The following is a 144,179-nucleotide window of genomic DNA, read 5'->3' as shown; positions in this document are numbered from 1 at the left end:
CCTTCTGCCTACATTTCCCAGAATTGCCCAGATCTCCCAGGCCTGCCTGTCTTCCTGCATTATTGGACAAACAGTGTTTTATTCATCAACCAATAAGAGAAACATATACAGAAGGGCAGCTCCCCCTTATCTCCTCTCTTCTGTCTAAATAAAAAGAAAGATTCTTTTACTTTAACATTGTAAGATTATATATAAAATGAGTTATCAAGTAAGAACTATTTAGTCCATTCAAATTTGGCAACATTTATAGAAAATATTATATCCTCTATCCTATCTGTATGAGTCTAAAGTCTTATATGTAACCTAACTTTTATCATAACATATAAAAATATAACCATAACTGTCTTCAACTACATCAAAGACTGCAGAAGGTTAATATATTAAGTCTAGAATGGAAAGAGATCTCTTGCTGCCCAGACAGTCATTCATTGTTACCTATGTGACACTGGAGCATTCATCTTTAGTCCACAGGCCACAATGTGTCTTGCAGACCTCACAGTGAAGCAGGAAATTTTAAACTGTCTGCCTATATTGGCAGTTTGTCACTCATTTTTCTCTGTGTCCTGCAGAACGTCTGGCAGACTCTTCCATGGAGCAGGAACCCTACAGAACTGTCATTTGCAAGTTTAGTAGTCACTTTCCTGTGGGTCCTGTATGTACAGTTATACAGCATACAAGCAAAAAGTCCAAGCTAGAGCAGTTTCTTGCCCAAATGGCGTGTCTAACCATATTGAGAGTAAACTCCATGTTGAGTTTCTTTGATGCCCAGCACCCTCTCTGAAGTAATTTGTGTTTCCAGGACCAGTTGTGTCTCACGGTGATGAAAAACTTAATAAACCATTTTAAATACCATATATAGAAGGTCTTTGAAAGGTTTGAAGAATATCTATCCATTTGAAATATATCTCTGCATAGCTAGAAAATCTAACTAACTATATGTTTTGACTGTTATGGTGACTATACTCTGTATTTAATTACACATTACATTTTTAAATGAGCTGTATAAACATAATACCTAAGTAAGAGTAGAAATATACCTTTATCAAATGACCTTAAATTTGCATTAATAAATCCAAATACATACCAATACATAGTATTCATTTCTATATCATATTTCTGTTTATTCCTTTAAAAAAGAGGTTGAGTGTGATCATTAACCATTTATAACCAACCTCATTTAAATGAAAATATGTATTTATAAACAATATTTGGTAATTTGGGTATCATTCACTCCAAACTGCTTCTTGTTCTTTGGGGGGGGGGGGTGCTGTCAATGCCACAGGGATCCTGAGAAAACCCAGAAACCTGGCCAAATCCTGGCTATAGTCGTGTGCAAGTCTGCATTGTCTCAGCTCATTTGGATGTTGGATCACCTGGGACATTGCTTCAGGGGCTCTTGTTTGTTCACATCATATTACTCTGGAAGGAACTCACAGCTTTTCATTTTCTGTGGAAACAAAAATAGAATCTCTTCCAAAGCAACATATCCTTAAACTTAAATTTATATTCACTGCATAAATATATTTGTCCTGTCTTACCCTTGGGTTCTGGTGAAGTGGGATTATCAATTGCCTATGTCTTTGTGAGCTTAGTTAACTTCCTTGGGTTGGAGTTTTCCTTCCAGAACTTTCTGTAGGGCAGGATTTGAGGATACATAATGTGAAAATCTGGCTTTTTCATTAAATATGTTGTTTTCTCCGTCTATAGTGATTGAGAGTTTTGCTGGGTACAGGTAACCTGGGCTGGCATCCGTGGACTCTTAGTACATGTAGAACATCTACCTAGGACCTTCTGGCCTTGAGATTCTCCATAGAGAAGTAATTTTGATAGGTCTGCCTTTATATGTTACCTGGCCTTCTTCCTTCGCTGCTCTTAATACTCTTTCTTTATTCTGTATGCTAGGTGTTTTGATTATTATGTGTCGAGGGGTCTGTTTTCTTTGGTCCAGTCTATTTGGGGTTCGGTATGCTTCCTGTACTTTCATGGGCATGTCCTTCTTCAGACTGGGAAACTTTTCCTCAATGATTTTGTTGAATATATTTTCTACTCCTTTGAGCTGGGCTTCCTCACTTTCCTCTATGCCTATTATTATTAGGTTTGGCCTTTTCACGGTGCCCCACATTTCCTGGATGTTTTGTGTTAAGGATTTGTTGGATTAACGATTTTCTTTGGTTGATGAACCTATTTCCTCTATGGAAGGTTCTCTCTTCCATCTCTTGTATTCTGTTGGCTATGCTTGTGTCTGTACTTCCTGATCATTTTCCCAGTCTTTCTGTTTACAGCATTCCTTCAGTATGTGTTTTCTTTCTTGTCTCTATTTCAGTTTTCAAGTCTTGAACCATTTCCTTTTTTGTTTTTGTTGATAATTTTTAAGTCGTTCTCTTCTGCTTCATCTGCTTTGGGGTGTTCAGTTCTAATTGGTGTAGAGTCCCTAGATTCTGGTGGTGTTATGCTTGTCTTTCTATTGTTAGGTGTTTTCTTGTATTGCCGTCTTCCCATTGCTTCTTCCAGTAGGTGTAGGTGGGGTCTCTCTCTTCTCTCTCTCTCTCTCTCTCTCTCTCTCTCTCTCTCTCTCTCTCTCTGTGGTATTACCCAGGGGGGCTTAGTTGGGTCAGAGGTTCTATGTCTGTAGCTCTGGGTGATCCAAGCTCTCTAGGAGGTCTCTCCTCAGGCAGGGGCCCGACGATGGGGGTCAAAGATACCAAGGGCTGGGACTCAGGATGTCCCATGGGAAGATAGGTGCATCTAGCCTGGGCCTGGCACTCTTCACCTGAGGCCTCTTTAGCAGAGGCCTAGCGATGGGGGTCAAGGATCCAGCCCACAGGGGCTCAGGATGGCCCAAGGGCATAGGCGGATATTTGTGAGTCCTGGAACTCCAGTAGAGTGCCAGTGGTGAGGGTCAGACACCAGGCAGGTGGGGAATCCAGGTGGTCCTGCGTAGAAAGGCAGGTCATATGTGCTCAGAATGGCTCCAGGAAGTTCTCTGAAGTTGGCAGGATGGTTGGCTCCACCCTCTGTCCCAGTGCTCAACCAGAGTGGTGGGAGAGTGGGCAGGGTAGGGCACAGGGTAGGTAGGGGAGGGCAGGCTCTTGGTGGGTGTGGGAGGATGTGTATCAGAGAACCAGGAGGCCTCTCCATGGAGCTAGGACACAGGGGCAGGGAGATCAGGGGCCAATCCAAGGAGTTCCCAGGGAAGGTTTTGTGGTGGGGGGTTGATATCCCACCCAAATTGATCCCAGACTCACCTCCAGCAGAAGCCCGGCGATGAGGGTCAAAGATGATGGGGGTCAAAGACTAGGCTGATTGTAGAGAGCTGTGAAGTGCTGCACCTTAAAGATGAGGCTGGTTTCTGCCCTCCACCTTCCCGATGGTGAGTGCTCTCTGTATTAAACAATTCCATATTTGGCTAAAAGCTGAGAATCTGGCTTGCTTCTGTGTATGTGGACCTGTCTGTTTTTGTTTTTCAACCCATGGCATTCTGGGGTTGACTGCCCAAGGGCTTTTAAGCTGTGGGCTGGGCTGCCCCCGGGTCAGAAGATTATACAAGTTTCCTGAATAAACTGCTTAAAGAAGAGTCAGGGGTTGCATTTTCTTTGCTGGTCAAAGTAGATGCGACAGCTGATATTCAGGATATTTCAGCACTGGTAGGCAGATCTAGCTGGGGCCTGGCAGTCTCCAGCTGAGGCCTCTTTAGCAGAGGGCTGGCAATGGGGGGTCAAGGATCTAGCCTGCAGGGACTCAGAGTGGCCCTGCAGGGATGGGTGGATCCCTGGGAGGGCCCAGAACTCCAGCAAAGGACCTACAGGCAGTGGGGGTCAATCCTGGTATCCTATTCACAGCCACAGAAAACAATGCAAAGGTTGGTACCTTACCGGAAGGCTTTGTAACTCTGTACTAGAAAAACAGATAAATGATATAAGCAGAATTTAAAGGGCCATTCTAGTAGCACCATGGAAGACAGTGCATGCAGTATATGAGTGCAGTGCATGCAGGCAGTAGAAGCTTCAGAGGGGAACAGTATTAGCACATAGACTACCTAAAAGCCACTACTGTGATGATATTTTGGCAAAGAATTTTGGCTGCCCTTTGCCTAAAAACTTAATTAAGGGTAAATGAAAAATTAATGAGCTAGTTTCTCAGTCAGAGGACATTTCAAGACATCATCATCATCATCATACTACGTGAGACGTTATTAGTAACATCACTCGTGAAAGGGTCTACAAAACAAAAGCAAGTAGAACAGAAAAAGTTCAGTATGTTTAGAAAGACAAAGATCACCAGGAAGCTTAGCTTTGCAGGCAAGACATGTGTTAAAAGGAAGGATGTAATATTTAGGGAGATTAGCATTGTTAAGGAGCATTGTTAAGTGGTAGGGTGGGGGAGTGGACAGGATCCCTGCCAATCTCACACCTAAATTCTGCTACAAGTCACAAGATCACACAGTAATTATAGAGCCCTCTATACCATGATAACTATACCAAGAATTAAGGATTCTCCTGATGGATGAAACCAGTACAAAGTTGTACCTGGTGTTATAATCTCATGAATGAATTGTTATGTTATGTCAACCAGGAAGTATAGAAAATTCCATGGCTGTGAGGACTACAAGAGACCTTGATTCCCCCAATAAAGATAATTACTTTATTATTGGGTAGCAGTGGTGGTGACACAGCCCTTTAATCCTAACACTCAGGAGGTGGAGGCAGGCAGAACTCAGAGTGAGTTTCAAGACAGCCAGGGCTGTTACACAAAGAAACCCTGTCTCCAAAAATCAAGGTAAACAAACAAATGAAATTACTTTAAAGGTATTGGATTGTATCGTGCAGGGCATGATGGCAGACACCTTTAATTAAAGGAGCAGAGCAAGGCAAGTGGATCTCTGTGAGTTCCAAGCCAATGAGGGCTGCAAAGTGATGCCACCTTCTTCCAAAAGAAAGAAAATTCTCTGAATTGGTTGGTTGTCCCTGACCATGGGCTAATATAAATAGCCTACATCTCTTTTTGAAGAAGAATTGTTTGAGCTGGGTGTTAGCTTAAAACGCTATTAGCAATAAATGGATGGAAGAATTTACTCTGGCTTCTGATTTTAGCGGCTCACTCTAGGTTCAGCTGGCTCTGTTGCTATAAAGTAGTTGGGATGTAAAGCATGATGAGAGTAGAATGTGACACTAAAGGTTGCTTACTTCATGCAAGGCAGGAAGTAGAAAATAGATGAAAGTTTTGGGGGAAGCTATCCCCCCCCCAAAGGCCCCTGTACTTGCAATGACTTACTACAAGTAGAGTCTAGTCCATTTAGCTATGAATTTGTAAATAGATTCATCTATTGAGGAGATTAGCAACCCAGTAGCATCAACAGTCAGGTTCTGATTGGGTTAAACGCATTTCCAACTTGTACCAAGTTTACCAGGCTGTGACCCTTTTATTATTTGAGGCTGATTTGTGGTGCTAAAAAGGCTTTGCCATCAAAGACCATTTCTAAATGAACATTATTAGCACCAGTACTACTTTCTTCAGTGTTTCCTATTCTCCTGGCCTCCTCAACCCTATTTCAGAAGCTGAGCGTCCTTCCATTTTGCAGTCTCTTGGTACACACAGTTCCATGTTCACATCTCCAGCTCACTTCTCACTCTGTACTTCACTCTCACCTACCTCCGCTTCCCTCTTCTGGCTGTTTCCCCAACTCTGCCTTCACGTGTGGGGTTGAAATCCACAAAAGCCAGTTCAAACATCAATGGGACAGTAGTACCACCATCTGCCCTCATCTCCAGTCTTCAGAAGGTGCTTCAGTATGGGGGAGGTGGAGATGAGCATCAGTGATATATGCTCATTCCTGAGGATGTGCTTGAGTTTCCACACTTCCCATAGCACATCTCTGGAGAATGGGTCCACTGCACCATCAACAATCTTTGGGTGCCCCCTTGTGTGCATTTTCAGAATTACAAGTTGATGGCTGACGAAAACATTTGATTCATTCTACTTACAGACTCTCATCTCTTGCCTGAGCAGACAAGCTCTCTTTCTGACTTCCCAGGTAAGACTGGCCAGAGGAACATTATTAGCATCTGAAGCGAAATAAGCTAGAAAATGGCAATTATTAAATAATGATGATTCAGCAGTCATTTCTTTAAAATATTTCTTGTACTGCCTATTTCCCAACCCTGACTTTGCTTGACATGTGGAACAGAATGACCTGGAGACATAACTGGAACAATGGTTGTTACGCTTAACGATCTACTGAACGCTACACAGGCTTCTTTAAAATCTGGATTGCCTGCCTGTCCCAAATGGACTTGGGACCCAGGCCTTAGTTCACTAGTGACATCTCCTTTCCTCCCTTATTGGTATTAGAGTGCCCAGTCCAAAAAGATTTCCACGATGCACAACCAAGGAAAATCTGTATTTTCTGTGAAATTTACAGGGTGCAGCATACAGAGGGAGATTTGGGACCTAGAAAGGATGAGCTTTTGTGTGTGGAAAAGGATGTCACGTAAAGATTCTTGTAAGTATACTAATCATAGAGTGGACAGAAACTTTTGACTAGGACCTGAAAGAATAAGGCAGACTACAGTGTAATGCTGTAGACAACTTTATTTCAGTTTCAGTGTCCTTTATATATGAACGTAACAAAGAAAGCAATGATCTTTGAGTTCAGAAAAACATGTAAATAAACACCAGTAAGCAGAGCAGCTCTTTCCCCAGAACTTCCTCAGGGCAGACCAATTTAAACACAATTGTCTGGCACATACTATCGATTATATCTGGGAAAGCAGCACAGCAACACAAAGGGCCCTATCCAGATTCAGGGTATACTGAACAGATTAGGTTCTATAGCTCTGATCTGACATCCAACAAGACTCAACATGTCTCCTGAGTTGAGTGCAAATGTTTGTCCCAGGAGCCACAAAATCACATCCAAGGGCAATCCAGGGAACAAAATGCACCTGAGGTGAAAGGCCCTCTGCCTTTTTCTCTCTCTCACCAGTTCCCCAAGGCATTGTTCACCATGGGTCCTTTCTTTGGCTGTGTTCTAACAAGGGACGCTGTATAGTATGTAGTCTCACACTCATTGACAATTGCTCTTCTCTGGGGGTTGATTCTGTAGGCCCTGCAATTTCTAGAATCTAAAGATTGGAACACAATGACTTAGCCCTTTTGTGCTTTTAGCTTTTCTTAAATACTTCATATGCCTAAGGAACAAGGATTTTTATGATTTAGTAAAATGTTTATAGTTCCTACTAAGTGTGTCAGATTTCTAGTTAAGAGTCTGTGTCTTAAGTGACATTTCTTTTAAAATTAATTCATTAAAATTATGTCAAGTTCTAGGCGAGCACAAAGCTCTTTACAGAACAATACAATGTGTACACTGAAACATTCTCAGAAGACATCCCTGTGTTTAAGTGACTACACAGCGTATTTGGGGTTTGGCCAAGGTGGCCAATTTACAGGCAAGGATGGTGAACAACTGGTATGATCCTGTGATTTTATTTGTTTTGTTGTTGCTGTTTTATTTTTTAGTTTATGTTTACTTTTCATTTATGTTTTGTTTGTCTTTCGAGACAGGGTTTCTCTGTGTAGTCTTGGCTGTCCCAGAACTCTTCCATGTAGACCAACCTGGCCTGGAACTCACAAAGATCTACCTGGCCTCTGCCTCTGCAGTGCTGGGATTAAAGGTGCCCCAACATCGGTGGTGGCACATGCCTGTACTGTTTCTTGATGCCCACTTTACATTCCTTCCATAACGGATGGAACCCAGGCTACCACACTCTCCTCTCCACTCTGACAGGCTGTACTCTCTCAAGCCATGAACCAAAATAAATTTTCTTCCATTGAGTAGTTTCATCAGGAATCCTGTCATGGCAATGAGAAAAGCAATCCACAGTATTCTCTCTTCATTTGTTAGGAGGCATCAGAGTTACCAAGCAAGATAAACACAAAAACAATAACAAACAGACAAACAAAAGGACCCTCAACAACCACTCTGTCCTTTGATATGAGAACACAACAATTTATTCAAGATACTAATTATCTCTAGGAAAAAAACATTCAGCCATGACAGGCAAGGTGATTCTTTTCTTTTTTTTCTTTTCCAAGAGCATGGAGGGGTGCATGGTAGTGGGGGATAGAGGACAGAACAGGAGGGAATTTTAATGGTGCTTTACAGACTTTGGAAAATGCTGAAAGAGGACCCTGTCTGTCTGTCTGTCTGTCTGTCTGTCTGTCTGTCTGTCTGACACAGACAATAACTGCTGCACAAGCCAGAATTCAAAATCTCCATGAGCTACAAAATGTTTGAAAAGGGAAAAGCAACAAAGAAAAAAGGAGATCCTTAGATGTGACAACGTGCTCCCTGATCTATTTCGTAAGACACACACAGCAAAAACTCAAGTCCCGTGATGTTGAGTGTGATCAGAGGGTTGAACCTTGCCACGTACTCTTCAGGCAGCATCCTGGATGTGCTTTGAATGGTATGTGATTACTTCAGACTCAAGGAAAAGTTCCTGTAAAGGCTGCTATAACACTACACTACTTTCAAGACTGAATTTGGTCACAGACTTTAGCCACTCTTCACAATGTTTTAGGAGTTAGAAACAATGTTAGGTAACAACAGCATTACACTTGGGACAACCCTTCACCATGAACATGATGCAACAGCCCTGTAACAGCGGGGCAAATGATGGGGTCCAAATGCTGGCTGGTCCAAATGTTTAGAAACAGCCATTGAACTGTTTTGGGGGCATAGACTTCAGGGGTATGGGCTGCATTGTCCAGCTTTGTCCCCTTGTGGCTACCACTGAATTCCTGTCCATGCTTACAGGCAAGGCCAGGGAAGCAAATGGTCTTTGGGTTTCTTTTTATGTAGATTTTACCTTTTTGTACTTCTCTCAGCATTTGACTCCAAAAATGACAATTTCATTTTTTGGCTTAGCACTGTGGAACTTGTCAAATGGAAGCCATGTCCTTACAATTGCCTGACTTTAAAAGCTGGTTTTCTGTAGAAAGATAAACAGAATTCTAGTTTGGGAATAAAGATGGCAACAGCTAAAGCAGGCTCAGAGAGAGTTGCTGTGATCCAACTGACTTTTAAGAATCCACAGAACTCTAGCTTTCTTTACTAAAAGTTTTGGTGCCAGAGCCCAAACACACCACTCAACTCAGTAAAACACAACAGTTGGATTTTGCAGGCTCCACAAATAACATGAAGGCCAATTCATGTTTCTGGTCCCAACAGTTCTCTGTTGTATAGGAAGTACCTCACCTTTCTAGCTGGTAGATTTCCGGCTCCATATTTGGATACTTTCCTCTAAGCAACACTTTCCTAAGCTGCAGTCTGGACCCTGTGTACTCCCACATACAGCCCTACTGACTTGGCCCTGTCCCCTTTTGGTTTGTTTTCCACCACTAACTGTAAAAAAAAAAAATCTCTGTCAAGGTCAAGTATCAAGTTATGGCAAGAGGCAAATAAAAGTCACCCAGATTCCTAGATGACAACCTTTACTATGCACACAGCACCTTCTTCAGTCTTTAAAAATTGTAGAAATGTTTCATTCTTTTCATCTGAATCATTGTCCTAATCTTCTGTGACAAAAACTGCAAAGTGGGTAGAAATGATTAATGACATCCTAACTGCGACATACTTCATCTTTAAGATTGAAAGTCTCCTTTGATACTCATTTATTTTCATCAGTAGACTGAGTGACACTGAGGCCTTTGGGCCATTTTTTTGCAAAACTCACCAACCATGGCTCATGAAAAACAAAAACAAAAACAAAAGCAAAAACGTGCCCATGTATAGCCTCACTGTTGGTCAGAGTAGCTTCTTCACTGTGTTCTCATGACTGCTGAAGTATGAAGTAAATGTTCATTAAACACTTCAGCATTCTGCTTGGTATCAAACCAATAGGCTCTTCCCCACCAGCTGCCAAAATAATCACCTTGTCCTCTCCTAGGATGCTTCCAATTCCAGTTTTCTTACCTGTCTTTCATGGAGATGTAGAGAAAGGAATAACTAGACACCTCAGATTCTGTCACTGTCACAAAGAAGGGAAGCGTAAGATAAGGGTAAATAGTACCAATCTCTCAAGGAAGTAAAATTAACTTTTGAAGAACTGGAGACACAAAGGCAAGAAAATGAAAGTAAAAGTAGACAAAACAAAAACAAACACATCCCTGTAAAGCTCAATAATGACATTGCTCCCTCCCAGAGGTAAAGACCACCTAGCAAAAACCCAGTATCAGACATGAGAAGCCTCTTTAGTGTTGTTGACAATAGTTGTCCACGAGACTCCCAAAACACACAGCCTGTTGCTGTTGCCCTTGGTTACTGCCAGAGGCAGAAGCTAAGGTCCCTATTGCTGAAGGCACCATGCACTTCAGACACAAGACATAGAGAATCCTGAGTTAGACGTGACCTAAATGCCAGAAGGTGCCATGAAATGTTCCAAAAGGAGGTAACCAAAAGCCCTACAAAACTATGATGCCTACAAACCACATCAATGACTACCATGGTGTCATACGTATACAGTACTGACACAGATACTCTGATATGGGACATATAGAAGGCTCTCTACTTTCACTTAGCATCCACTGAACAAAAGTGTAATTAATTATGCCTGACCCTAGAAACCTACCAAGTACCCATGGGACTAGAGGATATTTTAGAACACCTACAAGCACCACTTTATTAAATTAGCATAGTCTCTTAACTATACTGTTAATATTGGATACATCTATAAAACAACTCTGACACCCAAGGCTCAGGCAGTTTCCAAAAAATGGGGCAGAAAGATGTAAAACCAGAGGATCAGAGAGATTTCTGTGAGACTGTCTCCAAGTAATGTTTAAGCTCTCTCTAACATAGTTGCCTAACATGAGCTGAAAACAACACAGACATGATAAAGGGGATGGGACCAAGACCACAGGCCTTAACCAACTGCACAAAAAACAAAACAAACAAAAAAACAAAAACTGTAGGAAACTAAGTAGTGCTCAATGTGAGAGAAAGTCTCCCCCAGGGAAGAACACACCAACTAGTCATCCAGTACCAAATGATCATCCCTGAAAACATACATACACGTAAAATTATACAGACAGAATGGGTTGTAATTAGTAATACATATGTAAGTACATATATGCATGTAACAAAAGAGATCATATATTTAAGGGAGTAAGGAGTGGTATACAGGAGAATTTAAGGGAAAAGGGAGAATAATGCAATTATACTATAATCTCAAAAACATCAGAGGAAATATGAAAAAATTCTAGCTATAAAAATAAGTCTCTAAATAGTTAGGCAACATGTTTTATTACTATGCAGTCTTACATTTTAATTTCCTGGAGAACAATTTTATTTTACAATGTGAAACCATAATAGTCACCTGTTTATTAGAAATAAAATCCACACACACTTTTGCTTTGTTTTGTTTTGTTTTCTGCAAAATGTCCTGTGAAAGACTTAAAAGAACAATACGTGCGGAAATTACTTTCAAATGGAATGATAATGGTGTACTTCAAAAGGAGGTCAGGCAGTGGATCAGTATTTATCCCTAGTATACAAATGGATTTTGGGAACCCATTCCACATAGAGGGATACTCCGTCACCCTAGACACATGGGGGAGGGCCTGGGTCCTGCTGCAAACGAAGGACCTGCTGCAAATTGAACATCCCTAATGGAAGGCCTTGCCTTCCCTGGGAGCAGAAGTGATTGGGATGGGTGTTGGGAGGGGATCAGGGAAGGGGGGAAGGAAGAGGGAACTGGGATTGACATGTAAAACAAGCTTGTTTCAAATGTGAATGAAAGGGGGAAAAAAGGAAAACACACACACACACACACACACACACACACACACACGCAAACTGTAAAGGTCAATAATGCAAACCAAAAATAAGTACAAAGGCTTTGTATACCATGTTATCAGCGAGGTGGTGAAAAATTCAGTCCTTAGTGTGAGTTATGCCTTTCCTAGGCTCTCCTGTATCCTGCCTACTTATCCACACCAATTAACTCTTCCTGTCCTATTATTTCCCTTTTCTCTTCATACCACTTGTGTTCTATTGCCACTCCTTTAAATTTTCCCCATTCCTGACCTAAGTAAGGTCTCTTTCGAGTTTCCTCACTTCACAGGAACTCCCGTTTAAATGCAAAAATCTAAAGATTCAATGCTAAGACCCACATATGAGACAAATGGTGCAGCATTTGTCTTTCTGGGTCTGTGTCATGTCAATAATTACTGTTTGGGTAGGTACGCTGGCACATTCCTTTAATCCCAGTACTTGGGTGTTGGAGGCCAGCCTGGTGTACATAGTAAATTCCAAGCCATCCAAGGCTGCATACTGTTTCAGAGTAACATAAAACAAACAAACAAAAAGAGCATTACAAGAACATGTTTACCAAATGACTCACCAATTAGCTCTCATCTAATTTCAAGTACCACCTCTAAGTTCATAGGATTATCAATATTTTCACCTGTGTAAACATGTGAGAAATTGTTAGTCCCCTGGGATACTGGGACTGTGAGTTGGATGAGTAGATAAGAAGGCACTTTTTGCCAAGCCTAATGACCTGGATTTGATCCCTGGGGCCCTTGTATTTTGCTCTTAGAATATGTCCTCTGACATCTGCACATATGCTCTGATTGACGCACACACACAAAAATACATTTTTCAAAACAGGATGAATTCCCCTCCCCCAATAACAGTCTATTCACTGTTTGGTGTCAGATACAAAAAACATTTATTGACAGGGAAGTAGTCTCATTTTATTTATGTATGTCAGTGTCAAGTTCCCGTTACAATGTCACTTCTCTTAAGCATATTGTGGAATTTCGTAATGTGTACAAAGAAAATATTCAACTGGCCATTCCAATTAAATGACTCACTTCCTTTAAGACTTCGTACCTTTTATAAAGCTTTGGCTGGAGCAAGTTTCCTAGCTTCCCTAATCATTAAAAAATAAATAAAAAAAAAGTAAGACCATATGGTTACAGTAAATAACACTAAGTACAATTTATTTTTATGTAAGTTTATAACTTTTACCAAACTAGTGTCACCTATCAAAAGTTGGTACTAAAAGTTGTACTAAAAATAAAACAATACAGTATATCTCTAGACTGTTAGAAACACAAAGTTTATAAAGTATTAAGTTTATTTGAATTCTTATAGTTAAAATTTTCATTAAACATATACCTTGTTATATGGCTTCAGGAGAAAGGGAAACTCAAGATTAAAAGATTCTTAAACATAAAGAATAGATTGTTTCAGAAAAGAACACTGAATAGCAACTAAAAATCTGCAGGGGATGCACTCAGTTGCTCTTAACTTTAGTTTGCAACATCTTAATGCCCTTGTACTGAAGGAATTATGTACTTAGTACTGAACTTAAATCTAGCATCTTTCAGAGGATGCCAAGCACCAGTTACTTGGGGTTCTAATCCTATGAATGTAATTTTTGAATATAATTATCAGTGGCACAAAAAAAAAAAAAAAAAAAAAAAAAAAAGAAAGAAAGAAAAAAAAAAAAAGAGGTTAAACCTGGCAGCAGAATTAGAAGGGAATGCCATAAGAGACAAAGGTGCTATTATCAAGTCAGAAATTATTTTTCTTCAAGTATCTCACAATGTATCAGATACACACAATAGTTCATTGAGGAAACAAAATAAATGTCATTTTTTCCCCAAAATTCCTAAGATTCAAAACCAATAAGCGGCATAACTGTTTAAAATGTTAACTCTCAAATAAAAAGTAAGAAAACCAACTAACACATATGGTATCTTTTCAAAAACAAGTGTACTATGAAAATACACACACACACACACAGACACACACACACACAGGCAAAGGCTGGCTGAATTTGCTGCTAGCTCTCTGTTGTCATAGGATTTAGTTTATAAATGATATCACAACAACATCTGAGTTTTTATTTTCATTCAAGTCAGGATTCAGAGGAAAATAAAGACCTGGGCCTATATCTTCATCCCATAAAAATTTATCAAAATATTTTATCTTTATAAACACCTTAACTTCTGCTTTTCAAGTATCAAAGTCAGAGATAATAACATTACTTCTAGTAAGGTCCTTAGTTTTCTTCTAGTTATCCACATTAATTTTAGCTTTTCTGAATACCAATTATACAAATAACCCTATATATCTCAGCATTTTTAAGTTACTACAAATTGAATCATTGCTATTACAGATTTGTTGTTGGCAGGAACAGGCAGATCACTTAATATTTAAATTGAATTTCAATGCCAGTTTGCAAAATGCTCTATAAGCCACAATTCACTTTTATAGGTCAGCAAAGTTTAATCTACTTCAGTTCTTATTTATGGAATAAAACTGCAAGACAAACTACAAAGTATTAAAAATCAAGAAAAAGCAAAACTTTTCATTAAGGTTGTCTAAAATTCTGCTATATAGGCAATGTCAAAATGACCACTAAGCAAAAATGAAAACTAAGCCCAAATCAAGTCACCCTCCTAAAAAATCAGTGGTGGTAGACACTCAAATAGAAGTTGCATTGTCAAAAATCTGAAAAGATTAAGACAAAGAAATATTTTCCATAGCTGGTATTCAGACATGTCAGAAGAATCTCTCGTTTATGCTGGCAATATCTCAATGTGTAGTTTGTATCAAAGTTACTTTCCATGTTAACAACACTAAGATTTTTCCTAGAAAATATATCAAGATGAGTAAAGTTTGGTAGTAAGGCTTCTCAGACAAAAAATTCAGCATAGAATCAAGGATTATATTGTTAAAGGAGATTTGTTTCTCTCACTTAGTAAATAAAGTTTGCAGGACATAGGAAACCCTACCAAATAAAATGTAAAGTCAAATAGAAACAATATTGTATTTATACTCACTTAACAAATTCACAATATTGGGTGTGAGCAAGGATGAATGATTTTAAAATAAATTTCCTGTTTCAAACTCAACACCTGTACAGATTAGGATATATTCTTAGGGCAGGTCAACTTCTTTATGATGTCTCATTGTATGCTGATTCTTTTCCTAGGGTCTCCGGAATCCTTTCTTGCAGTGCTCATAACAGTGAGGATAGTCTTTGGTATGAATGGAGATAACGTGTCGCTTGAAGCCTGAGGCATCTGTAGTGCTATATTCACAGTACTCACACTGATACATTTTCCTGCCACTGTGTGTCTTCATATGATTTTGAAGCTCACACTGTTGTCGAAATCCCCTTTTACATCTCTTACACTTGAATGGGACACTCATTGTGTGAACTGAGAGAATATGGCGACTGAGCACAAATGGATCTGGACTCTTAAAGTCACAGCGTCTACACTTTTATGGGTTTTTACTTTTATGGGTAGCTGCATGTTTCTTGAGTTCTGAAGGCCTATGGAACCCTTTGATGCACATCTCACACTTATGAGGATAGTCCTTTGTGTGAACTGAAATTATGTGTCGCTTCAAATCACTTGAGTTTGAACTCTTATGGCTACAGTGCAAACACTGGTGTGTTTTGCTTTCTTGGTGGGTAAGAGCATGTTGCTGTGCCTCTTTAGTGTCTGAGAAAGTCAGCACACAGATGTCACATTTCAATGGTATCTCCTTACTATGCTTAGTTTTTACATGTGTTTTCAAGTTAGAGGAGTCTGCAGACTTGTACTCGCAATACTGGCATTCATAGGGCTTCTCTCCAGTGTGAACGCGTATGTGCTTTTTGAGCTCTGATGGGTGACGGAAACCCTTACCACACTCTACACAAATGTGAGGAAACTTCTTGCTGTGGACTGCCAAAAGGTGGCGATTCAATAACGCTTGTTCATCTGTTTCATAGTCACAGAACTTACACTTGTATGTTTTGCTGGCTTCTTTCTCTCCATGAGTTGTTTTGTGAATACGTAAAGCCCCAGCATGGGAGAAATGGTTCCCACACTCATCACACTCTGTGTCCTTTCCAGCCTTACTGGTCATCTTGTGCCTCTTCAGGTGATCATGTAAACTTATCCTCTTGTTGGTACTGTAATCACAGTCAGTGCAGTGGTATTTTTTTATTGGCCAAGTGTTCAGGATGGTTTTTCAAGTGTCTTTTCAAGAAACTTTTAGACTTAAATTTCTTTCCACAAAACACGCAAGGATAGACTGTTAAAGGTTGTCCATCAGGACCAACAATTATTGCTAAAAAAGACAAAGAGACAAACGCAAATAGTGAAGCTTTATTTTATTTTTCATTTCTTCATTAAGTCTAAAGTAGGTTCCTAGCTTTGGGAGCTCATTCCCCAATGGAGAGATACTTTCTCAGCCTAGATACACAGGGGAGGGCCTATGCCCTGCCCTAAATGATGTGACAAGCTTTGATGATACCCCATGGGAAGCCTCACTCTCCCTGGGGAGGGGATAGGGTGTGGGATGGGGACATTAGTTGGGGCCATGAGAGGATGGGAAAAAGAGGAAACTGGTATTAATAAGTAAAAATTTATAAAAACATAAAATTAAAGTATGTTCTTGTATTTTATCAGTTTTTAACTTGTCACTGCTTTTCAATATTCATATTGCAATCGCAAGAAAGAACTGGATCCACTATGACTAGATTAACTCCATTCCTTCCAATTTTTTTAAATAAAAATGAAGCCTTATCAACTTACAGACCCAAAGGAAATAATTTGTAAGTAAAGTTAAACATTTAATTAACTTTATTACAATCCAAACTTTCAATAATCTATGACATTCTTCAACAACATCTACAAAAATTTAATGTAGAAAGCTGTACTGTCCCTATAAACAACCAAGGAATGAATATATGCTGCTAACATATATTCCCTGGTTTCTCTAAGGGATGTCTGTTTAAATGCTCTGGTGGTAGCAAATGCCTGTAGCTCATGTATTGAGTGGCAGAAGGATGAAAATTCTTTGCCAGGCTGAGCTGCAAATGAAGAATTTGTCCTCAAACAAAACACAGAAATAAATGCACAAAGAAAAGTGTTACTGTTTAATCTTCACATTGAGTAAACTAACACTGGAATTAGATGGTACATGCCAATAATTATGGACAGGTTGAGGAAGCTGGATTGTCACTAGTTTGAGGTCAGTCTTGGTTAACGTGTGAGACCCACCAAAAAAGAGTAACACATTTTATGGATTTCTATTCTGTTAAAACAAAACAATCAGAGAGTTAAGTTCCTTTTTCTTAATTTCTCTTTTACAGCCTGTTTTATAACCTCACTAATCAATTCACGACTATCAATTGAGATGGAAAAATTAATAAGTAAAAGATATAAAGTAGGGCTTAAGGCAAGAAGAGAACACTAGAGAGAACAAGAATTTCTACAAGTAGATAACTTCATCACTACAGAGGACAGAGCCCACATGCTGTTCTCAGGATATAAAGAAGAAACCCAGAGCCCAACACCAGCATCCTCCCTAGCTCATTATCTTGAGAACAAGGTCACTGAGCCTGTCCACATTATAAAGAAATAGGTTTGAAGAGAAAACTGACTGTAGAGAAATGTCCTGAGACCTACAAGACTTACCTCAACTAACAATCTGAGCATCAGTGGAAAGGCTACCATAAATGCCCTTCCCTGATAATGAGATTGATGACTAACTTATCCACCACCATAGAGGCCTCATCTAGTAGCTGATGGACACAGAAGCAGACACCCACAGCTAAACACTGAGCTGAATTGGAATCCAGATGCAGAGAGGGAGGACAAGACCAGGCTACAGAAACCCACAGAGACAGCTGACCTGAACAAGGGGGGGAGTCAATGGGCCCCCAGACTGATAGCTGGGAAACCAGCATTGGACTAACTCAGACCCCCTAAACGTGGGTCTCAGAAGGACCTCTGACAGTGGAACCAGGATGTATTATTCCTGGTGCACCAAAGGACTTTGGGAGAACATTCCCCATGGAGGGATACTCCCTTAACCTAGACTCGGGGGGGGGAGGGGTTTAGTCCCTACTCCAAATGACTTGACAGATTTAGATGACCCCTTGTGGAAGGCATCACCCTACATTTGGAGTAGGGGGATGGGAGGGGAGGGTGGTTGGGAGGCATGGGAGGGTGGGAGAGAGGGAGAGAGGACGAAAGGAAGAAAGTGAGGGAGAGAGAGGGAACTGGGATCGATGTGTAAAATAAGAAAAATAAATTAAAAAAAAGTTTGTACTCTATTGAATGTCTGTAACCTTGGAAACCTTTTGAACTGAGGCTAGTGGTCTCAAGCCTCCCTTTCCATTTTCCCTTTTAAAAATGCTTCGCATTTGTGAGCATGCATGCACCTTACTCTTCCTATAGAGTGAGGGAGGTCCCAGCCTGTCTGGTTCTTGGCAATAAAAACCGTTTGCTTTTGCAATCAGGAGTCACTTCCTTGGAGGATGGCAAAACCCATTAGGCACAACAAACTCTGTTAATGGTATATAATTGTAAGTTATTTGTCTCAGAGTTTCTTTTACTGCAGTGAACTCCATGACAAAAAAAGCACTTGGATAGGGAAGGGATTATTTGGCTTACACTTTCATGTCATTGTTCATCACTGATGGAAGTAAAGACGGGAACGGAAACAGGGTGAGAACCTGATGTCAGGAACTATTGCAGAGGCCATGGGGGAGTGCTGCCTAATGGCTTGGTCCCTGTGTCTTCCTCAGCCTGCCTTCCCACAGAACAAAGGAACACCAGCCCAGGGGTGGCTCTGCCATGGAAGAGACCTTGCCTGTAATCCCTCAGACTGTCATTCCAGCCCTGTCCTGTCCCAGGGAATTACTTCCTGGGATCCAGCCACAGGTCTTCTGCAATGTCCTGGAAAGAGGAGAGGAAAGTGACTCTGGCATGTGTGCTAAGTGTCCTTCTCCAGCATCAGGAGCTTTGAGCACTCAGGCAGCTCCATTCAGGAGCAAGGTATCCAGAGGAGCTCCACCTCAGCTAGCATGTTGTCTGCTGGGCAGCAGTGGGCACACAACCAGTCCATGATCATGAGCCTCCCCTGGGGTTCCTGCCAGCAGCTGAGAGTGACAGGGCCACAGTCTGCATACCACTCCACAGTGCTCTATACTGATTCCTCATACCCTGCGGGTGGGAGGCACACAGCCTGTGTTCCAGCATGTAGATCCCCCCTTCCACCCTAGCAAACAGCCCCAAGTCCTCAGTGTGACTCCCTGTCAGGGACAGACCTCTTACCAGACAGCTTGATCCTGTACTCCTTTCAAATCAGTCTATTACAGAAGTAAGGCTTGATGGCAGAGACAAAGGTCATCCTGAGAGGTACTACTTTGCTGGGCACACTTCCCCCCACCTGTCAGAGCAGGGCAGAAAGCAGAGGACATTGTTGTGTAGCACACCCTGCACAGAGGATCCTCCTAGCTGGGATGTAAAGCTGCCCCAGCAGGACAAGAGCCCTAACAGTACCATGCCCACTGCCCGGGCCACATCCCGGCTGATGACCTGCAAGTTCAACAAGGAGGCCCTGCGGGTCTTCATCTTGCTCCCAGAGGAAGCCTGAGATCTTGGGGTGGTTCACCATCTGCCTTTGGTCGAGGAGTCCTAAACACTGGGAAATGGTGAGCAGAACCTATCCAGGCACAAGAGCCTCTCCTCTGGCCCAGGGAAGCCACAGGTGCTACTCATGGCCCCCTCTTTCTGGAGAGGGTTTTCTGTCCTTTTATGGGGCAAACATGACCCAGTGAGGAAGGACAGGGGAAAGTGCTTTGGTGACATAGACATAGGTCACAGGCATTTACTTGAGTATTCACCCCTGAGCAGAAGGCAGAGGACCCTTGCCCAGCCAGCAGAATTAAAACCCAAAAGGAAAGTGAACTGGCTTCATTGGAGGACAACAGGAATTGGTTTCAGTCAAACTTCAGAATGGACCTAAGTCACAGAGCGTGAGAATCCACAGTGAGCCTACCCTGCACTGCCTGACTTGACATGGTCTCTGCCATGGTGAAAATGGTGGCCCATAGTAAACTCAAACTGAGTGAGGTTCATAATTGGAAGACAATGACCCATATCCCTACACTAAGGTGATACCAATAAGTATTATCTTTCTTTTTCTTTTTAGCTCACACTCCCTGGACATGGATGGTTTCTCAGGGAATCAGTAAAAGTGCTAAAGCTCTCAAAGACATCATTCACAACACAATCACACAAACACACACTCTCACACACACAATCACACGCACACACACACACACACACTCACACACTCACTCACACACACAGAGTGAGACACAAACACAGTCTCCATGCAAAGATTCACAATCTTTACAGACACACACACAAACTCAAGTACTGTCGTACAGAAAATTAGAAGAGAGCACACAGTGACTAACACACCCTCCCAAATAGCTAAATAAGTATTATAGCTATAAACATTTTCATATACAGAGAGAGGAATGTCTCTCTCTCTCTCTCTCTCTCTCTCTCTCTGTGTGTGTGTGTGTGTGTGTGTGTGTGTGTCTCCCTCTCTCTGAAGCCAAGGCCAGGGAATTGTGCAAAGACCTTCACCATTTGGACTAGTTACTGCCCCTATTCCTATGGCAACATGGACCCTCTTTACTGCTTTTCAGGGAGAGTCTCCAGTGTCCCCCCTCATAGACAGTCACCCTGGTAAGGATACTGCTGTGTCCCAGAAGCCAGGGATGCCTTGGATGACAACCAGACTGTGTTTTCAGGTGGGATCTGAGCCTCTCAGCCACATCCCTCCTAGGAGCTCATAGGTCCTGCTAGCTTGATCATTGATAGAGCACATGAGGTGCTGCAGCAGCTGCAACTCCTCCAATGCAGAGTGCAGCTTCCCTAAGCCCCTTGCAGGCTCTGCCCACGGGTTTTCTGGACTTCCTGTCTAATCTTAACCTCTTCTTGTGGCAGCTTGTCCTGCTCTTATGTCACCACCTCCGGAACTTCCTGAAAATCCAACATCAGCAGCCAGGCGTTTTCCCCAGGGACCCTTCATCTTGTCTCCCTGTCTCCACGGGGAGCAGAGCTGTCTCCTCACCAAGGACCCCAAGGCTGTAGCAGCTCCCACTCCTGCCCTTGGAGGAAAGGCCCAATCTACACAGCCAGGTCAGAGGAGGTCTGCTCTGCTATCCACTAACTGCCCTCTCCCACCTGGTCTTGGGGCTCCCTTGGTGTGAGAAAGTTACCGACAGGCACAATCCTCTCTACTACCCAGGGGTTGATCTCTGCTCTAGGAGTGTTTTGCAAGGGGCTCAGGCTTTTTCAAAGTGTGGTCTTTTCTAGATGTACATCTGCCCGGGTCTGAACCGTGAGCATGCCAGCTGGGTTTGGGACCGTGTGTGTGTGTGTGTGTGTGTGTGTGTGTGTGTGTGTGTGTGTGTGTGTTACAGATTCCAGGGCACTAGTAGCCCACAACTCTAGCTCCTACCACTCATCAATCTGTGACAGGCACACAGGACCCTCTGCTATCACTCATTCCTGACACAGTCACCTAGGATCCTCATATATCACCTGGGCTGTCCACCTTTGGCATGCAGCCTTCCTGGACTCTCTTGGTGGGAACCCTGCTGGGAATGGCCAGACTGGACTATGAAGACTCCTCAGCAGAGCCTGTTCCAGGTGATCTTGCTGACAAACTCCCTGTGGTGCTTAGCATAAAACTGTTTTGTTTTTCCTGCTGTGTCCTTACATGCATGCAGCTTTCTAACAGTCCTTTTAAATAAACACACCTGTCCATTGGCCATCTCATCCTCTGGAGGTACTGATTTTTCCTGGGAGGTCTTTTCTACAGACATTAGTGTGTGGTCATTTTGGATTAGATCTACCACATATGGGAGTTAAGAGAGATTGGGAAAAGCAGAAGGAGGCCAGTAACAGGACATACAGCAATGGTGGATGTGTTGCTGGTCTGGTTTTTATGGGAACTGGAGGTAAAGTTCTTTAAGTGGTCTTTTTAAAATATGTGATTTGAGGTCTAGTGTCCATGAGTTGGTTTGTGGGAGTAGTGTGTATGTGTGTGTGTGTGTGTGTGTATGTGTGTGTGTGTGTGTTATTGTGGAAGAGAGAGAGAGGAGGAGAGAGGGAGAGAGAGATCATTTATGTGTGATTTGTCAGTTTCTCTGTGTGTTTGTGCATGTGTATATATTTACTTGTTTCTGAATGTTACTTGTTTCTGAATGATTGTATATAATGTTGGACATACCATGTTCCTATTCTCTGGGCCCTTTGTGTGTGTTTGTGTGTGTGTGTGTGTGTGTGTGTGTGTGTGTGTGTAAGGCAGAGAGAGAGAGAGAGATAATGTGCCGCAGACCTTTCAGTGGGCGATGGGTCTCCGGGGAGACCAAGACTCCGATGAACAGGTCAGGAGTGGCTTCGGCTTGACAGACAGACACAAACACACTGGAGGAGGTTTGCAACTGCTGCCATTTTTATTTCAGAGCATCAGGTTTTTATGCAGAAAGTTCAAGGAACAGATCTTTGGCCACAGTTTAAAACTTACAGACATACTATAGAAATGTCAGCAATTATTTTGGAGCATGAGATCGTAAATACATCTCATGTTTATTTTGGCCTGCTTGTGGTCAGCTTACCAGGGATTTGATTTACTGAGTTTAGAGAATAATCATTGTCTCTGGTCAGTAAACTTTTAACAGCATTGATAAGAACTCTTGTGCTGTTTTATTGATTTAGGGGCCCTAAAATCTTAGTAGTAAATCCCCACAACAGCTTTGCTTCAGGCGGGCTAATTAAGCAGGGTCATCTTCTGGGCAAATTCCTATAGCTTTAGGTATGTTAATTTATTAGGCCTTGGGCTGACACCTGAAGTCTCCACTGGCACCCTGGGATTTGTAGCTGAGGGCTTGTCTGTATCTCTTTCTGTCCCTGTAACTATATCTAAGTGTTTCCTGGGCTTCTCTGAATTAACAGTGGAGCTATAGGCCAAAGCACCCATGATCAAAAGAGTTAAAATTATCATAGCACAACAATCACCTAGCACCTGTTCCAGACTGTCAGTCGGGCAATCACCTGCAGGGTCCTGAACCACTTTTCCCCCAGGAGACATAACCACTTGTGGTGAGAACCTCTGGACAGGTAGCCATTGAGATTTCTCTCAGCCATTGCTACACTGTCTCCACTGGGGCTGATGTGGCAATAATGTATGGGTGATTAGTCAATTTATCTGTGTGTTTGTGCATGTCTATATTTACTTGTTCTGAATGGTTGTAAATAATGTTTGTATCCCATGTTTATATTCCCTGGGCCGTGTGTGTGTGTGTGTGTGTGTGTGTGTGTGTGTGTGTGTGTGTGTGTGTGTTTTATGGGCAGAAGGGCTGTGCTGACCCGTGAGTAAGTACTTAGGAGTTGTGTGAGGGATGAAATCATTAGTGCTGATCTCTTGCTAACTGTCTCTATTCAGAACTTTAAATGTGTTTCCCCACTGAAAGTGCTAATGGCCTTGGAATTTATCTAGGGTTCTTGAGGCAGAAGTCAAGGGATGAGTAGAGGAGCCTAAAGCCCTAGATCCAGAAGCTGTCCCACATACATGTCATGTAAAATTCAGGTGTGAAAAGACCCATGGAACCCAAGAGCCCCCAGGAACCTCTCTGTCCCTTCCACTGCTCTACCCTGGTGGGAGAAGACAGGTCACCCAGGCAAGCATCTAAGTGTGGACAGCATATGAACCCAGGCCTAAGGGGATGCTACCTTCTGGAAGTGTGGCCATGGGGTGGATTTCCCAATTTCTGTTCCTAGATACACTTGGGAATGGTCATACTTTTTCCCATGGTCAGCATTCCCCAAGACACCCTATAAATGAGAAAGAGGACAAGAGTGCTGGAGATGCTTCTGTTCCAGAGTGATAATCGATTGGTCTCTTATTATCTCTCGTGGCTGTCAGGTTTGCACTCAAGGTCCTTGAAAACCTTCTTTCTGCATCAGAAATGAGGAGTTGCTGGCTTACCTGTGACCTGGGTGACGGCTTTGGCCAATCAGAGACCTTCAGGTTGAGGTCTTTTAGCATGTTTGCCCATGCTGAGGTATGGGTAGCTATGGCATCCCACAAGGATATTGTCAGATTTCAGGGGTTTTGACACTGGCAAACCCCATCTTGATATCTTTGCCTCTGGGTCAAATGCCCTGTAGAAATGGCCCCTTTCCAATCCTGGAAACCAGAAAGAGGACTGTGCTGGGTACTATAGAACACGGAGGACCGGAAGCTCCCCAGAGGCCTCACCTCTGAGACATGTCAGTCGGTGACTCCACTCAGTCAGCAGTGGGATGGTAGCAGACCTTTTTCTTATTCAGGTGAACAAATCTGGGGTTTCAGTCAGCATAGAGCAGGATGCCAGATCCCTGAGGCCATGCAGGGGGTGGGAGAGCCTACCCCAAGGAACCATGGATGAGCCTGATCACACAGGGTCCTTCCAGTGAGCTAATCTTGTCTTGTGGATGAGGTAAAGGCTTTTCCCCCTTGCATGACTACATCCTACACTGTAAGAACCCTGCCTTTGGAAGCTACAGGAAAGCATCTGGTACCTATCAGGGGGGACCCACAAGATGGGAGACCAGACAGCAAGGCCCCTAGAAACACTTTGAATTCTGCTTCAGAGGCCTGGCACACCCATCAATTCCTCCTGACACAGCTAAAATATCCCCTCCAAAATGCATGGATGAGCATCCCGGGCATCCATACCATGCAAGACTCTGAGGGGCAACTCAGTTCCAGAGCATAGCCAAACTAACTCCATTGCCTGATGGCATTAGGTTTCCACTGAGAGCTTTGGTGTGCGGGATGCCAGCCAGGCAGCCCTTCATTCCCATGCAATGGGAAGAGTTTTCTACTTTGTCTCTCCCAGACAGCAGCAGCTTCAGTGTCAGCACAGGACCTCCCAAGTCTCCATCCCCAGCCATGCACATGCAGGGGATCCCTGACTCCCTGTGGCAGGCGAGGGGAAGGTGTTCTTTGCCCTGATTTGAAGGAAACATGAATACTTGTGTTCTTCAGGGATTCTGTGCCAAGTACTTACAGCAGAACATTGATCAGTGATGTTCCAAGACCCAGTGGGTAAGGTCATCCTTGCCCTGGAACCGTGGAATGACTTTCTCCCCCATTGCCATGGTCACACAGAGTCAACAACAGACAAAAGCTATTTGTACCCTTTATTGGGTTCCCAGGAGAGAAGAAGTGTCAATCATCACTTGGTAACCAGGTTTTACCTCCTACTTGTCCGGCATGGCCTCAGCCACCCCCAGAGCAGGGGCCTGCTCAATTTTGCATCTTGCCTGAATGAGTCTCTAAATGTGGTGGAGAAGATATTTGTCATTGGTTAGTAATGGCATCATAGAGGATCACAGGGAGACTACAGTTATTATTCTTCTACAGAATCTGTATGAGGCTGAAGAGAATTGTGTACACAAGATAATCCTTTGCTTTCACAGTCCTAACTGTACACTTGACCATAGGGTCTTGAGTAGAAGGAGTACCTCCTGGAGTTGGGGGCTGGGATATAGTAATGGGAGTGGGAAGGGAGTTTAGGGGGTAGATGTGTAGGATCCAGAAGAGATGGGATAAGAGTGTCAGGCAATGCCACCACATGTGGGCCTCAGAGCCAGAGCTATCTGCAGATCTCCCTGTTGTGATATATTGTAACTCTGAATCTTTTGATTTGAGGGACAATTACCCTTCTTGTAGCCTTAAGCCCCATCAGTAAAAGAACTGATTAATTTTGTATCCTTAAAGTCTGGGGCTTGTATAGACAATGCCTTCATAACTTCCTCACCATCATGAAGGCGATGCCCCTTCTCTTCCGGTGCCTGTTTTAGGAACTGGGAACATAGGTGTCGTCCCCTTGAATGAGAGGCAGGCCTAGAAGTTTCTGCAGCTGTACAGTGGAAAAGGCTTTTGCAGGAAACTTCCTGACTAGTCTGGTGTGTATCCTTGTGTAACTGGTACCTCTGGCAGAGCTGGTTGGCTTGCCACAGTTGCTGAGCATTGCAACAGTGTCAACACTACAGGAGGGAGAGGGTCCCATGGTGTTCTGACTGACATGGAGAGGTGTGGAGCTGGCAGCTTTGAGCTGGTAGGTGCATCTGGACCAAAATTTCTTCCTCTGAGGGAGCTAACAGTGAGTTCTTGCTTGGTGTCCAGGCTTAAGCTTCTTTGCAGCCCATGTGTTCAGAAGTTGGGAAGTTTCTGTTACCTGATAGGGAAGCCACCCCAGAGGATTGAAGCCAAGAAACCCTGTGAGTCAGTAAGTGGGATGTGGTCTGAGTCGTCATGTGGTCCCATACAGATCCCTCTGACTGTTCATCCAGTAAATCTCGAGTTCTTTCAGATGTTAGGCAGCTAACATCAACACAAGGCCAATCAGTTTCACAGAGTCTTTACTTTGGAGGACTTCATCTTTATTCCATGGTCAGCAGTGAGTCCTCTTTGAAAGATGTGAAGCGTAGTTTGTAGTACATTGTGGGTCTCACATTGCAACAGTGCAGACCCCTTGATGAGATGAGTCCCTGTCCAGGAGCTGAGGTGGCTACGAGTGTCTAGCCCTGTGTGCTGCATAGGGTGGGATGGTGAGGGCCCTCCCTCAAGCAGAGACCCTCCCTGGATCAGTGTCTGCCTGGCCAGCCTTACCTCAAACATAAAGTATATCCTCAGGCTTTGCCACTGCCTCTGACAGGGAAAGTAACAGGTAAAATGACATCAAGGGAAACCCATCAGAACCTGTGGTCAAAGGGCTAGGCACCACTCCAGCATCTGGTACTTTCTTTCATTCACCATTCATTATGAAGTTGTACATTCCCACTCTAAATTCCTTGTCTGCCTATTGTTCTGGAGACTACTCTACCTTTTCTTGAAGACCAGTGCCCCCTGATTTCCCCATAAATGCTTCAGATATAATGTGCATAGAGTGATCACACCCAGGCCAGCTTTGCCTGCCTCGCTTTTGGGTTCTTACCTGATGAGGATGTCCATCCCAGTCTCGTTTGTTTTTCTCAGAGTCGGCAGTCCTGGGTTGTTGTGAGCCTGCAGCCTAGTTTTGATCCAGGCTATGAGTTCTTGTCCTGTGCTTCTGCAGATGAGGCAAAAGCACCCGGGGACATCTCACTCAGCAAAGAGCAGTGGACTTTGGGACACCACAGAATACTGCCGGGACCGCAAAGCCTGCACACTCTCCTCTCTCTCGTAATATTGGTGATTCTCTTGGTGTTTTTCCTGACATTTCGTCGGTCACCCATGGGACAGATAGGATCATTCCTGGAAATAAGAGCTTCCAGTTGATAATTACTAGCAGCCTCTGGGTACTTATTTAGGACTAAAGCATTGCAGGACCTCGTAGACAGAAAGCTCAGTTTATGGTGGTGGCTGCAGGCTGGTTCAGGTTACCCCATCTCATGGCACAGCAGCAGTTGCTGACTTCTCTCTTGGCAGACATTGGAAGGAACAATTTGTGATGCTACTATTCTATGCTCAGATAGCCTGCTTAGGTCAGCAAGGGTCTGAGGGCCATTAAGTCCTTTCTGCCTGAGCAAAGATCTCCCCACAATGGTCATTCTTTCGTCATCCTTAAAAGAACCCTTGCTCACCCTACAATAATGATTCATGTTCTCTCAATTCTAAGAGCAAGTCTGATCTTCACAGAAATTTTAGCTCTTTTCCTGTAGGCATTGGCATAAATCATATCCATAGAAATCTTCAGGCATAGCTGCCCTGGGTGTAGGTGCAGAGCAAGGAAATACAAGTGTATTCATGAAGAGTGGGTTGAGATGTAGGGTTTAAAGCTTTCCAGTGTAGGGTTTAAAGAGTGAAGAAAGAAGAAAAAGGAGAAGGAAGGGAAATGAAGTCTGGCCTCCTGGTCCTTGCCAGATGGATGCCTAGCCTTGTGAACAGCTTTAAACTATACTCTTATGGCAACAAGTGTTCATGGGCACAGCAGCGTACCAGGTAAGGAGTTCTCCCTACAAGTAGGCTGTGCCAAATTACCCAGAGTATGTGTCACAGAAAGAAAAAATAAGACATACACAAAGCATACACAAAGAAGAAGTCAATCCCTGCAAAGTGATGCACACCTCTAATCACTGCACTCAGGAGGCAGAGGCAGAGCAGAGGCAGAGGCAGAGGCAGAGGCAGAGGCAGATAGAGCCCTGTGAGTCTGAGGCCAGCCTGGTTTATATGATAAGTTTAAGCACCACCAGACCTACATAATAGAGAGACCCTGTCAATAAGCAGATACACATGACTAAAGAAAGGAAGGAAGCAAGGAATGGAGGGGGAAGAAAAGAAGGCAGTCAGGTAGGCTACAAGACAAATAAGGGATCACTCTGCAGAATGCACCAATTCACACAGACTATTTATTGGATGACAGTGTGTGTGGGAGCACACAGATCTCATAAAGTAGAGTGAAGATCAAAACTCTACTGGTGAGTCCTTGGTGTATAAGAGTGGGTTGTTTTGAGTATAGCTCTGGGTGTTCTGTGATGAGCACTTGGTACTCATGATCAATATATCATTCTTGTTCTTAATAATTGGACCTCACACTTAACATGAGTGAATAGTGCTACAAGTATAAAGACCAGAGTCATTTAGAGATAATTCTAAAAGTATTCAGACAAGTGACATGGCCTTCACTCATGGCCGATGACTTCCTCATGTCCTCAAACCGTAGGGTCAGAGATAGACCTCTGGACCTATGAGATGGTTGAGAAGGTAAAGGTGTTAAGAAGGGCAACCTGACAACCTGGATCTCATAGTGGAAGGAGAGACCTGGCTGCTGAAAGTTGTCTTCTAACTCTGTATTTGCAATGGCACTTCTGCACATGACAATAAACCACACACACACCACTTACAGAAAGTAGAAAGAAAGGAAAGGAAAACGAGAAGAAAAGAAAGCACAGCTTTGACTGAGTTCTAGAAAACTACCCCACCAAGGTGAAACCAAGGGCTAGGAACCATCAATAATCGTCCATTCCTTCTGCAAACCCACTCAATGAAAAGTGGAAGAGACAGAGGCTTGCCGTCATCATTCTGCAATGGAGCACAAGGTCCCAGGTGACTGAGAACCCCTGGTGCCATGTTGTGCCGTGGTAGCAGTCACAGTAGTCCAAATCCCAGTGTCATAGGGAACTAACTACTGCTCTTCTCTGGGTACCCGTCCACTTCTTGTCAGTGTCCATACCAGCCAGCATCATCAGCTCCATTCCACTCGCATGGCAGACACGATTCTGCTGTCCCTGGCTTCATCCTGCTTTCCAGCTAGCTAGAGAGGAGCAAGGGTCTTACCAGGAGTGTAGAGTGACATTCCCCCCACACCGCACCACACCCTCCCGCACCTGTAGCAATGACCACACCCAAAGGGGCGTGGTCACAGATGATGAAGTTGAGGTTAATTTTGAGGTCCTGACCCCAGGGTTCTCTCTTGGTTTCAGTGGGGTCAAGGAGAGCAGCCTGGGTGTGAATCCTTAGAAGCTGCGGGCCACCGGTTTCTCATGTAAGGGACTTCTCCTGGAATAAAATTAATCTGCATTTAACCTCATCCCACGTATCTCAAACTGTGCATCCATATATGGTGTCCGAAGTGTGATTTTCACAGAGCCAGCAAGACATCTGCGCCTAAACCCCTCCCTCTCCCTCTGCCCCTCTGCTAGTCCCTTCAATTAGATGCCCTTGAGCACTTGAGTGCTAGCTCCTGCCCCTCTCTTCCCCTTGCTAGCACATACTGGCTTCCTCCTCAACCACAGACCTGACTCCTGAAGTTAGTCCGCCATTGCCCACATGCTTCCCCAGCTGACCGGTTTTTCAGCTCCTGGGAGCAGGTTCCCAATGGTAACTGCTCACTGCCTGCCCCCACGGCCACCCCTCTGCTGGCTACATTCTCCTGCAGTGTGGTCAGAGCTGATAACTTTGAGCAACTCAGAGAACTGGGGATTGGAAGGGGGGTGAGGGCCTGGCTGCCTGCATGCCCCCTGCTACACTGCCAAACTATAGGGACTCCCTGGAGTCTCTGGGATTCTCTATGGATTCTCTGTGATTCACGTGAGCCTGGCCTTTTCCTTTTCCGGAAAAAAAATCACTTGATATGAATTACCAGAAAGTTTTGCTTAGAATTCACAGAATCTATCAAGTTAGAAACAAACTGGTTGCACCACATCTTGTGGCCACACTGTGTATGGCAGGAAACCTTCGCCACCTGCCGGCCAACCGTAGTTACTGCAAGTTGAGACCGAAAGGCAAAAAAAGAGCATCATGGTTAAGAATAACAGGTTTCTACTGAAAGCAACCTCCTGCACTCTTTGTATTTTAAGCTAATAAATATACCTATCCCTAATAATGGTGATTAATTTCATAATCCACATAATATCTTTAAAGAAATGGTTTGAGAAGAGAGCAAAGAATAAGGAATGTGTACAAACCATACAGATTTTACCGGCAACTAATGAGAACTTGGAATAAAAGTATTCAGAATATTGAAAATGGCAATGGAGTTAAACTAGATAAACATAAACTAATAGACAAAATTTGTTTAGAATCTGCCACTTCAACAACCAAAACAGAAAGAGACAAGGGAACATAACATTAGAATACTAGCGGAAACAACTCGTTCCGTGTCTCATGACTCCACAAGCAAAATACAAAGACTGGAACATCAGATTGAAAAACTAACCACAGGACTTGTTCCATGTCTGAGCATAATGACAAGCTAGCAGATAGAACATTGTTTCTGCAAGGCAGTTTACATGCCCTGAGATAATATCTAAGGATGAGAATGATAAATGCTTAGAATCACATATAAAGGATAAATGCTTAGAATCACATATAAAGCAAGAGAACAAGAACCTGACTGATTCAATGAAATCTTTAGAAAAGTATATGATCCAGGAAGTTGAAATGCTCAGAGAAACAAAGGTGAATAGATTGAAGGCCCTAGAACCTTCGATCTGATACACCAGAAGAAGAGTTACAGGTAACAGGGCACAAAGAGATTTAAAATTACCAACATCTGTCAGAGTCCTCGAAGACATAACTAGGGTCATTTTGTCATCTCCTATGGCTGTCCGTGTAGCTGGTACTGAAAAACCAGCCAGGAAAAAAACACTCAAAATGCTTTGTTGCATGCAAGTGGGAACCAATATGTATGAAAGATTAGAAGAGATAAAGGAAGCAGTAATCTCCTTGGGCATGCACTAACCATATGTGAGGCAATTAGTAGAGTCATGGGCAGAGGTAATAGGGTGACCCCCTAAGGACTGGGATCAACTAATATCAGCTTTCTTTGAAAATTCATCTCAAGTTAAATGCAGGGCTTCATGGAGGGAAGAAGTAAAAGCTCTTGAACTTCAGGGCTTAAAGAAAGGTTTATAATGCTCCCCAAGATAAAAATCTTGGTGAGGGACTTTATGCTGACCCAGAAAGTGAAACTGCCTATGATGAACACATCTTGTCTCTGTGCAGTACGTCAGCTATGAATGTTTGGGATAAGGTTCATGAACCAGTGGAGAGAAGAGAACCCTTTACCATGGTGATGCAGGATCCCAGAGGATGCTTTAACATATTTCTATAAAGATTATCCAGAGCAGTACAATTAGAGGTAGGAGACCCAGAAGCTAGGTGAATACTCATAGAATCCTTAGCTTATGGGAATGCAAATCCACAATACAATGCTTTGGCCATTAAAGATCTGATCAGCACCATTAGATGAATGGGTCCTGCACACAGCCAACATTGAGTTTCACGACCATGACACTGACACTTGGGTAGGAGAAACGATATCCAAAGATTTGGAAAGACATCAAAATAACAGGTGTTTTAATTGTGGTAGACTAGGATATCTAAGAAGAAATTGTAGGCAAAGCATTTCTAGAAATAACACTCCTTATAGGAATGAATCAAACAGAAGGCCGAGGTTCTGTAGAATTTGTGGCAATGGCCAACAGTGGACCAATGAATGTAGATCGACCAGGGACAAGCAAGGACCCCCTTACAATCAGGAAACTCCTTGGGTGGGGGCTCTCGATGGTCCCCATGTCAAAAGTAGCTCCGTCATTCCCCGTCACTATAGAGGACAATCCTCTCCAGGAAGATTAGAAAGTCCATTGTCTATTGAAAAAAATCATGCTGCTATAGATGGTAGATTAGGTTACATATGGAGGGTGAATCAAACAAATAAACAAACAAACAAAAAAACAAGAAAAAAGTACATTTTGGCAAACTAGTATAAGTAATCAATGACCCAAATTAAGAGAACAAATAAATAAGATTATGCCAATGGGCTTGGTAGACACAGAGATAGATGTAACCATTATAACTCAAAAATCTTGGCCTCCAAGATGGCCCCTGCAGGAGGCAAATGTTCACTTCTTAGGGGTTGGAACCAAGTCTCAGGTAAAGTGAAGCATTAGATGGGTTCAATGTATAGGACCAGAAGGACAGAGAGGAAGGCTGGGCCATATGTGTAGCAATAAATTGAAGGGGTTATGATCTATTACATCAGTGGAATACCCACATTAACATCTTACAGTGTTCGATATGAACCATAAACAAACCCATGGGTCTAGAAAAATATGATAAAGTACTGTACAAGACAGGCACCAAATATCCAGGCTGTGCAAAAACAGAATACAAGTGCCAAACTAACAGAGGAACCAAAAGCCCTACCCTTAAAATGGCTAACAGATGAACCTCTCTGGGTGGGGCAATGGCCTTTGAGCTCTGAGAAGTTAGAGCCTTTAGAAAACCTGGTTTAGGAACAGCTAAATGCTGGACATATCAAGGAATCTACCAGCCCTTGGAACTCTCCTGTATTTGTTATCAAAAAGATATCTGGAAAGTGGAGAATGCTTCCAGACCTGAGAGCCATCAATAAAGTAATTCAGCCAATTGGCTCTCTACAGCCTAGAATGCCTTTACCTTCTCAGATACCCAAAGAATGGTCTATTATAGTTATTGATTTAAAAGGTTGCTTCTTTACTATATCTTTACAAGAAAAACAGGAAAAATTTGCCTTCACAGTACCAACTTACAACAGTTCTCAGCTGGTCAAGAGATATCAGTGGAAGGTTTTGCCCAGGGGAATGTTACCTAGGTCCACACTGGGCCAATAGTTTGTGCAAAATCCTTTGGAAATAATTTGTAAACAGTTTCCACAATTCCTAGTTTACCATTATATGGATGGCATATTGTTACTGATTCTGAAGTAGAAATGTAAAAAACAAAACAAACAAACAAACAAAAAACAATAATGTTTGAGGAAGTAAAGAAGTTTTACCTGTCTGGGGATGACAAATTGCCCCCCCCCAAAAAAAAGGTAAAAGGAGTGTTTTGATCTTGTCTTTCAGGGGATGCAGAAAAAAAACCCATCTCCAAAAAAGCACAAAGACACAGAGCATGTATATGCCTAAAAAGGAGAGGGTAGCTATCCAGAAAGAACCATCAAACAAAGGAGAATCTAATGCTGTGTTAAAATACTTATACTACACTCATATCCTCTTACCTCCTAGCACAGTCGTAGTCCCTATATACATAAAAATCATATCTGGCTTTGGAGTTGAACTTGACCCTCCTTCTCCAAGTTCAAACATGTTGATTAAATAAAATTCAAAGTTTCTGTCTCATATCAAAAGCCATTCGTGTAAGACAAAAGGAAACAAAATCTAGGACTCTAATATCTGTAAAATCCCAATTTTTCTTCATTCTTAATCCATCCTTACTGTTACTTTCCCTGAATGTTCACCTATTGAAGTTAAGCTTTCTGTGCTGATATTAATGTTTAAGTCCTCCACAGCAAACAAAAACGTTCCTAACAGCAATCTTTGAAGTCTCCCGAAGGAAGATGGGGCCCATTTCATCTATTCCACTTGATTCCACTTGATGCCTCTGAACTAACAAACATCACCCTAAAACCAGGTTGGGAGTATAAAGCTGGAGACATCTCCAGACTAGCTGGCTGAAAGGGTGCACCTTCTTGTTACACTGTGGCCAGAGCTTCAGATGAGAACTTCAGTCAAGCATCTCCTGCCAAGCAGAGACTGGCTACAAATGTTACAGCAGGTCCTCTCCAGACTTTTGTTGCCTTAGGGGATAATATACACCTGCATAGGGTTGGGTTTTAGTTCTTTAGGACAGGGTATGGAAGGTGATGCTCAGACTCGGGTATCTCTTTTAGGTAAGTTTTGGGTATGGATGGGAAAGGTATGGTTAGGATGGGATACTGACAGATTTACATATTTTCTAGTGAACTAAGTTTAGCAACTGTTAGCTATAGATAATTTGAATTGCTAGATCCTTGATAACCTAAGTTGTTAGATTCTTGTATTTGGACTGTTCGGGTCCTCTTTCTGCTTATGATGTTTTGCACAGAAATATAAAACTGTCTGGATGTAAGTACATATTTTGAATGTTGATACAACTTAGGATATTTTATCATATTGCACTTTACGGTTCTACCTTTAGTCAAGACATTTCAGGTATATGTCTGTTAGTGAGAAATGTATATATGTATATTGTTACATTTCTGAAGTCTTTGTCCTTTGGGTCATTTTCCTGTCTTCTAATGATTTTGATGATCTCTCCTGGATGCCTCACCAACCTTGGGGAGTGAGTGGGGAACGGGATGAGGGGCAGTTGGAGGGTGGTCATAGAAGGGAGAGGGTACTGGGATTGATATGAAAAACAATAAAAAATAATTTTGAAAAAGAAAAAGCATGATTTTTATGAAATGAAAAGCATGGAAGTTTCTATGGAAATGTGTTGTTTGCTAATGGAGGCTTCTCTGATTGTTGCTCCCAGTGCTAATGAATGGCTAAAACATAATCAAAAACAGCCCTAACACTGTCAGTTTAGCCAGAGGACAGTATACAATGCTCCAGAGGAGCTTATGATCTTCCTGACTTTGGTTTGGACAAGGATTACAATACTGAGTATGGATTCTGTGCTTGGGATCAAGTCTAATACAACCAGCATTGTTGGTTACCCCAACAACTGTAGTGTCAGTCTCTTCAGAAAAATTTTTATCATTGTAAATACCTAATGTAATTGGGTGATTTGGTGTAATTCCCTCAAGAACTGACACCTTGGACTATATTCTCTAAATCTCTAAATCAAGCTTTTGTTTCCAAACTCCCTCAGGTCTCTTATTGCCTTCCCTTCAAGAGTGAAAGCAGTAGATAGACACTGGATGAACAGGAATCCAGTCTTGTTTTGGAAAATGCCACCAAGCAGTATTTTTACTGCGGTGGGGAACATTTGCCATCTGTACTATTTTCTCTACAGATTGTTGTTTTCACTTTAATAACTGTCAATGAAATCAAATACTGGCATCACAGTATCAAATAGTAATTTTTCACTGACCAGTCCTCCTTGATATCTTAGTCCTTCCATCTTTTCCAGTGCTAGCAGGAGGACTACACTTAATTATGGATTTAGACAACATCAGCACTTTCAACAGTCCTGCTGCCAGTTGGAAATGGTAATTTGTCAACACTTATTTTGATATTTTAGACACGTAGAATAATAGCCTTAGTTTACCCTGGCTTGCAAGTTGTGGCTCCCAGAAAAGGAAATAAAACAACTCAAAACCCACACACGCAAAAGCTGGGTGGAACAGAAACTATACTCCTAGCCTTTACTGAGAATTTAATACCTATGCATAGGAGGCTTCATGGAGATACACCCATTGTATTTTGCAAAAACCATAGTTATTCCTGCACCTCCTATATTATTTAGCTGTTTGAAGACTTCATGAAATAACATTAAAAGATTTCTGGCTCTAATACATCCCTTGCAATTCCTTATCAACATAATGTAGATTGACATAATTGCTCTTCAATAACCTCAGTAATGTCTTGTCTGTTATTATGTTGTATTATGTGCTTGGCAACTCAGTGAGAACTAGTAAATTGCTTGACATCCACACCCAAACAAAATGTTGCAATGCACTTAAATTTGTGAAGGTTTTATGGCAGGTTCTCGAGACCCCATACAGACAAAGACTGGACTCTGATGCAATGACAAATATTTCTTCATTTATTCAAGCAGCGAGGCTTGGATCTCACTCCATTGGAAGGAAATGAGATTCACACCGGCAAATCAGGGAAGCTTTTAAAGAAATAGATCATAAGCATCAAGGCCACAAATTGCAAAGTTTCCATAGTTACTCAAGGTCCTTACAAATTACAAAGTAAAGCATTAACTATATATTTTAGCAAGATACATTTGAGCAAGATAGGGGTCCAGAGGGCATGAGTTTGCCAATTATCCCCTGAGCTAGGGGGGTGTTTACAGCCACCAGGGACTTTTACAACTGGGAATTGGTGCTTATCTCCTTTCTTCTATTCTAAAGAATGTTGACACAGATGGTGATGGGCTAACTCTCCTTTACTCCCAATTAAAAAAAAAATATATTAATTTTAACTTTTAGTCTCTCAAAGATATATTTAACTCTTTGCTGCAAAAGCCCTGTTAAGACCTCTAAGATTCCAAAGCACAGCATTATTTTTTGAACCCCTACTGCCTATAATAAAAGACACAGAGCATAACTTTAGCATTGTGGTGCTCCTTGACGCCATTAGTTATAATAATTACTGTTTTGTAAAAGGTTTTCATAGTAGTTTTCTCCTCCCAAGTCCCTGATCGTATGAACCTCCCTACTCCCCGGTTTCATATGCTCTCTGTCTCTCCCTGTCCCAGATTTGTCATCATACATAACAACAAAACCAAAACAAACCGAGAAACCCAACGAAACAAAATCAGCAAAAACAACAACAAAATGCACAAGAGCCCAAGTCTGCCTGAGATGGTGGTTGATATTCCATTGACACAACATTGGGGAAAACTGATTTTGCCTTCCCAGCATTTATCCATTACAAATAGCTTTTTAGTTAGTAGTGGATCATGTGTCCACTTCCCCTTCTCACTACTGGAATTTTGATCATTTGTGTGGCTGTCACCATGGTCTTTGTGTGTGGTAAAAAGGTCTGAGCTCACTGCCAGGTTTAAAACCAATCAAACCTCTGTGCTGCACATCCCTGAGCTCCAAAACCCACCAGTCCCTACCCTGGAAATGTCCATGTCCAAGATAGCCTATAAAAGGCTTTCTTCCTACTCAGGTCTCTCCTGATTCCCTCCCAAAGAGAGGCAGCCACCTTCTGTCCCTTTCCCAATAAAGCTCTGGTGAGATTGTTGTGCACTGCAAGCTTATTGTATTCCCTGGCTTCTGATGCCAGGTTACCTTCCCTTCGGAGCGGGAACACGTGCAGAGGGCAAACCTTCACCTTAGAGCTGTAAGTGAAAACCTCAGAATTGGCACAACACACCCACAGTCATGTTCTCATCACACAGGACAATTATTTTCCCTAGAGGGACAGAGGGCAGGAAACAAGATACAAAGACAGGAGATGGAGGAGGAGGGAGAAGGGTAAGGGAACAAGGGAGAGGTGAAGGGGATATTTCTCCTGAGGGAGAGGTGAAGGGGATATTTCTCCTGAGGGGAACAAAAGACTGCCTCTGGATATAGAGGAGACATAGGTAAACATATGGTGGCTTATAATGATAAAATGAGGAACCCATATTAGGATGATTACCTGGGATGTTAATTAGGGCATCCAAATGTGACTTTCTGATGGCTGGTCTTCAATAAACTGCTAGCTGGACCTTGGTGGTCAGCCTCAGGAGGAAGAAGTGGACTAAGAAGGAACTGGACTGTTATGCCCAGTTCGTGGGACCTCAAAACAACCACCGTCCAAGACGAGACTACTGAATGCAAAAATAAAGGTTTCCTTAACTCCCAAGCTGCAGCAAGGATTCTACATGATCCAGAACTAGCTGAATAGTCTTACTGCTAAGGGGTGAGGCACTTAAAGGAAAAGCCCACAACACTGGAAGTCTCAAGATTACAAAGCTTCTGTGGTTACTAGGATAAAACCCTAAGTGTATGTTTGAGCAGAATACAATTGAGCAGGATATTGTCAGCATACAAATTTGTGAATTACCTCCTGGTCCAGGGATTTTTACAAGTGTGAGGTGATGTAGCTATCTCTTCTTGTTTAGGACAGAGAAATGTTGACACAGCTGGGGTGTGTTAGCTGGTCTTAGTCTTCCTGTCACATACCAGTCCTTTGTTTAGCCTTGTCTGTCTGGCTGCTTTTGGGAGCTGAGAGGAGCTTGAAAGTTTTCTTTTTCCTACATGGGCTTTGAAGTCTGTTTTTCTTATTTCATAGACCTTGGTTGCTAACTCTATGAATGCAAGCTAAGGTTTTCAGCAAGGCAGAGGGAGTGGGAAAGATGAGTGTAATCTACCAGACCCATGTTTGCCATGCTTGAGCTGGTTAGAGCTTCTTTTCAGTTTATGACTGAGTCCTGTGCGCTGGATAAGTGGCTGCTGTTCCCTCTGGCTGCATCCAGTTAATATTGGAGCATTTCTGTGAGGGGACCCAAGGTAGCTGAGATGTAGGACACTGGAGGGGAGTCTGTGTCAGTCGAAGCCCAGGTTCTCTGTGAGGCTGCATCAGGATGTAGATTCCCTGGAAACAGCTGGGGCGGATACAGCCCACACTTGTTGAGGTCATCTTTTACAACTGTGGATGTTCTGATCCGAGAACATGGATGACTGCCATGCTGTGTCTAAGTACAGCTGTCTACTCCATTGACGGGGTGCTTCAGTTCATCCAGAAACCTTGTCCCACACTGAACCTTCCCTTACACTACTGACAGACATACTGTCCCAGGAGCACAGCCAGGATGGGTTATTCCTGTGCCACAGGCCATTGGTGCCAAGTGATAAAGTTCTGTCCTACCCCCTTCGTCTCAAGCCTCCCCTCCTAAGGCTACTCATGGAGGAAAGTTCCTCACATGGCCACCCCCATAAGCATTGGGGCTGGTGAAACAAACTCAGGAAGATGAAACAGGAAGATTGCTGTAAATATGAGACTAGCCTGGGCTACACAGTGAGTCCTTGTTTCAGAGTAGACAGACAGACAGACAGGCAGACAGATTCAAGGAAAGAGAGACAGGGGAGAGTGAGATCAGAGATAGGAAGGTAGAAAAAAGATCCATGGATGGATAAAACAGAGATTATAGAAAGATCATAGGTAGGCCTCTCCAGTGTAAAGCTTTCTTTCAATCTATGTGTATATTGAGAGTTTTATCTCATGCTAAAGAGAAGGCTTCAGTGAGCACTCTAAGCTCTGACTTCTGAGAAGTAGAGTCTGGTGGTAGAGTGCCAGATTGTTCAAACTGGTGAGGGCAGACTCAGACTCATAGCCTGCATGCCAGGAGCCAGCACTGTTGAGAGATGATCTTCCAGCTACAAGCCTTGCAGAGACAGAGGAAACAGCAAGTAGTGGATTTCAGTAGGTAAAGGTTTCAAGTGACTCCAGGCAGGAATGGATGAGCATACTGGCCTTGGCAAGGGGTGTGGCAGGGTAACATGGAGGGCGGGAAAGAAAAGAGATGTGGGGGTTGTCTACTAAGATGGTGTTCAAAAGGTGAAGCTCAGCAGGATCCCGAGTGGCTGGACTCTTTTGTACTAGGAGATCCTCAGCCATTGTGGTGAGAAGACAGTTCAGGCTATGGCATCCCACAATGCCATTGTCAGATTTCAAGGGTATTGACAGTGGCAAACCCCATCTTGACATCTTTCACTCAGGGTTAGATACTCTGTAGGAAGGAGTGGCTCCTTCCTATCCAGGAAGACAGAAAGGACTGTGTGAAGTACTAGAGAACACAGGAGGACCTGAAGCTTCCCAGAGGCCTGCCTTTGGGTTCCCTCATGAGCCCCTCCCTCCTTCTCTTAAGCACCAGGACCTAAGAAATGTTTTTTGTTTTGTTTTGTTTTGTTTTGTTTTATTCCTCATCTTAACCTTGTCCTCTGTTCTTCCAATATCTTTCCAGGTGGAAATGGAACCAGAGAGTTCCAGACAACCTGGACTGCGATTAAACAACCAGCAACCCCAGGACTTGGCAGCACTTAGCTTTGTCAGTCCCCCAGGGATGGTCAGGGCCCTGGACCCAGGTCAGCAGGAATGCCTCATGATAACGCAAAGTCCTTATGCCCTGACTGCCAAGCGCAACTCCTCACTGTTTAAATAAGTAAAGGTGCATTATGCTCCCTGCTCCTGTCACCTGGCACAATGCACTCAGGCAGTCCTCTGGTCAGCCCAGGGTTCCATGAGTACCAGTCTGCACACAGGTGGGGCAATCCCTTTAAAAGAAAGACCTCTGCCCACTTAAGCTCTCTTTCTAGCTCCTGTCCCTCTGCTCTCTTCTCTTTCTGCTTTTCCAGCTCTCTTCCTGCTCTCTCTTCTCACTGTTCCCCTGGGGCAGACAGGGCGTTTCCTATCTCCTTCTTATCTTCTGTCCTCTCTCTATCTCTGTATCTCTTTGCCTCTTTTCTCTCTCCTTCCCCCTCCCTCCAGTTTCTAATAAAACTTCACGTCTCACTTAATCTCTGTGTGCCTGGCACTTTTGTCCCCTGACTCAGTCACCCTCACCCATCATGGAATCTGCCATGGTCCCCATGCAGTGTCTCATCCTAACAGATCTACATGTTGTAAGACTGTCTCCTTCCAGCCCCAAGGCATAAGCAATTTGTCTCAACCTCCACCACATTCTGTACTTCCAACAGGTGCAGGAAAGTATCTTCTCCAGGTGCCACTTCAACTTGCCTCCTTGTCTGGGGGCATAGCAATACTAACTCTGTTGCATCATGGCATTAGGTTTCCACTGAGAGCTTTGGTGTGTGGGATGCCAGCCAGGCAGCCCTTCAGTGTCACAATTGGGGACCTCCCAAATCTCCATCCCTAGCCATGAACAGGCTTGCCATCCCTGGCACACACCTAGCTGCACTTTAGGATCCAGTTAGTGTCAACTACTGGATCTTTCCTGTGCCTCTCAAGAGTTTGGTTTCCCCATTGAGCCCTTAAGCTGCCTTACTTTGTCAGGATCCATCCTGTCTTTCTCCTCTGTCAGAAAAGGAGAGTAGTAGCAACTTAATTTCTCCCTGTGTTGCCAGCATAAACTTCCTGCGCACGTGTGCCTCATTGCTGATAACCCCTTTACCTTCAGATAGCCAGCTCGATGTTGTCCAAGAAACGCAGAGTGTCTGGACCGGACACGGAGGTGGATTCTTACTCGTCTCCTACACCCCCTGGGTCAACCAAAGTGAGTATCTGACTTTACAGGCTTTCAGGATGGAAACAATAGGTGGAGGGTGGTAAAGTACCTCATATTTTTTTCACATGGCCAGCCCCCATTACCCTTATCTCTCCTGGAACTCCGTGTTGATTTTTAGGGAACGTCAGAAGACAAGGACATGGACATCGATGAAAGCCTCTACTCTCGTCAGCTGTGAGTAGTATCCTAGGGCAGGAGATGCAGAGTGGAAGGAGACAGGGTGGGTCAGGCCCTAACGTGGAGTTCTTTGCCGACAGGTATGTACTAGGTCATGAGGCAATGAAGCACCTCCAGAATTCCAGTGTACTGATATCAGGCCTGCGAGGTCTGGGTGTGGAAATTGCCAAGAATATCATCCTTGGTGGGGTCAAGGCTGTCACTCTCCATGACCAGGGCACTGCCCAGTGGGCTGATCTTTCTTCCCAGGTATCTCGTTTTGGCTTCTCCTTGCCTAGGTCCCAGCTTGTGCACTGCCTGTGTTTTCAGCACTGTCATCCTCCATCCTTTCTGTAGTTCTACCTGCGTGAGGAAGATATTGGCAAAAACCGAGCTGAGATATCCCAAGCTCGCCTTGCGGAACTCAACAGTTACGTGCCTGTGCATACCTACACTGGAGCCCTAGTCGAGGACTTCCTGAGTGGTTTTCAGGTATCCCCAATCTTCCTGCCTTTTTCTTTCAGCTTTGTTGTCATTTGGGCGGCCTCGGTGTGTCAGACTTTGTGCTGGGAAACTAGGAGGTGAAGGCAGTAGTTAGAGCTCCCCAGAGGGGCAGATTCGCTTGTACAAGGGCTCTGAAACAAAGCACCTGCACGTGTAATTCTCAAGCCTTGCACAAGCAGGTGTAATGAGAGGAAACTCAGGCTGACTGGGTTGTCAACTGTCGCTGTGTATACCCTGGCTGTAGGTAAATTAACTTAGCCAGCTCAGACCTCGTACGTGCAGCACTACTATTATATTTGTTGTGTTTGGGAGTGTGTTTTTTAAAGCTTTTCTCTGTCCCTTGAGTGTGTCACCCTTGAGACTTGTGTGTTCACATGGAGAAGGCTGAGCCCGACAAGCGTGGGTGTTGTTTTCTTCCCCCTTCTCCTTCAACCTTGTCAGCTTTTATGTTTCATTCTCTCCCTCCACCCCAAGCCTGAGCCTGTTGGTCTTTACAGGTGGTGGTTCTTACCAATACTGCTTTAGAATATCAGCTGCAGGTGGGTGAGTTCTGTCATAGCCGTGGAATCAAGCTGGTGGTGGCAGACACTCGGGGCCTAGTTGGGTGAGTTCTTGCCTCTTCCTTGTCTGACTTCCACTGGATGTGGGCGGGCGGGGTGTCTTCCCAAGCCTTCAGGTCCTCCTCCACCAAACACATCTGCATTAAGCTTTTGCTTTGTTTTGCTTTGCTTTGCTTTTCCTGTGCGGTATGAGCATCATCTGATCTGCTCCAGTACCTTGAGAGCTGGAAGGCCCTGTGCTTAGTCCAAAGCTCCTCTCCTGTTGCCTCCCTCCCTAGACAACTGTTCTGTGATTTTGGAGAGGAAATGATTCTCACTGATTCAAATGGGGAACAGCCACTCAGTGCCATGGTTTCCATGATCACCAAGGTAAAAGGACGCCAGCCCCATAGGTTCTAATGCGGAACTGGGTGGTAATTGTCCTTTCTTTTCTCTGCTTTTCCTATTTTCTGCATGCCTTCCGTTTTCTCTCCCCTCTCCTCCCTTTCTTTCTTTTCTTGACGTTTCCTTTTCCTGTCCCTCTCATTTCATCATTCTTTCCGCACCCCAGCCCCTCCCACCCAGCCCTCCCCCCTTCAACCCCCCACCCCCACCCCCTCCTGACTGTTGAACTAGGGGCCTGTCACTAAAACAGTTGAGTAGCCTGCCACCCAGGTAATACTGTTAGCCACTAGTTGACCTTACTTGCTGTCAGCATGCCCTAGCCTGCAAATCCTGCTTGCTGTTTGCTTTGTTTTTGTTGTTTTGTTTGTGTTTTTGTTTGAGACATTCTCAGTAATGTAGCTGAGGCTAGCCTTGACTAGAGGGTGACCTTGCTGCCTTTGCGTCCTTAGAGTTGTGACTAGGAGCATGCTGCTTAACTCTTACTTTTCTTTCCGAATCAGGAGAGTCCGGGGGTCGTCACCTGCTTGGAGGAATCCCATCACGGATTTGAGAGTGGTGACTTTGTCTGTTTCACAGAAGTTCAGGGCATGAGTGAACTCAATGGCATCGGTCCCATAGAGATCAAAGTTCTGGGTATGGCAAGCCCAGGGAAGGAGGTTGAGAAGTGGTAGTACAGAACAAAGGGAAAAGTGGCTCTCTGTGATATGGGCTGTCTCCGAAGCCAGGAGATCCACTGTAGAGCTTGCCAGGTACACTGGGCTTATCTCAGACTCAGCATTGACTTACCTCTGCCTGCCCCCAGAGTGCTGCGATTGAAGCCATGTGCCACCTGGTGAAACACTGCCTTTAACTTGTGCCACCCCGCCACAGCCCTCCCCCATTGTTGCACTGCTGTTTGTCAGACAGCCCAATCATTCTTGGGTTTACTCCCTTTTGATTTTCTGGGATGTAGCTTAGGCAAATCCTTCCTAGTACATAAGGCCGGTAAACTAGGTTCTGATACACTAGGGCCTGGAAGGATGGCTCAGTTGTCAAAGAGTGCTTGTTCTATACTCCTCATGACAGGATTTGGATTTAGACACAGCCTTGTAAAATGCTGTTTCATGGTAGGACACGGCAGTACCTATGGTACTGTAGGGAAACCCTAGCACCGGGGAGGTGGGAGGGGCAGATGATCCTGATGGGGTCACCTCAGCCATCCTACCTGCTTCTCTGAGAAAGTAACTGGAGGTCATAAGGTGGTGATGGAGTTGAGGAGAATCACCTACAGTTCTTTAAAACGGCTAGGGTATGCAGTTGGCCAATAGAGTGGATCCCCACAAAGGCGTGAAACTAACACAGCTCCTGTGAAGATAATGTCCCTTAAATTAAGAAAAGTAGGAGAGGCCTGTGACCTCAAATTGTGTCTATGTGTGACTTTCTGTGTCTATGTCTCTGTGTGTCTCTCTGGGGCTGTGTGGTTGTGTATGTGGTGTCTCTGGTATGTGTTTGTATACGTGTGTCAGTGTGCGTGTGCTTACCTATGTGTGTGTGTGTGTGTGGTGTCGAAGTGTGTGTTTCTGTCTGTAAGCTACGGTAGTGTGTATGTGTGTGACTTTCGATGTCTATGTCTCTGTGTGTGTCTGTCTGGGGCTGTGTGGTTGTGTCTGTGTGGTGTGTGTCTGTATATGTGTGTCAGTGTATGTTTGTGTGCTTACCTATTTCTGTGTGTGTGTGTTGGGATGCCTTGGTACAGACACATGGAGCATCCATTGTAGTTTATGTATCTAAACCAGAATCCTGTCTTCTGGGAAAGCAGGGAGCACTTGGAATCATTGAGTCAAATTGTTGGTCAGAAGGGGAATACTGTTCCCTCCCATGTTTTTTTCCCCCTCTGTGTTGCAACAGAAGCAAGATGTGTCAGCACCCAGAGTCTGAGGCCAGAGAAGTGAGATTGAGATCACTCTGCTTGCTTTGGGGAGCTGCCTTTGAACTCTGAATCCTCCTGAGTTGACTTCTGGCATTCTGGGATGAGAGTTGTATACTCCAATGCCTTTGGTGGGCGTGGTTTTTGCTTGGCTTCGTTGTTGCCCTGGTTTTCCCCCCAACCTTCCCTGTCCCTCCCCCACTCCTCTGAGTAAAGCTTGCTGTATAAAACATACAACTAAGGTGTTAGGCCTGTAGTGTCAGGTTTTTGTGCTTTGGTTTAGTTGGTGCATTGATCTTTGGAGAGTGGCTGAGGCACTGCATGGGCTGGCAGTCTTCTCCATCTTTTTCATCTTTCAGGTCCCTGCACCTTTAGCATCTGTGACACATCTGGTTTCTCTGACTACATCCACGGAGGCATTGTCAGTCAAGTGAAAGTATCTCAGAAGATCAGCTTTGTGAGTAGTGGGGAAGGGTTGTGGGTAGATGAACTCATGTTTTGGGGATTCCTAGGTGGTTCACATCTGGACTTGATGATCCATTTTCCACAGAAACCACTACTCGCCTCCTTGACAGAACCAGATTTTGTGGTAGCAGATTTTGCTAAGTGTCGTCACCCTGCTCAGCTGCACATTGGTTTCCAGGCCCTGCATCATTTCTCTACTGAACATGGCAGGCTTCCTCGGCCCCATAATGAGGTAAATGTGTAGAAAGCCAGCCAGACACCGTGGCGTGTAGTGCCTAGTCTCCCTGCAGTAGGGTATGATAGATACTCTCTTGGTTCCTTGTATCCAACCAGGAGGATGCAGCAGAAATGGTGACCTTAGCACAAGCTGTGAACACTCGAGCATCGCCAACAGTTCAGCAGGATTGCTTGGACATAGACCTCATGCGGAAGCTGGCACATGTGGCTGCTGGGGATCTGGCACCCGTGAATGCCTTCATTGGTGGTTTGGCTGCCCTGGAGGTCATGAAGGTCAGCAGGAGTGGGAAGGTGCTGTGCCTTGCTGAAACCATCTCTGCCCCTTAGTTGCAGTGGCTGCTGACAAGGCTCTTTTCCCAGGCTTGTTCTGGGAAGTTCATGCCCGTTAAGCAGTGGCTGTACTTTGATGCCCTTGAATGTCTCCCTGAGCACAAAGTGGCTTTCATGGAAGATAAGTGCCTGCCGGTAGGTCAGTGGGAACAGTGGGACTTTGGGAACGTCTTGAGGGGAGCCTCTGTCTAACCTGCCTTTGTTCTCGTAAATCTAGCGCCAGAACCGTTATGATGGGCAAGTGGCTGTATTTGGATCTGACTTCCAAGAGAAGCTTGGCAAGCAGAAGTACTTCCTGGTGATTGACACTAATGGATTCTCTCTCCCTCTCTCTGTTTCTGTCTCTCTTACTGTTGTTCCCTCTCTGACACTCCTCAAACCCCCCCCCCGTCTTTCTCCCTATCCCCACGCACTCTCTCCCCTCTCTCTCCCACATCCTTTTGAGGAGGGAGGGGGTCTTTTGGTTTTGGTATCCTGGTCACATCACCATGTTGAGGATATGCCTGTGCATCTCTGTTTTTCCTTTGTTTCCTCCTCCCTCAGTCACCCATAGGATTTTCCAGCCCTGTGACTTTGTGGTGTTACGTGGTGTTACGTGTGCTTTCACATGGGCACTCACTGTTACTGATTAGACTGTGTGCCTACTTCCAGGTAGGTGCGGGTGCCATCGGCTGTGAGCTGCTCAAGAACTTTGCCATGATTGGCCTTGGCTGTGGGGAAGATGGAGAAATCACAGTTACAGACATGGACACCATTGATAAATCAAATCTGAACCGACAGTTTCTCTTCCGACCCTGGGATGTCACAGTGAGTACCATGGGGTGGCTTTCTCTTGCTTTGGTACTAACCTAATGACCTTCATGTTTCAGCTTTCTGTGTCCTACATTCGTTCCTACATTTCAGTCATTCAGGTGTGAGATCAGTAGACGTTATTACCTGTCACATTGTTTCATTGGCCTGGTTTTCCCTCTTAACAATCTCAAGATTGATGCCTGTTTATTTCAGATGTGACCTTGGGAGATGGGGTAATACAAGCATACCTGGGAATTGTCTAAAGGTCGGTGTTCCCTTGACTCGCTGCTCATAATGCGCTTCTCCCTAGCTTCATTTTACACTGTGCATTCTAGACCCTGGATTTAGAAAACAGAAGGTAACAAAAGAAATGTTCCTGGCCCCATGTAATGGGTGTAGTGCAGCAACAAGAGAAATGTTCCTGTCCTTCTCTAATACGGTACAAGGGAGCAGTTTCCTGAAGCCTCTTGATGTCCTCTTCCTGTAACACGTGTACCGACTCTGCAAACCCAGTAATATCTTAAATGATCTTAGATACTATTTGTCTTTCCTTACCCAGATTGCTCCATCAGTGGAAAGGAGAAATTTCTTCCATACTTGTGGGATGCCTTTCCTAGTTCTGTGAAGGAATTTTCCAGAGATGATTGGGTTGTGATGACATACATACGTATGTAAATGATAAGGTCAGACAGGGCAGGCTTTGTGGCACTTGCCTCTAGGTAGACTTCCATCATGGGGAGACCGATACCTCTGAGGTTATGACCAGCCTGGACCACAGGACAAACACAGTAAGCAAAAGCTAGCCTGGCATGGCACAGGTACCGAATGTACAGCAAAATAGAACTTAAAAAATAATAACCTCAGGAGATGAATAATGTTCTGTGTTTGTAGATCCCCTTCATAGTCTTTAAAGTAATAGAAAACGGATTTAGGACTTTAGGAATGCCATGGACATAAAACTACATCTGTTGTCAGGTAGTATGTACACGAATTTTACAAATACACAGATTTGTAAAAATCTGATGTGGTGTGACTCCTCAGGGAAATTGTGTGTTAGAAACATTATTCATGATAAATGCTTCCTGTTTATCTTGACATCCTGTGCTAAATGGACTCATGCTTTAAATAGTCTGCTTGAAGTTCTAACATGGTGCCCAAAGCTCGTCGTTTGAAGAATGTTCTTAGCACATGTTTGACTACTGTTGTAGTGAGTGAGTACATGGATGGGGACTATGGTTAATATTAGAATGTCAAATGTGTAAGAGAAGTAACAATTGGGAATGTCAGAGGGGGCTGGTTTTCAGGGCTTATGAAGACTTCCCCCCCCAGGGGAAATTGGCATTCCAGGAATGAAAGGGGTATGTGGACGAACACGTAACCACGCAAAAAAGTAGTGGAAGCCTGAAAGAGGTATGAATGGGGCTGTGTGATGTTAAAGAATAGAGAGTCCAGGCAGATGAGGTCACAATCGGTTTATACCGTAAATGAAGTGGGACCAGAGGAGGATTTTGAGCAGTGGTATGTGACTCAGACTTTCAAAGAACCTTCTTGTCTGTGGTTTTAGTTAGGTTATTCTGGATGTAGTTAACTGAAAAACCAGTAGGTGTTAGGCCATTCTGACCCCTTGTTTCTTCTTTCAGTTTTTCTTTCTACTCACCTTTAGAATTTGAATGTGCTTACACACTAAAATGTAAACACCCCCAGCAACATACCCACGTACACACACACACACTCACTCACTCACTCACTCATTTATGATCTAAGAAAATACCAACTTCAGGAGACTCAAAATAGCCTGTATCCAAATTTCTTTTATAATTCTTAAAGCACAAGAAAACAGAGACTCACTCCTGTGGATAATAGGAATACTTAGTGCTGTCATAAAAGAGCATTCTTTGGTCCCTAACCTCCTTTACAGTATCCCCCCTCCCCCCACAGGTGGTATTTACATAATTGGAGCCTGCTTCTCATTGAGCCTTGTTTTGCTCTTCATGAGATAGATGTCTCCCCCAGATCTCTCGATGGAGTTGTTGTGTGTCAGTGCACGGGAAACAGCTGTGTTCTCCATATTTCTACACAGAAATTAAAATCTGAGACTGCTGCTGCTGCGGTGCGTAACATAAATCCACACATCAGGGTGTTGAGCCACCAGAATCGAGTGGGCCCAGAGACAGAACACATCTACGATGATGACTTCTTCCAGAACCTGGATGGTGTGGCCAATGCTCTGGACAATTTGGATGCTCGTAAGTATGGAGTCAAGTGAAGACAAGAGGTAGGGGTGTGTATGTGTGTGTGTGTGTGTGTGTGTCTCTGTGTGAGTGAGCACACATGTGCTTGTGTGTTTTATGATGTTCTTGTGTTCCTGTGTTTACTCTAACATTCCTGCTGCTCACCTGCCAATCCCCCCCCCATCCGTCTCCCTGAAGGTTTATACATGGACTGCCGTTGTGTGTACTACCATAAGCCTCTGCTGGAGTCAGGCACAGTGGGCACCAAGGGCAACGTGCAGGTGGTTGTTCCCTTCTTGACAGAATCCTACAGCTCTAGCCAGTACCCACCTGAGAAATCCATCCCCATCTGCACACTGAAGAACTTCCCCAATGCCATTGAGCACACCCTGCAGGTGATCAACCTTGGGAGGAATGGGAGGCAGAAGGGTTGGTTAGTCAACAGGTCACCAAGCCTCTGCCCTTCCCAGCCTCCAAATTCCCGTTTGCTCTGTGCTGTGTGCTGTGTGCTGTGTGCTGTGTGCTGTGTGCTGTGTGCTGTGTGCTGTGTGCTGTGTGCTGTGTGCTGTGTGCTGTGTCCAGAACATGTGCCTTGACTATACCAACACCCAGAGTACCTACCAGCGACTCCTTTCTTCTGAAAAGAACTTCACATTCGCTCACATCTTGAGTGTGCTGTCAGAGTGTCTGAGATCTTACGAATGTCCACCCTGTTGTAACTAGCAGACATGGTTCTTTTGAGGTCCTTGTTCACTTCTGGTAACAACACTCACAAGATTGCACAAGTTAAAACCAGCAAAACCCCAGCACAAAGTAGGGGAAGCCCTCACACAGCCCGCACCACCACCAAACGCACCCCCCAGTCAAGATAGGATACCTGCTCATAAAGGGAAAATGTGTTGTCTAGACTTGAATGTTATGGTGTATACCCACCACATTCTAGGGAAGGTCTCTGTGCCTAGGAGGAGATGGCTGAATGGACATGCTGTTTTTCTTGGATACTTTTGGTATTTCTTGTCTTGCTAATGGGCTTTGCTTCTTCCTCTCTTTGTTATGACTTCACATTTATTGTGCTTTCTTGAGAGAGGGGTGGGGAGTAGAGGGACAGGAGAGAGAGAGAGAGAGAGAGAGAACATGAGTTAAGTGGGTAGGGAGTTCAGGAGTTTCTGGGAGGTGTTGGCACAGGACAAAAATATTGAGTGAAAAGGATACAATTGAAGAGCCTTGAGCTTTTTTTATTTTAGAAGGCGTTAAGAGAGCATCATTAAACCTGTGTCTGAACAGTGAGAATGATCTATGTAAACAGTGCTTGCAAAAAAGAAAAAAAGAAGAAGCAGCTAATATCGTCTACTGATTTCATTTTCACCTGTAATAATGAGTGCATTTTTGGCTTGAGTAAATCCTACTCAGATATGTTAAGCAGCTAGCTGGTTTGTCAGTGTGGCTTCTGCCTGTACAATCAAGTATATAATTTCTGATGTCCTTGGATGGAAAGTTGACCCAAAGCCTAGTCCTGCTTCTGTTCTTTCAATTCAAGGAGAAACCTGTTTTGATTTCTCTTGGCTCATAGGTTTGTAGTGTAGTCTATTAAGGACTTGCTAAGGAGTTGGAGATCAGGAGGAAATCCATTGTGGAGAGCTTCAACCGTATTGCGGTGCCGTATTCTTTGCTACAGGTTATGGAATTGTTCTCCGAGTCTGCACAGCAGGCAGAGAGGCACAAAAGGTTTCAGAATGTGTTCGGTGCATTTTTTAGGAGGACTCTCTGTTCTGTAGATAAGATTCCTCGTGTGAAAAAAAAATGTGCATTGAAGTAGTGCATAGTAGTGAAGTAATATCTACCAGAGATTTTGTAAAGCATTTAGTTCTGGATATGGTTTTGTCATATACATCGCAGGACTTTAGCACTGGGTCTGCAGTTGGCACTGTCCTCAGTAATGCGGTAGGTGTATGCTCATCCACTTTGATGAGTGCAGCTACTACAGTTACATGCGAGGCTGTAAACTGAGATGGGTACAGGGGTGTTTATTCCTTTGCTGTGGGTCATAAGACTAGGTAGGTAGTATGTGTGACAGTTAGAATTCAGAACCTGAATGCACTAGTTAGAATTCAGAACCTGAATGTACTCTCCACCCAGAGCAAGCTCTACTATCTGGTAGCCTCACTGGATATGTACAGAACCTTTGTTGACTGGCATTTGTTTACTCTTGTCTGTAGTGGGCTCGGGATGAGTTTGACGGGCTCTTCAAGAAGTCAGCACAAAGCGTTAACCAGTACCTCACGTAAGTAACAGACACTGCCTTGCCAGCCAAGTAAGGCATCCTGCCTTGTGTCCCTCAGGCAAGTGGATGAGCTGTTTGATGAGTTAATGGTTGCTGTGGGAGGTGGTCAGGGCTGACTTTTCCATGGAGAAAGGAGGCTTGTCCAGAAACCTTATTTCCAGGCCTCTGAAATAATCCAGCTCTATGTGTTGGACAGAGATCCCAAGTTCATGGAGCGCACACTGCAGCTGTCTGGCACCCAGACTTTGGAAGTACTGGCGGCTGTACAGCGTACCCTAGTCTTGCAGAGGCCAAACACTTGGGCTGACTGTGTGACTTGGGCCTACCGGCACTGGCACACCCAGTATTCTGACAACATCCAGCAGTTGCTGCACAACTTCCCTCCAGACCAGGTATCACAGATGTGATGGGTCCATTTGGCCAAAGGGGCTTCCTGGAAATTGGATGGTTACTGACCCGTGGAGAGCTGCTTGCAAGCGTCCTACAAGTACTTTATGCGCACCCATTTGTGTTTCCCTTCTTGCCGTCCCACAAGGAAGGGGCTTAGGTTCCTTTCTGCCTGCACTTGTTGTGGGCTGAGGCAGGTCAGATTGCTCAGGATGGTTGTGGTGACAAGTGAGACATTTATGGTTAAGCATACAGCAAGCTGTGGGTTCAAGTCCAGGAGCCTTTGATAGTGGGTCTTGTTGGGTGTAATGCCTTGATACGCCATATCGGTGAAATCAGTGCAATAATGGCGAGTGGTAGTTTAAGAAGAATTAATGTGCACAAATTCATATTGCATGAGTTTAGTACCTCATATAAATCAGTAAGTTTAACTCGCTCTGTGTGTGTGTGTGTGTGTGTGTGTGTGTGTCACTCAAAGGGTGGTGAGCATATGCTTCTCGGCCCAAGGATTGCTGGAGAGTTCCTTCTCTCCCAGCCCTGTCCTTAACTTTGCATTCTCTTAGCTGACAAGCTCTGGTGCACTCTTCTGGTCGGGGCCAAAGCACTGCCCACACCCACTCACCTTTGACACAAACAATGTAAGTTTCCTTGGGGTCTCCTAGGTGGGTGCCTGGGGAGTGGGTCTCTACCCTCCCCAGTAAGGTTGCTGAGCTCGCTTTTCTTTGCCATGCGTTTCCTTCAGCCCCTGCATCTGGACTACGTGATGGCCGCTGCCAACCTGTTCGCCCAGACATATGGGCTAGGAGGGTCCCAGGACCGCGCTGCTGCGTCCAAACTCCTGCAGACTCTGCAGGTCCCCAGGTTTGCTCCCAAGTCTGGTGTCAGGATCCATGTTTCAGAGCAGGAGCTGAAGAGCACCAGTGCCACATTTGGTGAGAATGCTTTGCCATGAGTTCAGGGATCCCATTTGTCTCCTCTCCCCCTTAGCCTCCCCCTCTGGTGTTTGCCACAGGCCGTGCCTTTTACTGTATTTCTGAGATTTACCTAGGCTGCCTTCTTTTGCATCTGTGCTTAAGGATGGATGCTTGAAGCGAATTTCTGTATCTCATTTCTTTGCACTATAGGTTAATGGAAATGTTCCATTCCTTCTCTTGTGTGGTATCTTCACAGAAGTCTACTTCTTGTTTCTGTTGATTGGCTTTCATACACCAAGACTGTGATTTCTCCCTGCCCTCTGGTGTCTTGATACCTTTGCTGCTTTGTCTGGTGACAGGTCTCCTCTGTTTTCCCACCGGGGCATGTGTCTCAGACTTTCCTCTGTGCCAGTGCCCTCTGTGTGTCTGCTAGAGACACATCTGGCTTTCTGCACTCCCATCTCCTCCTCCTCTGATATCTCTGAAGAGACTCTTCTCTTGTGCAAGTCTCCCACCGATACAGTTCTCGATTTCCCTTCCATAGTGTTTGTCTCTCGGCGTTCCTTTCTGTATATACTATTTGCCAGAGATTTCCTCTTCAGAATCCTCTCATTCTTACTAGCAGTATGTGTGCTTCTCTCCCCTATAGCATTGCTTGTCATTTCATTCTGTGAACTTAGGTGAATCCCTTTCCCCCCCAGATCCATTGTCTTCATCTTACCCTGTTGAACAACTATGCCTGTTGAACAACTTCTCCTGGCCTCCACCCCCTCACTGGCCCTGAAAACCTTTGTCTGCTTTTTGTTTCTTTTGTTTGACCACCAGCTGTACCCTATTCGTTGAGCCATAGAGGTTGAGTAACTATGCCTGATTTTTCTGTAGCAAATCTGTCTTACTCAGTGTCATGGCTATGCATTGATAGACACCTGTAATTTCCTCTCTTTTGACCTTAGTAGTGTCTAGGTGTGTTCATCTGTTGAAGGATAATTTCTTTGCTTGTGTCCTTTATCTCTTATGGATATGCTACCTCCTTTCGTGTGTGTGTGTGTGTGTGTGTGTGTGTGTGTGTGTGTGTGTGCGTGCGTGTGTGTGTGTTCAGCTTTGTTACTGGGGTTCTCCAAGTCTTCCTGGACTTGTTTGTATTTTTTAACCCCATGTATGTGTGTCCTTTCCAGGGGACAAGAGAAGTGTTTTCTCTTGTCTCTTCTGGTCTTCCCTCACAACTTCTGGCATGCCTCTCCTTTTCAAACACCTAAGTGAACACCACCCTTCCACTCCTGATTTCACCTTGGGCAAGTGCTACGGGTTCACCAGATTCAATGGTGTTCCTTCACTTTTCAGAGTACAGCCACCTGGAGGAACTCAAGACTTCACTTCCTCCTCAAGACAAACTCGTTGGATTCAAGATGTACCCCATTGAGTTTGAAAAGGTATTTGGTGGGTTACACAGGATGGTTAGTGTGATGGGCACAGAGGCCCTTGTCAATGCTGGGGGCCTAGAGTGGCGTCCATCTGTTTCATGGAGAAGTTTCTTTGATGAAGGGTGAGAACTACATCTGTGGGTATTTTAGAATCAGTCCCCAGAGTGCAGTTAGGAATGAAGCTGGTGAGGTAAAGAGGTACTAGCAGCTTCTTTAAGATGGCTTAGGGGCCCAGTACTTGGCTTGATTTCCACAAACCACCAATGGTTCCTTTCAGTATGTTCAGTGGATACATCTCCAAACAATTGCCCCACCTAAGACTCAGGAAGGGGAGGGGGGCGGGTGAAAGGAATATAAGATCCAGAGGATAAAGATAACTGCTGCTTTGAGAGCCTGTCACCTTGACGTGACAGTATACACTAGGGCTTCCTAAACAAGACCCGAACGGAGACGGCACCAAGAGACATTTTCCTGTTCAAAACAACTTTTACATTTAAATATATTTTGATCATATTCTTCCCCTTGCAGTTCATCAACCCCTCCTTCCCCACCCAGCTTTTAAGTTCATCCTCAAAAAGCAAAAATGCAGTACGACAACAAAACCCCCAAAACAACAAACCCCACCAAACTGCAAGGAATTAAAAGCACTCACACACACGCTACCTGTTTAGTCCATTATGTGCTGTTCAACTCCTCCTGAACATTATACCTGCCTTGAAGTAGTTGTTAACACTCGGTTGGAGAAAACTGATTTTCCCTCTCTGGGAAGGTACAAATATCTGTTCACTTCATTGCCTTTACCTAATGACATTACTCTTGTACATCATTTATTTTAAGTGTGTGTGCGTGTGTGTGTGTGTGTGTGTACATGTGTACTAATAGCAGAATAATATTAAACAATGCTCAGGTTTTGGCCTTTAGGTAGGCCATGAAAATGTTCAGAGCAGAAAATATCAGAAAATTGTTGTGGGGACAGCAGCTAAACCAAAGCAGCATCTCTCAAAATGTTTAAGAGTTTAGCTACCAATTCCAGTGCTTACTTATTGAAAAGTGGGCAGAGTGGTACACATTGTGGAGAAGAAGGCAGAAAATTCTAGGGAGAGCACTGCTTGAGATTGAAGCCAGAAGAACTAGAAAGCTTCCCTTGCATGGGGATCCATAAAGGAGGGGGAGGAACATAATTTGTAAGCAATTCTCTATGTGAGCATGAGGAAGTCTGGACAGTGAAAGTAATCATGAGATCACTGTCCTGTGTCTAAAAAACTCCTTGTTTAAAAGTTTTGTAGCTGCAGAGTATCTAGGTTATGAGGTCCTAGGAATGCCACAGAAATGACACCACCTAACAGACTTCACCAATTTGAAAAGTGGCTACCTCTGAGTGAGGATGGACACACTGGCAGGATCAGATGTCAGATTTATGGAGAGGTAGGGATATGGTGCATTTACATATGGAAAACCTGGTTAAGGTGGGGACAGAGGAAATGTGTCACCTTGGCCCTGGTGATAGGAGGGCATTGTTGCTGAGACATTAGGCAGGGTGAGGATGAGGGTAGGTATCTCCTGGTTCTGGAATATGGACAGTTCTTAGTTAACTAACACTTTGCATAAATTTCACAGGAAGGTAAAATAACAAAAGTGATGATGAAGAATGCATGCAGACACCTTCCAGAAAAAGATACTTAGTATTCATTGGGATGGATATATTGGCACTCAGTTGAGTTAGAAATCTGTTAAAAAGCTCATGGAACCCTAATTGTGTAATTGGCATTAAAACAGTGCTGTAACACAGGCATAAAACCCAATCACTGGCTAGTAGTGGTGCACGCCTTTAATGCCAGCACTCAGGAGGCAGAGACTGGTGGGTTCTGTAACTTCAGGGCCAGCCCAGTTTACAGAGCACATTCCAGGACAGCCAGGGCTACTCAGAGAAAACATGTCATACAAAACAAAAACAAACAAACAAAATCCCAACCCTTAAAAGTATGTTAGTGTCACTGTATCAATGAAATCTACGCAACAATCTTTTAATTAATTTACACAAAACAGTGCCTATAATTTAGTGCTTACACTAGATAGTTTTCAAAATCGACTAAAGCTCAAAGGTTTTAAGACCATATGGAGGACTTATTTGTTTCAAGGTGCTCAATAAACCCCACGACTGTCTAAATAATACTCCATGTTGCATTGTTCTTAGTGTAAATGATGCTACAGTTGAGGCTCTGTGAATGTTATTTTCCTCCAACCTATGTTTTACAGGTGTGGCAAGCTTACTCAGTCATTAAGAAGTGTGTGAACAAGATCACTTAGTGCAACATAAATTATAATGAGAACATTTTGGGGGGGGTTAAGATAATAGGTTGTGGGTGTAAAACTTCAGAAACCTGGCATTAACAATAAGTCTTTATAGTCCCTTTAGGTTTCCAAAGGAAAGTATTATAGTGGCTGATGTGTGTGGTCTTCAGTTTCATTTTATGCTTGTTTATAATAACGAAAGTAGGTATGTACAGCAGATTAATATCTGCCAATTTAGTTGATGGGCTAATTCATTCCCCTCTGTATTACTCCAGTCACTCTGTGTACATGAATCTTGAAGTGTTGGGACATCAGTTACCTATAGGGCTTGTTGCTATACCTATTCCATTTCTGATGCTTAACAAGACCTTCAAAATGTAGCTTTTGTCTGTAATACTTTGGTAGAAAACCTTTTATTTTAATAAAACAGCTTTAAAGACAGACAATATTCTAATAAAGGGGTGTTATTCAGAGAGTTGATACCCAAAAATATACTTAAACATTTCACTGTGTGTGTGTGTGTGTGTGTGTGTGATATACTTAATGTTAATATAAATAATTTTGCAGTATGCATCTTGGTTTAAATGTTTTCATATACCATGAGACATAAAAGTAGCGAATAATGTGGAAAGTTTCTAAGGAGAGATGTTAGGCAATACATTTTATATAATGGTTTTCAATGCTGTGTAGGTGGACTTCCTCCTCATTTTCATGTTTAACCTATATACCCATAAAACCTCATGGTCTCATAGAATTAGGACCTATGCACCTACAACCAGTTGGACGGGCAACTGGATACTCAAGTGAAGGTCCAATGACCTTGTCTATGTCCTCCTTATTTGAAAAAATATTAGCATTTAACAAGTCCAGCTATAATTGTTTTAAGCAGGCAGTGATGGCACTCTGAAGATAGACTTTGTTGAGTCAGAAGGCATTCTGTCACCTAACCTTAACAAGAGAAGGCTGAAGACCTTTACACAAAAGAAGTGATTAAAGAAACTATTACCTGTGTACCTACTGCAAAAACCATTAGGTCTTATAAGTTCCAAGGTCAACCTTGTAGAAAACATAACCTAGTATTTTCCTATCTTCAAAACCCAGCATGTGCTGTACAACTGGTTTTTCCTTCTAGCAAAACATGTATATTTGTATTGGAGCATTGAACCAAGTTGTACTATTAACTTGTGTTTTCAGTGTTACATTTCCTTAGAGGAGTAGGATACAAATGTTAGCTTTCATGGTTATTCCTTTCACTGCCAACCCTACCCCCCTTTTTAGGTTTTGGTTTTTAGTTTCATTTGTTTTTGTTTTGATTTTTAGTTTCTCATATTAGTCCATCATAAAAATCACTTTCATTACAGGTACATTGTTGTACCTCAATGTGTAGTGATAGAAGTAGTGATGCATTTTTACAAGTGTAGAAACACGGCATCTAACAGTCACTAAATTAGAGTGGTTTTGCTTGACATTGCATAGGTCTACATGGTTCTGGCATGGTTATTACTTTGGGGCTGGGCTAAGGGAGGTGCTGGAGGAGGAGAGATGAATATTTTGCTACAAACTTTAAGTAACAAATTTTTGTAAAAAACACATTTTGGGGAGTAGCTTTAGCTCTTACATGTCAAGTTTTGTTCTGTTCCCCTGTACCTAGTCTCTCTCTCTCTCTCTGGTGTGTGTATGTGGGTGGCTGGGTGGGTGGGTGTGGGTGTGTGTTTGTCTCTATCCCTACAGCCCTCCTATACTCCAAACCTCTCTGTCTTAATCTTGGTTACAACATAATTCATCAACCATGTTCAGCATATAGAATCCTGAATGTTACAGTCAAGCTTTATAGCCACAGGGTGTCTTCACCTCTGGAGAAAAGAGGTGCTTTGGGACTGGTGGCAGTCAATTAGAGGGGATGGAGGGCCATATCAAGCGTCCCATGAATGCATTTATGGTATGGTCTAGGACTCAGAGGCTTAAGTTAGCCCTGGAGAATCCAAGGATGGAAAATGCAGAAATCAGTAAGCAACTGGGATACCAGTGGAAATCACTTACAGAAGCTGAAAAAAGGCCATTTTTCCAAGAAGCACAGAGACTGAAGACCTTACACAGACAGAAATACCCAGACTATAAGTACAGACCTCTCCGGAGAGCTAAAGTACCACAGAGGAGTGACACTTTGCTGCCTGCAGATGCCTCTTCAAAGCTTCACAACCAGCTGCAAGGGGACAAGAACCTGTGCCCATTCACATACAGAGAGGACGGGTCTAGGACTGCACACTTGCCCTCCAGGATCCAGTTAAGCTATTTGCAGCATGTGGACGTCCCCACTAAGTACTCAGTCCAGCAGCAGCAGCAGCAGCAGCAGCACATACTTTACCAACAACAGACATCACCAGTGACCACACAACTTAGCAGCATCACATCAATAAAACAGTGTGGCAATGCAATGGCAGTGGCTTCTGTTGGGATGTATGTCAATATTCCCTCTTGCTATAATTTGCAGCCTCAGATTTCTCACCTATAGTTTGGATACTGATTACCCTTCTCCTGTAATAAAGACCATGCTCATTTTGTTTGGATTTCAAAATGAGGTGGGTAAAGATGATTCGTGTATAAGAAAGGAGAATACTTGGAAGGGATTTTACCCAATTTTAAGGTTTTTTAATAGATACCTGTTGTATCACTGTGGAAAGTATTGTTTATCTGTAACTCTTCAATGTTCATCTATAAGAAAAGCACAGAGTTTAATGGTGTGGAAAAACAGCCTGTGCCTTTTTGAAAATGAAAAACATCTTTTTCTTTCAGTGTCTCTGTAGAAAGCTGAGATTTCCTTCTTTTCATCATCTTACTCCACACCTATGGAGTATGCTTTGAACTCTTTAGAACATCCTTTGACAAAATAAAGCCTGCTTTTCTCTTAAATATTGTCTGTCTTTAAATATCTAGCTGTTTTATTAAATAAAAGATTTTCTACAAAAGTATTACAGACCAAAGCTACATAGCATCATTTGACCCTTCAATCTGAACTGGAGAAATAACAAAGTCCTACTCCAAGGCGAAGAATTACAAGACTTTAACATCTCCTGAGAGAAGGTGAATTAGTACTTTGTTGGGAGGAAGATCTAACTAAATATCTCATACTCAGTGCTCATCTCTAAAAACAAAAGAATTTCAGGTAAGATTGAACTGACATTTCAGGCTGAACGTATATATAGAGTATGGGAAACTCTCAAGACCATGAGTTAGGTCCAGGCCAAAGGGACTCAGGAATTAGCATGACTGGGCTCACTTTGGACATTAATATGGAAAACAAACACACCGTACTGAAACTCAAATATGTTCTTGCCTGAGTTTATAGTAAACATCACTTATCGATCATCTTCAGTGAATACGCAGAACTTAGAATAATAAAAATAGGTTAATTTAAGTTATAAGAGCTAGTTGGGAAAAAGCTTAGCCAAGGCCCAGGTTTCATGATTAATTATGAGTCTCTGTGTCAATTTGTGGGAGATGGTGACACAAAGGACAGTGGATTACACCTGTGTCTCCTGTTTCATCTGTGTGAGTTCATATAAACTCTGCTCACTTGATTTGGAGGGTCTTTTTCTCTTGGTGTCCTCCATCTCCTCAGGCTCTTGCCCACATTGCTGCCTCTTCTCACAAGGGGTTCCCTGGATGGGATGGAGAAGACTACTCACAGCTGAGGGATCCAAGAACAAACATAAACCACACTCTGTCTGTCTGTCTGTCTGTCTGTCTGTCTGTCTGTCTGTCTGTCTGTCTTTCTGCCTGCCTTCCTGCCTGCCCCCCTCTCTCCTTCTCTCCCTCTCTCTCTCTCTCTCTCTCTCTCTATCTCTCTCTCTCTCTCTCTGACTACACAATGTCTCACTGTATGCAATTGATCCCATCTGCAAAGCATTCCTGGGTCAGCCCAGGGGAACAGAATTCTAAGAACCATGAGTGAACCCTGAGGTGGGGACTTCTAATGTCCTCTGAGAGGTAGAGCCTCCAAGAACAGGATTTTTAGGGGCAGAGTGTGGACTGAGGTGACTCAGGACAGGGCCCAATCTTGGCACCTTGAGGGAAGGGTTTGGAGCAGGGCTACAAACGCACATGTCCTCTGAACACTGAGGTCCCTATGTTCACTGACCTCTGATGTCACCCTGTCCTCTGATGGGTCTTGTCTCCAAGTCCAGTTACCTCTGATGTCCACTGTCTTCTCATGTCACCGTGTCCATGGGCCTCTGTCCATGTCCCCTGACCTCTCATACCCCTCTGTAACTTACCTCTGATATCTACCAACGCTGGAGTTCTGTGTCTTCTCATGCTTCACCCTTTGGACACTTTTTGTGCTGACCTGAGCCCTAGAACTCGAGTATGTCTGTGAGGCTCTCTCGTAACCATAGCCCCGGTTCCTCATCTGGCCTCCAGAGACATCAAGAAGGATACAATTAGAAGAACACTTACAGTCCCAGGTTCAGGAACACTCACCCTTTTTATCCACCTCATTATTGCCAGGCTAGGGATGGCCACTACCCAGTGCCAAGTAAATGCCAGGTGCTGATGTGTCATGTGATAAACTTCTCAGTCCCTCCATGCCTCAGGAGAGCCTCAGCGGGCACAGGACCCTGAAGAGTTCCAGGTGATAAGGGTCCAGCACGTCAAGACTCAGGTCACATTCATGTCTGTCCCACAGGGTGCCTTCCTCCAGCCCTCCAGAATTTCCTGTCCTCATGGACAGAGTAAGGACCTAAGGCTGGCCTCTTGCTTGGCAACCTGACCTGTGTGCTTGAGCCTCTGGCCTGCAAATTGAAGAACATTGCCAGAGGACAGCCACCCTTTTCTGCACCAAATCACCTGGCATGTGTTCATGTATGGAATTTCTCTGTTGATGCCCAAGGCCTTCTACTAACTTCCAGACTTTCCTGAAGCCCCATGCCCTTTCACATGTCTGTAGCTCTGCCAGGGCAGGGCTGCCTATCTTGTCCCCTGCCCACCTTTATTAAGGGCAGCCTTTACAACAGTAAACATACTGGCCAGAGAGCATGGGTGACTGCCCTACTATGTGTAAGTATGGTTACTGTAACCCACTGAGTGCTAGCTGCAGGTCCTGTCACACACAGAACCTTCCCTCACACTAGTGTCAGACATACTGCCCAAGAAGAACAGTCAGCATGGGTTATTGCTGTGACAAAGGCCAAGGATGACACAGGATTACAGCTCTGCGCACCCTAAGTCTTCTCATGGAGAAAACTACCTAAAACACCAACCCCCTTATGTGTAAGGGCTGCGGAATCTAATATTCCTGAAGATGAAATAGGAAGATTGCTCTAAATATGAGCCTAGGCAAGGCTATACAGTGAGCCCTCATTTCATACTTTATGAGACAGAGACAGACAGAGAGAGAGAGAGGGAGAGAGAGAACGTAGATATGAAGGAAAATAAACATCCATAGATGAATAAATCAAGGAGAGATCATAGAGAGTCAGATGTGTGTCCTGTCTACTGCATGAGGTGCAGTGTAGTTATTGGAGAGTATGGTGTGTTTCACTGACCGTCAGCCACTATCCCATACAGAGGAGCCCCTTTCTGAGTGTCAGGAGTACAGCAATCTTTGGTCCCTCCCTCCTAACAATTGCTGCCTCTCTGTCCTCAGTGCCCTGGAAGCCCTACGTGTCCTAGTCGGGGTTCTGGTTCTTAGTTGGGACCAGAGTGTGGAGCAGAACCTACTGTGCTTCAAGAATCACACTCATTCTCTGCTACAGAGGATCAAGCAAAGGCTGTTCCTAGAGCTGTCAGTAAGGGAAAGTCCAGGCCTTGGGATTCCAGCCAGGGCTTGCAAGTGTAGACTAAGGAGAGGCCTGCAGGCCTGGGGGTGGCTCCAAAGCTTCCCACTTAAGAGTTGGGATCTGTGTTTGAATCTCTAAAACCCCCGTGTAAAATCCTAGTCATAGGCCAGCTGTGATGGCACAAGCCTTCATTCCCAGCATGTGGGAGCAGGCAGGAGGCAGGAGGATCTCTGCAAGGAGTCTTGCTCCAAAATGAGTCTGATGACCTGGGACCTTAGACTGATGTGTGAAGGTTGCACATCTAAGAAACTATGACCACCTGCTTCAAACAAACAACCCCAGATTGCTTGGCTTGTTGCTACTATTACTACAGTTCCAATGGATTGCATGAACAGTTTCTCAATAGTTACAATAATCAAAGTCCATCGTTGCCATACTTCTTTCCCCTCCCATCCACCAACTTTCCCACCAGTAACAATTATCAACCTGAGTCGTAGCCCTAATGTTAAAAGCATAAACGGTATTGTATGTCACCAAAAATAAAAGACACAGAAACCGATTCTGGGGGTCAAGCTTCAAGCTAAAGATCAGAAAGGCAAAGCAGCTGGCCACTGATCAAGGCCCCACCAAACCTCAGACTGCAATCCCAGACTTCTGTGCTCTCAACAATTGACTGGGGAATACCAAGACCAGCTAATGAAGACCCTGCTCCTGTCTGTTATATCTCTCTGGTGCTGGGATTACAGGTGTGAGCCCTGTTAATCTTTGAGACCATTCAGTCTCTCATAGAGCTGGGTGACCTTGAACTCAGAGAGCTCCATCCTCCTTTTGTCCTGATTCCTGGGATTAAAGGTGTGTGTCACCACCACCTGATCTCTATTATGGCTTCAGTCCGACTTTGCTCTCTGAATCCTCAGCCATGCTTTAGTACATTGGAAATAAGGTAACACCAGAGTATTGCAAGGGAAAAGGGGAGTGTTGTAACCAGGCATGCCTACAGGGACAACAGTGTCCACAGTTGGCATCAGTAGCAGTTAATTATCATGCAGAGAGAAAGGGAATTTTTACTCTAGTTGACAGTTTAGACCACTGGTAAAATCTAAGTTCTCAGGATCAAATCACCAAGCAAGGCTGGATCAATTCCTTCTTCATCCTCTACTACTCTATCTCCTGTATCTACATGACTAAAAACTCACCCTCAATAGTTGGCACTGCTCATACCTTGTACTCATGTTCCTTCTTTTCAACTCCCTACAGTATTGTAACAGTATTGTAATTTAGAGGGAGGACATTGTGGGTTTCTATGATTCTGCGTATTTCACTATTCCTAGACTATTCCTGGTCCCATTAACTCCTGATATCAATTTATTATCATTTCTCCAAGACTGTTGTGTTTCAAATCATTCTCTACAGATCTACACATATGCAAATTTGCATTGTCATTAACTGCTGTGACTCTCTCAGGCTAACAAGAAGGTGACTGGCTAGGCAACATCCTGTCCTTGAGCAGCCTGAATTCATGGGTCACACCTGAAACATCAAAGACTTTAGGGGCTGAACCAGGTCTACTGTGTACTTTTAACAACATCCTCTCTGGCTCTCCCAGAGGGCAGTCTTCAGGGGAAAGTTTTCCTTAAAGAACAGGTATTTTATCCATAACTCTGAGAAAGTGAAACAGAGGCAGCCAGTAATATGTTTGGTACAGAGAAAGCAAGAGAGCAGGCAGTACATGTGCTCCTATGGCCATGCCCAGCATTATGCAGTGAACTATAAACGTTTCCCAGAAGAAATCACATGACTCCTAGAACATGTAGCCTATCCTGGTCTATGTAGTGAGACCCTGATACTTTCTTTATCTTTTCTTTTCTTAAGGTCAGTCTTACAGTCACAGTGGTTCATGCCTTCAGGCAGCCTGCAAAAGTGGAGACACTCTCCAGGAATTCTGGCTGAGCAGGGAGAACCAGGTTCCTGTGGGAGACCCTGTTAAAAAACAAAAACAAAACAAAACAAGCAGACAAACAAAAACCTGTGGGCTGACTCTGGGGGCCTGGCCTTTTATCCCACCACTCAGCAGAAAGAGGCAGGCCAATCCCCTACTTTGGTGCCAGCCTTGTCTGTGGTGTGAGTTCCAGAACAACCAGAGATTTACAGGGAAACCCTGTCTCCAAAACCCTAAAAAGCAAACAAGAAAACTAACACAGGGGAGAAAAGCAGTTGAGAAACAACCTGACTTCAATTCCAGGCCCCAAAGCACACAATGAAAGGCATCCTGTCATTCCCAGAACTGAGTCAGGCAGAAGGCAAGATCTATTCAAGTCACTCCTGGTCTTTGTACTCACAGATGCAGTGGCAGTCAGACAGTCTCTTCTGTCTGTCCATAGAGGTGTTTGGCCTGTGAAAAGGGCCATTTAAATTCCTTCAGTTCCTGAAAAAGTTTTGCTCATTGCCAGTTGATTTTCTACTAAGTCGCTGGTCTTAAGGAGCAACGGGAACTCAATACATACAGAGGCTCCTCAGCATTTCAACGTTTGCTTTCTTGATGAGTATTAAGTCACATAGAGGTTTTCAATGAAGGATCTGGTCCCCTAGCCTCAGGTACCTGGGGTGGACAGAGGAACTCATGACATATGCATTCCCTCTTCTGTTGGAGGCATGTGGCCTCTCGTCATGGTTACCCCCAGAAAGTGGCAAAAGACAAGTAAGAGGTCTTGTTTGACCAGGATGCCAACCCTGTTATCAGCCTGGAGACTGGTGTGAAGGTCACTTTGTCTGCAGCCTCACCTCTCTTGTGGGAATTAAAAGAAAAGGTTGGCCTGAGCTTCCTATCCTGAATCTCTAGGGGGCAGCACACACACCCAGTTGTACCTCTGTGTCACAGGGATAGCAGGGCACTGATTCTGGGGTACTGGAGTCCGATGTTCAGGGCCTCTGCACGGGTATGCAAAGTCTTTCCCCCTAGTGTAATGCAGACCCTGTGGTTAAGGAACAGGATCCTCCCTGCAACGAGGTCCCAGGTCTGAGACCTGCAGGAACATCACCCAGTTAGATAATATCACAAATATTATAGGTGCTGGGCATGGTGTCAGCTCCTGATCACAGCACTCAGGGAGCCAAGGGGGGAGCACTGTCAGTTTGAGGTCAGTGGGGGAGTGAAGAGGGACACATCCACCCCGTGAGACTGTAGCTCAGCAGGGATCGACTCAGTGATTCTCCCTTCTAAGACTTCATGGCTCTCTATGCATCCAGGAAGATGTCCTGGATGGTGAGTGTTTCCGTGAGAGCCTGGCAGTCCCTCACTGCACCAAGTGGTTCCAGGTTAGGGTGTACTGGGTGGTCCAGAGTGGGGACAGTCACCATCCACATCTGTCCCAGAACCCCACTGATCAACAGAGGCTCCACCAGTGGGCTGCCGCTGTGCATGACTGTTCTGTGGGGGTACCTGTCCACTCTGCAGAGGCCTGCCCACCTAGGAAAGTGGGCAACCACAGCAGGGGGCCAGCCATGTCTCTAATCAGCACTGCGCTGACCCGTGTAGGCACATGGGAGGTCTAACAAGACACATGTCACCAGGCCCCTCCTAAAAAACTAAAATTTGGCTCACTTTCATATTTGACAGTCACCTTAAATGCCAAACTGGGGGATAGAGTCCAAGCCCTATGCAAATGCGGGCAACCCAGAGAAATGTAAGCTCATCCATCACGCAGGCCTGCCAGCATCAGTCTGAGGAGCCTGGCAGCCCTAGCCTTCTCACACCTCACTTCATAGTATGCTGAGCTTGTCCAGTCCACAGACACCTACTATAGCTTGGCCTCATCATCTCTGCCCCCGTCCCAGCCACAGAGTGTCCCTTGTGTTCCTCCTCCTCCCCCTATCATGTCTCCATGTCCTGTTTAATCCGGGGAGCTGGTGGTGGAGAACATACAGCGGACAGTACCCCCGCCCATGAGCCCGGGGTGCTATGAGGCAGGTCCTGGAGTATGTGGCACACAGCTGACAGGTCAGTCATGCTCCAGGAATGGGGTGGGGGAGTCTAGGGCATGGGCAGCAGAGGCCATGGCCATCTGAATACATGCACAGGAAACAAGTATCACCCACACTCACTGGGCTTGAGATCCAAGCATACAGCAGGAAGGGCAGAGACACCACCATCCTCTAGGGACACAAAGAGTGACAAGGGCAGGAGTCTGTCTCATACCCAAGCCAGGACTACCCCATTAGTCTCCCTATGCCAACAGCATGTGCTATGGGTAGTGCAGCTTGTGCCTGCCTACTCCAAGTGCACTTGAACCATGACTGGGTTTCAAGGGAAGCCACAGGACACTCTGTTTATGTGGAGCTATGGCACCTGGCTAGCTGTGGTTCAGTGGGTGGAACATCCACCTAGTATGCCCAGAGTCCCTGAATCTTGTCCTCAGCACATCACAGTCCAGGCCTGGTGGCACACACCTATCACCCCAGCACTTGGGAAGCTGAGCAAGGTGGGTGATGAGTTCAAGGACAGCCATGTTACATTAGGTGGCTGATGATCAGAATGTGACACTTGCCAACCTTGGAAGGGACAAGAGTGGGTGTAAGGATTCGGGCATTAGGCTGGCCTGCCCTGTCACCTGGCAGAATGCACTCAGGCAGAGTCCTGGACAGCCCAGGGTTTCATGAGTACTAGTCTGCAGGCAGGTGTAAAGGACCCCTTTAAAAGTCGGGCCCCTGCTCACTTTCTTTTGCTTACTCTTTTGCTTTTGCTTTCTTTGCTCTCTTTACTCTTTCAAGCTCTTCTCTCTTTCTCCCTGTCTCTCTCTCTCTCTGCCTGCCTCTCTCTGTGTGTCTTTCTCTTCCTCTGTCTCTGTCTCTCTGTCACTCTCCCTCTCCCTTCCCTCTCTCTCTTTCTCTATCTCTTGTCTTCAGTTCCTGCTGCCTCTATGTCTCTTCCCTTCCCCCTCACTCCCCTTTCTAAATAAACTCCTCATTCAAGCTCCATCTGCCTGGCATGTATTTCCCTCACCACGGTCACCCTCTCCTGCTATGAACCTGCTATGCTCTCCTAGGTGGTCCCTTACCTTGGGAACCCCCACACAGGACCACACCCCCTGCAGTTTTATCCTATAACTGTAACACAAGAACTTCAATGGGTCCTGGAAGGAGGTCCCTACAGGCTTTACTTTACCCTGGAGACAGGTGTGACTCTGAGCAGGAAAGCAGGATCAAAGGTCAGCCCTGTCCTGTGGGCGTTCACACAGGCTAGAGCATGGTACCTGCACAGGTTCAAAGTGGTCAAGGGGACCCATGCAGTGCACCCCAGGGCTGACTGTATGTTACCAAGGCAGGCCTTGCCCAATGTAGGCCTTGGGTCAGTGTACTGCAGCCACAGCACAGACTACAAGTGCAGTCACCCACCATCGTAAATGGTCCCTGTGTCCATCTATTCCTAACAAGGTTTACACTTTTCCCCTGGCTCAGATGGGACAGGCATACAGGACCCCAGTGAGAAAGGCCCACAGAACACTCTGGAGCTCATAATCCCACAGCAGTGAGAAGACCTGATGGCCAGAAAACAGAAAATAGGAAGGGTAAAACTATGTTGTAGATACCAATATCCTTGTTCTTGTTGTGTATTCCACAAAAACGAACTTTAAATCTCCCTCAATTGTGACAGGGAGCTTTCTTTTGCTTCATTTTGAACAAAAATGTGCCCTCAACTTTAATAATGTAGAATATAAAATTAAATAAAGATAGCTAGTTACCTTTAAAGGAGTGTTTGTTTGTTTGTTTGTTTGTTTTTAATCTCTGATGTAATCCATGCATGTTTCCAGGGATCATGAGAAGATGAGAAGCAGCACTTTGGAAAGAGGGAACTACCAGCCTCTCTCCTTCATTCACCTGAAAGGAAGGGAATTTTAATCTGAGCCCACACCCAAGGGACTTCAATGGGTCCTGGAAGAACCCTACAGTCCTTTCACTGTTTCAGCCCTGACCAACCGATAAGCAATTTATTGATGATATTAGAGACCCTAAAAGGGGAAATTACAATGTTCCTTAAAGAATTGGAAGTAAAGAAAAATAAAAAATGAAAGAAATGGAGGAAAGAAACAAGTGAAAAAATGCAAGAAATAAACAAATCTCTTAAAGCATGGAAAGACAAGGGGAAAAAAACAATAAAACACATGAAGGAAACAATTCAAACACTTGAAGACATGAAAACTGAAATAGAGACAATACAGAAAACACAAACTGAGAAAATACTAGAAATAGAAAAACTGGGTAAACAATCAGGAACTACAGATGCAAGCATAACCAACAGAATACAAGAGTTCACAGAGAGAATCTCAGGTGCTGAAGATAGACTAGAGTAAGTAGATTCATCAACCAAACAAAATCTTATATCCAACAAATCCTTAACACAAAAGATCTAGGAAATGTGGGACACTGTGAAAAGGCTAATCCTCAGAGTAATAGCCATAGAATAATTTGAAGAAGCCCAGCTTAAAAGAGCAGAAAACATATTCAACAAAATCACTGAAGAAGGACATGCCCATGAAAGTACAAGAAGCATACCGAACACCAAATGCACTGGACCAAAGAAAAAAGACCCCTTGACACATAAGATTCAAAACACCTAACATAGAGAATAAAGAAAGAACATTAAGAGCTGTTAAGGAAAAGGCCGGGTAACATAAAAAGGCAGATCTATCAAAACTTCTCCACGGAAACTCTGAAAGCCAGAAGGAGCTGGATAGATACTCTACAAACACCAAGTAGAAGGAATAATCCTGAGTGAGATAACCCAGTCTCAAAAAGAGGAACATGGTATATACTCACACATTTATGGCTTTTAGACATAAAGCAAAGGATTACCAGCCTAGAATCCACACCACCAGAAAAGCTAGGAAACAATGAAGACCCTAAGAGAAACACACATGGTCCTCCACAGAAGGGGAAAGGGACAAGATCTCCCAAACATACTGGGAGCATGGGGTAGGGGAGAGTGAGTTAGGAGAAAGAGAAGGAGACAAGAGGAAGGGCATAATGGAGAATGAAGATTGAGTCAGGGGAGGAACACAGAAGAAAAAGAAAAGTGATACCATATAGTGGTAGCCATTATAGGTTCGAAGTGAAATCTGGCCCTAGGAAAAATGCCCAGAGATCTACAAGGGTGACCCTAATTAACAATCTTAGCAACAGAGGAGAAGCTACCTTAAAATGCCCTGCCCTGATAATGAGATTGATAACTATCCTCCATCCTAGAGCCTTCGTCTAGTAGCTGATGGGAGCAGAAGCAGATACCCACAGCTAAACACTGAGCCAAACTCCTGAGAGAGACAAGGAATAAACAAAGGGGTCAAGATCAGACTGGAGAAACCCACAGAAACAGCTGACCTGAACAAGGAGGAGCTCATGCACTGATAGCTGGGAAGTCAGCAAAGGCTACTATACCTAGCAAAACTCTCAATCACTATAGACATAGAAAACAAGATATTTAATAACAAAGCCAGATTTTCACAGTATGTATCTACAAATACAGCCCTACAGAAAATTTTGGAAGGAAAACTAAAAAACAAGGAAGTTAACTATGCTCACAAACACATAGGAAACAGATAATTCGACTTCACCAGAACCCAAGGGTAAAGCAGGACAAATATACCCACAATACCACTGCCAACAACAAATCTAAAACAAACAAGCATTAACGAACAATGGTCCTTACTCTCCCTCAACATTAATCAAATGGACCCAAGAAGCAAGCAGGTGTGGCTATCCTAATCTCTAACAAGTCAGACATCAAACCAAAATTAATCAAGAGATGAAGACGGTCATTTCGTATACATCGCAGGAGAAATCCATCAACACAAAGTCTCAATTCTGAACATCTATGCCCCGAATACAAAGGCACCTACATTTGTAAAAGAAACACTACTAAAACTCAAAGCTCACATAAAACCTCACACACTTAGAGTGGGAGACTTCAACATATCACTCTCACCACTCACACACTTAGAGTGGGAGACTTCAACATATCACTCTCACCACTAGACAGGACCACCAATCAGAAACTCAACAAAGAAACAAAAGAACTAACAGAAGTTATGTCTCAACTGGGTTGAACAGACATCTATAGAACATTCCATCCAAACACAAAAGAATATACCTTCTTCTCTGTTCCACATGGAACCTTCTCTAAAATCGACCATATACTAGGTGACATAACAAACCTCAACAGATACAAGAGAATAGGAATAGTGCCCTGAATCTTATCAGACCACTATGCTTTAAAATTGGAATTCAACAACAACACAAATCGCAGAAAAGCTACAAACTTATGGAAACTGAACAATGCACAAATACCTGGGTCAAAAAAGAAATAAAGCAAGAAATTAAGGACTTTCTAAAATTCAACGAGAATGAGGACACAACGTACACTTATGGGACACCTTGAAAGCACTGTTACGAGGGAAGTTCTTGCACAAAGTGCCCTTATGAAGAAAACAGGATATAGTCACATGAGAGAATTTGACAGCACTACTGAAAGCCTTAGAACAAAAAGAAGCAGTAGTAGATGCCAGGAAATAATCAATTTGAGGGCTGAAATCAATAAAACAGAAACCAGGAAAACAATACAAAAAAAAAAAAATCAATGCAACAAAGAATTGATTTTTCGAGAAAAATCAACAGGATAGGCAAACCTTTACCCAAAATAATGAAAAAGCAGAGAGAGAACATGCAAATTAACAAATTCATAAACGAAAAGGGGAACATAACAATGGACACAGAGAAATCCAGACAACTTTCAGGTCATACTTTGAAAACCTGTACTCCACAAAATTTAAAAATTCAAAGGAAATGAACAAATTTCTGGATAGCAATCACTTACCAAAATTAAACCAAGAACAGACAAACAAGTTAAATAGACCAATAACCCACAATAAAATAGGAGCAGTCATCGAAAGCCTTCCTACCAAAAATAGCCCAGGGCCAGATGGCTTCACTGCAGAATTCTACCAGAAATTCAAGGAAGAATTAATACCAAGAATCCTCAAATTGTTCCACACAATAGAAACAGAAGTTTTGTTACCAAACTCTTTTTCCAGACCACAATCACCTTGGTACACAAGCCATACAAAGACACAACTATGAAAGAAAACTACAGACCAATATCCCTGATGAACATCGATGCAAAAATAATCTATAAAATACTGGCAAACTGAATCCAAGAATAAATCAGAGAAATCATCCACCATGACCAAGTAGGCTTCATCCCTGGGTTGCAGGGATAGTTTAACATACAAAAATCTATCAACGTGATCCACCATATAAAAAAACTGAAAAAGATAAACCACATGACCATCTCCCTAGATGCTGAACAAGCCTTCAGAAAAATTCAACACCCTTTCAAGATAAAGGTCTTGGAGAGATCAGGGATAACAGGAACATATCTAAACATAATAAGAGCAATATATAGTAAACCAATAGCCAACATCAAACTGAATGGAGAAAAATTCAAGCCAATTCCTCTAAAATCAGGAACAAGACAAGGCTGCCCTCTCTCTCCATATCTCTTCAATATCGTACTAGATGTTCTAGCTAATGCAATAAGACAACAAAAGGAGATCAAGGGGATCCAAATTAGAAAGGAAGAAGTCAAACTGTCTCTATTTGCAGATGATATGATAGTTTACATAAGTGACCCAATAAACTCTACCAGGGAACTCTTACAGTTGATAAACACCTTCAGCTAACTAGCAGGATACAAGAATAACTCCCAAAACTCAGTAGCCCTACTTTATTCAGACTACAGAGGGGCAGAAAAGAAATTAGAGAAACATCACACTTTACAATAGCCACAAACAACATAAAGTATCTATGGGTAACACTTACCAAACAAGTGAAAGACCTATATAATAAGAACTTTGTGGTTTAAAAGAAAGAAATTAAAGAAGATACCAGAAAATGGAATTATCTTCCATGCTCTTGGATAGGTAGGATAAACAGAGTAAAAATGACAATCTTGCAAAAAACAATCTACATATTCAATGCAATCCCCATTGAAATCCCAGCACAATTCTTCACTGACCTTAAAAGGATAATAATCAACTTTATATGGAAAAACAAAAGACCCAGGATAGCAAAACAACCCTGTACAATAAAAGAACTTCAGGAGGTATCACCATCCCTGACTTGAAGCTCTACTACAGAGTTATAGTCCTGAAAACAACCTGATATTGGCACAAAAACAGACAAAGTAGACCAATGGAATCAAACTGAAAATACTGATGCCTACAAAGACCTGATTTTTGTCAAAACAGCTAAAAGTATATGATGGGGGAAGAAAGCATATTCAACAAATGGTACTGGCACAACTAGATGATGGTGTGTAGAAGATTGTAGGTAGACCCATATCTGTCGCCATGCACAAAACTCAAGTCCAAATGGATCAAAGACCTGAACATAAATAAATCCAGCCACACTGAACCTCTTAGAAGAGAAAGTACCAGGTACTCTTGAACAAATTGGTAAAGGAGACCGCTTCCTGAAATTAACTCCAGGAGGACAGACACTGAGATCGACAATTAATAAATGGGACCTCCTCAAATTTAGAGGCTTCTGCAAGGCAAAGGACACAGTAGACATGACCAAATGGTAGCCCACAGACTTGAAAAAAAATTTTCATCAGTGCTACATCGGACAAAGGGCTGATCTCCAAAATATATAAGAACTCAAGAAGCTAGTCAACAAAACACCAAATAACCCTATTAAAAAATATGGTACAGAACTGAAGAGAGAATTCACAATAGAGGAAATCAAAAAGGCTGAAAGACACTTAAGAAAATGCTCCACATCCTTAGCTCTCAGGGAAAAACAAATCAAAACAACTTTGAGATACCATCTTACCCCTGCCAGAATGGCTAAAATTAGAAACACCAATGATGACTCATGTTGGAGAGGATGTGGAGAAAGGGGAACACTCCTCCACTGCTGGTGGGAGTGCAAACATGTATAGCCTTTTTAGAGATCAGTATGGCGGTTCCTCAGGAAAATGGGAATTAGTTTACCACAGGACCTGGCAATCCCCTCTTAGGCATATACCCAAATTATCAACATCCATGCAACAAAGACAGGTGTTCATCTATATTTGTAGCAGCATTATTTGTAATAGCAAGAACCTGGAAGCAAACTAGATGCTCCTTAACTCAAGAATGGATAAAGAAGATGTGGCAAATCACAATGGAATACTACTCTGCAGAAAGAAGTAATGGAATCTTGAAATTCACAGGCTTGTGGACAGAACTTAAAGAAACCATCATGAATGAGGTAACCCAGTCACAAAAAGAGGAACATGGTATGTATCCACTCAAATATAGATTTCAGACCTAGAGCAAAGGATCACCAGCCTATAATTCACACTGCCGGAGGAACTAGGATACAAGGTGTATTCTAAGAGTTTCATATAAGGTCCCTCACAGAAGGGAGAGGAAGGGTAGTGAGGGGAGGTGAACTAGGAGAAAGAGAAGGGGAGGAGAGGAAAGCACATGGGACTAGGAAGATTGAGTCAGGGGAGGAATAGAAGACTGAAGAGAGAGGGGGGGGGGAGAAAGAAAATATAAAAGATGGAGCCATTATAGTTTTGAAGAGAAAACTGAACCTAAAAATGTTAGAGACCTACAAGACTGACTCCAATTAACAATTTGAGCTTCCATGGAAAGGCTACCATAAATGCCCTTCCCTGATAATGAGATCAACAACTAACATATCCACCATCATGGAGCCCTCATCTAGTACCTGTTGGAAAGAGAAACAAACACCTACAACTTAACTAGAACCCAGGTGCAGAGAGAGAGGACAAGACCAGGTTGCAGAAACACATAGAGACAGCTGACCTGAACAAGGAGGAGCTAATGGGCCCCTAGACTGATAGCTGGGAATCCAGCATGGGACTGACTCAGACCCCTTGAACATGGGTCTCAGCCAGAAGGACTGAGCAGACAGGATGTATCCCTGGTACACAAAGGGACTTTGGGGGCACATCCTCCATGGAGGGATACTCCCTTAACCTAGAGACAGTAGAGAAGTTCTAGTCCCTACTTCAAATGACTTCACAGATTTAGATGACCCCTCCTGGATAGTATCAGCCTACATGTGGAGTGGAGGGTGGGGAGGTAGGAGAGGAGGGTGGGGGGTTGCATGTGAGTGTGGAAGAAAGAGAAGTAGGGAGGGCGGTTGAAGTTGGATCGAATTGAAAAATAAAAATAAAAAAGAATTAGACTTCAAACACAAATCAATCAAAAGACATGAAGAAGGTCATTTCATATGTATCACAGGAAAAATCTATCAAGATTAACATCCATGCCCCAAATACAATGGCATCCCCATTCATAAAAGAAACAGTACTAAATCTCAAATCACACATAAAACACCACTAAGAATTTGAGCAACAGTGGAAAAGACTACCTTAAATGCCCTTCCCTGATAATGAGATTGATGACTAACTTATCCACCATCATAGAGCCCTCATCTAGTAGCTGATGGAAACAGAAGCAGACACCCATAGCTAAACACTGAGCCAAACTAGAATCCAGACGCAGAAGGAAAGGACAAGACCAGGCTACAGAAACCCACAGAGACAGCTGACCTGAACAAGGAGGAGCTATTGGGCCCCCCAGATTGACAGCTGGGAATCCAGCATTGGACTGACTCAGACACCCTGAACAAGGGTCTCAGGCCTGGGCAATCTATGGGGACTCTGGCTTGGAACCAGTTTGTATCCCTAGGTTACTAATGGACTTTGGGAACACATTTCCTAAGGAGGGATACTCTCTCAGCATAGATACAGAGGGGAGAGTCTAGGTCATACTGCAAATATTGTGAAAGTCTTTAATGATTCCCCGTGGGAAGCCATGCCCTTGGAAATAGATGGAGGTGGTATGGGGGGTGGAAGGGTCAGTGGGAAGAATGAGAGGAGGGGAAGGAACTGGGATTGATTTATAAAATAAGATTGTTTTTAATTTAAATAAAATTAATTTTAATAAATAAGAATCCACTGTTAGCTGATGAAATTGAATTGGATGCTCAATGAAATTTGAATACTGTAAAGCATGCACTTCTATGTAAATTAGAAAAACCATCTCTCCACAGTATTGATCAGTATGTCTATTTTGTCTAGCTGAATTTCCATCAGTCATATATATTAGTGCAATAGTTCGTTGTTCATAATTTGTCTTCTGATAAAATGAAACTTCCTTTTTTCCTACTGCCGGGAAGCAAATTCCAGACTCATTCATTCTATGTAAATGGTGTTTCTTGTACCACATTTCTGGCCATGTGTTGGTGTTGTGACTAAAATCTATTACATATCTATTACATTAGTTCAGTAAAGAATTACTCATATTTCTTCCTGTTAGAACTCAAAAATTCTAGAATTTAACACCAAAATTCTGTACCAGGAATGCTACCCACTATAAAGGGCTTAGTAACTTTTTGTACTACACTAAATCTTTTCTGTTTGTATGGTTTTAGTATGTATTACTTTTTAGATAGTTATCATCTGGCTAGGTGTTATTTAGATAAGAATGTAAAATAACTATTTAATAAAAAAGTATAAATTTATATTTTATAAAGATTGAGCACTTATAGACTTGAGAAACTAACCCAGATAATGCTAACAATTACTATTCCTGTAGCTGTAACGTAAAGATAAGACCTTACAGAGTTTAAAGTCACTGTAGGCTACATGAGACTATATCTCAAAATGCAAGTAAATCAATGAACCTATAACTTCAAAGAATCCACAAGAAAACAACAATCATTAAGAAAAGTCACTTACCTCACAGATACTACAGTAAGGGGCGGGTTCACCGTTTATCCGCCCATGCCATAGAACCTCTTTTCCTGCTGCAACAAGAGCTTCTCTCAAAGTCTGACATTGCTTTAGAATTTTCAGGAGACAATATCTATATTAGGAAACATTTTAAAAGAGGAATTAAATAGTGAGTATTAGTAATTTTAGCTTCCCCACCCTCCTGTACCAAAGCCAACCTCCAGGCCCAGCCCAGCCATACATCCTAGGTTCCAGCCATATTACAGTAAGCCTGCCTGATGCTACCCAATTTCTATTCTTTCAGATCCTCAGACTTATCTCTAGTCCTACATCCAGTTAACCAGGCCAGTCTGGGAGCCCTACATATGCCATTCCCAATCTCTAGACCTGGGACCAAAACATGTAACCTTGGTGCTAGTCCAGCCCTCTGTATCAGCACTTAGATGAAGTAAAGGCAATGAACACCTCTCAATGAAGACTTCAAATAATAGCCAAACATACTAGTTGAATTGCTTAGGAAACAATTTTTATATTTTTCTGCTAGTTTCATCTACAAAACAACTCAGCTTTACATATAGGGACCAACCAACTGAAAATAAGTAAATAGTTTTCTAATTAAATGGGGCCAAGAAGCAGGCAAACCTTGCTATTCTAATATCTGGAAATAGAAACTTGAAATTAAAACTAAGCAAAAGAGATAAAGACACCAATTATAATCAAGGAACTAACCAACCAAGAAGATATTACAATCCTAAACACATATTCACCAAAAGTTTGCACTCAATTTTAATAAAAAAAAAACAAAACAAAAACAAAAAACAACAACAACAACAAAAAAAAAAACTTGCTACTGAAAGTAAAAACGCAGATTAACTCCAAACCAATAATGGTAGATAATGTACTTTCTCCAACAAATGAGTAATCTGTATACAGAGGAGAAAAACCTTTCAATTAAATGGCATCCTACATCAAATGGACTTAACATATACCTGCAGAATATTCTACCCAAATACTAAAGAATATACATTCTTTGAAGCAGGCCATGTAAACTTTCTAAAACATAGCTCATTCTGATACACTAAACCAATCTTTAAAATAAAACAATACTTTCATGTAGAATACTAGACTATCACAAAATCCAATCACCAGTAAGTACAAAAACCTATGGAGTTTCAACAAACTATTACTGAAATATGAATGCATCAAAGATTTTAAAGAAAAAAAAACTGGTACTAAATCTCTGGGACAGAGACTTAAAGTTAAAAAAAAATCTCAGTACTTAAAAGGACTGGTTGTACTTTCAAAGGACCCAGAAGGCAGCTCACCATTGCAACTCTAATATTGGGGACCCTATTCCCTCTTCTGGCCATCAAAGACACTGCTCACATGTTGGGCATAGACACTAGACACACAGGCAAATCACACACACACACACACACACACACACACACACACACACACACACACTTTTTTTAAATTTAATTGGAAAGGAAATATGGGCGTGCTAAGGAGATGAATCCGTAATTAAGGGCACTGAAGACAACTTGGGTTCTATTCCCAGCTCCGCTTGTTTTACCAGGTACAAATACACATAAAATAGATAATAAAAAGTGCCACACCCACTCCAGTGGAGCATAAGGAGCTTGAATGGCTGCCTGTCCTGAGGTTCACAACACACAGTGGTTAGGCCTCCTGGGGGGTCCCTGGCATAATCCCAGAAGAAGGCGTTTAATATCTTCCTCCTTGGCTCGGGTGTTGGATTCATGAGTGCATGAATCTGTGTTCCTTTATTAGCCTTTGGAATCATAGCCTGCAGCAGTTGCTGTTACAATTGCTTCAAAGTTCTAATGAATCATTTGTGAAGATTATAGATGTTATGCAAAAACTTGAGTTAGAAATAGAGGGAAAATTTAGAAATAAGAGAGAAACTGAAGAAAGACAAAGTGCAATTAGAAATGGAGGATTTACAAAAAAAGTGATTAACAGTCAGGCAAATAAACAATCCCCAAGAAATATTGATTAAGGGTTCCTGGTAGCAGCCTCCCAGATATAGAGGCTCATCCATTTACAGTCCCACAGATGCTCCACTCCCTTGGACAGGTGTTTATGATAAAGAACCTAATTACATGGGTGATGGTGAATGGAAAATGAGTTAAGTTCAATACGTTATCTATCTGGGAAAGAATCAGGAGAGCTCGAGCACCATGTGTGCCCTCTCTGAAGAACAGCAATGGCAGTTGAGGTGGCAAGTATATAAGTTTTTGATATTTAGAAATAATCAGAAAATTCCTTGTCATGATCATCTTAAATATAATATTTTAGGCCACCCCAGAACCAAAGAAGAAATACTAAAAATTATAAGTCAAGACTTGTGGTAGAGATGCAGGGCTGCATGATAAACATCGAAACTAGCAAAAACCAGATGTCTGGCAAGCTGACCACAGACAGGCATAGAATAGAATTTTCTCTTCCTGTGAAGTCTAAGTCTAATGTTCTCATGTTCCCATTATCTAATGATTTCTGAGCAAGATTGTAATCTTTTGGACTCCTGCCAGAGAGTTTGTTCCTTAAAATGACTTATATATTCTGATGCTCTGAAGTAAAGATTCGCAGCAGTAGCAAACCTCTCTTGAGTTTGAGTCTGTCTGTCATGCCAAATTCACTCCTGACCTGAGTAGCCGAGTTAGGTCTCCCAGCAGACCAGTGGTCCGCTGAGCAGTCTGCAGCAAAAAGAACTTCTGGTGTTATGGAATCCAGGTTTCAAAGCCCACTTCCAAAAATCAACTCTTTTGTAAGACAGTCAAATGGAAAGTTTGCTAAAAGGCTGTGTTTCCTAGTAAAGTCAAAAGCTACACCCATAACATCTCACCAATATAACTAACTACCTAAGTATGAGATGAATGAACAAAGATGCCAAAACTAAATATGATAAAGCTTATGGTAGAAAGCTCTGGAGGTTCCAATTCTATACAAAGAACTATAGGCATCTAAGAAATGCTGAGAGAAAAGGAAAGTCTTCCCAAAGGAAGAAAACACCAATAGATTATGCAATACCAGTAGTCATCCCTAAAAACATACATATAAATAACATTATTAAGGAAGTATTATGTATTTAGGAATATCATACACACACCAACACTAATTAATGAAAAAGCAGCCAAGAATCTGAGGGAGAGCAAGGGGGATTATATAAGAGCTTGGGGGGTGATAAAATCATAATATCAAAAGATAAAAGAAATTTTTTTTAAAAATTTAAAGCTCTGGGACTCACAAAAAGAGTTCTAGAAATTTACAACTTACATTGCAGTTCAGGAATTTAGAAAAACAGAAGTACAACAAAAGTTGTTAAGAAATAACAAAAGTTCATAGCAGCATTATTTGTAATAGCAAGAACCTGGAAGCAACCTAGATGCCCCTCAACTGAAGAATGGGTAAAGAAGATGTGGCACATCTACACAATGGAATACTACTTTACAGAAATTCGCTGGCAAATAGATGGAACTTGAAGAAACCATCCTGAGTTTCTGGCCTGAGGTAACCCGGTCACAAAAACACATATTCACAACCCCAGGAGCAAGTAACAAGAAGGACCCTAAGAACGACACATAATCACCCTGGGAAAGGGAAATAGATGAGATTCCTAGGGGCCATTACAGGGTTATGGATAAACCTGTTGCCAGGGAAACTCCCAGGAATCTGCAAGGATGACCCCAACTGAAGTGGAGAGGATGCCTGAACAGGCCTTCCACTGTAATAAAGATCAGTGACTATCCCAACTGTCATGATAAAATCTTCACCCAGTAACTGATGAGAGCAGATGAAGAGATCCACACCGCCAAGCACTGGGCTCAGCAGCTGAAGAGAGGGAGAAGGGATTATATGAGCAAGTAGGGAAGGGGTCAAGATCATGATGGAGAAACCCAGAGACTTTTGACCCAAGCTCTTGGTGTGAGACCAGGCAGAACTAATGCTATATTTTAGGCTAGGCGCCACTTTCAAAGACCACTCATAGAACCACAAACCCAGGCCAAGGAAAACAGCAAATGGCTAAAAATTACTTCAGAGCCCCACTTCTTGCTGAGTCAGCCTGACACAAGACTAACAGGCACCAGATGCCCTAACAGGTCACCAGATGTTAGGGTGGAAATTTCCCAATGCTTGCTTAACCCAGGGTCTATCAACCAAAGACTCACCCCTGTACCCTGAGTAGATAGCACCAAGGCATATAGTTCCTTAAAAAGCCTTCTCTCCTGCTGGCTACTCCTCCTACCTTTTGTGTAGAAGTGCTGTTGGACAGCCCAAACTTTAATTTGCTCTCAATAAACCCCTGAGTGATTGATTTTACCAATACCTGGGGCTCTGTGGTGGTCATGTTTTGGGGGGTTCCACAACTTGGGCATAACACTGAGAGCTCAGGCGCTGGAACCAACCTATACCCTCTGCATCTAGGTGAGAGTTGTATAGCTTTGTTTGTGCAGCCCCCAGCAGTGGGACCAGGACCTGGCCCAAGTGCATGAGCTGGCTTTCTGAAGTCCCTATAGGGGGTTTGGGGTGGTACAAGCTCTCCTGGCCCCTGAATCAAGTATAAGCAAGGCATCCCCCCATAGGGATGGAGGGATGCAGGGGGAGGACCATGTCCAACCTCAATTTGGTATGTTATGCTTTGTTGACTCCCCTGGGAGGCCTTACCCTTTCTGAGGAACAGATAGGGAAGGGGGGATGAAAAGGAAGGGAGGGAGGGAATGAAAGGAGAGGAAACTTGTTGGTACATAAAGTAAATTTTTAAAAATTAATAAAAAGGTGAAAAAAGTCAGAGCAGAAATAAAGGAATTACAAACAAAGAAAACACAAAGAACCAATTCCTTGCTCTTTGGGAAGATAAAATCATCAACTTCCCAAAAGAACACACACATGGGGGAAAAAAACAAAAACAAAAAAACCCCCAGATTTTTAGAATGAAATACTTTAAAACACATATACTCCATTAAGCTGTAAAACCTGAAATTTTTAGATTCAAGCCAACATTAAAACAAAGAATAGAGCAACAAACTAAACAGTCATAACAGATAAGAAAATTTAGGCAGTAAAGAAAAGCTTACTGAACAAACAAACAAACCAGTCCCAGATGTGTTTGTGGCAAAACTTCAGAATACTTTAAAAGAAATAGAAACAAGACATGTAAACTCCTTCAATGCAACCAACATTACCATGAAATAAAAAGTAAAGACAAAACAAAAGAAAAACAAAACAAAACAGGAAACAGAAAAAGTGAATTAAAACAAAATTTTAATTCCATGTTCCCAGGAATTAAGGCCAGCATTTGAAAAATAAGACCTCAGAAAACAAAACAAACAAAAATTATTATAGCTAACAAAAGAATCAAGAGAAGAGAAACCTCATGGAGTAAAAGAAAATCATGGCCAACTATAGATCTGACAAATGATTAATACCAAAAAATACACAAAAAAATCAAAATGACTCAATACACTCTTCTCAAGAAGAAATAAAAATGGCTATGGTCTCAAAAAAATAGCCATAATTTTTAACAATGAATAAAAGGAAAATTAAAAACAATTTTGGGATTTATATCTACTCCAGTAAAAATGGTGAAGTTGTACAACAAATGCTGAAAAGCATGTGAGACTCTTGGTGGAACTGCAAACTGGTATGCCTCCAGAAATAATGGAAAATTCTCATGAAGCTAAACATAAACATATCATACGAATCACTCATCTCACTCCTTGATATATACTCAAAGGATTCAACAGCCTGGCTCACAGATAGTTGTTCAGCAGTGTTAACTCTTACCAAATTCACAACAGCCAAGAAATAGAACAAGTTACATATTCTTCAACAGATGAATGGATAATAAAAATATATAGAAAATGGAATCCTATTTAGCTGTAAAGAAAAATGAAACTGGGCTAAGGAGATGGATCAATGATTGAGAGCATATACTGCTCTTACATAGGAGTTCAGTTCCCCTGCATTGGGCAGGTCACATCCACCTGTTACTGCAATTCCAGGTGGATCTGTCTTCACACAAGTCACACATGAATACACATAACAAAAATTAAAAACAAATCTTAAAAAAAAAAAGAAAAAAATGAAACTGAAGGTAAATAATCTATAAATGCCACAAAAATCTGTGGGTCCTGGCTCAAAATCTTCATATGTAAATTTGTAACATGAAGTTATTACTGAAACTAGGTTTGTAAACAGAATAAAGAAGATAAGGAAGGGGAAAGAAAATTTAATAGAAAATGACATGAATGGGGAATATTATGGAGGTTATCATCAACATGGCATGAAAACCCTAAGGATGGAGTAGTGGTATAATTACTTTTGGCAGCAACCAACACCTCTCTAATTGGACCTAAGATTCATTCAACAAGAAAGAAATCTAGCCAACTTTCCAGGGCTAGTAAACAGGTACAGCCACAACATGTGATCTGTTGTGTCTGGACACTTCTACTTAGTATGTTCTAGAGGTTTATCTGTGTGTGCACTATATCTACATTTTTGGCTTCATTTTAATTGTAGAGTATAACTGCTTTAGATTGGTGAAAATGTTGTTAAAGTTTTCTCCTGCCTGCATTCTATTAAAGATTTAGCCCTTAAGATAAGGTAGTTCACTAACAAGACCAAAACATAAGAAAATTGTGAATTGTAAACTTATATGGGGAACAGGGGCAATGTGTTTCCTTTAAAGACAACATCTCTTTAATTGCTGACTCTAATGATACAAAAATATTTGCATTGGTAACAAAGAATTTCAACTCCATCAAACAAGAGATGAAGTAAGTCAAGGAATGGATGACTGTATGAGATTCAGCAAAATCTATTATATCAAGAAAGGGATGCAAATATGCTAGAAGCAAGAAAAAAGAAAAACCCAACACACATGCACACACAGGCACTAGCAACCACCTGCACCAGAACCACCAACACCAGCAGAAGTACCACCACCATAAATGTTGGTAAAGCCAATCAAGTGAGAAACCCAATGAAAGTCAGACATATGAGCACCATACCAGGGGATGGAAGAGGCACACAGATCAAAGCTGAAGACTAGACTGGGAATATAGAGAACTCCATTTATTATACACTACATGATAAAATGTTTAAATAAAGTAGAAAGTATCACTAATTAGGTCAAGTCAAAGAAATAACAGGGTCTAAAGGTAAGGTAAAGAAAATACAACATATTTATACAGTATTAAAGAAAGAGAAATCAATAAAAATGACACCAATCTTCCAAAATGATGGGACATCACCAAGAAAAAAATATCAAGTAATTCAAAGGAAAAAAGGAAAGAGTGAGGAGCCACTACCACCAGCACAACTATAGTAGAGCTTAGAGGAGACAGATTACCTGTCTTCCCTATTATGTGTATGCAAATTCGTTCCAACTATCTGTTAAAACATGGTGGACTTCTATGAAGTTCTGGGAATGCACAGAGATATTTCACCTGGGCATTTTAAAAGCATACTGGGAACAGACATTTAAACAGAGTGTACTATTTTAGTTATAAAATGTGTAACAGTATGATTTTACTTAATGCAGTGCATGCATTATTTTCAGTGTGATACCCATATTCAGTGCATCAAGCTGTTTTCTTTGAGCCAGAATATACTAAAGCCATCACCCTTAGCAAATTTTGAGCATGTCATCAATACTGATTGCTATCATTACTCTGTAGGCTAAATTTCATATTTGTCTTCAATAGCTAAACATTTAATGTGTATTCTCATAAAAATGTCAAGTCTGTATATTACCAAGTCATTTCATATCAATAGAATTCTTAGTGAACAAAACAAGTTAAAACTCCCTGTCAAGAGAGAAAGTGCAACATCAAAGACAGCCATTAACTCAGAATAAAGGGTTGGAAAATGATTTTCCAATCAAATATACCTAAAAATCCTGTAGTGATCCTAATATCTAACAAAACATACTTCAAACCAAAATTAATCAAAAGAGATGGAGAAGGTTATTTCATATTCTTGAAAGGACAATCCATCAAGATGAAATCTCAACTCTGAATATTAACGCCCACATACAAGCGACCCACATTTGTAAAACACACATTACTAGAGTGTAAATCACCAAACTCCACGTACTAATACTGGAAAACTTAAACACCCTATTCTCACCAACAGATGGATTATGTAGACAAAAACTAAACAGAGAAATAATGCAGTTAACAGATATTATTACTCAAATGGACTTAAATATCAACAAAACATTTCACCAAAACAAAACAGAATATACCTCTTCTCAGCACTTCATGGAACATTCTCCAAACATACCCATATACTTGGTCACAAAGCAAATCTTAAAATACACACACAAAAATAGGGGGGAAGTATTCCCCTGTATTTTATCAGACCATAGTGGATTAACACTGGATCTCAGCAGAAAGTCAACCAACTTGTGGAAACTTTAAATTCTCAACTGAATTACCACTAGGTCAAGAAGAAATTGAGATTTCTTAGAATTCAATGAAAACAAATGCACAACATACCCAAACTTATGGGACACTATGAAAACAGTTTAAGAGAAAAGTTATTTAGCACTAAATGCCTTCATGAAAAATATGGAGATATTCACTTAACATCACAGTTGAAAACTCCAGAACAAAAAGAAACAAACGAGTGCAAGGAGAGTAGATGGTAGCAAATAATCAAACTGAAAGCTGAAGTTAACAAAATAAAAACAAAGAGAATCAACGAAACAAAGAGTTGGTTCCATGAGAAAACCAAAAAGATAAACAACCCTTACCCAAACTTATGAAATTGCATAGAGAGAATATCCAAAGTAATAAGACTAGAAATGAAAAGAGAGACATAGCACTAGACACTGAGAAAATATACAGAATCATTAGGTCATACTTCAAAAACCTGTACTCCATAAAAGTTGGAAATCTAAAAGAAATGCACAAATTTCGTGATAGATACCATTTACCAAAATTAAATCAACACCACATAAACAATTAAAATAGACCTATAACTCCTAAGCAGTCTTTAAAAGTCTTCCAACCAAAACAGCCCAGAGCTGGACAGTTTTAACACAGAATTGAACCAGAATTTCAAAGAAGAGCTAATACCTTAACTTATTCCACGAAACAGGAGAGAAGTAACATTGTCAAATATTTTTACGAGGCCACAGTCATCCTGTTACCCAAAACACACACAGACAAAACAAAGATTGTTAATTACAGATTAATTTCTTTCATGACATAGACAAATAAATATGCAAGAAAACACTGGCAAACATCCTTGAGATGCAGAAATGGTTCAAAATAAGAAAATCTGTCAATGTAATCTAACATATAAACAAACCAAGAGAAAAAAATCACATTATTATCTCATTAGATGAAGAAAAGGTGTTCGTGGAGATCCAACACCCCTTCATGGACAGAGGAAGGTCTTGGAAAGATCAGAGATACAAGAAACATACCTAAAGATAAAAAAGCAATATACATCAAGCCTTTGTCAATATGAAGTGAGAGAGACTCAAACATTTTCACTAAAATCAGGAACTAGACAAGGTTATCCACTCTCTCCATATCTTCAATATTGTACTTTGGCTACAGCTAAAGCAATAAGACAACAACAGGAGGATATGAAAGGGATACAAATTAGAAAGGAAGAAGTCAAACTGTCTCTATTTGCAGATGATATGACAGTTTACATAAGTGACCCAATAAACTCTACCAGGGAACTCCTACACCCGATAAACAAATCAAGTGGTTGAATGCAAGATTTACTCAAAAACAAACAAACAAACGAGTAGCAAATGCAAAATGACAAATCAGGGAAACAACACCCTTCACAGTAACCACAAATAATATAAAATATCTTGGTGTAACCTTAACCAAGCAACTAAAAAACCTATAAGCCAAGAATTTCAAGTCTTTGAAGAAAGAAATTAGAGAAAATTTCAGAAGATAGAAAGATCTCCCATGCTCAAGGAATGGTAGCATTAGCATAGTAAAAATGGCCATCATGTCAAAGCAATCTACAGATTTAATACAATTCCTATCCAAGCCCCAGCACAATTCTTCACAGACTTTGAAACAACATGAAAACTAAAAACCAGTGAATAAAATAATCCTGTACAATAAAGGATCTTCTGGAGGCAACACCATCTCTGACTACAAATGCTACGATAGAGCTATGGTAATGAAGACAGCTTCATATTGGCACAAATCAGAAAGGTGGATCAATGGAATAGATACAAATCTACACTCCTATGGACACTTGATTTTTGAAAAAGAAGCCAAAATTATATAATGGGGTAAAAAAGCATCTTCAACAAATGGTACAGGTCAAGCTGGATATCTGTATTTAGAAGAATGCAAATAGATAAATAACTATTGCCATGCTTAAAACTCTATTCCAAGTGGATCAAAGACCTCAACATAAATCCAACCACAATGAATCTCTTAGAAGAGAAAGTGGGTGGTGGCCTTGAATGAATTGGTACAAGAAACCATTTCCTGAACATAACACCAGTGGCACAGACACTGAGATCAACAATTAATAAATGGGACCTCCTGAAACTGAAAAGCAAAGGACAAATTAACAAGACAAAACAGTAGCCAACAGAATGGGGAAAGATCTACAACAATGCCACATCTGACAGAGGGTGATCTCCAAAATATATAAAGAATTTAAGAAACTAGACAACAAATATCAAATAATCTCTGGGCAGTGGTTTAATACTAGCACTCAGGAGGCAGAGGCAGGCAGTGTACAGAATGAATCCCATAACAGACTCCAAAGCTACACAGAAAAACCATGTCTCAAAAAACCAGGAGGGTAAAAGAAAGACAAAAATAAAAACAAAACAAAAACAAATAATCCAATGAAAATGGAGTATAGATCTAAAAAGAAAATTCAGAATCTCAAATGGTTGAGATAGATTTAAAGAACCACTCAACACCCTTAGGCACAGCCAAATAAAAATTAAAACAAATTTGAGATTACATCTTATACCTGTCAGAATGGCTAGGCTCAATTAAAACTATCCATGAGGTATAATTAAATAAGCAACCAATGCAAGTTGTCCTCTGAGTTACACATATGTTATATGGCATATCTTGTCCCAAGATAAATGAATGTAACTTGGGAACAATTAAGTACTTACTTAATCATTTCAAAAAGCTTTGGATCTGAGACTTTGATATTTCGTGCCATATTCCATGAAAGATGAACCATGGGTACTACTGACTTGACACTTTGCAATTTGTTCCATTCATAACGTTCAACTGCCAATTTATACTGAAAACCTAGAAAGACAAAAAAAGAGACTGTTATAAAGTAGAATTAGAACACCTATTATCATATCTTATCTTGTAAGTGCAAGAATTCTGAAAAATCTAAAGGCATGGTAAATTATGTTTAATATACTGATGATAGTTTCAAAAAGATCTATCATGTAATAATCTTAAGGTATTATAAAGTTATTTTTACATTTTTTTAAATTAACCCTTTCAAATAGTCTACATATAGTAAATGATGAATTAGGGCCCAAAGAGTTAAAAATAATAGTGTAAATAACAAAGATATAGAGTGTATCTCCAGTTTAGGTCCTTCTGGTGCTGAAGGCCAGGCTTTATTTTATATTAAAGTTACACGTACTAAGGTTTCCTGTATTACATGAAATAAGAATTCTAAAGAAGAGGGGCTGGAGAGACAGCTCAGTGGTTAAGAGCATTTATTTATCTTGCAGAGGAACCAAGCTTCAATTCCCACTGCCCAAAGACAGGCCTAAACTGTCTGGAACTGCAGTTCCAAAAAATCTAACATTCCAACAAAGAACACATCAAATAATACAACCAAGCCAAACTCTCATATACATAAAACAAATAATCTTTAAAAAATTATGAAGAATAACTGTCAATGTTTTAGCAATCTCTAAAGAGCAATATGAAAATGAAGCAAAGTACTACAAATCAAATGGGCATACATACTAATGTATACAGAAAGAAATACACTACTTTGCTCAAATCTTTTATTGGAATGCCACTTGTTAGGTTTGAATTATTCTGTATAATAAGTATTCTTTTCTTACTTTAACTGAGCTATTTTCTTACACAAATCAAAACATGTAGGGAATTGAGCTATAAAATGAAAACCAACATTGGTGTGCAACTTAAATACCTGTAATTGAACCAACATTCCAGGCAATGTTGTTACACCACCCAATAGCCTGAACCCAATGGACAGTGCCTGCATTTATCTAGACCAAATCTCCAGGTCACTGAATAAACCTATATACAGGAACATTTGCTTCATAAAGATCTTCAAGGTTTGGCCACCAAGAACTCATCAGGAAATTAAAATTATTTCTGGAGGAGGGGAATAGTCAAATATTTAAATAGTCTATTATCAAATATTAAATTTAATAGTGTAATATTATTCTAGTATTAATATTAAATACTTAATATTTAAATATTAAAATACTAAATATTTAAAGACTTATGGAAGGCAAAAGTAATCTCAAAGTTTTAAATGCTATAATATTTCATTAAAATGTTAGACTGTAAAGCAAAAGAGCTACAACAGATTACTTATTTATATAAAGACTTAAATTCGCTTTTGTGAAACACAATGTTAAACATTAACAGTGATACCTACTAGACAATGGGTAGCTAGTGAGAGACTTATTCCTAAATGGGATGTCATCATCAAAGCCCAGAGATCCATGCAGAAAAGAAGGTATAAAGATTTTTAAGAGCCAAAGGGGATTGATGAATCCAAGAAAACAATGTCATTCGTACACAATAGAACTGATACAACTTACAGATACCTTGGCTACATGCACAGGGCCCACATAGACCCATGTCAGAATAGATCTCAGGGCTGAGAAGACAAGTGGAAATAAATAATTTAACTAAGTAATTAAATGGTATTTTGGTGAGCTGTTTTGTTTTCTTTGTTTTGGCTTTGTTTATTTGTTTATTTGTCTTTTGCCTGCCTTTTTTGATTTTCATTTTTGTGTGTTTGTGAAGTTTCTTATTTTATAATATTCTTTGTTTCACAGAGAAGGAATATGTAAAGGTGGGTGAAGAGGGAGGGTAGAGTTTGGCCAGGAAAAATACTAAAAGTTTCAACTTTAACGGTTAAACATATATTGACCATAAGTACTATGTAATTCTTTGAATAGACTCATTAACTATGGACTATGTAAATCTTTGAACAGACTCATTAACTATAATCATAAAGGAAGATAGGAGAAACAGAACCTCCAGATAAATTAAAAACTTTCCCTACAGTTATAATAAATTATTATCAAAAAAAAAAAATGGACCAAAAGTCTATTTCTCATTGTCTTAAATGAAATTGAAGGAAACTATCCAAAGCATTACCATTATAAGAAACAAGATATGAACATCCATAAATACTTGTAATACCATCATCGGTGTCACTATTAAGTTAAAGAAAATTTGAAAATATTTTTCTTATAATTTTTATTGCAATGTAAAACTTGAGAAACACTTTCTATAGGTTACCCTGGACCTGGATTCAAGGACCCACTTTCCTTCTTGTTCTTAATTGAAATCTCTCCAGTCTGATACCAATCCCTGCTTGCAGTGTTCTTTCCTCCCACTTTTATGCTCCTTCCTCCCATCCTGCTGTAGCGTACCTATGCCTACAAACATTTTAAGAATTCAGTAGCAACACTGCACTGGAACTCAGGTAGGTGGTCATTATTCTCCTTAACCGCCTCCTTACAAATCTCTCTAGTTTCATTTCAGCCCGGTAGCAGATTGCTTATAGAGGTTCCATTCCTGACAATGGGATCTCCACAAAACCCTGGTGTTAAACTAGCTATCCTTCCTCTTTTCTGTGGACAGTCACATATACAGCCCAACTCTAGCCAACCCCATTCCTTAGACTGAGTCTATGATATATAAAACCAATTTCTACACAGGAAACCCAAGGGACTCAAGTGAACCACACTATCATTAGCATTCTCCATTATGATGTCTCCAATGTCACCCTCAACCCAGTAACAAACCACTTACAGGTCCTCTACTCCCTGTTAAACCTCATTCAATGAAACTCTAACCCTTGCTTCAGGCCCAGGGTCTTCCTGGTTCTTTCATCACTGCCTTTTCAGATAATTCTTTCCCCTACTAACCTACTTACAGGATCCCCTTTCCCACCACTTCAAACTCCCTAGAAACCCTGCTATTAAGTGTGAACAGGATTCCTTAGCTCTTTCTTAAAGCCCTCTCAGTCTCTACTCCTGGCCTAAAAAACTACAAAGAGAAATATATCAAGAAAAAACTAACCCAATTAAAATCAGAGAATTCTCAACAGAGGAAACTCAATGGCTTAGAACACTGAAGAGGAATGTTCAACATCCTTAGCCATCAGGGAAATACAAATCAAAATTAGTTTGTAATTTCATCCTACATCAATCAGAATAGCTAAGAAAAATAAAACAGCAGCATGTTGCCAAGGATTGAAATGAAAACTTTTATAGTCATTATGGAAATATTTGTCAATTCCTCAGAAAGATCTAGCTATACTTCTCTTAAACATATAACCTAAAGACTCTACGATCTACCATCAGATCATTTGCATTGGTACTCTTCATGACAACCAAAAATTGGCAACGACATATGTCTCTCAACAAATAAATGCATGAAGAAAATGGAACCAGAAGGATAAAGAGTACAGGACAAAGTTAAACATCAACTAAGCTAAACCCTGGGGCCTATACAATGGTGACCTGCCAGCAAGATTTATTAGTGTAATAGAGGCACAAAAAATGTAGGAGTAACCAAGCACTGTCTGAGTGAGATAGAACCATGCACAAAAATGCATGTGTGGGCAAAATCCTAATTTTAGGTATGCCACAGACCTTAGGGAAATCCAAACAAATAACTCCTATCAACATTCTACTACACTCAGCCATCATCAGAGAAAATTTCTCCTGCAGTATATGGAAAAAATACTAGAAACACAATTTAGCAACAGAATAAGAAACTTTGGATCACTTGGTCCAAAAATGGAATGTCTCTTTCAAATCGCTCCCTACTCAAGGCTTAGGGAAAAGAGGCATAAGAATTTTAAGTAGAGCCTGAGGACTAAGGACTACACGCAGGGGAGCCCACCCTAGTGGTCTGGCCCACCTAGAGACCACAAGTATCCTGATCCTACCTCCAACCACTGGAAGGGGTAAGTGTGAGCCTGTCTCTGAACTGACTTCCGGCACCCAGCTCGGAGCATCCTGAGGACTGAAGACTACATGTAGGGGAGTATGCTCTAGAAGTCCAGCCATTCCGGAGGCTGCCAGCATCCTGGTACCACCTCCAATCAAAGGAGGAATCCCTCCACTACCCACTTAAGTAGGTGAGCCATCGGACTATTGGAACTGCTTGTACCCACTGGAAGAGAACATTGGTCTCTTACCCACCAGAAGAGGGAGAAACCCTACCAGTAGGCACTGGAAGAAGAGATGGGAAGACAACAGTGTAAGAATACAGTCAACAACAGATCAATATGACACCCCCATAGTCTAGGGACTTTACACCAGCAAGAACTGACCATCCCAACACAGATGAAGCAGAAGAGAATGACACTAAAAACAACTTCAGGAGGGTAACAGAGGAAACGAAATATCCCTTAAAAGTAAAAGAAGAAAAAATTCAAGGAAAGGAGGAAAAGATAAATCAAACATTAAGAGAAATGATTCAAACAGTGCAAGGTTTGAAAGCTGAATAGGAGAAAAACAAAACGAACCAAAAAAAAAAAAAAAAAAAAAAAAAAAACCCACAGTCTCAGGGAATGCTGGAAATAAAAATGTTAGGCAAGCAATCAGGAACTACAGATGCATGCAGCCAAATGAATACAGAGATGGAAGACAGAATCTCAGGCACTGAAGATATACTAGGATAAATAGAATCATCAACCAAAGAAAATCTTAAGTCGAACAAATCCCTGACACAAAATATCCAGGAAATATGGGACATGCCCCGACCAGCGGGGCCTAGTTATTCGGGGGCCGAGGTGGGCTAGAACCTGAAAATAATGGGAGGGAAAGAAGGAATGAGACCAAGCAATGCTTGTCAATGTCTCACTTTATTAGGCACAAAGACTGGTTTTTACAGCAAAGCAGGGAGGAAATGGGGAGGGGTAGCTGTGCTGACTCTGGGGCTCTGGTATTGTCCCAGGCCATAAATGTCTGCTTATTTCAGTTCCTGGTGTCATGGTCCATCTCAGTTCCTGGGTTGAATGGAACAGACTGCTTTTTTTTTTTTTTTTTTTTTTTTTTTTTTAGCAGTTTTCTGTTTTACCAAGATAAGGCTCAATTAGAGTTTTAAGGTGTAAGTAATTCTGCAAGAGGATGTGACTCAAGGCTAGCTTCCAACAGGGACACAGTGAAAAGGCCAAACCTAAGAATAATAGATATAGAAAGTGAAAAAATCCAACTCAAAGGTGCAGAAAATAACTACCTCAACCAAAAGAAAGACATGCCAATGAAAGTACAAAAAGCTTACAGAACAACAAATACAGTCCCCTCACCAAATAATAAAAAACACCTAACATACAGAATAAAGAAAAAATATTAAGAGCTGCAAAGTAAAAAGCCAAGTAACATTTAAAGGCAAACATTCAAAATTAAACCTTACTTCTCCAGAGAAACACTGAAGTTCCTGGATATTCTGCCAACAATAAGAGATCATGGATGCAAGTCCAGACTACTGTATTCAGCAAACCTTTTAATCACTATCAATTGAGAAACCAAGATATTTCATTATAAAACCAAATTAACAATGCACATCAACTAATCCAGCATTACAAACAGTTCTAGAAGGAAAACTCCAATCTAAAGAAATAAACTACAACCACAACAACCAACCAGAAAATCCACACACAAAATTACCACCAACAGCAAATCCAAAACAAACAAGAATTAACAATCAATGGTCATTAATATACCTCAATATTAATGGTCTCAATGTCCCTATAAAAAGACACTAAAGAATGGATACAAAGACAGAATCCATCCTTTTGCAGCATAGGAGTAAAACACCTCAACTTCAAAGACAGACACTACCTCAGAATTAAGGGTTCGGAAAAAACTTTCCAATCAAATAGATACAAGAAATAAGAGGGTGTGGCAATACATATACTAACAAATTAGCTCTTAACCTAAAATTAATCAAAATAGACAAAGAAGGTTATTTCTTATTCAACACAGGAGAAATACATCAAGAAGTCTCAATTTTGAACATCTACACCCCAAATACAAAGACATGCAAACTCATAAAAGAAACATTACTAAAACGCAAATCACACAAAAAAACAGAGGCACTTATAATGGGAGATTTCAATACTCCACTCTCAACACTAGACGGTCCACCAGACATAAGCTTAACAAAGAAACAAAGGAACTAACAGAAGTTATGATCCAATTGGGTATAACAGACATTTATTGAATATTCTGTTCAATTACAAAAGAATATACCGCCTTCTCAGCTCCACATAGAACCCTATCTAAAATCGAACACATCGTCTGCAATATAACAAAGCTAAACAGATACAAAAAAACAAAACAAAAAAACAGAATAGCCCCCTGTAAAATACCAGACCACCATACTTTATAAAGTTAGAATTCAACAACACCACAAATCACAGAAAACCTGAAAACTCATGTAAACTGATCAATGTGCAATTGCACCACACCTGGATCAAAGGAGAAATAAAGAAAGAAATCAAGGACTTTCTAAAATTAACGAGAATGAGGATACAACATACCTGAACTTATGGGACACCTTGAAAACAGTGTTACAAGGGAAGTTCAATAAACTAAGTGTCCATATGAAGAAAACAGGATATAGTCACATTAGAGAATTAACAGCACTAGAACAAAAAGAAGCAAACTCACTGCAGAGGAGTAGACAACATGAAACAATCAATTTGAAGACTGAAATCAATAAAATAGAAACCAGGAAAACAATACCAAAAAACCCCAATGCAACAAAGAGTTGGTTTTTCAAGAAAAATCAACAGGATAGACAAACCTTTACCCAAAATAACGAAAAAGCAGAGACAGAACATGCAAATTAACAAAATCATAAACAAAAAGGGGAACATAACAACGGACACAGAGGAAATCCAGACAATTTTCAGGTCATACTTTGAAAACCTGTACTCCAAAAAATTTGAAAATTCAAAGGAAATGAACAAATTTCTGGATAACTATCACTTACCAAAATTAAATCAAGAACAGACAAACAACTTAAATATACCTATAACCCACAATGAAATAGAAGCAGTCATCGAAACCCTTCCAACCAAAAAAAAAGCCCAGGGCCAGATGGATTCAATGCAGAATTCTACCAGAAATTCACGGAAGAACTAATACCAAGAATCCTCAAATTGTTCCACACAACTGAAATAGAAGTTTCAGTGCCAAACTCTTTCTACGAAGCCATAATCACGTTGGTACCCAAGCCTCACAAAGACATAACTAAGAAAGAAAACTATAAACCAATATCCATGATGAACATCGATGCAAAAATACTCAATAAAATACTGGCAAACTGAATTCAAGAATACATCAGAGAAATCATTCACCTTGACCAAGTAGGCTTCATCCCTGGATTGCAGGGATGGTTTAACATACGAAAATCTATCAACGTGATCCACCATATAAACAAACAGAAAAAGAAAAATCACATGATCATCTCCCTAGACACTGAAAAAGCCTTCAACAAAATTCAACACCCTTTCATGATAAAGGTCTTGGAGAGATCAGGGATAACAGGAACATACCTAAACATAATAAGAGCAATATACAGCAAACCAACTGCCAACATCAAACAGAATGGAGAGAAGCTTAACATGATTCCTCCAAAATCATAAACAAGACATGGCTGCCCTCCCTCTCCATACCTCAATATTGTAGTTGAAGTTCTAGCTAAAGATAGAAGACAACAAAAGGAGATCAAGGGGATCCAAATTGGAAAGGAAGAAGTCAAACTGTCTCTATTTGCAGATGATATGATAGTTTACATAAGCGACCCAATAAACTCTACCAGGGAACTCCTACAGCTGATAAACACCTTCAGCAAACTAGCAGGATACAAGATAAACTCAAAAAAATCAGTAGCCCTACTTTTTTCAGATGAAAAAGAGGCTGAGAAAGAAATCAGTGAAACATCACTGTTTACAATAGTCATAAACAACATAAAGTATCTTGGGTTAGCACTTACCAAACAAATGAAAGAGCTCTATAATAAGAACTTTGTGGCTTTAAAGAAAGAAATTAAAGAAGAGACCAGAAAATGAAAAGATCTCTCATGTTCTTGGATAGGTAGGATATATATAATAAAAATGGTATTCTTGCCAAAAGCAATCTACGGATTTAATGCAATCCCCATTAAAATCCCAGCACAATTTTTCACTACCTTGAAAGGATAATAATCAACTATATGTGGAAAAACAAAAGACACAGGACAGCCAAAACAACCCTGTACATAAAAGAACCTCAGGAGCCATCACCATCCCTGACTTTAAGCTTTACGACAGGGCTATATTTCTGTAAACAGCCCGGTATTAGCACAAAAATAGACAGGTAGATCAATGGAATCAAACTGAAAATCCTGATATGAACCTATGAACACCTGTTTTTCGACAAAAGAGCTAAAAGAATACAATGTGGGGAGGACAGCATCTTCAACAAATGGTGCTGGCACAATTGGATGAGGGTGTGTAGAAGACTGCAGGTAGACCCATGTCTGTCGCCATGCACAAAACTCAAGTCCAAATGATCAAAGACCTCAACATAAATACAGCCACACTGAACCTCTTAGAAGAGAAAGTAGGAGGTACTCTTGAACAAATTGGTATAGGAGACCACTCCCTTAACATTCCAGGGGCACAGACACTGAAAGAAACAATTAATAAATGGAACCTCTTCAAACTTAGAAGCTTCTATAAGGCAAAGGACACAGTGTACAAAACCAAACGGCAGCCCACAGACTGGGAAAAGATCTTCACCAATCCTATATCCGACAAAGGGCTGATCTCCAAAATATACAAAGAACTCAAGAAACTAATCAACAAAACACCAAATAACACTATTAAAAAATGAGTTACAGAATTGAAGATAGAATACTCAATAGAGGAAATCAAAAAGGCTGAAAGACAATTAAGAAAGTGCTCCACATCCTTAGCTATCAGGAAAATGCAAATCAAAACAACTTTGAGATGCCATCTTACTCCTGCCAGAATGGCTAAAATTAGAAACACCAGTGATGACTCATGTTGGAGAGGATGTGGAGAAAAGGGAACACTTCTCCACTGCTGGAGGGAGTACAACTTGTAGAGCCATTTTGGAGATCCTGGGGTTCCTCAGGAAAATGGGAATTAGTTTACCACAGGACCCAGCAATCCCCCCTCTTAGGCATATACCCAAATGATCCACATCCATGCAACAAAGACATCTGTTCAACTATGTTCATAGCAGCACTATTTGTAATAGCAAGAACCTGGAAGCAACCTAGATACCTCTCAACTGAAGAATGGATGAAGAAGATATGGCACTCTATACAATGGAATACTACTCTGCAGAAATAAACAATGGAATCTTGAATTTCGCAGGCAAGTGGATGGCACTTGAAGAAACCATCCTGAATAAGGTAACCCAGTCACATAAAGAGGAACATGGAATGTACTCACTCATATATGGATTTTAGACCTAGATCAAAGGATCACAAGCCTATAATTCACACCACCAGAGGAACTAGGATACAAGGTGGTGTATTCTAAGAGATTCATATAAAGTCCCACACAGAACTGGAAGGGACAAGTCCCCCAAGCACAGGGGAAGTGGAGGGGGCAGCGAATGGAGAGAGAAGTAGGAGAAAGCGAGGGCGAGGAAAGGAAAACATGTGTGACCAGGAAGATCTAGCCTGGTTAGGAATAGAAGACAGGAGAGAGAGAGAGAGAGAGAGAGAGAGAGAGAGAGAGAGAGAGAGAGAGAGAGAGAGAGAGAGAGAGAGAACATAAAAAGAGAGAGAGAGAGAGGACATAAAAGAGGAAGCCAATATTGGTTTGGAGAGAAAACTGAACCTAAAGAAATTTCTAGAGACCTACAATACTGCTGCCAACTATCAATTTGAGCAACCGAGGAAAGGCTACCATAAATGCCCTTCCCGGATAATGAGATCAACAACTAACTTATCCACCAACATGGAGCCCTCATCTAGTACCTGTTGAAAACAGAAGCAAACATTCATAACTAACATTCAGTCAAGCTAGAATTCAGAAGCACAGGGAGAGGATAAGACCAGGTTGCAGAAACACATACAGACAGCTGACCTGAACAAGGAGGAGCTAATGGGCCTCCAGACTGATAGCTGGGAAGCCAGCATGGGACTGACTCAGACCCCCTGAACATGGGTCTCAGCCAGAAGGACTGAGCAGTCTAAGGGACCTCAGACAGTGGAACCAGGATGTATATCCCTGGTGCACAAAAGGATTTTGCGAGCACATCCCCCATGGAGGGATACTGTCTTAACTTAGAGACAGGAGAGAAGTCCTAGTCCCTACTTCACATGACTTCACAGATTTACACAACCCCACCTGGATGGCATTGCCCTACATGTGGAATTGGGGTTGGGGGATGGGAGGGTCAGGGTGCATGTGAGGGGGCAGAGAAGGTAAAAGGGAGGGAGGGAAGGATGGAGGGATGGAGGGAGTGAGGGACCGAGGGAGGGTAAACTGGAATCAACATGTAAAAAAAAAAAAAAAGTTGAGGGGCTCTAAGGAAACAAGCCTTTCTAAATAATACTCACATAGGCACTGTGGCTACATAAACAGGGCTTGGACAAGTCCAAGACAGATAGGGTGTCAGTGATAAGATGGAAAGAAGACACAAGGTTCATTCCAAAACCAAAACCTTCTTCCAATTGATAACTGCTTGCAGAGGAAAAAATTAGGTCTCTTTCATTCTTTCAAACCATCCTCCTCCATGTAACACCTCATCCATACTGTTATTAACTCCAATAAATCCATTGGTTCACCAAGTTAAATTTTGGTAAAATCACTTCTTTGGATTAGTGCCCTATAAGGGATTAAAGGTTGTGTAAAATCAAATCTCCTGTAATGTCACATAAGTTCCTAATGAAAACTGTTCAAGGGTAAAAATTGGCCCTTGCACTAAAAAACTGTTTTTTTTTCTTTAATCTTCACACCTGTTTTGACTGATCTTAAAATAACGTTTACTTATGAAACCTACTTTTCACAGAAGTCATTCAGAACACCCCAATAATCTTCAGGAACAACAAACCATTCATAATCTCCTGAACCAATATTTATGTTAACAGAACAGAAGTTGTTATTTTCTTGGTGACCTGTAAAAAAATGGAAATTAAAGTCATAACCATACTGTAATTTTAGTGCCAGGATTATAGGGAGCTGCCACTCCTGCCTATCTTTTTACAAGCTTTCTGGACATCCAAACTCAGATCTTCAAACTTATAAGCAGACCTCTCTGAATAGTGTGTGTGTGTGTGTGTGTGTGTGTGTGTGTGTGTGTGTGTGTGTAAGCTAGCAAGTTAGACTCACAGGACTCACTTCTCAAAAACCCATCCATGTATGCATACAATCAAGAGCTGGAGGAGAAGTTTATGCCTGCAATTTCAACATTTTGGAAGCAGAAGCAGACATTCGACCAGCTTCCACTATGCAGAATTTTAGGTCAGATAGGACTATTAATCTCTTTCATATACTCCATATCCTCTCTGGTTTAAAATAAGAAGTTATATCACTTTGTCAGCATTTAATTTTCATATTCAAATTCTAAAACTACATTACAAGTGTAGGGAAAGTTTTTTTTGTTTTGTTTTGTTTATATTTGAAAGCTGGTTGCATGCAGATTTTTTAATTTTCTAGTTATATTGTTCCTGGCAAAAGAAAACATAACATTTTGGAATAACAATACAATGAGCTACCTTATTAAAATCATTATACACATTACATTGCCATCCAAGTGAAAATAAAACCAACCTTGAACAACAACAAAATAAAAAACTACATAATTATGAAACAACTAAAAACATAAATTAAAAAGCAGCTCAAGCATGTGCTCAATGAAACATGCTTATAAGTTCACAGCTGTATTTGGCAGCATCATTCCATTCCAAAAGTTATTTTCAAAGACTCTAAAATATATGAACTTGAAAGATGTCTTAGAGGTTAAAAGTATTGGCTGTTCTTCCTAAGAGCCCTGGTCAATTTCACACATACTCATGGAGGCTCACTAGCATCTATAATTCCACGCCAGGGCTTACAATGTCTTCTTCTAGCACCCAAGGTCACATGATTCATAAACATACATCCAAGTAAAACATTCATAAGCTTAGCACTATTTAAAAGAAACAACTCTGTATTGACATGGGATAATGTTCTTATTCACTGTAAAAATTTGTCACTTATATTGGTTTAATAAGATGCTGACTGGCCAGTAGCCAGGCAGGAAGTAAAGATAGGGATACCAGACTGGAAGAATTCTGGGGAAAGGAAAGGCAGATTTCAAGAGGCCAACTAGATACACAGAAAGCAAAATGTGAATGCCTTTTTGGAGAAAAGGAAACATGCCATATGGCATTATTAATATAAGTTGTAAGAGCTAGTTAGTAATAAGCCTGAGCAATAGGCCAAACAGTTTATAAGCCTCTGTGTGTTTATTTCAGACTGAACAGCTGTATGACTGGACAGGGAAGAATTTTAAGAAATTTTAAGAAAGAGATAAATTTAAGGAATAAATTTAAGCAATAAATAAATGACTTACTACCTCTACCCCAACATTTAAAAGTTTCTAACTATATTGTTCCTGGCATAGGAAACAATTTAAAACACATTGGAAAAAAAAACAATAATATGAGATCCATTGTTAGAACTATTATAGACATTACAAAGATAAAAAAGTTATTAAAATAATTTAGCACTTTTAATTAATTCGAAGAAGATTCAGATATCCTGGCTGTAGTCTGTAGGGCTGTTTTGTCCAGCTGTAGGATCAGCTTGTACTCTGTTTCAGGAAGTCTGGCGTGATCAAACCACGTTAGTCTGGAAGGAATCCACATCTTTTCATTTTCTGTGGAAACAAAAATAGAAATCCTTTTCCCCAGTAACTTGTCTTTCAACTTAAATTTTGGAGGCAAAGCATTTTTTTAATTTAATTTTTTATTTTACATGCCGATCCCAGTTCTCCCTCCCTACTTCCCTCCTTTATTCCTTCCCTCCCTCCCTCCTTCCCTCCCTTTTACCCTCTCTGCCCTCTCACATGCACTCTAACCACCCTCCCCTCCCATCCCCCCACCCCAATTCCATATGTAGGGGAATGCCATCCAGTTGGGGTCATGTAGATCTGACAGGTCCTATGAAGTAGGGATTAGGGATTCTCTCCTGTCTCTAGATTAAGGCAGTTATCCCTCCATGGGGGATGTGTTTGCAAAGTCCTTTTGTGCATCAGGGATACATCCTGGCTCCACTGTCTGAGGTCCCTTAGACTGCTCAGTCCTTCTGGCTGAGACCTATATTCAGGGGAGCCTGAGTCAGTCCCAGGCTGGCTTCCCAGCTATCAGTCTAGTGGCCCTTAGCTCCTCTTTGTTCAGGTAAGCTGTTTCTATGTGCTTCTGCCGCATGGTCTTGTCCTCTCCATCTGCATCTGGGTTCTAGTTCGACTCAGTGTTTATGTATGGGTGTTTGCTCCTATTTTCAACAGGCATTAGTTGAGGGCTCCATGGATAAGTTAGTTGTTGATCTCACTCTCCGGGAAGGGCATTTATGATAGCCTTTCCACGGAAGCTGAGATTGTTAGTTGGGAGCAGTCTTGTAGTTCTCTCGACCTTTCTTTGTGTTCAATTTTATCTTCAAACCAATATTGGCTCCCTCATTTATGTTCTCTCTCTCTCTCTCTCTCTCTCTCTCTCTCTCTCTCTCTCTCTCTCTCTCTCTCCTATCTTTTATTCCTAACCAGGCTCAATCTTCCTGGTCACACAGGTTTTCCTTTCCTCCCCCTCATTTTCTCCACCTTCTCTCTCCATTGGCTGCCCTCCCCCACTTACCTGAGCTATGGGGAACTTTTCCCTTCCCAGTTCTGTGAGGGACTTTATATGAATCTCTTCAAGTGCCATCCTGCACTTGCCTGCAAATTTCAAGATACCATTATTTTTTTCTGCAGAGTAGCATTCCATTGTGTAGATGTGCCACATCTTCATTATCCATTCTTCAATTGAGGGGCATCTAGGTTGCTTACAGGTGCTTGCTATTACAAATAGTGCTGCTATGAACATAGTTGAACAGATGTCTTTGTTGCATGGATGTGGATCATTTGGGTATATGCCTAAGAGGGGGATTGCCAGGTCCTATGGTAAACTAATTCCCATTTTCCTGAGGAACCGCCATACTGATCTCCAAAATGGCTATATGAGTTTGCACTCCCACCAGCAGTGGAGGAGTGTTCCCCTCTCTCCACATCCTCTCCAACATAAGTCATCACTGGTGCTTCTAATTTTAGCCATTCTGGCAGGGGTAAGATGATATCTCAAAGTTGTTTTGATTTGCATTTTCCTAATAGCTAAGGATGTGGAGCACTTTCTTAAGTGTCTTTCAGCCTTTTTGATTTCCTCCATTGAGCATTCTTTCTTCAGTTCTGTACCCCATTTTTTAATAGTGTTATTTGATGTTTTGTTGACTAGTTTCTTGAGTTCTTTGTATATTTTGGAGATCAGCCCTTTGTCGGATATAGGGTTGGTGATAATCTTTTCCCAGTCTGTGGGCTGCCGTTTGGTCTTGTACACTGTGTCCTTTGCCTTATAGAAGCTTCTAAGTTTGAAGAGGTCCCATTTATTAATTGTTTCTTTCAGTGTCTGTGCCCCTGGAGTTATGTTCAAGAAGCGGTCTCCTATACCAATTTGTTCAGGGGTACGTCCTACTTTCTATTCTAAGAGGTTCAATGTGGCTGGATTGAAGTTGAGGTCTTTGATCCATTTAGACTTGAGTTTTGTGCATGGCGACAGACATGGGTCTACCTGCAGTCTTCTACACACCCTCATCCAATTGTGCCAGCACCATTTGTTGAAGATGCTGTCCTCGCCCCATTGTATAATTTTAGCTATGTTGTCGAAAATCAGGTGTTCATAAGTGCATGGATTAATATCAGAATTTTCAATTCGATTCCATTGGTCTACCTGTCTATTTTTATGCCAATACCAGGCTGTTTTCAGAACTATAGCTCTGTAGTAGAGCTTAAAGTCAGGAATGGTGATGCCTCCTGAAGTTCTTTTATTGTATAGGGTTGTTTTGGCTATCCTGGGTCTTTTGTTTTTCCATATAAAGTTGAGTATTATCCTTTCAAGGTCAGTGAAGAATTGTGGTGGGATTTTAATGGGGATTGCATTGAATCTGTAGATTGCTTTTGGTAAGATTGCCATTTTGACTATGTTAATCCTACCTAACCAAGAGCATGGGAGATCTTTCCATTTTCTGGTATCTTCTTTAATTTCTTTCTTTAGAGCCACAAAGTTCTTATTATATAGGTCTTTTACTTGTTTGGTAACTGTTACACCAAGATACTTTATGTTGCTTGTGGCTATTGTAAAGGGTGATGTTTCTCTGATTTATTTCTCTGCCTCTTTGTCGTCTGAAAAAAGTAGGGCTACTGATTTTTTTGAGTTTATCTTGTATCCTGCTAGTTTGCTGAAAGTGTTTATCAGCTGTAGGAGTTCCCTGGTAGAGTTTATTGGGTCGCTTATGTAAACTATCATATCATCTGCAAATAGAGACAGTTTGACTTCTTCCTTTCCAATTTGGATCCCCTTGATCTCCTTTTGTTGTCTTCTATCTTTAGCTAGAACTTCAACTACAATACTGAGGTATGGAGAGGGAGGGCAGCCATGTCTTGTTTATGATTTTGGAGGAATCATGTTAAGCTTCTCTCCATTCTGTTTGATGTTGGCAGTTGGTTTGCTGTATATTGCTCTTATTATGTTTAGGTATGTTCCTGTTATCCCTGATCTCTCCAAGACCTTTATCATGAAAGGGTGTTGAATTTTGTTGAAGGCTTTTTCAGTGTCTAGGGAGATGATCATGTGATTTTTCTTTTTCTGTTTGTTTATATGGTGGATCACGTTGATAGATTTTCGTATGTTAAACCATCCCTGCAATCCAGGGATGAAGCCTACTTGGTCAAGGTGGATGATTTCTCTGATGTATTCTTGAATTCAGTTTGCCAGTATTTTATTGAGTATTTTTGCATCGATATTCATCAGGGATATTGGTCTGTAGTTTTCTTTCTTAGTTATGTCTTTGTGAGGTTTGGGTACCAAAGTTATTGTGGCCTCCTAAAAAGAGTTTGGCAATGAACCTTCTGTTTCTATCTTGTGGAACAGTTTGAGGAATAGTGGTATTAGTTCTTCCTTGAATGTTTGGTAGAATTCTGCATTGAATCCATCTGGCCCTGGACTTTTTTTGGTTGGAAGGCTTTCGATGACTGCTTCTATTTCATTGCCGGTTCTAGGTCTATTTAAGTTGTTTGTCTGTTCTTGATTTAATTTTGGTAAGTGATAGTTATCCAGAAACTTGTCCATTTCCTTTGAATTTTCAATTTTGTGGAATACAGGTTTTCAAAGTATGAGCTGAAAATTGTCTGGATTTCCTCTGTGTCTGTTTTTATGTTCCCCATTTCGTTTCTGATTTTGTTAATTTGCATGTTCTGTCTCTGCTTTTTCATTAATTTGGATAAAGGTTTGTCTATCTTGTTGATTTTCTCAAAAAACCAACTCTTTGTTGCATTGATTTTTTTGTATTGTTTTCCTGGTTTCTATTTTGTTGATTTCAGCCCTCAAGTTGATTATTTTCTGGTGTCTACTCCTGCGGGGTGAATTCGCTTCTCTCTGTTCTAAGGTTTTCAGTTGGGCTGTTAATTCTCTTATGTGACTATCCTCTGTTTTCTTCATATGGGCACTTAGTGCAATGAACTTCCCTCGGAGCACTGCTTTCAAGGTGTCTCACAAGTTCGGGTATGTTGTATCCTCATTCTCGTTGAATATTAGAAAGTCTTTCATTTCTTTCTGTATTTCTTGTTTGACCCAGGAGTGGTGCAATTGCACATTGTTCAGTTTCCATGAGTTTGCAGGTTTTCTACTATTTGTGTTGTTGTTGAATTCCAATTTTAAAGCGTGGTGGTCCGATAAGATACAGGGGACTATTCCTATTCTCTTGTATCTGTTGAGATTTGTTATGTTACCTAGTATGTGTTCGATTTTAGAGAAGGTTCCATGTGGAGCAGAGAAGAAGGTATATTCTTTTGTCTTTGGATGGAATGTTCTATAGATGTCTGTTAACCCCAGTTGAGACATAACTTCTGTTAATTCTTTTGTTTCTTTGTTGAGTTTCTAATTTGTGGTCCTGTCTAGTGTTGAGAGTGGTGTATTGAAGTCTCCCACTATAAGTGTGTGAGGTTTTATATGAGCTTTGAGTTTTAGTAGTGTTTCTTGTACGAATGTGGGTGACTTTGTATTAGGGGCATAGATGTTCAGAACAGACTTTGTGTTGATGGATTTCTCCTGAGATGAATATGAAATGACTGTCTTCATCTCTTTTGACTAATTTTGGTTTGAAGTCTGACTTGTTAGATATTAGGATAGCTATGCCTGCTTGCTTCTTATTTCCATTTGATTGGATAATCTTTTTCCCAACCTTACCCTGAAGTAATGTCTATCTTTGAAGCTAAGATGTGTTTCTTGTATGCAGGAGAAGGATGGATTCTGTCTTCATATCCATTCTGTTAGCCTGTGTCTTTTTATAGGTGAGTTAAGACCATTAATATTGAGGGTGAGTAAGGACCATTGATTGTTGATGCTTGTTTGATTTAGGTTTGTTGTTGGCAGTGGTATTGTGAATATATTTGTTCTGCTTCACCCTAGGTTTCTGGTGTAGTTGGATTATCTGTTGCCTACATTTTTGTGGGTGTAGTTACCTTGCCTACATTTTTGTGGGTGTAGTTACCTTCCTTGGGTTGGAGTTTTCCTTCCAATACTTTCTGTAGGGCTGGATTTGTAGATACATATTGGGAAAATCTGGTTTTGTCATTAATTATCTTGTTCTCTCCATCTATATTGATTGAGAGTTTTGCTGGATATAGTAGCCTAGGCTGGCATCCGTGTTCTCTTAATACTTTTAGAACATCTATCCAGGACCTTCTGGCCTTGAGGGTTTCCATGGAGAAGTCAGGTGTAATTTTGATAGGTCTGCCTTTATATGTTACCTGCCCTTTTTCCTTCACTGCTGTTAATATTCTTTCTTTATTCTGTATGCTAGGTGTTTTTATTATTATATGTCGAGGGGTCTTTTTTCTTTGGTCCAGCCTATTTGGGGTTCAGTATGCTTTTTGTACTTTCATGGGCATGTCCTTCCTCAGATTTGGAAAGTTTTCCTCGATGATTTTGTTGAATATGTTTTTGGCACCTTTGAGCCTATTATTCTTAGTCACCTCTATGCCTATTATTCTTAGGTTTGGCCTTTTCATGGTGTCCCACATTTCCTGGATGTTTTGTGTTAAGGATTTGTTGGATTTATGACTTTCTTTGGTCAATGAATCTATTTCTTCCAGTTTATCTTCTGCGCCTGAGATTCTCTCTTCCATCTCTTGAATTCTATTGGTTGTGTTTGTGTCCATAGTTGCTCATTTTTTGCCCAGCTTTTCAATTTCCAGCATTCCTTCCGTTTGTGTTGCCTTTATTTTTTCAATTTCAGTTTCCTTCACCTGCTTAATTGTTTTTTCTTGGCTTTCTGTACTTTCCTTAAGGAATTTGTTCATTTCTTCCACTTTTTTGTTTGTTTTTTCCTCCATTTCTTTAAGGGATTTTCTCACATCTTCTTTTAGGGCCTCTATCATTTTTATGATGGTAATTTTTAAGTCTACCCTTCTGCTTCCTCTGCTTTGTTGTGTTCCATTCTGGTTGGTGTAGATGCCCTAGATTCTGGTGGTGTCATGTTTGTCTTTCTGTTGTTAGGTGTTCTCTTGTATTGCTTTCTTCCCATAGTTTCTTCCAGTAGGTGTTGGTGGTGTCTCCCCCCTCTCTCTATGGTACTTCCCCAATGAGCTTAGTGGGTCTGAGATTCAATATCTGTAGCTCTGTGTGGTCTAAGCTCTCTAGGAGGTTTCTCCGCAGATAGGGATCCAGGGATGGGGTCAAGGATGAGGATCCAGAAGAAGATGCCAGCAGGTACTCACAGTGGCCCACTGGCCAATAGCTCTGGCCGATAGCCGGCTGAAGAGGACGAGGGCTGAGCTGGAACTTGAGAAGGTTTTGCAGGGTAGTGAGATCTCACTGGAATCTGGCGCTCTCCAGCTGAGACCTCCTTCTTTGGCAGAGGCCAGGATTTGGGGGTCAAGGATCTTGCCTGCAGGAACTCCGAGTGGACCTGCAGAGATAGGCGGATCTCTGGGAGGAGCCCGGGACTCCAGCAGAGGACTGGAGGTTGGGTCAGAGACCAAGCAGGTGGAAATTATGGGTGGTCCTGTGTGGATAGTCAGGTCTCCTTTGTTCAGAGTTGCTCCGAGAAGTCTCCGAAGTAGGGTGGACTGTTGGCTCCACCCTCTGTCCCAGTGCTCAACCAGAGTGGCAGGACCATGGGTGTGGTAGGGCACAGGGTAGGGGGGGTAGTCTGGTGGTGGGGATGGGTGGGGGTGTATCAGAGCTTCAAGGGTGCTCTCGATGGGGACCAGAGACAGGAGCAGCAGGATCAGGAGCCAACCCAGGGAGTTCAGGCGGGGGAGGGGGAAAAGTTAGCCCTGTATTTCGCAAATGTGACTAATTCTTTTATTTCAACTAAACAAAATGTTTGGTAATATTACCTGGTATTCTACTCCCTGGAACCTTTGTACATAGTTGAACTGTATTCATTCCCAGTATGGTATACCCAACATGACTTAGAAGATTTCCTGCTGATATAACACGTACAAAAACAGGAAGTTTAGTCAGCTCATGTAACTGCAACCTCCACCTGAAATAATTAATACATTTACAGTGAAACGTTCTGAAATATTAATGAAAATTAACTAACTTGTTCCTAAAATGTCTCGTGATTACTCAGAAAAAAAGTTAATAATATGTAAACATTTCAGAATCAGTACTAATAAATTTTTACAAAGACAAAAATATCCAAAATCAAATACCACCAAGCCCCTAAATGATATACTACCTACTTTTAAATGTTTATAGCTTAATTCATTGGTCTTTTTCAGAAAAAAATAAAAAAGACTATAACCAACCTGTAAAAATAATTTTTAAATAACATGGTTTTAAATAACACTACTAGACATGAAAAGGAACAGGAAAACACTTATTTCCCAATACAGAAACTCTCTTTGTTTCCATTCATACAAATAGTACTGAGTTAAGAGATTTACTTTTTGATATCAGACAGATCAATGTTAATTCCACACTTTATGGTTTTAAAAGGTCCTTTCCGTTTTCTTCCACAACTAAAAAAAAAAGTAAAATATAAAATGTGAACGCATATCTTTAAGACAAGAAAATGAATGCCTATAGTTACTTACTTATCTGAAGATGTTGATTCACTATCTGAATAGTCTTTGACTTGCATTCTTCTTTCATTTTCTTCCTATTCATTAAACAAAACATTCACAATCATATTATAACAAGTTTATTGCAATAACATAAATCAACAATCATTTATATGAGCGTTTGTGACTATATTATAAAAAGGAGCATTTCACTATACATTATCACATTATTCACTAAAAGTTATCAAAATGAATAAAAACAGTGATCGTCAACCTATGGGTCTTTGTATGATCTCCTGCGTATCAGATATCAACAATATGATTCATAATAGTAACAAAATTGCAGTCACGAAGTAGCAATGAAATAACAGAAAAATAAGAAAACCAACAGGAATTGTCCTAATTTTATTATGAACAAAGATTTTGTACACATTTCAGAGAAGATACTACACAAATGGTCAATATGTTAATAAAAAGGGGTTTAGTAAAAGTTACTATGAAAACAACTATCAAAACTTAAGGAGGCCTAATTTTATAAGCACTTAGGTAACACAAAAGAAAAGAACAGAAGAACTTAGATCAAGTAAATCAAGTATCAAAAATGTTAAACCAGGCAACTATTATTACAAATTAACAAAGTACCTCCTTATGAAACCTAGCAATCATATTTTGCACTGTTCAAGATAATGCCTATGTCCTCAGAAATATCTATATTGGGCTATTCATAACAGTATTATTGAGAATGGCCTCAAAATGGCAACTATAGATGATCAAAATGGTGATTTGCATAAGAAATTAATACACTTTGTCAACAAAAAAAGAGGGAAAAAAATCTTTCTGCTTAGTTAGACTAATATTGTAGACTTACATTGTAGAAAGAACTGACTCCTGCAAACTGTCCTTAGATCAAAATATGGAAGGTACACAAATATGCATGCACATATATACACAACACACACACAAAGTACTGATACATATTATAAATCTCAAAATCTCTACTAAAAAGTTACTTTACATAATTTATTCATATGAAAACATAAAACAAGTCTGTAGATGTGGCATGCAGAAATTACAATACAGTTGTACAAATTGTATAAGCTCCAAGAAATATGAGTTATTGAAATTGGAAATGAACTTTCACAAGAAAATAATGGTATGGTTGACCTTCAATTGATTGCAGTTCCAACAATATAACCCAGATTGTTCTCTGAAAAAGAAATTACCACTGCCTTATAAAACTGATGATGACTGCACAACTATGAATATGCTAAAAACAAAGCACAGAATTATAAACTTTAAATTCCCATATTGAGCCCATGGGATTATTATACCTGAACATTAAAATTTCAACCCTTAGGAAGAACAAATAGTATTAGAGAAAAGTATATCATGGCCCCCTTTTTTCTACAGTAGTAATATTTCCTAACGCTATCAAACAAGTAGAGATGATAAAGATTCTTATCCAATTCTGTGGTGACTTTTATATCTAAAGACACCTGCTGTAGGATAATGCTCTTTTTCCGTGTAAAGATTTGTCACTCATATAGTTTTAACAAAAACACTGACTGGCCAGTAGTCAGGCAGGAAGTATAGGCAGGGCAAGCACACAAGGATAATTCTAAGAAGGAATGCAGAGACAATCACCAGTCAGAAGTAGAGGAAGCAAGATGAGCATGCCTTACTGAGAAAAGGAACCAAAACATAGATTAGAATCGGGATAATTTAAGTTGTAAGAGTTTGTTAGTATTAATCCTGAGCCAAACAGTTTATATGTTTATTTGGGATACAATGGCTGCAGGACCAGGTGGAACAGAAACTTCCATCTACAGATATTATAAATTATAAGAAAACTATTACCCAGCATTTCATAAAATATAAAATATCAGAAGTTAAGCTTAAAAGTCATTGTCAAGTCAACCTTATATGTAAAAACTCAAGGAAAATACAACACATGAGAATCAATTAATTTAATACCACTTAAAGAAAAAAGGAGAATTAAAATTAATAAATGTTTGAAGACTTGGGCCACTGAACTTATGCAGGGAAAAAGGAAACTTCTAATGATAAAGAGAATTTGGCTCCCTAACTGGGAGTACTGACTAGACGCCTCAGCCCAGCCCTAGGAGAAAGGAGTTAGTTCACCACTGTCTGTGTCAACAATCCTTTGTTTTAAAGAAATCCAGATAAGCACTAATTGCAAATTGCAAAGCACCCCCTAATGAGCTAATTGACAAACTCATAAATCCACAGCCCTAGAAGACTACCTTGCTTAAATATATGGTTATTGCTTTACTTTATACTTTGTGTAAAGACTGAGTAACCATGGAAATTCTCTAATCTTGTGGCTCTCTGCCTTGTGGTCTTTGCCCTAAAAACTTCCCTCAGTTGTTGCTAGACACCTCTAATGCTGCCAAGTAGAGGTCCCTGCCAGATTGAACAATAAAGAAACCATTGCTTTTATATCGGAGAGTCAGCTCCTTATGGTGGTCTGTTTAGGGTTTTGTGAACCTGGCATAACACTAAGAAAAAGTGAAAACCTTTCTGTAGAACCATGAACACATAATTATTTGTGCTTTTAAAAAACCAAATAACCAAAATGTCAGTTCCTCCTAGAGCACTCTGCATTTACTGTAATTTCTATCAAAATAAAAACAAATACCAATGAAACTACTTTCAGAATTATTTCCAATCCCTGTTAAAATTCACATATGTTCTCTTCAAGGACACCAACTGAGGGGAAGTTCTGATAGTAAAAGTTATTACAACACTAGAGAAATAGAAACTGTGCTGGTGACATACACAGATAATTAAATAATATAGAGTTCATAAACAAAATTTTGTATGTATTATCTAGTGACATTTAGACAACTAAATCTTTTGACAATTCTATGCAAGTCTTTAATGTAGACTGAACAAATTCATACACATTACATGCTTGTCTCCCCTTTGCTCCAGTTTTGTCCTGTCTTCTTCCCAAAAATGTCTACCTCCTTTCTGCTCATGTTTGTTTGTTTGTTTTACATCCCATTTTATTTAACCCTGACTACATACACAAAACAGGTATGGAAGCAGAAGTGATTAATAGCCTGGTGATCTCTACACTGCCAGGGAGTCACACATGACTGCTAAAGGCTGTTATGTTACCTCAGTCATTCTCCTTATTTTGAGCACTGTTTCTCGGTCAGTATATAGAACTCATCTTTATTGAAAAGGTCATATGTAGTTTAAAAATAGTTTCAACATAATCATGTTTTAAGCTTTGTTGTACGGATGGGATTGAGTTAATTATCACCAGGTGTTAGGACCCATAAAGAGGGATCCACTGCATCTTGCCTCAAGATAAGAGAGTTCAAAACTGTCCTTAGTATGACTAAAGACCTAAAGTTGTAAACACTTGGCTATCTCAGAAAGGATGTTTGGCCTGTTATTTAAATAACAACAGACTTGGGCTCAGGTGTTTACTCTTGATCTTGAAAGCCAGATAGCACAGATGGCTACCAAATACCTGGAGGGTTAAGGGAATTAACTCTGTTTGCTCCTTAATCATGATAATAGAAGTCTTATGTCTTTGTTCCCACTTTTGGCTGCATACTTTCACTATTGACTGGATTTTCCCTCCAGACTTTGCTGGCTCTAGCTCCTTTTTTAACCTCTCCTTTTCCAAATCCACACTCCCCTTCTAGGGTAAGAACTGGGCAAGTCAGCTGGCTCAGACTGCAGCCCTGAAAAGACCACTTCACATAACTAGGAAACTTTTTCCAAAATTGTTCTGTCCTTAAATATGCCTGACATAAACAACCAGATATCAGACTCTCCAAGTCTGAACCAACATCAGCCGCCCATTTATTGTAAACCCTTTTATTAAGCTCTCAAACAGATTGACATTGCTGGCCATGGTGATCAAAAAGAGCCCATAACTGGCACCAAATGAAGGGGCACTTGATTCTTGGAGAAGGTAAGAAAAATTTTCCTTAAATAGAAATAAGGTTTGGTTCTCTCACAAAGGGGTCATGACCATAAGTGAGAGTGAGAAATAAGCATAGATTTATGTCATTTCTCTCAGACACAGCTTTTGATAACAAGTTTTTGTTCAGAGGAACAGCTCTGAAGCTTATTACAAGTAATAAAGTTTTAATCTGTGGTTTCCTAAACAAGGAACCACTAATGCTGAAAACTGGAAAATCATAAGAGGGAATGTAAAAACAGCCCATGAGAACAGACATGAAATCCTTACCAATTATTTTGCAATGTGGCCTTCAGTAATGCACACCATGGATTCATTCCTGGGTCATAAAGAGGAAACTCTTCTGAATCTCCTAGAGACATCTTAGTCAGGGAATATTGCTCCCACATACAGGAAAATGATTTAAATATGCTGCCTCTCATTTCAAACACACCATATTTATATTCAGAATAACAGATATTCATTCCCATCAATGTAATTCAGAAATTCAGTGTACACTGCCTCAGCCCCGGGGACTAGTTATAGAAGATGAGGAAAATTATCAACAGGAAAATAATGGGTTCAACACTTATGACATCTATGATTTCAGCTCAAGTATGTGACAATATTACCCACCTACTGTAGTGGGATATTCACTTTGTCTCCTTTTGTGGCACTGACCATGACCATTGGGGAGTGGAGCCAGGGGGGGCGTAAGTGATCTGTGGAACTAGGTCAGAGGAGGAGCAGGGGGATGCTCTCTTGCAAGCCTCACTGGGACAGGAGAACTTCTGGAGGCATTCTTGGAAGCAGGAACCTGCTGGTGCTCACCTGTCTATGTTGTGAGTTATTTCTCCCTGAATAAACATCTGTTCAGCCTAATTGTTTATCCAGATCCTTATTAAACCATGATAACCTACTTCTGAGTTCTTAAAGAATTTCAGAAAATCTGCTGATGACAATGGCATGCATGTATGTTACTAATCGGGACTTGTCCAACTGGCTAGCAGCTACTCCTATACTGGCAGCTCTTCTGATGTCGCAGCGACTACTGTAGCAGTCATTCAAAAGTCTCAAACAACTTTTCTTTGACTGTGACAATAGGTAATACTGGAAAAAATGGGTACAAAAAAAGAAAACAACTAATTAACAGGCCTGCTTTCGCACAGTATGTAAAAAGGCAAAACACTGGGCTAATGAATGTCAATCCAAATTTGACAAAAATAGTAAGCCTATAAACCTCCAAGAGGGAAAACTCTAACCTTAGAATAAAAGGTAAAATCAATGTAGGCAACAAAAAAAATAAACCAAACTCAAAAGCAGTAATGTGTTCTTCGGGAGAAATAAAAGGAGCTAAAGCAATGGCATTAAATTTCTTAATTTCATGGACAAAACCTGTATCAATGTTGATCTCATACAGAGAAAACTAATCTTTGAGAAAAATTCTAAATACTGGAGCAGATCCTTCAATTACTAGCCAATAACTGTCCACACTGGCCAATGTCTGGAGACCCACCTTTCCAAGGTGCTAGAAGACAAAGAAATTCTTTAAAAACTCATAATGTCAAACACCTCCAAATGCTGAATAGTAGGGTCCACAAGCTAGGGAGCTTTATCAAAAGCCAGGCTAGATCTAGGGACCCTAGGTAGATACCACCTACCACCCACCAAATGCCCTTCAGCCCAACATTCTCAGACTGCTGGCCCAGTCTGTGGATCACATATCCTGGTTACAACTTCAGAAGACTTTGGCAATATTACAGGCTATCCCACATTCAGAATCCCTGGACCCAGAACACCAGTGAACCTGAAAAATCACTAGAAGCCTTGGCCACTTAGGCTAGAAGACCAGAGAGAAAGGAGGAAAGCAAAGAACAAAATACCCATCCAACAAAGACAAATGCAGGAATCAACAGCTACACCTGTAATCACCCTAAATCTAGATGCCTAAACGCCAAGGTAAGAATACTATCAATAACAGAAAGGACAATATGGCATCACCGGAACCAAGCTAACCTAAAACAGAAAGACCTGGACAATTCAACACAGCTGAAACACAAGAAATGACCTAAAAAATGACTATATGAGGATGATAGAGAGGTCTTTAAAGAGAAAATGAAAAAATAAATTCCCTTAAATTTTTGAGGAAAACACGGAAACTAAAAATTGGAAAAAATAAAAAAGAAATCACTAAAAGAAAGCCAAGAATAAATAAACATATCAAGGAAATGTTGAAGACCTGAAAATGGAAATAGAAGCAATAAAGAAAACACAACCAGAGTATTCAAGAGATGGAAAACCTGGGTAAAGGATCAGGTACTACAGATGCAAGAATCAACAAAAGAATACAAGAGATGGAAGAGAAAATCTCAGGCATTAAATACTGTCCTCTTTAGAGGAAATAGATTTACTGATGAAAGAAAATGTTGAATTTCTGACACAAAATGTCCAGAACATTTGGGACATTGGGGAAACACCAAATCTATGAACAACAAGAATAAGAAAAGAATCCTAGCTCAAAAATCTCATAAAAAACTTTTAACAAAATTAAAGAAGAAAACTTTTCCAACATAAAGAAGGCTATTCCTATAAAGGAACAGGAAGCTTATACAACACAAAATAGTAGATTGGATCAGAAAATAAAATGCCTGTGCCACAAATTTATCAAAACACTAAACATACAGAACAAAAAAAAAAAAAGATATTAAAAGTGACAAAGGGAAAAGGCCAAGTAATACAAATGCAGACCTATTAGAATCACAAGCAATTTCTCAATGAAAACCCTAAAATCCAGAATGGCTTGAACTGATGGCTTTTGCAGACTCCAAAGGCCACAGATGCCTGTTGAGATTATTATACATAGCAAAGTTGTCAGCATAGATAAAGGAAACAATATGCCTCATGCCAAAGTCAAAATTAAACAGTATCTATCCACACATTCAGGCCTAGAGAAGGTACTGTAACTCAAATGGACATACATAACAAAAACCGACAGAACATTTGTCCCAAACACAAAAGACAGTAACTTCTACAATATCATAGAACCTTCTCCAAAACTGTCCATACACTTGGTCACAAAGTAAGTCCCCACACATGAAGGGAGGAAGGGACAGAAGGAGGTAGGGAGGGAGGAAATTTTTAAAGTGTTTTTCCCCCCACCATGGAAATAAATCTTGTATCTTATAAGACTACTATATAAAAGCTAGATTTCAAAAACAAGAAGCCTAGAAACTCATGCAAACTGAAAAACTCTCAACTGACTCACCACTGGACCACTGGATCAAGTAAGTATAAAGAAAAAAAAGTCTTCCTAGAATTCAATGAAAACGAATGCACAACACACTCAAACTTATGGGACACAATGAAAATGATGCACTAAGTGCCTTCATGAAGATACTAGAGAATTTTCTAATGTAACTTGGTTGTACACCTGTAAAGCTCTAGACAAAAAAGTAAACACATCCAAGAGGAGTAGATGGCAGGAAATAATCATACTGAAGACTGAAATCAATAAAACAGAAACAACGAATGAAACAAAGAATCAACAAAACAAAGAGTTGGTTCTTTGAGAAAAATCAACAATATAGACTCATGCGTATCCAAGCTAACTAAAAGACAGAGGGAGAATATACAAATTTACAAAATCAGAAATGAAAAGGGACACATAACAACAGAAACCAAGGAAATCTACGGAATCATTGAATTAGGTTATGCTTCAAAAATGTACTCCACAAAATTGGAAAATCTAAAAGAAATGAACAATTATCCCAATGGATACCTCTTCCCAAAGTTAAATCAAGGACAGATAAAAAACTGAAATAGACTTATAAGTCTTAAGGCAACAGAAGCAGTAATTTTAAAAAATCAAATAAAAAAAAAAAAAAAAAAAGCCACACTGACTCCAGCGGAGTCTATTTGACATGGAGAAAACCATATTTTTGGACCACAGGCATGTGTTCCACAGAACTTAAGTCTCCCAGAGGTCCTTGGCATCCTGCCCCTATGCTTTGTTCCAATCCATTGATCAAATTCTGTGGATTTGGGTTCTATACTTTATCTCTCTTGATAATAATAAATAATATAACAGGTCCTGGCCAAGGCTTGGTGAATGAAAGGATAAAAGTTCAGAGACTAGGAGGGAAAAGAACCAGAGAGTTCACTAGTAGTCAAGAAAAACAGTCTAGGAATTCCTACTACTATAATTTATGGTAGAAGGCATTACATACTCAGAGGAGGATGGTGGGTACCTCCAGTAAACAGGGAAACTCCACGGAGACTCAGAAATACTCCTATGCCATACACTGGAGTATATGATGATCAGGGAATTAGATGGATAAATATAGATGGAGAGAAAGTGTATTACACACTTAACTTTATGGAAAGATTACCTAGAGCAAGACCTCCTCAGTGCTTATTGACAAAAAGGGACCAAATTAGTTTAACAAGACTATTACAAAAATTAAATGCTCACCTCCCCAAAAAGTTGGATAGAGGGTGCTTCAAAAACAACCAAATTGGCCTGACTGGCCATAAATATGTTAAGCTTTACAAATTTCTACATTTTTACACAGGAGTCTGCTTGACAGAATTCTAAGAATAAAATTGACTTCCGGTCTGTGACTCTTAAGCACTCTCTGGAGGCCAGAAGGTACTTAGAGGGTACTTCCTGCTCTGTTCTTTTAGTTTCAAGGTAAGTTGTCAACATGTAACTACTCAGCAGATGTGACTAAGTACAACCTGACATGGGGTCAAATCTTATTTCCTAAATAATTTGTATATATCTGATGTTCTCACTGAGGTAAACTTGCAGCAGATTCCAACCACATCTCTTTGCATGTCTCTCTGTACTCACCAAATCCTTACCGACCTATTACTGGAGCCCTTCCTCCCACAGAGGAGACCCCCGACTGGATCAGTCCATGGCAAAAATTCATGGCAAAAAGTTTAATGTAGAATTCAACCAGACTTTCAAAGAAAAGCTAATACCAATTCTCCTCAAATTCTTTCACAAAATAAAAGTTAACACTGACAGTTATCCTGATAACTAGACCACACAAAGGTTCAACTAAGAAAGAAAACTACACACCAATCTCCCCCATGAACACTGATGCAAAAATACTAACTAAAATTCTGGCAAATCAAATCATAGAACACAACAACAACAGAAAAAATCATCCAAATAAGCTTCATCCCAGAGATGGAGGGTGGGTTCTATCAATGTAATCCACAAAGAAACAACAAAAACAACATTAAAAAAAAAAAAAAAAAAAAAACATGTGATTAGCTCATGAGATGCTGAAAAGGTATTCGACAAAAGCCACACCCCTTCATGATAAAGGTTTTGGAGAGATCAGGAAAAAAGGAACCTAAACATAATAAAGGCAAGTCAACAGTCAACATCATATTAAATGGAGAGAAACTCAATGCAATTCCACTAAAATTAGGAACAAGACAAGGCTGTCTCCACTCTCTCCATATCTATAACCTGAAGTTACAGCTAAGGCAATAAGACAGGTAAAGGAGATAAAGAAAATTCAAACTGGAAAAGAAGAAATCAAAGTATTACTATTTTCAGATGATATGATAGTATATATAAACAACACCAAAGATACTACCAGGGAATTCCTACAGCTCATAAACACATTTAGTCAAGTGGTTAGATAAAAGTTTAATTTAGATGGGGAAATCTCCCATTCTCATGGATTGATAAGATTAACATAGTAAACATGGCAATCTTATCACAAGCATCCACAGATTCAACACAATAACCATTTAAAACCTCAACACAACTCAGACTTCAAAATCACTACTCAATTTCATATAGAAAAACCAAAAAACCCAGCATAGGTAAAACAATCCTGTACAATAAAAGACATTACAGAGATATTACAATCCTGATTTCCAAGCCCTACAACAGAGCAGGCTATAACAATAAAAACAGCATGGTACTAGCACAAAAACAAAAGCATGGTAGCTACACATTCTAGCAAAAGTAGGTAAATAGCCAGAGCTGGCCATCTCCTGTGGCCATATTGGTACCAAGCCCAATTGTCATCAGAGAGACTTCATCCAGCAACTGATGAAAACAGATGCCAAGACCCTCAGCTAAATATTAGGCAGAGTTTCAGGACTCTACAGAAGAGGAGAAAAGGGATTTTTTGGAGACAGACGGACCAAGCACTTTACAAGAAAACTCACAAAATCAACTAACATGGGCTCCCAGTAACTCAGAGAGTCTGTACAGACAAGCAGAGATCCTGCATGGGACTGGCCCTGACCCTCTGCCTACATGTGACATTTTTATAGCTTGGTCTTCTTGTGGGACTTCTAAAAGTGGGACCAAGGGCTGTCTCTGAGTCTTACCAGCTTTTGGGGCCCTATTCCACATACTGAGTAGCTTTGTTCAGCTAGAACACAAGAAGAGATGCTTAGTCTTTCAACAACTTGATAGACTAAGTTGTTTAGAAATAGAAATGAAGAGGAGTAGATTGGGAAGGCTTAGGAATGGGATGGGGCGAACAACAATGCAACATAAAAATAAATAAATGAGTGAATAAATAAGTGAATGAATTTGTGGTGTGGCAAAAGCAAAACAAAATCAGACAGTAGACCAGTGGGATATAACCAAAAACCCAAATCAAATCCACACACTTACTGATACCTGACTTTCAAAAAAAGAAGCTAAATTAATACAATGGAAAAAAAAGAAAGCATCTTCAACAAATGTTGCTGGCCTCACCAGATATCTTCATGAAGTCAAATATAAATAGATCCACAGCTATCACCCTATACAAAACTCAAGTCTAAGTGGCTCAAAGACCTCAACATGAATCCAGTTACGCTGAACCTGAGACTAGAGAGTGGGGAATAGCCTTGAGTGCACTGGCACAGGAATCAACGTCCTAGATCTAATACCAACAGCACAGGCACTAAAATCAATAACTAATACATGGGACCTCATGAAACTGAAAAACTTCTGTAAGGCAAAGGATACCATGCAGCCCATAGAGTGGGAAAAAATCTTCACCAACCCTACATCTGATAGAGCATTGATTGACAAAATATATAAAGAAACTAGACATTGGAGGGGGAAAAAGTCAATTAAAAACTGGAGAGCAGATATAAACACAGAATTCTCAACAGGAAAATATCAAATGGCTATCAGGGAAATGCCAATCAGATTCTATCCTATACCTATCTGAATGGCTAAGATGAAAAACACTGATGACAGCTTATGCCGGAGAGGATGTGGAGTAACACTTCTTCAATTCTGGTGGGAGTGCAAACTTGTACAGACATTTTGAAAATGGCGGTTCCTCAGGAAAATGGAAATCAGTCTACCTCAAGATCCAGCAATTCCACTCTTAGGATATACCCAAAGGATGCATGCTCATACAACAAGATCATCTGTTCAACTATCTTCACAGCATCTTTATCTGTAATAGCCAGAACCTGCAAACAACCTACATGCCTGTCAATCAAGGAGTGGATAAAGAAAGTGTGGTTCAATCATGCAGTGGTGGCACACGCCTTTGTTCCCAGCATGGGGAAGCAGAGTCTCTATGAGTTGGAGATATCCTGATCTACACAGTGAGTTCTAGAAAAATCAAGACTACCCAGAGAAACCCTGTCTTGAAAGTACCCCACCCCCCCAAAAAAGTGGTACATTTACTCAATGGAGTATTACCCAGCTGTTAAAAAATAACATCATGAAATTTGCAAGAAAATGGATGGAACTAGAAAATAGCATCCTGAGTGAGGTAACTCAGACCCAGGAAGAAATGTGGTATGAACCCACTCACACGTAGTCATTAGCTATAAAATAAAGGATAACTATGCTATATAAATCATAGACTATAGATAACAAGCAGAGTTAAGAGGGACATTCAGGTTTCCCTGGGAAAGAGAAATAGAAGAGATTTCATGGGTGGACTGGGGATAAGTGCCATGAGAACTTGAAGAATCAGGTTGGAGAAATAACTGAGTGGGAGAGTACTGAATGAGATGACTGTGGCAGGAGTCATTTCTGGATCAGGTAGAAGAAACCTGGTGCAAGTGGATCTCCCAGTTATGACCCCAGTTATGGGGGAAACATCTTAAACTGGCTATCTCCAGTTACCGGGTAACTTCCTTTTTTAAATTTGTACTTGTGAATGACTTAACAAAAAATTTAAATAACAGTGTAAACAGGCATAATTCTTCCATTAACACTAACGCTAATCATGGTTTTGTTTATTGACAGCATGAGCTGGTATATACTTTCTGGTTTTTTTGTTTTGTTTTGTTTTACTTTTTTGTTTATTTTGTTTTTTTTTTTTCCAGACAGGGTTTTACTGTGTAACAGCCCTGGCTGTTGTGTAACTCACTCTGTAGACCATGCTGGCCTTGAACTCACAGAGATCTGTCTACGGGCCTCCCAAATACTGGAATTGAAGGAGTATACCACCACCACCTGGCTGGTATGTGCTTTTTTATATCCCATTGTTTTCTCCTTCAGAACACTGTGTGATTATTTCTCAGATACTTCTGAGTATCTCATTATCTAGTAGGAAAGTCTTCTTGAGCTCAAAATTAAAGACACACTGAATTTTAAAAATTCCAAATTTATAGCCTTAGGTTTAAATCTTCAAAAGTTAATGACCATAATTAATTAATTTTTTCTTCTTTTTTAGTTCCATGCTTGTCTTTGACCAGACATGAATGATCAGACTCTAGCAAGAGAGTATACTGGAGGAAGATCACAAAAGCCTACCTTCTACTGAAAATATACATTTATATAGTCTTCTAAACTTCTACTGCATAATTAGTAGTGGGTGGCTATCACATCAACTTGCTATCTTGAATGAGTGTGTATGTTGGGGCTTTTTCTGCAATAGTTCCTTTAAAGTCCTGTGTTCAGAGTATATTAAAGACAGACAAGTAATGCCTCTTCCTTATCAGGCAGCTGCATAGCACAGCTCCCAGCATAGCAAGGAGTCCTGGGGGTCCCAGGAAAATATCTTTGCCTTTTATCTGAAACCTGACTTTGTCAAATAGCTGGATATATTTCTTTCTAAAACTCAAATTACAACTAAAACCTGATAATAGTCATATGTGTGTATATATACATATACGTGTATATATATTATACAAATGTGTATGTATATACATATATATTATACAAATGTGTGTATATATACATATATATTACATATATTAGCAAACACATTAAACAATTTAGCAATTGATGAAATACCATGTTATTAAAATCCCTAACAATCAACACGGCCAAACTATTGTGAACAACACCATTAAACACATAAACAGAAAATTTAAAAAAGAAAAGGGGATATATATACTTGAATCTCCATTTAACTATAATAACTTCATTTTTTTCCTCTTTAAAAAATAGTGATGTTTCTACTGCCTTGAAGAAGACACAACATAAAATATATGAAAAGATCTTGAGACTAACCAGTGGGAAAGACCCAATATACTTCTAACATCAAGGCAAGATTATGTTTATGGTCTTTCCAGAAAATGAGCAAAGTCTCAGATAGTATTATTGTATGTAGAATAATGCTATCGATTGCCAATCGTTTAGAAAATGAGTTTTGGCTTCATTTGACACAAGGCAATCAACAAAAACCACCTTTTAGTGTCAGAGAAGACCTGTCTATTCCTGAGTGCTGGGCAGTGGTGGCACATACCTCTTATCCCAGCACTTAAGAGGTAGAGGAAGGCAGATCTCTATGAGTTCAAGGCCAGCCTGGTCTACATAGTGAGCTCCAGCGCAGGATTCAAAGCTACAGAGAAGCCCTGTCTCAGGGGACAAAAAAAAAAAAAAAAAAAAAAAAAAAAAAAAAGGAAGAAAGAAAGAAAGATGGAAAAAGAAACTTACATAGCAGAGAAGTTACTCTTATATATCATGTACAAATAATGGAATAAAATAGAACATATGCATACCTATATAATATGACTTCACCTGGTATTTTTGTCAATAGTGTTTTGCTTTTAAAAATCACATTATTATCCCTCAGTACTGTAATTTCACCTGTGATCATATCCTTTTCTCTACAACTGCCTTTGGAATGGAACTTTTTGGTAAAAATGCTACTTACACTGCCCTTCCTGCAGGTTATAAAGAATAAAGATTTATGTGAGCTAGGCCATATTATACCTATTTTGCTCAGTAAATCTGAACAGAATTTGGAGAACTATCCTTGAAAATTGATGACATTTACATCTATTAGACCAAGTAACAGTTGCAGCCACTGTAGTTTTTATTTTGTATCCCAGGAGTAGTTAATGGAATACAAAAAGAACTGCCAAATATAGCAAAAATATTAGCAGAAATGAATTGAGATGGGTGAGTGGAGAACTACAGTTTCACAAAACAGAACAATTATAGATTATCTGTTGCTCAAATATAATCTTGGTTTTATGATTTTTCTCATATATGGTCTCTATAAATGGTCAAATTAATGATTTTTAATAGAGATAAAATCTCCTAAGTGACCTTAGAATGTCCATTATAGTTAAGAAGAATTTGCTCTTTTACTTGTCCTTTCCTCTGTTATAATTCTCATGCTTACCTACATTTAGGCTAGCCATAAAAGGCAATGCATTCAACTTTGGACTCTGCAAATTATTTTCTTTTTTAAAAATAAGCAAAATTGAGATTCAGGTGCACAAAAGTCCTTGTGCTCAAAGATAAGCACTAGGGAAATCAGAATGTTAAAAGCATAAGATTGTCTATTCAAAGGAAAAAATAATACACAACCATTTTATTCTGCCCGATTAAGAGTGGATTTTGTTAAACGGCTGGTGTGGGTGACCTTTGCTCTATCTCAGACTTGGAACAAACACCAGCTGCTGTGTCCTGTTGAACTGGACGTACCTCACAGATATACAGGATGCAACTATCCTGCTTGCAGAGGACCCCCACCCCACCCAAGGCAACATTGTAAGAGAAAGAGGTGGTGGAAGACTACAGGAAACAAATATCTTCCAGACAAAATAGAACACACATACAAACATAAGTATGAATTCACAGAGACTGTGGCATCATTCACAAATTCAAACCAGATGGGTCGCTGTGCTGAGAGGGGAATGTCAACATACTCGCTCACTCCAAACCAAGAAACTATGTGCAACAGGCTCCCCCTGGCAATGACAAAATCCATTCTCTACAACAGAGTCTCACTGGGTAGATGAGCCACACTTCAAAGGCATCATGCCCAGGAGTAGTTGACTAATACAAACCAAAATCAATGTTTTTTTGTTTTATTTAGGTGCCACTTTTTGCTTCCTCAGAACATTTTTTAATGTCTTACTGTTATTTTTCTTATTTATTTCAACCTCAGTTTTTGTGTTTTATAGAGTATATTTGTGTGTATTACTTTTGTTGTTTGAATTTTATTTCTTTTGAGGGGGTCATGTGGTTGGATATGAGTAGGATACCAAGAGAATATAGGAGGAATTGGTAAAGGGGAAAACATGATTCAAGAATGATGTTTGAAAATTTTGTTTTAAAAAATGGTTTTTTAAAAGCCTCCAAAAATCTCCATCTCCAGTGAATAGTTTCCCGCTCTACTTCAAGATATGAATTCTCAATTATTCCTGCTGCCATATGTCTGTTCCATCACAAATTACACATTTTATTTTACAAGTAGCACTGGCTGTGGTATTTTCTCAGAGCAGTAGAAAAATTACTTATGAGACTTTAAAGCATCCCTGACAAACTAACTACTCAGGGATGTAACATCTGGAACTGAGATTTTCCATTTAGTATCCTAGGGCTAATGTGAGTACTATTATCAACACAGGAAGGGGACTTCTAACTCATCTCTCTAAAAATTATTATATTTATTAACAAACTTACGAATTAGTGTATGTTTCCACATGACCTTTGCACACAAATGACAACTCATGCTGGAAAAAATCTGGACCAAGGGGGAAGGTGATCTACAGCTGGGGGAAGTCCAAACATGTACAGCTACTTTGGAAATCAATATAGCAATTACTCAAAAGACTGTCAATCAATCTACTTCAAGATCCAACTGTCCCACTCTTGGGCATATACCCAAAGGATATTCAATCATTCCAGAAGAACAGTTGCTCAACTATGTTCATAGCATAATTATTCATAATACCCAGGACATGGAAACATCCTAAGATGTTTTTGAAGAACAGATAAAGAAAATGTGGTACATAAACAATTACACAGCTGTTAAAAATAATGACATCAGGAAATTTGCAGGCTGCTATGGGCTAAAAAACTTGTACACTATAAAGTTTTGTTACTTGTATTGGCTCAATAAAACACAGGAAGAATTTTGGAAACAGGAAAAGCAGATGCAGAGGGAAAAAGATGAACAATACCAAGCCATGCGGCTAAAGACAGGTAAAAATTATGGGTTAATTGAAGTTGTAAGAGCTAGTTAGTAATAAGCCTGAGCAATCTTCCAAACAGATTATACTTAATATAAGCCTCTGTGTGTTAATTTGGGATTAAATGGTTATTCAACTGGGAGGGACAGCAGCAGGCAAATAAATGGAACTAGACAAAAATCATTCTCAGTGAAGTAACCCAAACCCAGAAAGACAAACATGGTTCCTACACACTCATAACTAGATATTAGCTGTATAGTAAGTGATAATCATGCTACAACACACAGCACCAGAGAGGCTAAGTAACAAGGAGGGCTGGCACCACAGAGGATGTGTGAATTTCCCTGCAAAAGGGAAATAATAAACTTGGGGTGGGTGGGGATGGAAATCGAAGGGATCAGGTGGGAAAGGAAGAGATGAAGACTATCCCTAGCTCCTCTGCATATATGTTGTGGTTGCTTAACTTGGGATTTTTGTGAGAATCCTTTGTTAGCATTTGATAATTATTTGTTTTATTGATGGGAGACATTCAAAGTAGGGTGAAATGACTTGTATTTCCTTTATAACTATGAACCTATGTATTATTAAAATGTTTATTGGCTATTTTTTTCTTTTTTAGAATTATTTATAAACTTTGATGGACTATTACGTAAATTTATCTTTTTCAGTCTGAAGAATTAGTGATTCTTAGTGATCAAAGATACCTTCATCATGGAGTATTTTTCTTTTTGCCTACATTAGCACATATAGCTTTACTTAATTAGGTAATTGTATGTAAAAATGAGATTTTTAAAATAATTTGAAACACATCATTTTAAACTATTCATGCTTTTATGGTTTGTGTTCAAAACTGTTATTTTGATGTGCCTATGCCTTAATATGCAGCTAGGTATTTCCTTTTTGTATCTTTCAAACATATACTTATACTTATACATATACTATATACTTAGTGTTTTAACTAAAATATAAGAGGGGTTAGGGATTTAGCTTAGTGGTAGAACACTTGTGTAGCAAGAAGAAGGTTCTATGTTCAGTCCACAAGATGGGGAGAGGGTGGTATTAACTACAGTATGAGGAGTTTCTTTTCTGCTACTGACTACTACTGTTTTATATCCATCTTGAACATGGATGGGTCTCTTCTTAGATTTCATGGTATTTAAACATGTTTTTAATATTCCTCAGTGTCCTATGTAGGCACAGTGGCACACACTTGGGATGCAGAGGCAGGTGCAATCACTCAAAGGTCCTTGCCAGCCAGAGCTACACTGTGAGACACTGTCTGAATACAATTAAATTTGTCAATGTCCTTAGGATTATAGATTTGTAATTTTAGTGCAGGGAGACAGAAGACAGACAGATCCTTTGAATTCACTGGACATCCAGCATACTCTGTTCTGCAAGTTCAAAGTGTTGAGATTACTTGAGGAAAAAGACTCAAAACTGCTGCCCCACACAAAAACAAGCATTTGTGTTAAAAAAAAAAAATCCCCTTAACACTCTTCTCCCAATGTTTATGCAAAGTGAACTTACTTTTAATGATTCTTGGAAGGAGCAGGCCTGGTACTGTGCATATTTAGCAATTGTAGTATGAGAACTTTTATTTTCATACCGCCAGATTTTCTTTGTTCCAGTGGGATCCCAGTTTTCATCTGCTGGCTGCAATAATTGTGTCCTCACTTCTACCATATGATCATTGTTAGCTTCTACCAAAGTTTTGGTAGAGAACAATCCAAGATCTTCAAAAATAAATATTACTCATTAAATTTGTAAAATTACACTCATTAAAAATTTGAAAGAAATTAAAATTATGGAATATTATGTTTCTGTCAAAATAGTTCCAATCCATTTGGTAGCAGAATTGTAGATCAGTCCCTTGATGTAGCCATTATAACAGATGAAACAATTCTCTTTTGTATTTTATACTAAAAATATTCTATTATGTAATATAAACCATCTTTTAAAAGACATGAATTAAATTAAGCTGCTGGTAAGCAATATCATGTGCTCCAAAGACATGTTTAATGACATATAAATTACCCTAAAAACTTTTTAAAAATTAATAAGCTATTAAAAAGCAGATACATATGGAACTAATGTAGAGAAATGGAAGACAGAATAAAGAAAGGAGCAGAGGAAGACTATTACAAAAAGAAGGGAAGGAGCAGGGGAAGAGGAGGAAGAAATGAAAAATAAGAGAAAGCAGAGATAGTAGTTGAGACAGAAACAGGCATAGGAGATTAAAAATACAAAAATAAACAAAATATTCTACATCATAAAATTACACAACCAACTACTGCTATTCTAAGTTCACTAATATTGAAACTGTTCAAATATTTTAAAAGTTACCTAACTTAAGAGCTCCAGCAAGGCCTCGAATTACTGTGACCGGGTTTTTTGGGTTGATGCAAAATTGATGTAAAAGAGGAAAAAAGGCATCACGCTTATTTTCCAGCTATAAAGTTAAGACATTTCATTAGTTCTCTGGAAACTCTTATACTCCATGCATATTTGGCAATTTAAAATAGACAAAGCACACATACACATTGGTATAGTGTGGATATGACATTTTATTTTTTGATGTGTACTGAAGCAGCATTATAGTATTTTGTGTTCATATTTTCAAGAAATTATAGAGAAAATATAAATTCTTTTCTGTTTTACTTTTTTAAAGTAATTTAATGAAAGACATTTTAAATAACCCATTTTTTCCAACAGCACATTTTAAATGTATTTTCTTCATTTATTTAATAAAAGGTATGCTAAATTATGCACTTTTGAGTATAAACATGTAAAAAGAAATAGGTCACCAAAAGGACAAATTTTAACTTTGTTTATTCTCAACATATTTAGAAAGTTACCACTTCTCCCCCTTAGTTTCTTTTTCAACTCTGTGTATAACACCACCACCGCCCCGTGTGTGTGTGTGTGTGTGTGTGTGTCTATTACTTACTTGCCTAGAACATTTGTCATTTTAATTAGAAAAGGGAAGGTTAAAAATCATAAATACAGGTGGGGCTGTGGCTGTTTGGCTTTGTTCAGAATGGGTCTCACTATGTATTCCTGGCTGGTCTGAAACTCACCTTTAGAACAAACTATCCTGGAACTCACAGATATGTGCCTGCCTCTTTTTTCTCAAGTGCTAGCTGTGCAATCACAAGCAGTTTAGCATGTTACCTTACTATCCTACTGAAAGCTTACAATCCTTACACATGAGAAACGAGAAACAAATACTATTTTTACAGCTGACACTTTTAGAAAACAATAGATGCAGATAAATATTTACTAAGAACAATAGAAAAGTTTTGCTTCATTAATCTCATAAACCAATCAAAACATTGCTTAATTTGCTATCTCTAAACAATTTTCTTGCAAAGATTAGAAAATAAATGTTTTTGTTATCTACAGTAAGAAGACTTATTTTCAGATTCAGAATACAATAATGTATTTCTGAAATATTTAAAATATTCAATCCCTTAAGAGTAGATACTTATAGTTACCCTAAAAGTCAATCTATGCTGATTTAAATATGTATCTACCTATAGTATCATTCAAGTTGGTTCAGACAATTGACTTATTTCTAGTTAGTTAATCAGACTTACATAAATACTAGGAGTAGGTGGATTCAACTTCTCCTTTGGTAAGGGAGGATATGGTGAAGTCGGAGGTCTTGGAGGAGGGGCATATATCCAACAGAACATGACTATTAGACAAGCCATTCTTATCTAGATTCCTTTTTAAAAGAAAAATACCAGAAGTTATATAATAGCTATAAATTGATGTTTAAGAGGGAAAAAAATCAGAATTATTCATTATAAGGAACTAGTAAGTTTTAATGGAATGAACTATTAAACATTCTTTACATTGGTTGTAATTTCCTAATTTCTTTTCTCAATTAAAACATAAATATCAACTAAATTATGACTCTAACTTTATTCCCTCCTCAAATTCTCATCAGATTTTAAATATTCACACACACACAAATTTAATGACAGTACTATCCTTATATTTCTCTTCCTAAAAATAATGCCAATAACTTTCCAAAGTTACAGCCAATCCAAAATCCAGAAAATTCATTTCTTCTGCTTCATCAAATTTTAACTTCAGGGTTAGAAAGACAGCTAAGCAATCAAAAACTGGACTTGCTATGAACCAAATATAGGTCCTCTGCAACAGCAAAAACTGTTGTTAAGGATACAGCCATCAATCTAGCCAACTCTTAATAATTTTTGAAGCTATGGTTACAAACAGGTCCAGTTAACATACTGCATGTAATCATTATACAAGTATGTAACTTTGAATTAACTTGTTTTTCTTTAGTGACAAGTATCATAATTGCCAGGTTATACGTTAATAAAAACTTATAAAGATTACTCTCAAACTCTAAATTTTTGGGCATAAGACTGTAAGGTAATATTTATAAATATGAAATTGAATTAATTCAGGAACTAATTCAACTTTTCAAGTTTACACTACTCAGGCCCACATAATAAAACTTTAAATGTATTAAATATCAATAGTATGGAACTCAAAATATTAAAATTATGGTAAAGCATTCAAACCAGAGAGATGTGTCAGAAATTAAGGACAAGAGTTGCTCTTCTAAAGGACCTAGTTTAAGTTCAAAAATCCCACATGGAAGAAAACAACCATTTCTAGTTCCAGTTCCATGAGATGTGATACCTTCTTCTTTAAAAACAATGCAGGCTATTTATTGCCTTAATGGCTACCAAGAATTTAAAGGACAGTCCCTGTTGCTAGCAACACCATGTACAAAGAAATATCCCTGTTTCTTTTGATTCTGCCTTGCTTTTGCAGTAGGAAGATGAAAACCTATTAGATAAGTTATTATGGTCTTAATCTCAAAGTTCTCACAGAATATGATTGATCTTCTATAATGGCTATTAAAGCTATTAGTTTCCCAACTCTTTCTACCTCCTTTAAAATTTACCTTTAAATTAAAAAACAAAAAGCCCTGTTTTAGCAAATTGTGTTATTAAGGTCAATACTTGTTAGCACTAAAAATAAAAACAACAAAGCTATCAAAACTACAAACAAAAGAAAACAGAAAGAGTTGGAGGAGTATTATTCTTTCCACCAAGTAAGATTCAGCACTGTAAATATAACCTCCAGAATCATGATGCCTATTGTAATAAGTAGTAAAAGGTAGTAATACTAGACAAAGATATGTCTTACCTAATGCAGCAGTCTTAATAAATAAATAATAAACAATGAATAGTAACACCCAAACAAAAAGAAAAACACTGCATATGAAACTGCCTTTTAAACATAAAAAACTATACAGTCTTTGACACATTTTACAAGCATAGGATAGAATCGTATTTAGTTATTTCATGTCTTCTTAATAATTTTCACCTTTTGATGAACTTTACCACACTCACCTGCATGCTTTCAGAACTTCTGTTGAAGTAGAGTATATAGACACAGACACTGGTGGTGTAATTTGAGGTCTAGGTCTGAGGCCAAGATTAACAACGACAGAGCTCTCTGAGTTTTCTTGCCCTTCTTTATTACTGGTATGTAATCTACTGTGAGGGATGATAAAACCAGTAATGTGTGCATGATTCTGGTTAGTTAACTTTGGAGAAAGTGATTCTGTGGAATTGGCTGAAGAGGGTGAAGAAGCAGCAAGATTATCAGGCATTTTGTGAATAGCTGGATGAACATTATTGACTTTGTCACAAGTCCCAGTACCCACACTGTCAATAGCTTCTCCAACCAAGGCAGAAGGCTGTGGATTGTCTACTACTAAATTTGTTGACTCAGAATCTTCATTATTAGGGCTGGAGATAGCAACTGATGTGATCTGATGAACATGATTAGAATGTCCCTTTACATTAATACAAATATTTGATATGTCTTGCCTACTTGTTTTAGAACTCAAGGATCTACTCCTTGAATGCTTACTCTCTTTGGTACAATTAGTGACCTTTTGTTCTTCTGAGGTAGGAATATGAAAGGAGAAATGGTTTGGAGCATGCCCTTTTGGACGTGAATTTTGAGGCACACTATGATTTCCATTCTGATTCTGAATACCAGTGCTAGCTGCTTGGAGATATTTTGTGGACCCAGTGAGATATGGAGGGTGGTCATCATTCACTGTTGCCAAATATAAACTCTGATCTTTATCAGAACCCTGGGAAAAGGAAGAAAAGAGGTTGATTTAAATATCATAAAATGCCTAACCCAACGACAAAATGTTAAATAAAACTGAAGCCACCAAAAAATACAATTAAAATATCTAACAACATCTATAATGAAAATTTTAACATTTTAAAAAGTAAATAGTCTAAGTTAATTATCTGATTCAATTACTGCATATTGTTCAATATTGACATATATATTCTTTTTTTTTTTTTTATAACCTCAGACAGTGGAGCCAGGATGTATTCCTGGTGCACAAAAGGACCTTGTGAACACATCCCCCATGGAGGGATAACTGCCTTAATCTAGAGACAGGAGAGAAGCCCTAGTCCCTACTTCACAGGACCTGTCAGACTTACATGACCCCAACTGTATGGCATTCCCCTACATATGGAATTGGGGTGGGGGGATGGGAGGGGAGGGTGGTTAGAGTGCATGTGAGAGGGCAAAGAGAGTAAACGGGAGGGAAGGAGGGAAGGAGAAGGGAGGGAAAGACATATATATTCTTATACCAAACTATTATACCTGTAAACATAAACTAAACAATGCATCTGCCTGGTACAGTCATGGACACAAAGAGTTTATTAAGATTTATAGTAAATTTAATGTACATTGTACATGTGTTGAACTTTGTAAACTAGAAAAAGATGTATTAACAATTTTGTTTTTTTAAATTATGAGAGTAGAGTATATTTAGTATTGAAATTCATGTTCTCTGACCATGTACATTTCCAAAGTCCCCAGCTTATGTATTTTTATTATGTATTTATTATTGTTGTTGTTACTATTATTATTGTTGTTGTTGTTGTTGTTGTTATTATTATTTTAGATTTTATGAGGTGTTTGCCTGCAAAAGTATGTGCATGTCATGCCAACAGAAGCCTGTTGCGGCATCAGACTTCCAGAACTGGAGAGTTAAAGATGGTTGTGAGCCACCTTATGGATACTGGGAATCTATCCTATATCTTCTTCAAGAGTAGCCAAGTGCTTGAAGTAGCTTGAAACACTCACTCCAGCCTTGATAAATTTTTCTAAATTGGGATATAAAGTAATAGTAGTAAGTAAGAGAAACAGACACAGAGGGAACACTGCCACAAATAGTCAAAGTCTAAGACACATAGAAAAGTGTTTCTTGGTTGTTTGCTTTTTTTTTTAAAGATTTATTTATTTATTATATATACAGTATTCTGTGTGCATGTACCCTATCCCTGCAGGCCAGAAGAGGGCACAGATCTCATTATGGATGGTTGTGAGACACCATGTGGTTACTGAGAATTGAACTCAGAACCACAGGAAGATCAGTTAGTGCATTGAGCCATCTGTCCAGCCACAGAAGAAAATTTTTAATAAATTAAATAATATTCAACATTTATATTCCGTACCATAAGCTGATCCCAGTAGATAATTCTCAGATGAAATAACTAATAACTATTTAGAAGAAACTCATCAACAATAAATACTAGAATTACTGTATTTTGTATATAAAAGTTTATTCAAGCTATATGTTGGTGGCACACGCCTTTAATCACAGAACTCAGAGGAGACAGAGGCAGGCAGATCTCTGTGAGTTTGAGGACAGCCTCCCAAGCTGCACAGAGAAACCCTGACTGGAATAGGCTTTGCTTTAATAAAAATTAAACCCAGAAGTTACCTATATATCCAAATAAGTTTTATTCCTCTAGTTAAGATTTGATGACAAAAATCTCAATCTATTCTAACACAGTTTATAATCAGAAGTGTACAGTATTAAAACTTGTTACATTAAACTTTATAGAAAGAGAATGCCAATACTTTAATGTTAAATGAGGAAGAACGTAAAAGAACAATCCTATGATGAGCTCTTAAAAACTCTGGTCAGGTACGGGTATGGTAGAGAATAACTCTATGAGTTCAAGGTTAGGTTGGTCCACATGAGTTTGAGGACAGCCAGGATTTTTGCTCAGGGTTCAAAAATGGGGAACTAAAAAGAAGAGAAGGAACTAAAGTCTAAGGGGAAAAAGTAACTGACTCACACACAATTGCTTCTCTGCATGTTCTTTATTCTTCTTTTATCTGTACCTCTTGCTGTTCTGTTTCTCTTTTTCTCTTTGTGTCTTTCTATACCTTTGTTTCTCCATGTCCCTGTGTGTTGTCTCTCTGTCTCTCCCCAGTACTTGGGGGTACACATATGTTTGCAACAAGCCAGACCTGCACAGTGAGATCTTTTTTTTTTCCTCTTCAAAAAGCAACAGAACAAAAAATTAGGGCTGGAAAGATGGCTCAGTGCTTGAGAACTCTGAGCTGCTCTTTCAGAGGACTAGGGTTCAATATCCAATTGCCACATGGCATCCCACAGCCATCTGTAACTCCATTTCCAGGAGATATTGAAGTGTTTTCTACCCACTTTAGACATCACATGCACGTAAAACACAAAGATACATGCAGGCCAAACACCCATATACAAAAAAAAAAAAAAAAAAAAACATTATTTTTTAATTCTTGTCCTGGTATGTAAATTAATTTCAAAAGTTTGACAATCAGAAAATAATCCAACACATATTTAAAAGTAGCAGCTGTATATTTTTTCCTCTAACTGTACACTAAAGCATTGGGCTTTGATGGGAAGGTCTTACATGCAACCCTTGATTGCCTGGTAGTTATTTATAGACCAGGCTGGCCTCAAAAATCAGAGATCTGCCTAGCTGGGTCTTTGGAGTAAAAGAGATTGAAACCAAGTCCTGTACCACCATTTCTGGCCACACCAAAGAAGTTTTCACTGACAAATTCCTTTAGTGAAAGTCCACTTTCTAGAAAAAGCAAACTGGAGGGGAGACCATAAATTTGTATGTCTTTCTTTAATCATAGAAAGTTGAATACTCATGAGAAAAGGCTTACAATGTATAGACATAACTTGAATAGCGATGACTGATCTGTGTAAATAAGGTTAAAAATTAAGTATTAAAATAAAGAACCAAATAAAAACACACTAACACATAAGGTGTATAGTTAACTTTAAAGTGGTTTAAATATCTGATTTTTAAAAACAGAAAACAAGAATGGAATGTAGCATTTTTTTTCCTTTTAAGTTGTTTTCCTTTTACTATTATCATTTTTTTTTATTTTACATATCGATCCCAGTTCCCTCTCCCTTCCATCTTCCCATGACTCCTATTTGTAGGGTGATGCCTTCCAGGAGGAGTCATCTAAATCTATCAAGTCATTTGGATTAGGGACTAGGACTTCTCTCCTGTCTCTAGGTTAAGGGAGTATCCCTCCATGGGGGATGTGTCCACAAGGTCCTTTTGTGTACCAGAAATACATCCTGGTTCCACTCTCTGAGGTCTTATAGACTGCCTAGGCCCTCTAACTGAGACCAACATTCAGGGGATCTGAGTCGGTCAAATGCTGATCAGTCTGGGAGTCCATGAGCTCCCGCTTGTTCAGGTCAGCTGTCTGTGTGGGTTACTGTACCTTTGTTTTGATCCCTTTTCTTATCACTTCCCCCTCTCTGCAACTGGATTCCAGGAGTTCAGCTCAGAGTTTAACTGTGGGTGTTTGTTTCTGTTTTGATCAGCTGCTTATGAGGGCTCTATGATGGCATATAAGTTAGTAATCAATCTCAGTATCAGGGAAAGGCATTTATGGTAGCCTTTCCACTGTTGCTCAAATTGTTAGTTGAGGTCAGACTTGTAGATCTGTAGACCTTTCTCTAGTGCCAGATTTCTCCATAACCTCAATGACTCCCTGTATTAAGGTATCTCTTAACTCGCGTTCTTTCTCTGTTCTTCTCCCAACTCCACTTTCCTGATCCCTCATGTTCTGCTTTGCCCCCATCTTCTTCCCCCCATTTCTCCTCCCTCCCTTCTCCCTTGCAGTGAAAGCTATTACGAAAACAACAAAGAAAAAAATTTCCTAAATATAGTTATCTTCCATCTGTGGTAAGGAGGCCACAGATTCAGTTACTGCCTCTTTTAAACTTGCCACACTGATATAAAGACATTAAAAAAGATAATAGTTGTTCACAAATTCAGAAATGACTACAAATCTGAAGGAGTACAAAAAGTATACATTTTACATATACACTGGAAGAAAAGATATGATCTTCAAAACATGCTGCTACCCAAACTGGAAAACTACTACAGTAGGAAAAAAACTCAATCATTATCACTCAACCTGCATCAAACAACTCCACATAGGTCACAGAAGTCAAGGTAAAACCCAAAAACTTAATGTGATAAAAAAAAACCATACAAAGGATATAATTTATAGTTAATGAAAAAGGCTATTTGAATAAGACCCTGAGGCCAATAACTGACAATGAGCCTTCATGGAACTTAAACACATAATACAGCATCATTTGATAAAAGGTAACGTACAGAATGAGAAAATGTCTTCACTAACTGAAATAAACAATGAAACATTAAAAAAGTAAAATCAATTAAAAGTACATATATATTACAGCTTCCAATTTAGTGTTAATGTGGAAACAAGTGGATCTCTGACTCTTGCTTCTTTCTCCTCAGCTCTTTTCCTTCTGATTTGTGTTATCCAACTTCAATGTGAAGCTTTTGCTCTATTATACTTTGCTTCATATACATATACATAACATTTATACATGAATATATTTTTACAGGAATGAATAAAAATATACTGACTAGGATAAAGGTTAACAACTACACTGTCTCTAATAACTGCTGGAGGAGGAAATATTAGTTTTGTCCAACTGTGTGACATCGGCTATATCAATCACTATAGAGCAGACCTCATGTTCAGTAGTTGATCAACATATAATGGATTTAACAGGTTTCATTCTGTGTTCTTATTTATCTTACCCTACAGTTTGTTTTTCTGGGAACATGGCTTTATTTATTTATTTTGGTTTTGAGGATTTTATTTTGATGGAGGACAAACTTAAAGGTTTAGTGGACTTTATCATAATTAAATAGGCTTGTGTTAAACTTGCTTTTTACATAATTTTTCCTAGGCTTAGTTGTGTAACCATCCACAAGGTAGTCTACAGAATAAAACTAAATTACTTCCTAGTATTGAGGAGGCATGGAGCCTACCAATGCCCGCAGAGCTTACCTCCAGGCAGGGTGCCATGAACACAGCACAACAGGTGAGAAGTTATATTCTGTAGGTGCCCAGCTTTTAATGGTTTTTCCTATCTATAGTAATAAAAAAAATAATTTCACTAAATAGTGGATTAGTCTTTAAAATGTAAAGACATTTAAATTAAAACATTTAGTTATATAGGAGTTTGAGATCAAAATTGGACTCCCTTTGAGATGGGAAGGAACTTGGGGTACCAGTTTAAAACATTTCTGAATGTTCATGATTACGAAGAGATTTCTGCTGGAAAGAGGTTTGTTGATTTTGAAATGTTTTTTAAAAGAAGAAACATATTTGTCCCATGATAATTGATAATTATGAAGGCAAAGAATCATATTACTACCTTAAAATCTGTGATTTGTTAGGTTGAAAAAAACTCATGATCAAAATATTGAACCTATGTTAGACTCTAGTCAGATACTGTTTTCATACCATGTTATATATGCTTACTCTACTCAGAGAAAAGAGGCTTGCCCAGTTATACAAAGAAAAAAACACCATTCCAGCAAATGCAGCAGATATGTGTGTCCCAGAAACAAAAGCAGTATATTCATAGATACTTTTATACATTTCACTGTTATTTTTTAGTTAATTTATTATTATTACAAATTTTAAAGTTGTTTTACCATCTCTATTCACTGTCAATAAAATATATTGAATGTTTACATATAATGAACAGCCATTATACTACTTTGAAACATAACTAACACAAAGTTTTTGGAAAGTTCATAGGTTTGGAAAACATTTGCATAGCTTTTTTAGTATCTGAATGCATATATGATGGGAGATGTTATTCTGTATATGTTTTTCATACTGATTAATGAATAAAGCATTGTTGGCCAATAGGAAAGGAAGATAGGAGGGACTAGGAGACAAGGAGGAAAGGGGAAATAGTAAGGAGGAGCCAAGTTGGAGAGTCAGGAGAAAGCAGTATGCCAGCCGGCTCCCTGGTAAGAGAAATACACAGATCAGCAGAAATGGGTTAATAATTAAGGCAGAGCTAGCCGATAAGAAACAAGTAACCAGGCCAACAGATTATATCGAATACAGAGTCTCTGTGTGTTATTGGGGCTGGCTAGTGCGGCTGTAGAACAAGAGTGGCGGCTGGCGGAAAAACCCGTTCGCCTTACACATATATCCCATATGTTTGTAAAAATTTCAATTAATAGTCATTGTAGTCATACTGGACAGAGTTGTTAATGGATTTAAACAAATATTCCTCGATTTTAAAATAAAATTTCCCCAGAATGTTTCTGATAGCTGGAATAATGGCCACACTGCTTCACATCATCCAGTACAGCAACAAGTTTATACACAGCGCTTCACAGAACAGAATTTACAGGTATGAAGATTTTTTTGTGTGTGTGTTGTTTTGTCATCTGTCTTAGTTGATTTAAAAAAAAAAGACATGTGGGTGTTTTTCCCATGTATTAATTATTTTGTTGTGATAAAACATGATATACAGGAGGAAGGTGTGTGTGTGTGTGTGTGTGTGTGTGTGTGTGTGTGTATACATGTGGGGTGGAGGGCTGGCTTACAGTTTCAAATGGGTTAAGAAACTATTATGGCAGGGAGACATGCTGGCAAACAGCAGGCTGGAGCAGAATGCTGAGAACTCGAATCATGAATAGGAAGCCACAAGCAGAGGAAGTATACTGGGAATGCAAGAGTTTTTCACATTTAAATTCTGACTTGTAACCTACTTCCTTCAGCATTGCTATATGTAAACTTTCTAAATACTGCCATTAAATTAAAACCAAATTTTTAAGTGTTTCAGACTTTGATGGATATTTTGTTCAAACTACCGCAGTCTGAATCATGTCTTGTGTGCCCATGTGCATGCCTAGTGATTGACGAATCCACAAGAGGGGGTAAACTGGAATTTTGAGTTGTGAGCTATGTTTGTGTTGGGAATCAAATGTAGGTACTGGGAAAGTAGTCATGCCTTTTAACTACTGAGCCATGTCTAGTACCCCCTCCCCTTATTTTCATTATGTGGTAGTTATCACAAATTGAGGCATTTAAAAAATTGGTTAACTTATATGACTTGACATTAATGTGTACACATAGGAATTACAAGTCTTCTTTTACATGATAGATAAAGGCCTGTAAAATACTTTCTTAAAATATTACTTTTACTTATGTGTATTGAAGATTTCCCTGGATGTATGTCTGCACCACCAACAAGCTTGGTTTCTGTGGACGCCAGAACAGGGAATTGTTTCTCCTAGAAATGGAATTACATATGGTTCTGAGCTTCCACATGCGTGCTTGGAATTGGATCCCAGTCCTCTGGAAGAGCAGATCCCAGAGCCATTTTTTCATCCTTAATTTCTGACTACTAATATATAATATTCAGCTGCTTTTCTTTCTGTAAAAATTTCCTCTGTTTTCAACTACATTTTAAAAGATATACTTCTTTGTATGTGTGTGGATATGCATAAATACCTTGTATGTATGGGAGGAATAAGGTGACTGTACACTTTTGACCTGGGTATTAAAACTGTACTCAACTAAAGTCTGCTCTTGGTTCCTGAGTTATTTCCACTAAAATGGTTTGTTTGGGTTCCTGAGAGTTTTAATTACAAGTGTGGCTGGCCTAGAGTTTACTGTAGACCAGGCTGATGTAGAGATTCTCCTGCCCATGCTTCCCAACTGCTAGGATTAAAGAAGTGTGCCACCACCCAACACCTGGCAAAAGTGATTTAACACATATAGATGAAATGTATCAGTTATTTTCTAAATTATACAAGCACATCTTATTTATTTATTTTCTTATTTTATTTATTATTCTCATATAGGGTGATGCCTTCCTGGAAAGGTCATCTAAATCTTTCAAGTCATTTAGAGTAGGGAGTAGGCCCTCCTTCTAGAGACTTCATTAAGGGAGTATCCCTCCATGGGGAACATGCTCCCAAAGTCCTTTTGTGCACCTGGAGTGCATCCTGGTTCCACTGTCTGAGGGCCCTTAGACTGCCCAGGCCTTCTAACTGAGATCCACGTTCAGGGGGTCTGTCCCATGCTGGATTCCCAGCTATCAGTCTGGGCGCACGTTAGCTCCTCCTTGTTCAGGTCAGCTGTCTCTGTGGGTTTCTATAACCTGGTCTTGTCCTCCCTCTCTGCATCTGGATTTGAGTTCGGCTCAGTGTTTAGCTGTGGGTGTCTCCTTCTGTTTCCATCAGCTACTAGATGAGGGCTCTATGATGCCATATAACTTAGTTATCAATCTCATTATCAGGGAAGGGCATTTATGGTAGCCTTTCCACTGATGCTCAGATTGTTAGTTGGGGTCAGTCTTGTAGGTCTCTAGACATTTCTCTACAGTCAGTTTTCTCTTCAAACATATAATGGCTCCCTTTTTTATGGTCTCTCTCTCACTTCCTCTCCTTCTCCCTCTCCTTCTCTTTCTCTTTCCCGCTGTGTCTATTCCTCCCCAGACTCAATCTTCCTAGTCCCACTTGCTTTCCTCTCCTCCCATTTTTTCTCTTAGTACCCTGTCCACTAACTGCCCCTGTTGCTCTTTTGATACAATTATTGTCTAAAAAACATAAACCCAAGAGTCAGTGCCCATGTGGGGTTTATTGGTATAGGGGAAAGAAAGGGGGTTAGCTGATGGCCAACCAAAAGCAGGGGAGAGAGAGAAGAGAGAGAGCAAGGGGGAGAGAGAGAGACAGAGAGACAGAGAGAGAGAGAGAGAGAGAGAGAGAGAGAGAGAGCTATATTTGGACATGCTTAACTGCTTACCCTGGCAGCCAGGTAAAACCTGGCAGCAAGGTAAGGCTGACATAGAGAAGACATGGCCATGAGCATCTTGCCCGTCATCAGGGGGCAGGGTCAGCAGACTGCTGGTTCCCAACATTCCCACCTCTTATTGTTATTAAAAAGGTCTTGGGACAGTGATCATCTTTGGGAGAATGAGAAAGCTGAGGTACTGCCACGTCCTGGTAGCTGGTTGTTTCATCGCAGTCCTGACTATAAGGAAGTCTGGCGTCTTTTTGAGACCTGGCATGATGTTAGCAGAACAGAGGACAAGGTTAAGTTTAGAAAAAAGTCTTTTTCTATGTCCTGGTACTTGAGGGGAGAATTGTAAAATGAGGGAGAAGTTCCTGGGTTGAGGGAAGGGAATCCTGGGACCAGGGAAAGGTTGAATATTTATTTGGAGTGAATCTGACCTGTTTGGATGGGTTCAATTCCGCTCCCTGGAACTTACAAGAATATTTTGAGTTTGTGAAAACATAAATATTAAGACATATTAGCAGCATACTCATGTTAGAAACGATTTGGCTGAAAGAATTAACATTTATACAACTGACATGTTTAGCACAGTGAAAAGCACCTTAATTGTGAGCTTATAGTTAAGTTATGATCGTATAGTGGCATAGTATGGTGCTTAGTACTCTGTCAGAATTGGATTAGTAGCTCATTAAAACTTTATGATTAATGGTAAGAGTATAAAGAGTAGTAACCTTAAAACATCAATTTCTGAAATCTGTTTTGTAACAATTGGAACCTTGGCTGCTGCTTTAAGCTGACAAAGCTACCAGTTGTCAGAAGCATCAGAGTTCTTGAGAAGGATAAAATTTTACCTGAATGATTAGAGAGTAACAGGGACTTACTAGCTGGCAGCATGGACAGCCACCCCCAGGTCCTCCACAGTTGTTGAGGTTAGAGGCATGAGACCTGTGGATTAAGAGCTTTTGGAAGACTTACCTACAGTTGGCCCAAGCAACTTGGAGAAAGTCGATTCCACTGCCCTCTTCTCCATGGTCCTTAGAGCCCTTTGTAGCAGTTGATGAAAGGCAGGATTTAAGTTAACTTAAAGTTCAATGGGTATGGAAAGGAAAACATGTGTATGTATTTAAGTCTTACAAAAATAAAATTCTTAATTGGGGATTTAGATAAATATTTAAGTATAAAGAAGATAATTAATATATTTAGGAGAAACAGAACAAAGCTATCCTCAGATTTTCTGAGTTCTCATATTTCCCATGAATTTTCAATTAAAAGTGAGAAATGAAATCAGGGTTCATGTTTTTCCCTAAAATTATGAAACTACAGAATGAAGATAACATTGAAAAATGTCTCTTAAAATGTACAAAATGTAAATTAATATGCATCACAATATGTAAGTGCAATAGACATGTCTTAAATATTGCCTATCTTATTAGAATTAAAACTAAAGAAACACTACAAAATATTACAAAATATGGAAACATGCTAATACTAAAAGTCAAATAAAGGATTTATTTGTGATGCCTCAGCAGGAAATCGGAGACCTTAAATTCAATCCCCAGGACCTGCATAATGGAAAAAGTGAATTGGCTCCCACAGAATGTACTCTCATCTTCAAATTACTTCCATGGCACACACATTACCTATACACATGTACAACCATATAAAACAAACATAATAAAAAATTATTTAATAACCTTTCAGCCACCATTCAATTGTCAATTACTGTATTAGGAAATCTGTTCTTCATAATACTCTATTTTAAGAGGTTACCTGTGAAAACGTAATTCTTGATGTAAGTGCAGAGCTTTTATTACAGCTTTTGCTCCTAGTTGCATTTAAGTAGCATTTAATGGCATCCTGAGGTTGGTTACAGGATTCATAAAGAATATCTAAGTCCATCTAGGCTACTGCATGTCCATGATCCAACTGTACAGCACATATATAAGCCTGAAAGCATCCATAGGCTGATTTTGCTGTTGATAGAGCACACTAGAAAGAAAAATAATAGATTTCTTTGTTTGCTTTAAATAGTCAGCAAGGATGACTCAATGACTGACTTTCTATTCATGCAGAGGGACCTGGATTTGGTTGGCAGTACACACATAACAACTCAGAAAGAAATGTCTATAATTCCAATCCTAGAGGATTCAGCACTGTCTTCTAGCCTCCACAGGTACCTGCAATCACATAGTACACATACATGTGTTCAAGCAGGCACACAAACATAAATACACAGGCATAAATAAATCTTTGTTTAGTTAAAATCACTGGTGGTTTTTACTGAAGACCTGGGTTTGATTCCCAGTACCCATTTGGCAGTTTACAACCATCTATCTATAACTCAAGTTGTATGGGTGTCCATAAAGATGGCTGAACTCCATCTTGGAACAAGGACAAAGAGTTCAAAGCTGTCCTCTGCAGTCATAAGACCTAAAGATCAAATTTGTGGCTACTGTAGGATGTTTGGCTGTCTTAGTCTAAATAACAACAGACCAGAATCTGTGGTGTGGCTACTCCTGACTTCAAAGCTAGGGAACAAGAAGTTGCAGCTAAGGTGTGGTTACTGAACCCTTAGAATGAGTAAGGAAGAAAAGTCTGTTTGTTCCATATACATGATACTGTATTCCCATTTTTGGATAAGGTATATAAGAGTAGTAAAAAATAAACTCATGGCATTTCAGTATTGACTGAACTGTGCCCCTGACCTATATTCTGTCTTTTCTTTATTGTTTGTAGCCACTCTTTCCCAAACCCACAATCCTCGCACTCAGGTACAGACCCTGGGCCGCTTTGCTAGTTCCTATTGTAGCCACACAAAGACAGATCCTGACACATTTCCAGGGGACTAACATCTCCTGGCTTCTGTAGTCACCAAACATGCACACAGTGCACAAACACACATGTAGGCAAAATACAACATATACATATAATTAAAATAATATTTGTAAAATTAAACAAAAATGCTTCATTTGTATATTAGTACACAGTGTCTTTCAAATTTGTTGCGTATCAATTAAAAGTGTGTAGAGTGTACATGTTTGTGTATTGAAAGAGAAAGGTAGAGAGGCTTACCCCATTGAACATCATGTGTCTGCACTTGCTTCTGATTTATCAATGGATTGCCTGTAAGATACAAAGGCATCCTGAACTTTGCCAATACTTGAATAACACCTGAAAAGAGAAAATACAGTTATAAATAAAATCCCATTCATAACTTCTTTGCCAAAATGACATATCCCAACAGGACATAACAAGCTATTATGAATATATTACTATATATATATATATATATATATTTATATAAAGAATTCTAATATGAATACACTTTAATTTGTAATTAAATGATTTCCTAACACATTGTATTGATTGACTCTGATGAAAGTTAAACTTATTTTCTTTATTGTTGTTATTTTAAGGGCTAAACAAACAAAACAGTACTTAAGAAGCTGCACAATGTTTCCTTTAACATTACAATAGTTTAAGTGATAATCACCTTTTGAGGATTCTGTAATCAATTTCATTTTACCTTTTGAAACTAATTGAAAATAAACATTTCTTGAAGAAAAAAGCAACTTTATCCATGTCAATTTACACTATTTACAACTTTTAATGAAAGGACTGGACAGAAAACAAGGAGAGACTCTAAACATTATAATGATGCATGACAAAACACACCAAAAGTATCTCAGTATCTTTAATAACACAGGCAAAGCTTATGAATCAAGTTTATATTCATAAATATCAAACATTTTTATTCTTTAATCAACCTGATGTTTACTTTTTAAGAAGCAGGTAGCATGGCAAAGGTACCTGATTAAACTGGAGAAATGGTTTATTCAGTAGAGCATTTTGAATGGGAAAATGTGGATCTAAGTGCAGAAATACCCCCATAAAAAAGTGATTCAATCCCAGAATCAGGGAGGGAGGTACCCAGACAAAAGATGGGTCCTATAATGGTACCAATGCTAATTGGTGACTTCTAGTTACATGAGATCCAGGGTCCAATATCTCAAGAAAATATAGAAAGAGATAGAGGACACTTGGTTTCAATCTCTCACCTTTATAAGCACATATACACATACGAGCACAAACATATACCATACAAACACCCAAAATTGTTAACAGTGTGAACACCCAAAAAAGTTTTAAATGAATATAATTTTAGATAAACAAAAGAATGCCTCTTAGTTATGTACTTGAAGTTTTTAAAAAATGCTAAAAAAAAAAAAAAATAAGAATAATCCTAGTGACTAGTAAAAGAATACAGACAGCTTGATTAGACAGCAGCAATGATTTACCAGAGTTCAGAGAAATAAAATTGATAGTTTTTTGGTTTTTTTTTAAAGCAGTTAAAACAACATCATGAAGATTTTTAAAGAACAATTTTTGCGTGAAGAACTAATGTGGAACTAAATCACTAGTTTGCAACTTACATATTGACTTGATGAACAGAGGCTACACAAAGGAAGGTTACAAACAAGCATAAACAATGGCTCAATTTTGTACATAGAATAAAGGCATCTATAGATTGCATACCATTTAGTGTGGAACTACAGGAATTTCATTATTATGGAGTCAATGTAAAAGAAAAGAAACTACATAGTCTGTGTATGTTTACAGAAATTTAAGTTACTTCTCTTAAAAGATTTCATTCAATCAGACAAATACATGGAACAGTTAACAAAAAGTATTGTGAAAACACTATCAAAATTATCATCATAAAAAGCTTGGCCAAAGAACACAACAGAGAAATAATCCACCATGACCAAGCAGGCTTCATCCCAGGGATGCAGGGATGGCTCTGTAAGACGCTCAGAGTGAGGAGTCTCCCAGTTTCAGTCGGTACCACCAAGATCTTAATGTCTAGTCCAGTTGCTGCAACAAGCAAGAGGCTTTAATGAACAGGAATCATGTGCGCAAATGGGCTCCCTCAGCAGGCAGGCTAGAGAGAAGCCCCATCCCCCAGGCCCAGGTGTTTTTAAAGGCAAACCCACAAGCTTAGGGAGGGTGTGTGACTCTGTCCACTGAGTACATGACTCTTTGAGGCCCGATGGTCTCGCTATTAGGGTCAGCAGACCTTAGGGCCTCAGGGTGTGCTAATTAATCTTGTCTGGGCAAACCAGATGTGCAGCTATCTCTTTGTTTCTTAAGAACCCTATTTACCACCTGCTGACTCGCAGAAAGGAGGGGCAGTGTGAATTCTTGGTATACTGCTATCTCAGAGCTGGTGGTTAACAAATTCAGCCCAGCTTCATTTCATTTCTTTGCTAGTTTAAGTCTTTCATTCCTCCTTTTTTCTTTTGTCAATAGTTATAATCTTAGAACTAAGGAAATTAAGAGGCAGCCTCCTCTTGACTTGGGAGGCTCCTGTACTGTTATCTAAGTATCATAATCTGGACTACACTCACTTATTATTTTTAACAAAAGTAACAATTTTTCCAACAGTAAGCAACAAGAGAGGAATAAAAATGAGTAGTTGTAAGATCCTGTCCCTGGGTCCTATAACCTGGGGTGGGTCAGAGGAGGAGGACATATTCTGGACTGGCCCCCAAGTGGGCCTTTTTACTGAGTCTCAAGGTTTCTTGTGCAGTGACATCTAACATAATCTGGATCTCCAACTTGGAAGTGATGTGGAACTTTTAAGCCTCCTTTCGTCAACTAGGCCTCCCAGAGCTGCTTCCACTCTCGCTGTCTCACCCACTCGAGCACCTTAAGCCTAGCAAACAGGCTTTTACAATGTAACTGCTCCCATCAGAGAACCCGTCAATGTCTCCCCAGCCAGCGGGCCAGC

At 40.3% G+C, this 144,179-nt stretch overlaps 4 pseudogenes; 2 read left to right on the top strand and 2 right to left on the bottom strand.

Moving 5' to 3' along the window:
* Positions 1-14,953: 14,953 nt before the first annotated feature.
* LOC127214685 (zinc finger Y-chromosomal protein-like) lies at positions 14,954-23,932 on the bottom strand (annotated as a pseudogene).
* A 17,008-nt stretch (positions 23,933-40,940) lies between these two features.
* LOC127214688 (ubiquitin-like modifier-activating enzyme 1 Y) lies at positions 40,941-52,192 on the top strand (annotated as a pseudogene).
* A 5,531-nt stretch (positions 52,193-57,723) lies between these two features.
* Positions 57,724-58,446, top strand: LOC127214684 (sex-determining region Y protein-like; annotated as a pseudogene).
* Positions 58,447-75,434: 16,988 nt separating this feature from the next.
* Positions 75,435-129,563, bottom strand: LOC127214689 (histone demethylase UTY-like; annotated as a pseudogene).
* Between the last annotated feature and the right edge of the window lie 14,616 nt (positions 129,564-144,179).

This window comes from Phodopus roborovskii, unplaced genomic scaffold, assembly GCF_943737965.1.
Source record: "Phodopus roborovskii unplaced genomic scaffold, PHOROB, whole genome shotgun sequence".
Taxonomy (NCBI): domain Eukaryota; kingdom Metazoa; phylum Chordata; class Mammalia; order Rodentia; family Cricetidae; genus Phodopus; species Phodopus roborovskii.
The sequence above is the reverse complement of the archived record's forward strand: the minus strand, read 5'-3'. Positions and strand labels throughout refer to the sequence as shown.